This window comes from Coregonus clupeaformis, chromosome 10 (genome assembly GCF_020615455.1).
Source record: "Coregonus clupeaformis isolate EN_2021a chromosome 10, ASM2061545v1, whole genome shotgun sequence".
NCBI classification, from domain to species: domain Eukaryota; kingdom Metazoa; phylum Chordata; class Actinopteri; order Salmoniformes; family Salmonidae; genus Coregonus; species Coregonus clupeaformis.
In genome coordinates this window covers 24,563,383-24,707,561 of record NC_059201.1, presented here as the reverse complement: position 1 = coordinate 24,707,561, position 144,179 = coordinate 24,563,383, and the positions used below count along the sequence as shown (strand labels likewise).

Below are 144,179 nucleotides of genomic sequence, written 5' to 3'. Positions count from 1 at the left end.
TTTTCATCAGAAAACACCCTGCTTGGGAATAAGGTGAGATGTGGAAGAGGTGGACATCAAATGCCACTCATTTCTCTGGCTATTCCATTAGTTAAAATGTTCAGCATCAATCATTCTGACCCCCCTTCTACCAGTGGTTGTGGTATGTTCCATTCACAGCATGGTGATATATTTAGACTGAGACTTAAGGCAGTTTTAGAGCTGTGTTGAAGAGACATGTTGTGCAGTCTGGTGGTGAAACACACCCTACAGTAGCTCCATAGCTCCTTCTAATGAGATGCTTCTTTACGTTGTTGAGGTCCGCAGCTTGACCTTTCTCAGCTAATACAAAATATAGATCTTCCACCTTGGCCCAATTTGACCAAGGTGTCATATGTGAACAGGGATCTCTTCTCAGAACGTATCATAGTCCCAGTCGATATTAAATACAATGTTGTGTCCCGCCCACCTGTGGGTAAAGCAACCTGTGGTTACCTTGGTTACCCAATTGGCTCACAGCAAAAACATGACTTTTTCAAATGCAATTTTTTTGTTGTCTGCTCTGTTTTAGTCAATTACAAAACTACATTTAAGAAAAGTACAACATGTCTAAAGATTACTTTTCAACATTGCCTGCTCCCAAGCGTTCTCACTACTAAAAACGTACTATTGTAGAGCTTCCCTCATCCCCCTTTTCATGTTAGCTAGCTACCAACCAGAACATTAAGCTAGCCAAGACCAACAACACAAATAAACCGACTATAAAGCTACAAGTAGTGAGTTGAGTTACAAACGGACTATACTAAACGAGTTAAATGTCTTACCTTTGATGAAATGTTTTCCACACACATAGCTAATTGAAGCCTACTTGGACACCGGGTCACCACAATTTCCCACTCTCCATATCGAATATCCTGAAGCCACAGGGCTCTTCTCGCAGGCTGTATTTCCCTACGTGGGAGCATTGCGAACCGTAGGTCTGGACTTTTGACCTGGTTAAGTTTTTGAACAACACAGCAGCTTTTCGGCATGTTTTGTTATTTCTGTATAACAAAAAATTGACTACGAAGTTGGCCCCTTTACAATGGGGTTAAATGGGAAAGAATGTTTGTTTTCCCCAATTTGTGGGCGTGGTCAAGGGGAATTCCTTTTTATGACATGAATACCGACTCGGAGTATGACGTCTATTCAGTGTTCCGAAGATTAGACAAGTATAATTGAGTATACTGTCACCCAATGTTCTGGGGCAGAAATCACATGCACTCTGAGAAACACAACCTCACCTTACATTATTTAGTTTCCCCTGTCATAATATTATTCAGCCTTTGCTTATTTTACTTCCTGAGTGTTTGTGTGTGTGTATGTGCGTGTGTGTGTGCACTGAATGCGTCTGCATGTGTGTGTGTAGCAACGAAGCAAATGTAACTTGTGTTCGTGTGCGTGCACACCCGTGTGTGTGTATACTCACATGCTGATCGACTGGGATGCAGCTCCCTGCTCAATGAAACAGGCAGGCTCCACTCCATCCACAGGCAAGGAACAGAACAGCGCTTCTGGATAAGCTCATGAAAAATGTAGAGAGCAGCCTTATCTTCAGAGCCTTGCACAGGGCGGTTTGTGTGCAGCTCCAGCCTTTGATGTGGTCCATTGAGCTTCCCTCTCTGACATGTTCTCCCAGGCCCAGGGCTGCAACAGCCCGAGGGGTGATTAGCCTTATTAGTGTAATGGAGGGAAGTAAAGGGCTTTAGAGATGGAGGGATGGTGGTGTTGGTGGTGCGGTGGGGGCTGTTTGGCCAGAGAGGAAAGATATCAAACGTTTGCTATAGATTTTTCTGGCTGGGATCAACGTGAGGAGGAGAGAGGGAGAAGGAGACAGGGAGTAGGAGACAGGAAGGAGGAACAGGGAGGAGGAGAAAGGGAGGAGGAGACAGGGAGGAGGAGACAGGGAGAAGGAGACAGGGAGGAGGAGACAGGGAGAAGGAGACAGGGAGGAGGAGACAGGGAGAAGGAGACAGGGAGGAGGAGACAGGGAGGAGGAGACAGGGAGGAGGAGACAGGGAGAAGGAGACAGGGAGGAGGAGACAGGGAGGAGGAGACAGGGTGCACGTGAACAGCTGTGTTTCAGTGATTAAGTGCAGTGCACTGCTGCAGTACAGTCCTCTATGTTTGGGTTAGCTGCATGGTGTTTAGACATGGAGGATGTTGTGATAATTACTGTGATGCCTCTTAGGGTGTCATATCAAGTCCAGATGCTGCACTATATCGCTTGGTGAAGCTCCACCAGTCCCTGTGAAACAACACATCTGTCCCCATCTGCATGCGTTACCATGAGAAGGGTGTTATTGGCGGAAGGCGGTGGGTGACAGAAGGGGCGGGAAGGGGGAGGATGGGGGTGGGGGGCCTGATGCGTGCTGGCATCCCCTCTCCACAGCTTCCCTCCCTAAGACGCCAGGCTTTTTGGCAGATGCCAGAGGTGTGTGTGTGTGTGTGTGTGTGCCTGTGTGATTGCCCTGCTGCTCTCTCTTGCCTCTCAATGGCATCTCCTGTGAAGGGCCTTGGCCATGCCAGAGTCATGGGGGTCTGCAGTGGGGGGTCCTGGGGGGATAAAGTAGTGCCATTCTCACACCTTCCCCTCTTAGCCCAGCCCAGCCCAGCACCACACTGATACTGCTGTCCAAACATTTGGAGTGGTGCAATGATGCGTAAACCCCCAGGCAGGCAGGCAACATCAGAGATATGACAACCCCATATCTTCCTAACATAGGATTTATTTCCTATAGGTGGGAGAAGTATTTATTGTAGTAAGTTACACGAATAGCCATCTAAATTAAACGGATTAATCAGTGGAGAACGTGGTGCTCATTTTGCATTAGTGCAGCACAGGTGTGAGGGGGCTCCCAGAATGCAGCTCTCTGCCAAAGACTCACTCCATGGTTCAGAGCTAGAGAGCCAGAGAGATGTATGCTGCTGTCACAGATGATGATGGAGAACAGTGGATTTGAGCTCATTGTTTGTCTCAGAGTAGGGATGATGGATGCTATATCTTGGAACTGTAAGGAAGTGTACTAATCCAGAGAAGATACATACATTGTGTACATGCCCCAACAAATTGGTTGCTGTTCTGAGGCCAAAAGGGGGTGCAACTCAATATTAGCAAGGTGTTCCTATGTTTTTTACACTCAGTGTACATGGGATGTATCACATATATTGAGATGCTCTCTCTCTCTCTCTCTCTCTCTCTCGCTCTCGCTCTCGCTCTCGCTCTCGCTCTCGCTCTCGCTCTCGCTCTCGCTCTCGCTCTCGCTCTCGCTCTCGCTCTCGCTCTCGCTCTCGCTCTCGCTCTCGCTCTCTCTCTCGCTCTCATTGTCTTGTTGACCAGACAGAGACTTTTAATGAGCTCAGTAAACAATGCCAGGATGACAACCTCACTGGGCCTTTGTTTTTCTCCAGGCTGGAGGGTCAAAAGTGTATCGTACCTCAATTATCGCAGGCCAATTGGTTTGACCGCCGCACCTGTCCCCCGGCCAGAGACAGAGATGGTGAAATGATACAATCTCTTATCATTTAAAAGATCTTCTCCCCAAATACCCTTTAATTTGAATTCACTTCTGACATAACGCCAGCCTGAATGTCAACCTCTTTAAATGTTGAAAAATAACAGATAACCATGGAGGACCAATGAAATGCTCTATTCCATGTTTTATTCCAATCAGCTTGGTGATAGGGAAGCAGGGTGGGTACATGTTTGCTAATCCATGACCTGGTTGTTTCCCCGGCGGCTGTTTTCTCCAGGGCGCTGGGTCTTTGTTCAGACAGGATGTGACAGGCCATGTCACAGCCCTCTTCTCTCGCAGGCCATGACTCCCCCATGCGGACACACAGGCACGAATGCACACCCACAAACACACACATATCCACACACACATAATGTACACACAAACGCTCACACACTCCGCCATGTCGCTGTGTGACTGGGATGCCCCTCGGCCCCAGACTGGCATCACAGTGTTGTCCACAAGCGTTAGCAACAGACGTTCATAGCACCCCATCTGTCTGCTAGTATCACCACAGCAGGCCTAACGCGGATGCCCGCTCAACACTCATCTACCATTGATCCTCCGCTAGTTTTTTTCTTCTTATCGACACGCATGTTGCCAATTGATTTCTTACTTTTCTTGTTGCATGGCGGAGTGTGTGAACTGTTGCTCAATGTGTACTCGTTTCCTCTTGTTTCGACAGCGTTGTTTTGTCTCAAACCCTGCTGGGGAACATGCGTTGGCTGCCAATTTTCCCTTTTATTTATACTTCTGACAAATACACAGGAGGTGTCTGGGATATTTATTTAAAGCTTTACTTCCTTTGTGTTGAATAATTGCCACCACTTTCCTTCTTATGTTTATATCTGGGACCAGTGGAAGTTTTATTATGCTGAAATTATTAGTGAGGCAGCCATTAAAAGACTAGGCTGGGACCCTGTTTAGTTGTCTCTCTTTAAATGAATAGAGGAGACATTTGAATGTGAATGCAGTTGAGTGTAGAGGATGGGTTATTCCAATGGAAGTAGTTTCTGCAGCCAGCCAGTTACACAATAGTGAAAGGCTAATGTACTATATTATGCTAACAGCTACTCTCCTTTGCAGAGCATTGTCAGACTAAGTACTGGAAGATGTCTGGGTTGCAGGGGAACATTATTCAGTAAGTAAAAAAGCTTCCAAGCCCGGCAGAGTTTTAGCCATGATGATCCTAACACATCAGTAGTTGTAGTTTAAAGTATTACACACATACTTGGCGTCATCCTGGACTCCACCCTCTCCTTTGACCACCACATAAGACAGATTGTCAAATCCTCAGTCTTCCACCTCCGCAACATTGCCAAAGTCAGATCCTCCCTCTCCCGCCCTGCCGCGGAAACCCTCATACATGCATTCATCTCCTCCCGTCTTAACTACTGCAACTCACTACTCTCCGGCATCAACTCAAGCTCCCTCCATAAGCTCCAAATGGTTAAAAACATTCCAGCCCGACTCCTCACCAACACTAAGTCAACACAAGTCCTGGCAGCACATCACCCCTGTCCTCTGTGAACTCTACTGGCTCCCTGTTTCCCAACACATTGATTACAAGATCCTCCTTCTGACCTACAAAACCCTTCACCACCTTGCCTCTCTTTATTCATGTTTTTGTTTAGTCTGATGTTTTGTTTTGTCCTTGAAAAGCACTATATAATTCCCATGTATTATTATTATTATTGTTATGGATTTTGTTAGCGTGAGTTGTTCTATAATCTCTAAATTATATATTTTTGTGACTTTTGTACAGACGTGGTGTGTTTGTCCATAAATGGTCATGTAAAAGAAGATCTGAGAAGGAATAAAAAGGGCTTATGCATGCTCAGTAGCATTCTACTATGCTTTACATTAGTTTATTCAATATTTACATAGTGTACCTGTGCATACGTTGCCTTTTCCAGTTCGTGTCTGGATACGGCCATACACATACCAGTATTTCACGGTTCTTTGTGACTTACTAGGGATGTGTTCAGGGTCCTCAACAGTGGCCTTGATTTTGTTGGTCATTTCACTAACAGCTCTCCCTGGCACAGCATAGAAAACATCTGCCCCAGTCTGAGTGGTCAGCTCCTACATAGACACCCCAGGCCCTGCATTCACAGCAACACTGCCATCTCTCTGGCAGTTGCCAGACTAAATGAATTACTGATGGAGCTGTTCTACTAGCCACACATTGATTGGGAGATGTAATGCTCTCCTACCAATCCCATTTTCCTGTCCAATGCCCTTAAATTTGTCTGTGTTTAGTAGTCCTTTAACCTACAATAATACTAGCTGAGGAACGGTCATCTCCGTTCTCTTAAATCGAGGCGGAGTTGAGTATTGACAACTGGTCGCGCGATTTGCTAGCAACAACATTGAGTCACCATCAGTCGAAACTTGTAAAAATTGTAATTCTGAAAACGCTTACCTGTACCTACATTGCCTTGCAAAAGTATTCATACCCCTTGGATTTCTTCACATTTTATTGTGTTACAAAGTGGGGTTAAAATATATTTAATTTTTGGTCAATCTACACAAAATACTCTGTAATGTCAAAGTGGAAGATTTTAAAATATATTTTTTAAAAGATTTATAGAAATTAAATAACTAATATATAGTCATTGCATATTGCATAAGTGTTCAGCTCCCTGAGTCAATACATGTTAGAAACACCTTTGGCAGCGATTAAAGCTGTGAGTCTTCTTGGGTAAGTCTCTAAGACCTCTACACACCTGGAATGTGCAATATTAGCCCATTATTCTTTTCATAATTCTTCAAGCTCTATCAAGTCTTGCCATAGATTTTCAAGCAGAAGTCAAAACAGAAACTTGGCAACTCAGGAACATTCTGTCAACGTCTGGGTGAAGTGGTGAAACGGAATCAGGCGCAGGACACAGAACTGAGAAAATGAATGGCTTTACTAAACAAAAGTAAACCATAACAAACCCTCCACGCAGGGAAGAGCAGAACAACAGCTCACCAAACGACGTAAAACAACGGACAATCACGCACAAACTCAGGAGGGAAAACAGAGGTAATTATAGGGACACAAATAAGCATAATGGGTAAAAGGTGTGATTAATAAAGACAAGACTAGTGTAACACAGAAACATCGATCGGTGGCAGCTTGTACTCCGGTGACGACGAACGCCGAAGCCTGCCTGAGCAAGGAGGAGGGGCAGCCTCGGCTATATTCGTGACAGTACCCCCCGACGCGCGGATGACGACGATGGAAATCCCTTAACAAGGAGGGGTCGAGGATGTCCCTCCTGGGAACCCAGCTCCGTTCCTCCGGACCGTACCCCTCCCACTCCACGAGATACTGCAGGCCTCCCACCCGACGCCTCAAATCCAGAATGGAATGGACCGAGTACGCCGGTGCCCCCTCGATGTCCAATGGGGGCGGAGGAACCTCCCGCACCTCAGACTCCTGGAGCGGACCAGCTACCACCGGCCTGAGGTGGCGGTTGGCACTCGCCTTCTGTCTCCTAATAGCCCTTTGCAGGCGTACATGGGCAGCGTTCCATGTCTCCTCCGAGCGCCGAAACCATTCATCCACCAGGACCGGCTGGTAACCTAGTACACACTGAAAGGGAGACAGGTCAGTGGAGGAGTGGCGGAGGGAATTTTGTGCCATCTCTGCCCAGGGGATGTAAACTGACCAATCCCCCTGCCGGTCCTGGCAATATGACCTCAGAAACCTACCCACATACTGGTTTACTCTCTCCACCTGCCCATTACTCTCGGGGTGAAACCCTGAGGTCAGGCTGACCGAGACCCCCAGATGGTCCATGAACGCCTTCCAGACCCTTGATGTAAACTGGGGACCCCGATCAGACACTATATCCTCAGGTACCCCGTAGTGACGACAGGACTTAGAAAACCGATCCACAACGACCAGGATTGTGGTGTTACCTTGTGACGGAGGAAGATCCGTAACAAAGTCCACCGATAGGTGTGACCACGGCCATTGCGGAACGGGGAGAGGTTGTAATTTCCCTCTGGGCAGGTGTCTAGGTGGCTTGCACTGGGCGCACACCGAACAGGAAGAAACATAAACCCTCACGTCCTGAGCTAAGGTAGGCCACCAGTACTTCCCACTAAGACAGCGCACTGTCCGTCCGATGCCAGGATGGCCAGAAGAGGGTGACGTGTGAGCCCAATAGATCAAACGATCGCGAACCTCAGACGGAACGTACACACGACCCACTGGACACTGGGGGGGAGTGGGCTCCGTGCGTAACTCCCACTCAATGTCCGCGTCAACCTCCCATACCACCGGTGCCACCAGACAAGAAGCCGGAAGTATGGGAGTGGGCTCCCTGGTCCGCTCCTCTGAGTCATACAGCCGGGACAGAGCGTCTGCCTTAGCATTCTGGGAACCTGGTCTGTACGATAGGGTGAACACAAAACGCGTGAAAAACATGGCCCACCTTGCCTGATGAGGGTTCAGTCTCCTCGCTGCCCGTATGTACTCCAGATTGCGGTATTCAGTCAAAATGAGAAAATTGTGTTTTGTCCCCTCAAGCCAATGTCTCCACACCTTAAGAGCTTTCACAACAGCTAACAGCTCCCGGTCCCCCACATCATAGTTTTGCTCCGCTGGGCTGAGCTTCTTCGAAAAGAAAGCACAGGGGCGGAGTTTGGGAGGCGTACCCGAGCGCTGAGACAGTACAGCTCCTATCCCAGCCTCCGACGCGTCCACCTCGACTGTGAATTGCAAGGAAGGATCCGGATGAGCCAGCAAGGGAGCCAAGGTGAACAGCGCCTTCAGCTGACCAAAAGCCCTATCCACCTCAGCTGACCAGTGCAGGCACACCGGTCCGCCCTTTAGCAAAGAGGTTATGGGAGCTGCTACCTGACCAAAGCCCCAGATAAATCTCCGGTAGTAGTTGGCAAACCCCAAAAATCGCTGAACCTCCTTTACCGTGGTAGGAGTCGGCCAATTACGCATGGCTGAAATGCGGTCACACTCCATCTCGACCCCTGACTCTGACAGGCGGTATCCTAAGAAAGAGATGGACTGTTTGAAGAACAGACATTTCTCAGCCTTAACATACGGGTCATGCTCCAACAGTCTACCAAGCACCTTGCGCACCAGGGATACATGCTCGTCGCGTGTATCGGAGTAGATGAGAATATCATCTATATACACCACTACACCCTGTCCGTGCAGATCCCTGAAAATCTCATCGACAAAGGATTGAAAGACTGAGGGAGCATTCCTCAACCCGTACGGCATGACGAGTTACTCATAGTGACCAGAGGTGGTACTAAATGCCGTCTTCCACTCGTCCCCTTCCCGGATATGAACTAGATTGTACGCGCTCCTGAGGTCCAATTTTGTGAAGAAGCGCGCCCCGTGCAATGACTCCGTCATACTAGCTATGAGAGGTTGAGGATAGCTGTATTTAGACCTCGATAGTCAATGCACGGGCGTACACCTCCATCCTTCTTCTTCACAAAAAAGAAACGAGGAGGCAGGGGAAGTGGAGGGCCGAATGTATCCCTGTCCTAGAGATCCGATGACAAATGTCTCCATAGCCACCGTCTCCTCCTGTGACAGAGGATACACGTGACTCCGGGAAGTGCAGCGCCCTCCCGGAGATCTATCGCACAATCCCCTCGTCGATAGGGTGATAATTGAGTCAAATCGGCATATTCTGAGGGAATGTGCATTGTGGAGACATGGTTTGGACTCTCCACCGTAGTTGCCCCTACGGAAACACCTACACACCTTCCCGAGCACTGAGTTGACCATCCCTTAAGAGCCCTCTGTTGCCACGAAATCCTGGGGTCATGGTTGGCTAGCCAGGGAAGCCCCAGCACCACAGGAAACGCAGGAGAATCGATAAGGAAGAGACTCATTCTCTCCTCATGACCCCCCTGCGTCTCCATCCGGAGTGGAACTGAGACCTCCCTAACCATAACCGACCCTAAAGGGCGACTATCTAGGGCACGTATGGGGAAGGACACATCTACAGGCAATATAGGAATCCCTAATTTATGCGCAACCAGCCTATCCATAAAATTCCCAGCTGCGGCGGAATCTACGAGCGCCTTATGTGGGGAAAACCCAGGGAAATGTACATTGACCGTCATGTGAGCAACAGGGAGCTCTGGGTGAGGTGGGTGCCTACTCACCTGGGATGGTCCACCAGGGCCCTGCCTGCTGCCTCGAGTCCATGAGGGTCCTCTCCTGCACCGGCCCGCAGTGTGTCCTCTGCGGCCAAAGTTGGTGCAGGAGACCACCCCCTTGCCAGATCTCTTTTTATTTATTTTTTATTTAACCTTTATTTAACCAGGTAAGACAGTTGAGAACAAGTTCTCATTTACAACTGCGACCTGGCCAAGATAAAGCAAAGCAGTGCGATAAAAACAACAACACAGAGTTAATATGGGGTAAAACAAAACATAAAGTCAAAAATACAACAGAAAATATATATACAGTGTGTGCAAATGTAGCAAGTTATGGAGGTAAGTCAATAAATAATTACAATTAGTATTAACACTGGAATGATAGATGTGCAAGAGATGATGTGCAAATAGAGATACTGGGGTGCAAATTAGCAAAATAAATACCAATATGGGGATGAGGTAGTTGGGTGGGCTAATTTCAGATGGGCTGTGTACAGGTGCAGTGATCGGTAAGGTGCTCTGACAACTGATGCTTAAAGTTAGTGAGGGAGATAAGAGTCTCCAGCTTCAGAGATTTTTGCAATTCGTTCCAATCATTGGCAGCAGAGAACTGGAAGGAATGGCGGCCAAAGGAGGTGTTGGCTTTGGGGATGACCAGTGAGATATACCTGCTGGAGCGCAGATTACGGGTGGGTGTTGCTATGGTGACCAATGAGCTAAGATAAGGCGGGGATTTGCCTAGCAGTGATTTAGAGATGGCCTGGAGCCAGTGGGTTTAGCGACGAATATGTAGTGAGGACCAGCCAACAAGAGCATACAGGTCACAGTGGTGGGTAGTATATGGGGCTTTGGTGACAAAACGGATGGCACTGTGATAGACTACATCCAATTTGCTGAGTAGAGTGTTGGAGGCTATTTTGTAAATGACATCGCCGAAGTCAAGGATCGGTAGGATAATCAGTTTTACGAGGGCATGTTTGGCAGCATGAGTGAAGGAGGCTTTGTTGCGAAATAGGAAGCCGATTCTAGATTTAACTTTGGATTGGAGATTCTTGATGTGAGTCTGGAAGGAGAGTTTACAGTCTAACCAGACACCTAGGTATTTGTAGTTGTCCACATACTCTAGGTCAGACCCGTCGAACGCCAGCAGCGTTCGATTGAAGAGCATGCATTTAGTTTTACTAGTGTTTAAGAGCAGTTGGAGGCTACTGAAGGAGTGTTGTATGGTATTGATACTCGTTTGGAGGTTTGTTAACACAGTGTCCAATGAAGGGCCAGATGTATACACAATGGTGTCATCTGCGTAGAGGTGGATCTGAGAGTCACCAGCAGCAAGAGCGACATCATTGATATACACGGAGAAAAGAGTCAGCCCAAGAATTGAACCCTGTGGCACCCCCATAGAGACTGCCATAGGTCCAGACAACAGGCCCTCCGATTTGACACATTGAACTCTATCTGAGAAGTAGTTGGTGAACCAGGTGAGGCAGTCATTTGAGAAACCAAGGCTATTTAGTCTGCCAATAAGAATGCGGTGGTTGACAGAGTCGAAAGCCTTGGCCAGGTCGATGAAGACGGCTGCACAGTACTGTCTATTATCGGTCGCGGTTATAATATCGTTTAGGACCTTGAGCGTGGCTGAGGTGCACCCATGACCAGCTCGGAAACCGGATTGCATAGCGGAGAAGGTACGGTGGGATTCGAAATGGTCGGTAATCTGTTTGTTAACTTGGCTTTCAAAAACGTTCGAAAGGCATGGCAGGATGGATATAGGTCTGTAACAGTTTGGATCTAGAGTGTCACCCCCTTTGAAGAGGGGGATGACCGCGGAAGCTTTCCAATCTCTGGGGATCTCAGATGTTATGAAAGAGAGGTTAAACAGGCTAGTAATAGGGGTTGCGACAATTTCGGCGGCTAGTTTTAGAAAGAAAGGGTCCAGATTGTCTAGCCCAGATGATTTGTAGGGGTCCATATTTTGCAGCTCCTTCAGAACATCAGCTGTCTGAATTTGTGTGAAGGAGAAGCAGGCGGGGGGGGTGGGGTGGGGGGGCATGGGCAAGTTGCAGCGGAGGGTGCAGAGCTGGTGGTCGGGGTAGTGGTATCCAGGTGGAAAGCATGGCCAGCCGTAGCAAAATGCTTGTTGAAATTCTCGATTATGAGATCTATATCCATCCAGGATACCTGGGCCAGGTCAATTAGGAATGCCTGCTCGCTAAAGTGTTTTAGGGAGCGTTTGACAGTAATGAGGGGTGGTCGTTTGACCGCGGACCCGTTACGGACGCAGGCAATAAGGCAGTGATCGCTGAGATCCTTGTTGAAGACAGAGGAGTTGTATTTAGAGGGTAAATTACTCAGGATGATATATATATGAGGGTACCCATGTTTACGGATTTAGGGTTGTACCTGGTAGGTTCGTTGATAATTTGTGTGAGATTGAGGGCATCTAGTTTGGATTGTAGGATGGCCGGGGTGTTAAGCATATCCCAATTTAGGTCACCAAGCAGTACGAACTCTGAGGATAAATGGGGGGCAATCAATTCACATATGGTGTCCAGGGCACAGCTGGGGGCTGAGGGGGGTCTGTAGCAAGCGGCAACAGTGAGAGACTTATTTCTGGAAAGGTGGATTTTTAGATGTAGAAGCTCAAACTGTTTGGGCACAGACCTGGATAGTATGATAGAGCTCTGCAGGCTATCTCTGCAGTAGATTGCAACTCCACCCCCTTTGGCAGTTCTATCTAGACGGAAAATGTTGTAGTTGGGGATGGAAATTTCAGAATTTTTGGTGGCCTTCCTAAGCCAGGGTTCAGACACTGCTAGAACATCAGGGTTGGCGGAGTGTGCTAACGCAGTGAATAACTCAAACTTAGGAAGGAGGCTTCTGATGTTAACGTGCAGAAAACCAAGGCTTTTACGGTTACAGAAGTCAACAAATGATAGCTCCTGGGGAGTAGGAGTGATACTGGGGGCTGCAGGGCCTGGGTTAGCCTCTACATCACCAGAGGAACAGAGGAGGACTAGAATAAGGATACGGCTAAAAGCTTTAAGAACTGGTCTTCTAGTGCGTTGGGTACAGAGAATAAAGGGGGCAGATTTCCGGCCGTTGTAGAAAAGATTCAGGGCATTATGTACAGACAAGGATATGTAGGCAATAGGCAAGGCATATTGACATGGGAGAGAGGCATAAAGCAATCACAGGTGTTATTAGAGAGAGCTAAGACAACAACTGGCAATGGCAATAAAGTTTGGGCTGAGGCTAAACAGAATAAACAGGACAGGGTACCGTGTAAAGGAACAGTCCAGCAGGCATCAGCTGTGCAGCTGAGTGATCATAAGGTCCAGTGAACAGCAATATGTGAGTCCGACAGCAGTTCAAATTGGCGCTTCAGCACAGCGAGCAGGAAGCACGGTTGTAGTTTGCGTGTGCTAGTGGGCCAGGGCTAGCAGATGGATCTTCGTGGTCGTCGCAACGGGAAGCCTGTTGAAACCACAGACGATTACGTCGGCAGACCAGTCGTGATGGATCGGCAGGGCTCCGTGTCGACTCTAGGAGGTCCTGTCCGGTTGACAGAGAGGTAGATAGCTGGGAGATGTGCTTGACTCAAGGCTAGCTCAAGGCTGATTAGCCAACAACAACGTTCTTTGGTTGCAGCTAGCTAGTTGTGATTATCCAGTGTTAAAGGTCCAGTGATTCCGGCAGAAAATCCGATAGGTTCTGGGTCGATAACTTGCTGTGCAGACAGTGCAGACTGGCCGATAATAGTCCAGGCTGGAGCTGGCTGGTAGGTAGTGCAGGCCACGGACAATGGAGAAAAAAGCAGCTAACGGTGGCTAATAGCAAGTAGCTAGTTAGCTGGTTAGCTGGCTACTCCCGTCCGGTAGACAGAGCGGTAGATAGCCGGGGCTAGCTCAAGGCTCAAGGCTAACTGGTGCTACGGGGGCAGTGGTGATTAGCCTACAGCAACATCCATTCGACATCCATTCGGTTGCGGCTAGCTAGATCCGGTGTTAAGGTCCAGTGATTCAGTTATTCCGGCAGAAAATCCGATGTTCTTGGTGAAAACCGCTAATGGTGGCTATTAGCAAGTAGCTAGTTAGCTAGTTAGCTGCTGGCTAGTTTCAACTGGAGATTCTAGATAAAGGTGAGTAAATAATAGAATCCGTTCCACATTGAGTGAGGCGGGTTGCAGGAAAGTATATTTAGTAGAAGGATGAAAACTGTTATAGGGAAATATATACAAAAAATACAAACAAATACAAAAAACGGTCTATTTACATGGACACACAAGAGAACACGACCGCACTGCTACGCTATCTTGGAACAGAAGTCTCTCCACATCAGTCTCTCCACATCAGCACCTCCAAGCTCCATAGGAGTGGAGTCGGAAGTGCTGGGGGATGGACTGGACGGACCCTGATCCGGACGTCCGCGGTTGGCCAACAGGTTATCCAGCTGGATCGATAAATCTACCAGCTGGTCCAGGTTTAGATTTGTGTCCCTGCAGGCCAGCTCCCTACGAACGTCCTCCCGTAGACTGCATCGGTAGTGGTAAATCAGGGCCCTCTCATTCCATCCCGCGCTGGCTGCCAGTGTCCTGAAATCCAGGGCAAAGTCATGTGCGCTCCTCCTCCCTTGTCTGAGGTGAAACAGACGCTCCCCCGCCGCTCTCCCCTCCGGCGGATGATCGAATACTGCCCGGAAACGGCGGGTGAAATCCTCGTAACGTACGGACTCAGCGTCTATTCCACCCCCACTCCGCGTTGGCCCATTCCAGCGCTCTGCCCGACAGACAGGAGATGAGGGCGGACACGCTCTCGTATCCCGAGGGAGCCAGGTGGATGGTTGCCAGGTAGAGCTCCACCTGGAGCAGAAAACCCTTACACCCGGCAGCTGTCCCATCATATTCCCTCGGGAGCGAGAGCCGGATTCCACTGGTTCCAGGGTTTGATGGCCTTGATGGGGGAGAAATCGGAGGAGGAGGAAGTGTAGGAAACCCACTTCTCTCCCATCGATTCATGGTGTTCACCACTCAATCCATAGTCGACCCTAAAACCTGCAGCATGGTTGAGTGCTGCTGGATGCGTTCCTCCACCGATGTGCTGGGATCGGACGTGCCTGCTGACTCCATAGGTGGTGTGTGATTCTGTCAACATCTGGGTGAATTGGTGAAACGGAATCAGGCAAAAGTAAACCATAACAAAAGTAAACCATAACAAACCCTCCACGCAGGGAAGAGCAGAACAACAGCTCACCAAACAACGTAAAACAACGGACAATCACGCACAAACTCAGGAGGGAAAACAGAGGTAATTATAGGGACACAAATAAGCATAATGGGTAACAGGTGTGATTAATAAAGACAAGACTAGTATAACACAGAAACATCGATCGGTGGCAGCTAGTACTCCGGTGACGACGAACGCCGAAGCCTGCCCGAGCAAGGAGGAGGGGCAGCCTCGGCTATATTCGTGACACATTCACTGTCTTCCTGGTCAGCAACTCCAGTGTAGATTTGGCCTTTTGTTGTAGGTTATTGTCCTGCTGAAAGTTGAATTCCTCTCCCAGTGTCTGGTGTAAAGCAGACTGAAGTAGGTTTTCCTCTAGGATTTTGCCTGTGCTTAGCTCCATCCCATTAATTTTTTATCCCGAAAAACTCCTCAGTATTTGCAGATTTCAAGCATACCCATACCATGATGCAGCCACCACCATGCTTGAAAATAAGGAGGCAGTTACTCAGTGAAGTGTAGTGTTGCGGTCTGAGGGTGGTGCGGTCTGCCCAACTCATCACCGGGGGCAAACTACCTGCCCTCCAGGACACCTACAGCACCCGATGTCACAGGAAGGCCAAAAAGATAATCAAGGACAACAACTACCCGAGCCACTGCCTGTTCACCCCGCTATCATCCAGAAGGCGAGGTCAGTACAGGTGCATCAAAGCTTGGACCGAAAGACTGAAAAACAGCTTCTATCTCAAGGCCATCAGACTGTTAAATAGCCATCACTAGGCGGCTTCCACCCGGAAGCCCTGCACCTTAGAGGCTGCTGCCTATATACATAGACTTGAAATCACTGGCCACTTAATAATGGAACACTAGTCACTCTAATAATGTTTACATATTTTTGCTTTACTCATCTCATATGTATATACTGTATTCTATTCTACTGTATTTTAGTCTATGCCACTCCAACATTGCTCATCCTAATATTTATATATTCCTTAATTCCATTCTTTTACTTTTAGGTTGTGTGTATTGTGTGTATTGTTGTGAATTGTTATATGTACTGCACTGTTGGAGCTAGAAACACAAGCATTTTGCTACACCTTTCAATAACATCTGCTAAACATGTGTATGTGACAAATACAATTTGATTTTATTTGGATTTGACCCAAAAATAAGGCTTTGCATTTAGGCCAAAAAGTGTATTCCTTTGACGTGTTTTTTTGTGCAATATTACTTTAGTGCCTTGTTGCATACAAGAAGCATGTTTTGTAATATTTGTATTCTTTCTTTTCACTCTGTCATTTAAGTCATTGTTGTGGAGTCACAACAATGTTGTTCATCCATCCTCAGTTTTCTCCCATCACAACCATTGAACTCATGGTAACATCCCTGATCAGTTTCAGTCCTATCCTGCAGCTCAGTTCAGAAGGATGACTGTATCTTTAATGTCTCTGGGTGGTTTAATACATAATCCACAGCATAATTATTAACTTGACCATGCTTAAATATGTATTCAATGTCTGATTGTTTTTTTGTTTTGTTTAATATTGCAGATAGATTGTATCTTCCATCAATGTAATTGTCTGCGTCACTTCCAATTCCCTCTCACAGGTCCTCAACTGGCAGCTTCATTAAATAGTACCCGCAAAACACCAGTCTCAACGTCAACAGTGAAGAGGCGACTCCGGGATGCTGACCTTCTAGGCAGAGTTGCAAAGAAAAAGCCATATCTCAGACTGCCCATCTTAATCTTTTCTTTTTATTGGCTAGTCTGAGATATGGCTTTTTCTTTGCAACTCTGCCTAGAAGGTCAGCATCCCAGAGTCACCTCTTCACTGTTGACGTTGAGACTGGTGTTTTGCGGGTACTATTTAATGAAGCTGCCAGTTGAGGACCTGTGAGGCGCCTGTTTCTCAAACTAGACACTCTAATGTATTTGTCCTCTTACTCAGTTGTGCACCGGGGCCTCCCACTCCTCTTTCTATTCTGGTTAGAGCCAGTTTGCGCTGTTCTGTGAAGGGAGTAGTACACAGCGTTGTACGAGCTCTTCAGTTTCTTGGCAAATTCTCGCATGGAATAGCCTTCATTTCTCACAACAAGAATAGACTGACGAGTTTCAGAAGAAAGTTATTTGTTTCTGGCCATTTTGAGCCTGTAATCGAACCCACAATTGCTGATGCTCCAGATACTCAACTAGCCTCAAGAAGGCCAGTTTTATTGCTTCTTTAATCAGCACAACAGTTTGCAGCTGTGCTAACATAATTGCAAAAGGGTTTTCTAATGATCAATTAGCCTTTTAAAATGATAAACTTGGATTAGCAAACACAACGTGCCATTGGAACACAGGACTGTTGGTTGCTGATAATAGGCCTCTGTACGCCTATGTAGATATTCCATAAAAAATCAGCCGTTTCCAGATACAATAGCCATTTACAACATTAACAATGTCTACACTTGTCACGAGTGTCAGTGTAATGCGGTGGGTCGAAGTCAGGCGCAAGACACAGAACTCAATGAAAACGTACTTTACTGATAAGTAAAGAAACAAATACAAAATACCTCCACACAGGGAGGAGCAAACCCGCTCACCAAACGACACACGAAACTAAATAACAAACACGCACAAAACACAACGGGAGCCACTGGGTTAAATAGGGAAGGAGTAATTACATGATGGGAAACAGGTGTGTGACAATCAGACAACAACAGGTAGAACATAGAAACATAGAACATAGATCGGCAGTAGCTAGTATATTCCGGTGACGACGAACGCCGAAGCCTGCCCTAGCAAGGAGGAGGGGCAGCCTCGGCAGAATCCGTGACAACACTGTATTTCTGATCAATTTTATGTTATTTTAATGGACAAAAAATGGCTTTTCTTTCGAAAACAAGGACATTTCTAAGTGACCCCAAACTTTTGAATGGTAGTGTATCCTTTAAAAAATATATATTTCCCTTTATTACTTTCCAACCCCACCACCCCTCCCCTAATTGGAGTAAACTAGTGAACAACAACGCTTAGGCCTCTACTTCCAGCTTATACAGTGGGGAAAAAAAGTATTTAGTCAGCCACCAATTGTGCAAGTTCTCCCACTTAAAAAGATGAGAGAGGCCTGTAATTTTCATCATAGGTACACGTCAACTATGACAGACAAATTGAGAAAATAAAATCCAGAAAATCACATTGTAGGATTTTTAATGAATTTATTTGCAAATTATGGGGGAAAATAAGTATTTGGTCACCTACAAACAAGCAAGATTTCTGGCTCTCACAGACCTGTAACTTCTTCTTAAAGAGGCTCCTCTGTCCTCCACTCATAACCTGTATTAATGGCACCTGTTTGAACTTGTTATCAGTATAAAAGACACCTGTCCACAACCTTAAACAGTCACACTCCAAACTCCACTATGGCCAAGACCAAGAGCTGTCAAAGGACACCAGAAACTAAATTGTAGACCTGCACCAGGCTGGGAAGACTGAATCTGCAATAGGTAAGCAGCTTGGTTTGAAGAAATCAACTGTGGGAGCAATTATTAGGAAATGGAAGACAAACAAGACCACTGATAATCTCCCTCGATCTGGGGCTCCACGCAAGATCTCACCCCGTGGGGTCAAAATGATCACAAGAACGGTGAGCAAAAATCCCAGAACCACACAGGGGGGCCTAGTGAATGACCTGCAGAGAGCTGGGACCAAAGTAACAAAGCCTACCATCAGTAACACACTACGCCGCCAGGGACTCAAATCCTGCAGTGCCAGACGTGTCCCCCTGCTTAAGCCAGTACATGGCCAGGCCCGTCTGAAGTTTGCAAGAGTGCATTTGGATGATCCAGAAGAGGATTGGGAGAATGTCATATGGTCAGATGAAACCAAAATAGAACTTTTTGGTAAAAACTCAACTCGTCGTGTTTGGAGGACAAAGAATGCTGAGTTGCATCCAAAGAACACCATACCTACTGTGAAGCATGGGGGTGGAAACATCATGCTTTGGGGCTGTTTTTCTGCAAAGGGACCAGGACGACTGATCCGTGTAAAGGAAAGAATGAATGGGGCCATGTATCGTGAGATTTTGAGTGAAAACCTCCTTCCTTCAGCAAGGGCATTGAAGATGAAACGTGGCTGGGTCTTTCAGCATGACAATGATCCCAAACACACCGCCCGGGCAACGAAGGAGTGGCTTCGTAAGAAGCATTTCAAGGTCCTGGAGTGGCCTAGCCAGTCTCCAGATCTCAACCCCATAGAAAATCTTTGGAGGGAGTTGAAAGTCCGTGTTGCCCAGCAACAGCCCCAAAACATCACTGCTCTAGAGGAGATCTGCATGGAGGAATGGGCCAAAATACCAGCAACAGTGTGTGAAAACCTTGTGAAGACTTACAGAAAATGTTTGACCTGTGTCATTGCCAACAAAGGGTATATAACAAAGTATTGAGAAACTTTTGTTATTGACCAAATACTTATTTTCCACCATAATTTGCAAATAAATTCATTAAAAATCCTACAATGTGATTTTCTGGATTTATTTTTCTCAATTTGTCTGTCATAGTTGACGTGTACCTATGATGAAAATTACAGGCCTCTCTCATCTTTTTAAGTGGGAGAACTTGCACAATTGGTGTCTGACTAAATACTTTTTTCCCCACTGTACATACTATATACATTTTATGGACACAGTCAATTTTACAATAATTATATTTTGTTTGTTTTTACTCCTGAACTTCCTCTACCCTCAACCTCTCCGATCATTTTCATGACGTCCATCTGGTTTGCTTTTATATGCCATATCTTTCTAACTGTGCTCTTTCACAAAGGCTCTCAACCTATAACCTATATACACTGCTCAAAAAAATAAAGGGAACACTTAAACAACACAATGTAACTCCAAGTCAATCACACTTCTGTGAAATCAAACTGTCCACTTAGGAAGCAACACTGATTGACAATAAATGTCACATGCTGTTGTGCAAATGGAATAGACAACAGGTGGAAATTATAGGCAATTAGCAAGACACCCCCAATAAAGAAGAATCTGCAGGTGGTGACCACAGACCACTTCTCAGTTCCTATGCTTCCTGGCTGATGTTTTGGTCACTTTTGAATGCTGCCGGTGCTTTCACTCTAGTGGTAGCATGAGACGGAGTCTACAACCCACACAAGTGGCTCAGGTAGTGCAGCTCACCCAGGATGGCACATCAACGCGAGCTGTGGCAAGAAGGTTTGCTGTGTCTGTCAGCGTAGTGTCCAGAGCATGGAGGCGCTACCAGTAGACAGGCCAGTATATCAGGAGACGTGGAGTAGGCCGTAGGAGGGCAACAACCCAGTAGCAGGACCGCTACCTCCGCCTTTGTGCAAGGAGGAGCAGGAGGAGCACTGCCAGAGCCCTGCAAAATGACCTCTAGCAGGCCACAAATGTGCATGTGTCTGCTCAAACGGTCAGTAACAGACTCCATGAGGGTGGTATGAGGGCCCGACGTCCACAGGTGGGGGTTGTGCTTACAGCCAAACACCGTGCAGGATGTTTGGCATTTGCCAGAGAACACCATGATTGGCAAATTCGCCACTGGCGCCCTGTGCTCTTCACAGATGAAAGCAGGTTCACACTGAGCACATGTGACAGACGTGACAGAGTCTGGAGACGCCGTGGAGAACGTTCTGCTGCCTGCAACATCCTCCAGCATGACCGGTTTGGCGGTGGGTCAGTCATGGTGTGGGGTGGCATTTCTTTGGGGGCCGCACAGCCCTCCATGTGCTCGCCAGAGGTAGCCTGACTGCCATTAGGTACCGAGATGAGATCCTCAGACCCCTTGTGAGACCATATGCTGGTGCGGTTGGCCCTGGGTTCCTCCTAATGCAAGACAATGCTAGACCTCATGTGGCTGGAGTGTGTCAGCAGTTCCTGCAAGAGGAAGGCATTGATGCTATGGACTGGCCCGCCCGTTCCCCAGACCTGAATCCAATTGAGCACATCTGGGACATCATGTCTCGCTCCATCCACCAATGCCACGTTGCACCACAGACTGTCCAGGAGTTGGCGGATGCTTTAGTCCAGGTCTGGGAGGAGATCCCTCAGGAGACCATCCGCCACCTCATCAGGAGCATGCCCAGGTGTTGTAGGGAGGTCATACAGGCACGCGGAGGCCACACACACTACTGAGCCTCATTTTGACTTGTTTTAAGGACATTACATCATGATCCACAAGTTGGATCAGCCTGTAGTGTGGTTTTCCACTTTAATTTTGAGTGTGACTCCAAATCCAGACCTCCATGGGTTGATAAATTTGATTTCCATTGATAATTTTTGTGTGATTTTGTTGTCAGCACATTCAACTATGTAAAGGAAAAAGTATTTAATAAGATTATTTCATTCATTCAGATCTAGGATGTGTTGTTTAAGTGTTCCCTTTATTTTTTTGAACAGTGTACTTATTATGGACACAGTATGCTTTACATTAGTTATCTTGTTGTTATTAGTTGTTGTTAGTTGATATTAGTCCCATCCTTCAGCTCCATTCAACACCTCCCATCTATCTCTTAACACCATTGTCACGTTCGTTGTATAAAGGATCGGACCGAGGTGCAGCGTGGTATGCGTACATGTTTAATTTATTATTACAAACAACAACAAAATAACGAAAGCAACTGAACGTGAAGTTCAAGAGGCTAAACATCAAACAAGGCAAACAGAATCAGAAACAAGATCCCACAACATAGGTAGGCAAAATGGCTGCCTAAGTGTGATCCCCAATCAGAGACAACGATCGACAGCTGCCTCTGATTGGGAATCACACCCAGCCAACATAGAAATAGAATAAACTAGATTCTATCCAAATCACAAGACGACCTAACCAAACACAGAATACAGGTGATCTCTAAGGTCAGGGCGTGACAACCATCCATATTGGATTTCTATTTGCCATATATTTTTCAACTGTGCTGTGATGTTTCACAAAAGTTCGGAACCCTTCTATTCTCATTATTCTACAGATTGTAAATTGAAAATAATTTTTTTTGCTAAAAGTATTATTATATTATTGATCAATTGACTATGACTTTTCAGATCACCCAGTAGTGCTATCTGCAAGGTTAGCTCCAGGTAAATATTGCAATCCTTCAGCCATTCCTGGACCTGTGACCAAAAACAAGCTACAAATGGACAGTACCAAAACAAATTATCCAATGATTCTATCTCTTCGCAGCAAAATCTGCAGAGCTGGGTAGATTGTATCCCCTATATAAATAACATTATATTGGTAGCAAGAATTTTATATAATAATTTAAATAGAACAATTCTAAGTTTTGAATCCTTTTTGCGTATCAGTTCATAAACACTATGCCATGGGATCGGTACGTCAAAACTCTCTTCCCAACTATTTTGCAATCTATATGGGACGGCTGTCAATCCTTTGGTCCTTAAATGAAACTGGTATACTTTTTTATTTATCACAATTTTCTTTAACCGATTATGGTCTTTAATGCAGGGCCGACAGACAAGTTCCTTACTTTTTCCCCCTTCCACTTTCCTCTTCCATTTTTGCGGTAATGCTGCAATTATTTGGTTGTAATTTTGGGTCGAGCAGACATTTCCATATGATTTTGTTAATTGCATGTGCGACATAACTCCACCAGTCCTACCTATGTAATCATTTACGAAGATTATACCTTTTTTTCCCCAAAATAATGTTTTTTTAATCAAATAGTATATTTGAGTTTAACCACAATATTTGTTGCATTATTTGTTCTGTCGTTTCTGGAGGATTAAATTGAAATCGCAACCAACTTTCTATGGCTTGTTTTAGAAATAGTGACATTTGGGAGATGATTTCCTTTTCAAATAACTGAAAGTGAGAGGTTGTAATCTGAATAGACAATCTTATTAATTTGCTAGAGAACCAGTTCGGATTTAAGTATAACTTTTGTATGACTGAAGCTTTTAGTGATAGGTCTAATGCTTTAATATTTAATAATTTCTGTACTCTGAATTCATATTAATTATATAAATAGGCCCGTTTAATTTTGTCTGGCTTGCCGTTCCAAATAAAATTGAATATTTTTTTCTCATATAATAAAAAAAAAACTGTTCGCTAGGCGTAGGCAAGACCATAGGCATATAGGTAAACTGGGATAATACTAAAGAGTTAATCAGGGTGATTTTTCAACAAATAGACAGGTATTTACCTTTCCATGGTAGCAAGATCTTATCTACTTTTGCTAACTTTCTGTTAAAATGTATTGGAGTGAGATCATTTATTTCATTTGGGATATGTATTCCAAGTGTATCCACATCACCATCAGACCATTTTATTGGTAAACTACATGGTAATGTAAAAATTGTGTTTTTTAGTGATCCAATATGTAATATAATACATTTATCATAATTTGGTTGTAATAATAATAATAATATGCCATTTAGCAGACGCTTTTATCCAAAGCGACTTACAGTCATGCGTGCATAAATTTTTACGTATGGGTGGTCCCGGGGATCAAACCCACTACCCTGGCGTTACAAGCGCCATGCTCTACCAATTGAGCTACAGAGAGGTTAGAAAATATATCTAGATCCTCTATGAGGCTGTGGAGGGATTTAAGTTGTGGATTTAAAAGAAAACATGAATCATCAGCGTACAATGACACCTTTATTTTTAAGCCCTGGATTTCTAATCCATTGATATTATTGTTGGATCTGATTTTAATAGCAAACATTTCGATGGCCAGAATAAATAGATATGCCGATAGTGGACAACCTAGTTTTACTCCTCTTGACAGTTTAAAACTTTCGGAGAAATAGCCAATATTCACTATTTTACACCTAGGGTTACTATACATGATTTTAACCCATTTTATAAGAGATTCTCCAAAATTGAAATGCTCCAGGCATTTATATATAAACTCCAGTCATACTTTATCAAATGCCTTTTCAAAGTCTGCTATGAATAGCAGGCCTGGTTTCCCAGATTTTTCATAGTGTTCTATTGTTTCCAGTACTTGCCTTATATTATCTCCAATGTATTGTCCATATAAATAACCTGTCTGATTAGAATTAATAATGTCTGACAATACCTTTTTAATTCTATGCGCTATACATTTAGCTAGAATTTTTGCATCACAACACTGAAGTGTAAGGGGCCCATGGGAGAAGTACAGTGGGGAAAAAAAGTATTTAGTCAGCCACCAATTGTGCAAGTTTTCCCACCTAAAAAGATGAGAGAGGCCTGTAATTTTCATCATAGGTACACGTCAACTATGACAGACAAATTGAGGAAAAAAAATCCAGAAAATCACATTGTAGGATTTTTTATGAATTTATTTGCAAATTATGGTGGAAAATAAGTATTTGGTCACCTACAAACAAGCAAGATTTCTGGCTCTCACAGACCTGTAACTTATTCTTTAAGAGGCTCCGCTGTCCTCCACTCGTTACCTGTATTAATGGCACCTGTTTGAACTTGTTATCAGTATAAAAGACACCTGTCCACAACCTCAAACAGTCACACTCCAAACTCCACTATGGCCAAGACCAAAGAGCTGTCAAAGGACACCAGAAACAAAATTGTAGACCTGCACCAGGCTGGGAAGACTGAATCTGCAATAGGTAAGCAGCTTGGTTTGAAGAAATCAACTGTGGGAACAATTATTAGGAAATGGAAGACATACAAGACCACTGATAATCTCCCTCGATCTGGGGCTCCACGCAAGAACGGTGAGCAAAAATCCCAGAACCACACGGGGGGACCTAGTGAATGACCTGCAGAGAGCTGGGACCAAAGTAACAAAGCCTACCATCAGTAACACACTACGCCGCCAGGGACTCAAATCCTGCAGTGCCAGACGTGTCCCCCTGCTTAAGCCAGTACATGTCCAGGCCCGTCTGAAGTTTGCTAGAGTGCATTTGGATGATCCAGAAGAGGATTGGGAAAATGTCATATGGTCAGATGAAACCAAAATAGAACTTTTTGGTAAAAACTCAACTCGTCGTGTTTGGAGGACAAAGAATGCTGAGTTGCATCCAATGAACACCATACCTACTGTGAAGCATGGGGGTGGAAACATCATGCTTTGGGGCTGTTTTTCTGCAAAGGGACCAGGACGACTGATCCGTGTAAAGGAAAGAATGAATGGGGCCATGTATCGTGAGATTTTGAGTGAAAACCTCCTTCCATCAGCAAGGGTATTGAAGATGAAACGTGGCTGGGTCTTTCAGCATGACAATGATCCCAAACACACCGCCCGGGCAACGAAGGAGTGGCTTCGTAAGAAGCATTTCAAGGTCCTGGAGTGGCCTAGCCAGTCTCCAGATCTCAACCCCATAGAAAATCTTTGGAGGGAGTTGAAAGTCTGTGTTGCCCAGCGACAGCCCCAAAACATCACTGCTCTAGAGGAGATCTGCATGGAGGAATGGGCCAAAATACCAGCAACAGTGTGTGAAGACTTACAGAAAACGTTTGACCTGTGCCTCATTGCCAACAAAGGGTATATAACAAAGTATTGAGAAACTTTTGTTATTGACCAAATACTTATTTTCCACCATAATTTGCAAATAACTTCATAAAAAAATCCTACAATGTGATTTTCTGGATTTCTTTTCCTCATTTTGTCTGTCATAGTTGACGTGTACCTATGATGAAAATTACAGGCCTCTCTCATCTTTTTAAGTGGGAGCACTTGCACAATTGGTGGCTGACTAAATACTTTTTTCCCCCACTGTATATTTCACCCCGCCTAGTCCTTTTCCCACACAACTTCATCTAGAATTGTTGAATGAGTTTCCTGTAAACAGTAGATATTATATTCCTTCTCTTTGAGCCATGTAAATATTGTTCTTCTTTTGTTATTATCTGCTAAGCTATTACAATTATAACTGGCTATACTTATTTCACCATACACCATAATGAGATATACATTTCAAGTCTATTTATCATTATATATGTTTGTAAATTTACCAATAAAAAATACCGTAATGATTGAGTGTCCATATAGCTGCACCGTGATATTTGCATTGCTACTAAGTAACCCCAATTGTTCTCCACTATTCCCCCCGCTAAAGCCCCTCCCCATCCCAAGTTGGGTTGTCATCCCAGTGATCGGCATACCACCCCCGTCCCCACGGATCCTTAGGCCCCCCGAGAGGCCATGACCCATCCTTCGAAAAAAGCACACAGTGCCAAACAGAAGCAGGTCAACCGCCAAAAGCATTTCCAATGATCTCACCTCAATTTGCCCAACTCAAGAAAGGACCTGATTTACGAATGCATATACAGTTACAGCTGTTTGAGAAAGCATGCAAGATTTAGCAAAAATTGACAAAATTCTGAGATTTGATTATATATATATATATATATATATATATATATATATATATATATATATATATATATATTACAGTGGGGAGAACAAGTATTTGATACACTGCCGATTTTGCAGGTTTTCCTACTTACAAAGCATGTAGAGGTCTGTCATTTTTATCATCGGTACACTTCAACTGTGAGAGACGGAATCTAAAACAAAAATCCCAAAAATCACATTGTATGATTTTTAAGTAATTCATTTGCATTTTATTGCATGACATAAGTATTTGATACATCAGAAAAGCAGAACTTAATATTTGGTACAGAAACCTTTCTTTGCAATTACAGAGATCATATGTTTCCTGTAGGTCTTGACCAGGTTTGCACACACTGCAGCAGGGATTTTGGCCAACTCCTCCATACAGACCTTCTCCAGATCCTTCAGGTTTCGGGGCTGTTGCTGGGCAATACGGACTTTCAGCTCCCTCCAAAGATGTTCTATTGGGTTCAGGTCTGGAGACTGGCTAGGCCACTCCAGGACCTTGAGATGCTTCTTACGGAGCCACTCCTTAGTTGCCCTGGCTGTGTGTTTTGGGTCGTTGTCATGCTGGAAGACCCAGCCACGACCCATCTTCAATGCTCTTACTGAGGGAAGGAGGTTGTTGGCCAAGATCTCGCGATACATGGCCCCATCCATCCTCCCCTCAATACGGTGCAGTCGTCCTGTCCCCTTTGCAGAAAAGCATCCCCAAAGAATGATGTTTCCACCTCCATGCTTCACGGTTGGGATGGTGTTCTTGAGGTTGTACTCATCCTTCTTCTTCCTCCAAACACGGCGAGTGGAGTTTAGACCAAAAAGCTCTATTTTTGTCTCATCAGACCACATGACCTTCTCCCATTCCTCCTCTGGATCATCCAGATGGTCATTGGCAAACTTCAGACGGGCCTGGACATGCGCTGGCTTGAGCAGGGGGGACCTTGCGTGCGCTGCAGGATTTTAATCCATGACGGCGTAGTGTGTTACTAATGGTTATCTTTGAGACTGTGGTCCCAGCTCTCTTCAGGTCATTGACCAGGTCCTGCCGTGTAGTTCTGGGCTGATCCCTCACCTTCCTCATGATCATTGATGCCCCACGAGGTGAGATCTTGCATGGAGCCCCAGACCGAGGGTGATTGACCGTCATCTTGAACTTCTTCCATTTTCTAATAATTGCGCCAACAGTTGTTGCCTTCTCACCAAGCTGCTTGCCTATTGTCCTGTAGCCCATCCCAGCCTTGTGCAGGTCTACAATTTTATCCCTGATGTCCTTACACAGCTCTCTGGTCTTGGCCATTGTGGAGAGGTTGGAGTCTGTTTGATTGAGTGTGTGGACAGGTGTCTTTTATACAGGTAACAAGTTCAAACAGGTGCAGTTAATACAGGTAATGAGTGGAGAACAGGAGGGCTTCTTAAAGTAAAACTAACAGGTCTGTGAGAGCCGGAATTCTTACTGGTTGGTAGGTGATCAAATACTTATGTCATGCAATAAAATGCAAATTAATTACTTAAAAATCATCCAATGTGATTTTCTGGATTTTTGTTTTAGATTCCGTCTTTCACAGTTGAAGTGTACCTATGATAAAAATTACAGACCTCTACATGATTTGTAAGTAGGAAAACCTGCAAAATCGGCAGTGTATCAAATACTTATTCTCCCCACTGTGTATATATATATATATATATATATATATATATATATATAGCTATTAAAAATATTAATCTATTCAAATATCTTGCATATCTTAATTTCCATCATTATCAATTAATATGCATAATAATGTCGGCAGTTCATGTGAAGGATTGTTACCTATAACCCGGATTGCCATTGTATTACATTAAATTTTTGTCAAGCAATTATTATTTTTGCAAACAATTATTGTGGTTCATCCTATATCTTCCCTAACATCCTTACCCCCTTACAAATATGTGGGATACACACACACACACACACACACACACACACACACACACACACACACACACACACACACACACACACACACACACACACACACACACACACACACACACACACATACTCTTACACACTCAACCCCAATTCCTCCACAATCAACCATAAACTCAGATGCTCAACTGTTGTTACGTCCCAGAGCCCATCTCAAGAAAGGACCTGATTTACGAATGCATACAGTGAGGGAAAAAAGTATTTGATCCCCTGCTGATTTTGTACGTTTGCCCACTGACAAAGAAATGATCAGTCTATAATTTTAATGGTAGGTTTATTTGAACAGTGAGAGACAGAATAACAACAAAAAAGTCCAGAAAAACGCATGTCAAAAATGTTATAAATTGATTTGCATTTTAATGAGGGAAATAAGTATTTGACCCCCTCTCAATCAGAAAGATTTCTGGCTCCCAGGTGTCTTTTATACAGGTAACGAGCTGAGATTAGGAGCACACTCTTAAAGGGAGTGCTCCTAATCTCAGCTTGTTACCTGTATAAAAGACACCTGTCCACAGAAGCAATCAATCAATCAGATTCAAAACTCTCCACCGTGGCCAAGACCAAAGAGCTCTCCAAGGATGTCAGGGACAAGATTGTAGACCTACACAAGGCTGGAATGGGCTACAAGACCATCGCCAAGCAGCTTGGTGAGAAGGTGACAACAGTTGGCGTGATTATTCGCAAATGGAAGAAACACAAAATAACTGTCAATCTCCCTCGGCCTGGGGCTCCATGCAAGATCTCACCTCGTGGAGTTGCAATGATAATGAGAACGGTGAGGAATCAGCCCAGAACTACACGGGAGGATCTTGTCAATGATCTCAAGGCAGCTGGGCCCATAGTCACCAAGAAAACAATTGGTAACACATTACACCGTGAAGGACTGAAATCCTGCAGCGCCCGTAAGGTCCCCCTGCTCAAAGCACATATACAGGCCCATCTGAAGTTTGCCAATGAACATCTGAATGATTCAGAGGAGAACTGGGTGAAAGTGTTGTTGGCCACCAAGTACTAAGTAATGCTTTGCAGAGGGGTCAAATAATTATTTCCCTCATTCAAATGCAAATCAATTTATAACATTTTTGACATGCGTTTTTCTGGATTTTGTTGTTGTTATTCTGTCTCTCACTGTTCAAATAAACCTACCATTAAAATTATAGACTGATCATGTCTTTGTCAGTGGGCAAACGTACAAAATCAGCAGGGGATCAAATACTTTTTTCCCTCACTGTATACAGTTACAGCTGTTTGAGAAAACATGCAAGATTTAGCAAAAATTGACAAAATTCTGAGATTTGATTAACCTATGTCAAGTCCTAGGTGATGGAGATCAGATCCACCCTCTTCCCCTGAAACACAAACACTCTGTTGGAACCATTTCCCCAAGCATCTCCGTGTAGTCAGATCTTTGATAATTTTGTGCCACCAGGGCCACAATAATATGCCCCCTCTATGATTGTCAGAGTGTGACCCCCTCCCAATGAGCTACTGCAGCCAGTGTTGCCAGCACTGCCACTACCTGGGTGGGGGTACCCCACCGGAATCCCCACCGGCTAGGTACAAGGTCGTCAAGGTTCTCATTAGCAGCTTTGAGAATTTCCTTGAATATTATGCTCTCCCATCAGGGGGCTCTGGCTTTGTAGGACCAACCCTGCCAGGCAGGCTCAGAATCTTGAGGGGATGGTGCTGCTTTATTAGGTCTCTGACGGCATTTATCTTTCTGTTTTGGCTACATATAGGCAACTTACCGCAGGGCCATAAAACAGATGGGGACTTCTCTTTGGTGTATGGGTGGCTCAGGTGGGTGTCTAGGATATAGGGTTGGGGATCGTTCCATCATGATAGGACAATAAAAAATAAATTAGATACTTTATTTTAAAATGTATATCCCTCATCTGCACAACATTGAAAGCCCTCTCTCACAACCCCTGCTCACAGACACAAATTGGTTCTGGGATATGCAACCATTTCCATTCTCACTAATTTAACGTCGCACTTTTCTAAACACAAAAACACACACCACACCTTCCATCACAATACATCCACACATACCCACATACTGTGCCTTCTATGTCTTCTGTTTGCTATGTTTTTATCTCCACTATGTTGATTGAATACTTGTGTTCTAATTAGTTATATTTGAAGATGTATTATTTAGCTTGTTATCCTTTCTTGTAATGCCGTCTTATCCCTTCATAAAATACTATAAATACTATAAATGTGTTTTATTATTACAATCCCTACCATGGCTTGTATTGGGTGTTCCATTATTCGACTCTTCTATTAGAACTTTCAGAATAGCCATGGGAGTAGTCTTTGTGTCGTGGAAAACATTTGGTTGTCAATATACAGTTTATCAACTACGAGAGCAACACGCTTCCCTTTTAATCTATTTTCCTTGAAGATTGGGTACAGAACTTTGCGCCGTTCTGCAATCTTCCTCGGGAACTGATCATTCATGCCTATTTTCGTACCAGCAAGTCTTTTACCTAGGCTTTTAACCATTACTTTATCCTCAAAGAAAGCATATTAGGCAACGATTGGATGCTCATATCTCTGTCCTCTTTGTCCGAAACGGTGTACACGTTCAAGTTGGATTTTATCGACAGCATCGAGTGGGATTTGAAACGCTGTAAGAAAGAAGTCCTTCACAATGTTTTCGGTAACCTCTCCTTCTTTTTCTTGGATACCCGTAAGTACTATATTTTCTCTCATCGATCCAGTCTGTCTGTCTAGTAAGGCTTCTCTCAGAATGTTGTTCTCCTTTTTAAGTTAATTAACGTCCGTTTCTATCTTAGTGACTGTCCCTTTTAGGTTTTTTGTATCTTTCTCCTTTATCGCAGCTTTTTCGTCACTCATTTCAAGACTCGCCTTCAACTCCTTTACATCCTTACTGACCAACTCTAGTATGCCCAGTTTGTCATTTAATGACTTCAACAGATCGCTTTCCACACTTACCAGTCCCAGTGGTGAAAAGCATAAATCATCTGTATCCGTTGAGGAGTCGCGTTTTCTCTTGGGGATTGACTCTCCTCATTTATCCTCAGTCATGTTTGAGTGTTGCTTGTTGTTGTAATATTTGTCGATACGTTTCTCTAGCCTTATGATTTGTTTTGTGTTATTATCCAGATTGAATGTTTTTACCCACGAGTATATGAAGTGCTAATATTTAGTCTAATATTACGTTTTTATCTTGAGGTGATTCGCACCACAATACTCAATTTGTTATTGTTACCCATCTACCAATCACTCCCCTTCTTTATGAGCTCCCTGGTGTTTGTAGTTGAATCTGTGCTTGAAATTCAATACTTGACTGAGGAACCTTACAGATATTGTATGTATGGGGGACAGAAGAAGGGTTAGTCATTTAAAAATCATGTCAACTCCTATATTTTTACACAGAGTGAGTCCATGTAACTTATTATGTGATTTAGGTTTGCCTAAATAAAGGGGCTGAGTACTTATACAACGACTATGTTTTAGTTGTCAAATTTGTAATAATCTTTAAAAAAAAAAAAAAATTCTTCCACTTTTACATTACAGAGTATTTTCAGTAGATTGTTGACAAAAAGTGACAATTAAATAAATGTTAATCCCACTTTGTAACAAAATAAAATATGAAGAAATCCAAGGGGTCTGAATACTTTTACAAGGCACTGTATGTTTGTCCTGTACAACTGCCGTCCTTCCGCGCGCAGGGTGCAGAAATTCATACTTTTAATAAAAACTTTGATCGAATGAACCACCAACTTATTTGTGTTACTCAACTTGAGACGTAGCAGCCTTGACGACTAAGCTGAGATTCAACTGGCACAAGCGCATTCGTGCGGAGTTGAGCAACACAGAGAGATCTGTCAAAAATAAGCTCAATGCTTTTCTATGGGCTTATTTTGGACCTTACCTTGTCGCCTGCCTTCCTGACTTTGGGACAACAACTCCCATTGTTAGGGCAGAGACATGAGCATCTCGTCCTTATATACAGATTTCTGACACAAGGAAAAAGTCAGTGGTTGTATTAGATAAAAGTATTTATTAAAAATATGAATTTTAGCACACCGCAAAAGGGCCACAGTTGTACAGGACAAACATAGGTACAGGTAAGCGTTTTCAGAATTAAAATTTTTACAAATATCGACTGATGGTGACTCACTATTGTTGCTAGAAAATCGCGCGACCAGATATCAATACTCACCACCACCTCGATATAAGTGAATGGAGTTGAGCGTTCCTCAGCTACATTAATACCAGCAATGTCTGAGACACTGTTGGGTTACGCTGTGAGGAGATTTTTTTGTGTGTGGCAGAGTCCTCATTTCATTATGTGAGGAACAGCAGAGGATGCTGCCACCCTGAGATGAGAGTAGGGCTGATTACTGTAGCCTCCGCATGCTATATGGTGAAGAAACACAAACACACACTCACTTCACCTGTGACCCCCACAGAAGTGCTTTGGGCCTGTGCACTTACACATAGTGGTCAAGAGGAAGAGGAAGAGGCAAAGAAAGAAAAACTATTCTGACTTTGACGAATCACTGTCCAATGACGGAGCATTTTCAACTGTGTTTTAGGGAGGGAGGGAGGAAGGGAGAGGTGGATGGACGGAGATCAGGGGCGACATGGGAGGCCAATGTTTTGGCGACATTGCCGTTGAGCTCTCCTGATCCCTGCTCTCTAATTCTGGATTCCCATGGTGGGCGGCGGTCCTGGGATCCCATCTATTATGCATGGCTGAGCTTTATTGCATTATGTTTTTTGGCTAACACACTTAGCAGGCTTGTAGCATGCAGTACACACATCCCCAGCCCACTCCACAAAGCCAGTGAATAATTCAGGGGAAGGCAGGCAGGGCATTAGGCTGGGGATGGAGGGCTTTAATCAAAGGCTCCAGCACCCGGCCCAGCCAGCCCCAACCAACCCAGCACACCCCCATTGGCAGTGTCACACTTCTGCCTGCCTGCTTTAAATAGGAAGTTGAGTTATGGGCCAGAGGCGGGCCTTCTAGAGCTGAGCCGTAAGCGACAGCCATATTTGACTGTAATTTAGGAATGCGATGCATACCGTAAATAGAGTCATCAATTATCACACTTTCTAGTTCTCTATGTAGAAAAACTCCACTGCAATCACATACTGTAGGCAACACTACCCATATTCATATCTGTAATCCAGATATACAGAATGATTCATGTGTGAATCAGAGCATGAGCATCAGAGCGTTTGTGTATCCTCAGAGCATGTGCAGACCAGCTGGCTTGAGTGTTTACGGACATATTCAATCTCTCCCTATCCCAGTCTGTTGTCCCGACTTGCTTCAAGGTGTCCACCATTGTTCCTGTACCCAAGAAAGTGAAGGTAACTGAAGTAAATGACTCTCACCCCGTAGCACTCACTTCTGTCATCATGAAGTGCTTTGAGAAGCTAGTTAAGGATCATCACCTCCAGCTTATCTGACACCCTAGACCACAGGGGGTTGGTGGCATCTTAATTGGGGAGGACGGGCTTGTGGTAATGGCTGGAGCGGAATTAGTGAAATGGTATCAGATACATCAAACAAATTGCTTCCATGTGTTTGATGCCATTCCATTCACTCTGTTCCAGACATTATTATGAGCCATCCTCCCCCCAGCAGCCTCCACTGCCCTAGACCCACTCAATTTGCATACCGCCCCAACAGATCCACAGATGACGCAATCGCCATAACACTGCACACTGCCCTATCCCATCTGGACAAGAGGAATACCTATGTAAGAATGCTGTTCATCAACTACAACTCAGCCTTCAACACCATAGTGCCCTCCAAGCTCATCACTAAGCTCGGGGCCCTGGGTCTGAACCCCGCCCTGTGCAACTGGGTCCTGGACTTCCTGACGGGCCGACCCCAGGTGCAACAACACCTCTGCTACGTTGATCCTCAATACGGGGGCCCCACAAGGGTGCATGTTCAGCACCCTCCTGTACTCCCTGTTCACCCATGACTGCGTGGCCAAGCACGTCTCTAACTCATTCATCAAGTTTGCAGACGACACAACAGTGGTAGGCCTGATAACCAACAACAACGAGACAGCCTACAGGGATGAGGTGAGGGCCCTGGCGGAGTGGTGCCAGGAAAATAACCTCTCCCTCAACATCAACAAAATGAAGGAGCTGATCGTGGACTTCAGGAGACAGCAGAGGGAGCACGCCCCCATCCACATCGACGGGGTCGCAGTGGAGAGGGTGAAAAGCTTCAAGTTCCTCGGCGTGCACATCACTGACAACCTGAAATGGTCCATCCACACAGACAGTGTGGTGAAGAAGGTGCGACAGCACCTCTTCAACCTCAGGAGGCTGAAGAAATTTTACTTGGCCCCTAAGACCCTCACAAACTTCTACAGATGCACCATTGAGAGCATCCTGTCGGGCTATATCACCGCCTGGTACGGCAACTCCACAGTCTGCAACAGCAAGGCTCTCCAGAGGGTGGTGCAGTCAGCCCAACGCATCACCGGGGGCACACTGCCTGCCCTCCAGGATATCTACAGCACCTGGTGTCACAGGAAGGTCAAGAAAATCATCAAGGACCTCACCCGAGCCATGACCTGTTCACCCAGCTACCATCTAGAAGGCGGAGACAGTACAGGTACATCAAAGCTGGGACCGAGAGACTGAAAAACTGCTTCTATCTCCAGGCCATCAGACTGTTAAATAGTCACCACTAGCCATCCTCCGCCCAGTACCCTGCCCTGAAATTTTGCCACTGTTACTAGCCAGCTACCACCCGGTACTCAACCCTGCACCTTAGAGACTGCTGCCCTATGTACATAGTAATTGAACACTGGTCACTTTAATAATGTTTATATACTGTATTCTAGTCAAGGCCTATATAACTACTGCTGTACACACCTTTTGTATTCATACACTGTCCATAATGTCTATACACACCATCATACATATATATATATATATGTGTGTGTGTGTGTGTGTGTGTGTGTGTGTGTGTGTGTGTGTGTGTGTGTGTGTGTGTGTGTGTGTGTGTGTGTGTGTGTGTATGTAAAGTACCAGTCAAAAGTTTGGACACACCTACTCATTCAAGAGTGAGGAAAAGCAGCCAACAAGTGTGAAGGAAAAGCAGCCAACAAGTGCTCAGCATATGTGGGAACTCCTTCAAGACTGTTGGAAAAGCATTTCAGGTGAATCTGGTTGAGAGAATGCCAAGAGTGTGCAAAGCTGTCATCAAGGCAAAGGGTGGCTACTTTGAAGAATCTCAAATATAACATATATTTTGATTTGTTTAACACTTTGTGGGTTATTACATGATGTGTTATTTCATAGTTTTGATGTCTTCACTATTATTCTACAATGTAGAAAATAGTAAAAATAAAGAAAAACCCTTGTATGAGTAGGTGTGTCCAAACGTTTGACTGGTACTGTGTATATATATATATATTTACATTCCCTCTAACTCCCTTTCTCTGCATCCATCCCTGTTGTCTCTTCACAGCCAGGCTCCCTCTGGTGCTAATCCTGTGTGTAATGTTGTGGAGCTGCAAGGATTATGTTGTGCAGCTGCATGGTCTTGTTGAAAGTTCACTCATGCTTGATTCAGATAAATAACTGTTCCTAGCAGGCTAATAACAGGTCGTGAAGAGGGCACGACAATGCCTATTCCCCCTCAGGAGACTGAAAAGATTTGGCATGGGTCCTCATATCCTCAAAAAGTTCTAGAGCTGCACCATCGAGAGCAGCCTGACTGGTTGCATCACCGCCTGCTATGGCAACTGCTCTGCCTCTGACTGCAAGGCACTACAGAGGGTAGTGCGTACGGCCCAGTACATCACTGGGGCCAAGCTTCCTGCCATCCAGGACCTCTATACCAGGCGCGGTGTCAGAGGAAGGCCCTAAACATTGCCAAAGACTCCAGCCACCCTAGTCATAGACTGTTCTCTCTGCTACCCCCCCTCCCCCACTGACTGACTGCTATGTTCGATACTCATTAGTATTGATCAATGGATATGATAGACTGTCCTGTTACAGGCTGCTTAGCACTGTGAGGTGTCAGGTAGGGGAGGAGGAGGGGGTACTGTAGTGCAGGCCTGCTATGGGGTGTGGGGGGTTTATCGGTGTTATGGCCCGTGAAGAGAGGACATGCCCAATGAAGCTTTACAGATAGGATACTTAACTTAACCTTGAGATGATCAAGATAAACATTGTCCCTCCTCCTCATCATCCCCCTGCTCTTTCTCTCTCTCTCTCTCTCTCTCTCTCTCTCTCTCTCTCTCTCTCTCTCTCTCTCTCTCTCATACTCGCTCTTGCCCTCCTTCTTCCTGCTCCTCCTTTTCTCCCTCTCTCTCTCTCTCTCTCTCTCTCTCTCTCTCTCTCTCTGAGCTGACTCCAGCTCCTCTGTGCCATGGCGGCGCATACGGCTGCAGAGACTGTATTAAATAATAAAATCCTCTCATTATGTTAGTGAAAACCTAAAGTTACAGTCTCGCTAAGTAGTTTCATAGAAGGAAATCAAAACTTCCCTTTCAAAGGAAATCATTACAGCTGGTGGTTCTTCTGGGGGCCAAGCAGCCAGCAGTGTTTACGCCTGATCATTACTATGGTGGAGCAATTACTCCTCAGCAACACTCCTAGTGTCATCCCCCCTCATGAGTATTAGGATAATGGCTGCCAACACTCCTAGTGTCATCCCCCTGTCTGTGTATGGTAGTAGAAGGTTGGAGGCCCTTGCAGTGAGGGGAGTGAAGAGAGAGAGGCATGTCCTCTGCATCAGCGCATGCAGAAGGCAGAAGAGCCTGAGAGAGACGTGTGCATTTTCATAAATGCCCGCATTTCCATCTCATCCCTCATGCCTCCAGGGATTCATCACGTTACATCATGCGCTTCTTGCTCAGCAGACATTCTGACTGAAACACCTTTCAAGTCAGACTGCTCTAAGAATACCAGAGGAGAGGTCTGTTGCGTAATGTGTCTGCAGAAAGAGCTTGTTCCATCTCCCCTCAATGGCCCGCACCTGATTATGTCTCCATCGACTATGCATCCATCATCGATTTCCCCTCTGAATAGAAACTGCATTGGGGCCTCAGAGAATTAGCAGGCCCTATGAATTTGGCCATGTGAAAATGGGAGACAGAAATATAATTTTTCTTAATGTTTACAGCAGATCAGGTTTTCATATGTTTTCAAAACATATTATTTCTACCTGGCAGGTCACAGCTGCAGACTGTGTGTATGTAATAATTTGGTGGGTACTTATATTTGTCCTATTTCACACATGTACAAGTGTGTATTAAAACACGTGTGAATTGGAAATGTGCTTTTTGTATATCCAAACTCTCCCTGAGAGAGTGGGGTCACGGCCAGCCATTATCAACGGTGACCCTGGAGCAATTAGTGTTAGGTGCCTTGCTCAAGGGCACATTGGCAGACTTTTCACTTTGTCAGCTGTGGGATTCAAACTAGCAACCTTTCAGTTACTGGCCCAACGCTCTAATCGCAAGGCTACCTGCGGCCATGCAAGCTGTGGGCATCCTTCTTGTGGTCAAAGTCGAGCTTGCGGTGGAACCAACCCCGAAACCTCATTTACCAACACCTGGTGTGTGTGTGTGAGAGTGTATGCATGCATGTGTGTGTGTGTGTGGGTGTGTACACAGGCATGTTTGTGCATGTGTGCATGCGTATCTGTGTGTGCCGTGGCCCATGTGGAAACATTTTTAGGCCTCGGGAGGGGTGTCTCTGGTGTCCCTGGTTACTTCTCTCTTCCTTCCCATTTATAATACAACACATCCACTCTTTACTCACCACCTTTACAGAGATCATGGCAAAAACCTGGCCTTCCATTTGAACCTTTGAGCCAGGTTGTCATACGAGTCATACAGAGATGACCCCAGGAGACCGTCAACACCTTTTCTCTCTCTGGGTTTTTTCAATTACAATTGACAGTGTCCAGTAGGGCCAAGAGCTCTACTAAGAAACAGACATGTACTGTAGAGACAAGCCCTCAGTGCTTTCCCATCCACTTCCAGGCTTGTCAGTGTCAGCACACTTGGCAGAGCTCCCTCAGCAGTGGGCTGGGTGGCAGGCAGGCCCTCGTCCCCGGCCCTCGGCGCACATGATTGATTTTCCTCAGCTCCTCATTGGAAACATGAAATCCCTCTTCTGTCACGTGTTAAGTATCAGTTGAGTGCCTCTGAGTGCGGTCATGATAACCGCCTTACGCTTTACATCGGCGCAGGATTAAGGGTCTGCCTAGGGACTCTCTCTGCAGGTCTATGGTACATCTCTGAGCTAGGCGGTGTTGGAGAGAAGTGGCTTAGTCGAGCATTTCTCTCTTAAAGGGCTATCCCCAGCTGTGTACCACGGCCTTCCTCTGCCTGTCTGCCAAGCAACACAACCAGCAGGGCAACCATGTTGCACTCATATCTCTGCCACCACCACATCCCTCTGCACTCATTTGCTGTGCTGTGGTTAGTGAATCAAGTACAGCTACTATACAGTTCTATTTTGACTCTGTTTACATCTGCTGTCTTATTAACCTGGCACACAACACCATCCTTTCTCCTTACCTTTCCTACAGTAACAGCAGGGGAGGCCAGGTTTAACACCTAATGAATGTGAATGGATACATTCAAGTCTTGTAAAGTCCTAAACCATTTACTTGTTTCACCTAGAGTATCGTTTTAAAACTGCGGCGTACAATTGGCCCAGCGTCGTCTAGGGTATGGGAGGGAATGGCCGGCAGGGTTGTAGCTCAGTTGGTAGAGCACGGCGCTTGTAACGCCAAGGTAGTGGGTTCGATCCCCGGGACCACCCATACACAAAAAAAAATTTATGCACGCATGACTGTAAGTCGCTTTGGATAAAAGCGTCTGCTAAATGGCATATTATTATTATTATTATTTTAAAAAATGTATGCACTCATTAACTGTAAGTCGCTCTGGATAAGAGCGTCTGCTAAATGACTAAAATGTAAATGTAAATGATTAATCTTGGGTAATAGGATTTGGAAAGGGATTAAGATGAGATGAACAAAAAAAGAAAAAAGAAAAAAATAAATAAATAAAAAAGTTTTTAAAAAAAGATAAAAAAAAAAAAAAAGGAGATGAACATTAGGAATGTCCACAGCCAGGGAGGACACATTTTAGGAATGGTCTCATCTGATGCTTCATGGCCTCAGTCAGTCAGCGCTACATCCAAACAAAGGAGCTCTGCACCAAGCAACACAACATTATGTTGTGAGGAGACAGGGTGAAGAGTGGGCAGTGAGGTCGAGCTCTCAAAACAATCCCTCACTCTCCTGAAGACGTCCACTGTACACTAGCCCTCGGGACGCTTTTTGCTCACTCAACAATTAAATGCACAGCATTGGGGGACAGTAACCTACCATTTCAAGAGGCTCACAAACGATTGCCTTCTCCTGCAACAAGACGCTGACAAAAGAGAGAGGAGCAGTGGCCTGTGGTCAAACAGAGAGAGGAGCAGTGGCCTGTGGTCAAACAGAGAGAGGAGCAGTGGCCTGTGGTCAAACAGAGAGAGGAGCAGTGGCCTGTGGTCAAACACAGAGAGGAGCAGCAGACACTTATTTTGCTGCACAGATCCTTTTCTCTTGTTTCAGTCTCATCTAAATGTTGAGAAGCACGTACCCAAATTCATTTAGAAATGAGCTCCTTCAGTCGAAACCTTGAGATAGATCAGTAGCCTTGAAAGGGACGCGTTTATGAATGATAAACACACTCACGCTCACAATGGAAGCGAGTGAGTGAGTGAGTGAGTGAGTGATGCACAGGCTCCCTCTCCTCTGTGAAATCTCCAAAGGCTGCTTGCCACAAAACAGTGACTGGAGCAGATATGATCATAACAGCAACGGCTGGCTCTATTTCAGACGTATCTGGCTGCATGGGTGTGCTGCGGCTACAATGATAATTGGATTTTCTTCAGTCAGTCAGTCAGTCAATCATGCCTCAGATCAGGATCCATCTCCTCTGATTGCTGTCTTTAGTTCCCCCTTCACAATGGCACGTGGTTAACAAGCACGATGTAGTCAGGCTCATATCTGAGGCCATTGAGGATGTTGACTGTGATATAATTCCACATTTCCCTCATCATTCACTAGCGGATGACAGCACTAATGCTATAGCTGCAGAATGAATCCAGCCAGCCAGCAGGAGATGGTACTGATTGATTGACTCAACCACATTATTATCATTATTATCCTGTACTGTTTTAGTCAATCTGTGCCAAAGCTAATGAGATAAGAGATGCAGTTGAAATGATTACAAATGAAGGCCTTATAGTGTTTTGATTAAGTCATTCAGTATAAAGCAACAAATAAACAGCACTGTAAATGCTTTCTAATTCAATCATATTCTCTTCCTGCGGCTGCCTGCTAGGTTGATAACATCCTGATGTGAGTGTTAGGTTATGTTCTCTCTGTTGTGGTATGTGTTGCGGTTGGAAAGGGGCATGCTTGGAGGGGGAGCGACTCTGCACTCAGTCTGTAGACATGTCCCCTGAAGTCAGGGAAAGTGGCGGGGTTTGTGTATCACTGTGCTTCTCTCTCCCGATGTTCCTCCCTGTGTACGCTATGCCGGTTTGCTTTCCCTAATTTCTTTTCAATTTTTTTCCTTTTCAATTATTGAGTACATCTGGCCGTGTTCTTGCTTCACAGAAACATGACTTCACTTTTACGGAGACATGAGTTGACAACAGGCCTGGGATTAGGACGGAGGACCTTTCTGAACCATACTGAACAACACAGTCTACTTGAATCACACTTGTTTTTGGATAGCACTATGAAATTCAGATCTGTCTCTCTCCAGCAGAGTACTGCGGTTATATGAGTATGTGCGTACATACATGTATGTTTGTCTGGGTGTGTGAGAGAGAGATGGGCCAGTATGTTACACTGTAGTGGATTGGGTGGATAAATGTGCTCCATTCACATGTGAGTGTAATCATACTGATTCCTCCGTTGATCTTAGCCAGATGTTAAATGAGGCTCCTCACTGGGATGGGGTAGGTGTGTGTTTTACTCTCCAGCTGTATCACACTCCACGGACCCATGTATGACATAACAAGGATGGACCGCTGACAGCAGGGAGACAGAGAGATGGACAATGAAGAGAGGCAGAACGACTGAGAGGAAGAAGGAGAGCAAACTAGAACAGAAGTTGGAGGGGGAAAAAATGTGATAGTGAGAGAGAGCGACACCATGAGTCAGTGTCCTGAGGGTAACCCTCTTCTCCCTCTCGCCCCCTCACTAATGCTGGGATCCTCTGTTCTTTTCTCTCCTCACATTATTACAGTCACTGTTCTGCTGACTGCTGCTAATCATGAACCTGAGAGGAGGAAGGTCATCTCTCCTCCCCTCCTCTCCTCCTCCCCTCCTCTCCTCCTCTCTTCCTCTCCTCCTCTCTTCCTCTCCTCCTCCCCTCCTCTCCTCCTCTCCTCCTCTCCTGTGCTCTTTGGCTCAGCAGGGGGGAGGGATGGAGGTAGCTTATGGTTGGTTAACTTTAATATGGATGCAGCTGTGACCCATGCTCTGCAAATACTGCAATAGGTTGAGGCTCTAGCCTATCCTAGGTCTTTGTACTCTATTAGATAGTTGCAGCTGCTGTAGCCTACACCCAGTGCTGGTTATATAAGTGTAGAGAATTCATTTACAGGGCTGGGGATGTGTGACGTGAGACGATAGCCTTTCCTACTCCTACACAGGCTCAATCCAGACACCGTTTACTCTCTGAGTTGCAGCTTGACCCGCATCACACCTACAGCAAGAGAGAGAGAAAGAGAGAGGGAAGAAAATAAAGACAGAGCGAGCAAGAGAGAGAGAGGGCTCACGTTCCAGAGCTGCAAGGTTAGAAAGCAGTGGATGGATTGTGCCGTGGGGGCAGCGTGACAACTCAGTGGTGTGATGGTGGGTGCAGCGGTCATGCAGGTGTGTGACTGAGCACAGGGGATATGAACCACTGATGAACAGGACACCAACAGCCCGCCATTAATCACATGATGTAGTGTTGTGATTGGGCCTCACCGTGTTGTGGCATAGAGCTAGTTTATGTCTCACAGGGAGGAGCACCACAGTGTTACAGCCCGTTTCACAACACCCACCGTTATGCTAGTAAACGCCTTGAGGCCAGCAAAGAACTCAGCCATATGGAGGAAAGGAATGGATGTGTATGTTCTCTGTATGTCAGCTTCCGGCCTCCTGTTTGTCTCCGGGCCTCTAGAGGTCATCTGTGTTCCCCTCTGCCTTAGTTCTTCCTCGTGTGTCCTAATTAGTTTGATCCAGGTCACCTGTGCCTTGTTTCCCCTTGTGTATTTTAGCTGTGTGTTTTCCCCTTGTTTCTCACTTGGTTATTGAGTCCTGGCTATGTGTCTCCTGCTTTGTTCCACCGTGTCTTTCCAAGTAAGGTTTTCTAAGTTATCTTTGGTTTGTTTTTCTCCCCTCGTGGAGTTATTTTGTTTTGCCTCCTGTTTTGTTAGTATACCTCTTTCTGAGAAGAACTTTTGTTGGACTATTTTTGAAGTGCTAAGAACTTTTGTTTTTACATTAAATCTACTTGCCTGGAGTATTGCCTTGGGTGTTTCATTTGGGTCCTACTACACCTCCTCTGTGGCTAAGGGGTATTACCCCCAGCTCTCCACATCTGAGACCGGAGTTCAAGCCCAGCTTGTGACAGAATAACCAAGTCATCATGGACCCAGAAACACTCAGTTCCCAGGACCTGTTGGCGGTGATCACTCGACATGAGGCTTCTTTCCAGCGCCATGAAGCCGTTCTCAGCCGACAAGAGGAGCTGATGGCTAGACATTCTCAACTCCTGGCCGAAATGATGAGTTCCCTTCACCAGCTCTTTGAACGCCTCCTTGGTCCTCTCCCTTCCCCCAGGTCACCTCCCAGTGACGACAGGCCTTCTCGGTTGGCGGAGCCCCGACTACCACCTCCCAAGCCCTTTTCTGGGGATCCAAGCTCTTGCCAGGGTTTCCTCACCCAATGCTCCCTCACCTTCGAGCTCCAACCCTCAAGTTTTCCCACAGACCGTTCCAAGATTGCCTACATCATTACCCTTCTTTCAGACAAGGCGCTCGCCTGGGCCTCTGCGGTGTGGCAGTCCCAGGAGGCCTGTTGTGACTCCCACGCTGCATTTGTAGAAGAGTTCAAGCGGGTGTTCGATCATCCTGTCAGTGGGCGGGAGGCTTCCAAGCGCCTACTGTCTCTCCGTCAGGGCCCCCAAGCACGGCAGATTTCGCCATTGATTTTCGGACCATAGCAGCAAGGAGCGGATGGAATGATGAAGCGCTGAGGGTCTGCTTTCAGGAGGGTTATCTGAGCCCCTTCAAGATGAGTTAGCCACCCGAGAACCAGCTGGAGATCTCGAGTCCCTCATAGCCTTGGCCATCCGCCTGGACAATCGTCTAAGAGAGCGGAGAACGGCTCGCCGCCAGGTGTCTCAGTCCCAAGTTCCTCGGAGCAGCTCTGTTTCTCCTGTTTGGACTCCGTCATTCAGAGCTTCCCCGGCTCCTGAACTGCTCCAGGATTCCCCGGAGAGCATGCAGTTAGGCCGTTCCAGGCTTTCTCCCAACGAAAGGGAACGTCGCATGAGGGAGCGTCGGTGCCTCTACTGCGGGGTTGCCGGCCACTTCCGCTCCACTTGCCCCCGAGCTTGGGAACGCCAGTCCCCGCCCAGCTACAGGAGGGCTGTGATGGGGAGAATTAGAGCTCCTCCTACTAACGCTGTCCTGGCTATTCCAGCCACTCTGTCCTGGGAGGGCCACCAGCATCGGGTCCAGGCTATGATCGATTCCGGTGCCGCAGGTGATTTCCTGGATGTAACCTTGGCTAAGGAACTTAAGATCCCTACCCAACTACTTCCTCATCCCCAGGCAGTTACAGCCTTAGATGGCAGACCTCTGGAACCAGGAAAGGTTACAGAGGCGACTCAGTCCCTGCGACTTACCATCTCTCAACACCAGCAGGAGGAAACCTTCTATCTCATTGACTCTCCCGAGTATCCTATAATCCTGGGTCACCCTTGGCTATGCAGACATAATCCCCAGATCGACTGGTCTACTGGCACCATTCTAAGCTGGGGTCCCACTTGCCAACTCACCTGTATGCTTCAGAGTTCCTCAGCCCCTAGTACCCAGTTTCAAGAGTCTGTTGACGTCTCCCTAGTCCCCAGTGTTTACCATCGGTTCAAGGCTGTGTTCAGCAAGGCCCGGGCTACTTCCTTACCGCCTCATCGCACGTATGACTGTGCCATTGATCTACTCCTGGGTGCTGCCCTCCCTAGAGGTCGGATCTTTTCCTTGTCCTCCCCCGAGCACGCCGCTATGGACACCTACATTAAGGAGTCCTTGGCAGCTGGCCTCATCCATGCCTCTACTTCCCCGGCTGGGGCGGGCTTCTTTTTGTTGAAAAGAAGGACGGGGGCCTTAGGCCTTGTATTGATTACCGGGGACTCAACAAGATCACGGTTCGGAATCGATACCCTCTTCCTCTCATGGCCACTGCTTTTGAGCTGCTTCAAGGGGCTTCCATTTTTACTAAACTGGATCTCCGCAATGCTTACCATCTCGTGCGGATCCGGCAAGGTGACGAATGGAAGACGGCGTTCAACACGCCCACGGGGCACTATGAATATCGGGTGATGCCGTTCGGGCTCACCAATGCCCCCGCAGTATTCCAAGCCCTGATTAATGACGTTCTCCGGGATATGCTTAATCTGTTCGTCTTCGTGTACCTGGACGATATCCTCATCTTCTCGAGGTCACTGAAGGAGCATGAGGGCATGTTAGCCGGGTTCTCCAGAGGCTCCTGGACAATCACCTCTACGTTAAACCTGAGAAGTGTGAATTTCATGTTTCTCAGACTCAGTTTCTCGGGTTTATTGTCACTCCCGGGCACCTAGAGATGGATCCCAAGAAGGTCGAGCGGTCCGCAGCTGGCCCACACCTGCCACGGTCAAGGAGGTTCAACGGTTCATTGGCTTTTCTAACTTCTATCGGAAGTTCATCAAGAATTTCAGCTCGGTGGTAGCCCCTTGACCAGCTTACCAAGGGAGGAGGGACCAAGATTCACTGGGGTCCGGAAGCAGCAGGGGCCTTCGAGGATCTCAAGCGCCGCTTCACGTCTGCTCCGATTCTGGTGACTCCTGACCCAGAAAGACCTTTCGTGGTGGAGGTGGACGCCTCAGAGGTGGGGGTGGGAGCCGTCCTGTCACAGAGGGGTGAGGATGGGAGATTACACCCTTGTGCCTTCATGTCTCGCCGCCTGTCTGAGGCCGAGCGCAACTACCACGTGGGGGATCTAGAGTTACTTGCAGTAAAACTGGCCTTGGAAGAGTGGCGCCATTGGCTTGAGGGGGCTCAGCACCCGTTCCAGGTTCTCACAGACCACAAGAACCTGGAATATCTCCAACAGGCTAAGCGGATGAACCCTCGGCAAGCACGATGGTCCCTTTTCTTTAATCGATTCCAGTTCCTCCTGTCTTACCGACCTGGCACCAAGAACGTCAAGCCGGATGCCCTGTCTCGAGCCTATTCTCCCGAGGTACAAGAGAAGCCCTTGGCATCGATTATTCCGAGGTCTAGGATCGTCGCACCTCTTCAGTGGGAACTAGAAAGAGGGGTACGAGAAGCCCTTGTCCATGAGCCCGATCCGGGCGGTGGTCCTGCCGGTCGCCTGTACGTTCCTCTCTCTGTTCGGGCCCGCGTCTTGCAGTGGGGTCATGAGTCGCCCTTGACATGCCATCCAGGCAGTGCTCGCACACTGGAATTCCTCCGACGGCGGTTTTGGTGGCCGTCCATCAGGAAGGACGTGCAGGTCTATGTTGAGGCCTGCCCGGTGTGCAACCAGGGAAAGTCGGCACGCCAGCGACCCCAGGGACTGCTCCATCCCTTACCTATTCCTCGAAGGCCATGGTCACACCTTTCTCTGGACTTTGTTACGGGACTTCCTCCATCCCAGGGCAACACCGTCATCCTAGTGATCGTTGACCGGTTCTCTAAGGCTGCCCGGTTTATTCCCCTGCCCAAGCTGCCCTCGGCTAAGGAGACTGCTGAGCTCCTCATGAACCATGTCTTCCGGATATTTGGCATTCCCCTGGACGTGGTCTCTGACCGAGGTCCCCAATTCTCGTCCCGGTTTTGGGGGGCCTTCTGCAGGCTTATTGGGGCCACAGCCAGCCTATCGTCGGGGTTCCATCCAGAGTCTAATGGCCAAACGGAACGGATTAATCAGGATCTGGAGACCACCCTGCGGTGTATGGCGGCCAGTAATCCCACGTCTTGGGCCACCTATATCATTTGGGCTGAATATGCCCGCAACACCCTCCAGTCTTCAGCCACCGGATTGTCCCCCTTCGAATGCCAGTTCGGTTACAACCCTCCATTATTTCCAGAGGAAGAGGCGCAAGTTGGTGTTCCCTCGGCCCAGCGCTTTGTCCAACGCTGTAGACGGACCTGGAAGAAGGCCAGGTGTATCCTCCTTCGGACCTCCCAGAGATACCAAAGTCAGGCTAATCGACACCGCCGGACGGCCCCTAGTTTCCGAGCTGGTCAAAGAGTTTGGTTGGCCACTAAGAACCTGCCCCTCCGGGTCGAATCCAGGAAGCTTTCCCAGAGATACATCGGCCCTTTCCGCATTGCTAGAAAGGTTAACCCTGTTTCGTATCGTTTGGTTCTGCCTCGCTCCCTTAGAGTTAACCCCACTTTCCATGTTTCACTCCTTAAACCTGTCTTGTCTTCTCCTTTTGCCCCCCCCACGCAGACCCCCCGCCACCTCCCAGGATCATTGACGGCCAGCCAGCCTACACAGTCCGCCGGATACTGGACTCCCGGAGGGTCCAGAACTCTCTGCAGTATCTGGTGGACTGGGAGGGCTACGGGCCAGAGGAGCGCTCCTGGGTTCCAGCCAGGGACATCCTGGACCCAGGTTTGATCCGAGATTTTCGCACCCTGGGGCCGGGGTGTTCTGGAAGGAACGTCAGGAGTCGTTCCTAGAGGAGGGGGTCCTGTCAGCTTCCGGCCTCCTGTTTGTCTCCGGGCCTCTAGAGGTCATCTGTGTTCCCCTCTGCCTTAGTTCTTCCTCGTGTGTCCTAATTAGTTTGATCCAGGTCACCTGTGCCTTGTTTCCCCTTGTGTATTTTAGCTGTGTGTTTTCCCCTTGTTTCTCACTTGGTTATTGAGTCCTGGCTATGTGTCTCCTGCTTTGTTCCACCGTGTCTTTCCAAGTAAGGTTTTCTAAGTTATCTTTGGTTTGTTTTTCTCCCCTCGTGGAGTTATTTTGTTTTGCCTCCTGTTTTGTTAGTATACCTCTTTCTGAGAAGAACTTTTGTTGGACTATTTTTGAAGTGCTAAGAACTTTTGTTTTTACATTAAATCTACTTGCCTGGAGTATTGCCTTGGGTGTTTCATTTGGGTCCTACTACACCTCCTCTGTGGCTAAGGGGTATTACCCCCAGCTCTCCACATCTGAGACCGGAGTTCAAGCCCAGCTTGTGACACTGTATTACACAAATTTGGGACTTATCTAGGAAAAGGCTTTTGGCCAAATGGAGAAGATGCCTGACGTGACGTGTAATGGTTTGTGGCGGTCGGGTACTAAACCTGTTGACACCCTGCCTTGTTAGGTGAATCTTCATTATGTGGCATTCAGATAACAGAATAAATGACCTCCCTGGAGAATTCCACATGCATGTGAGAGATGTGGAACAGAACGACAAGTCACCATAAGCTTCATAGCTGTCTCGTTTGGAAACAGACCAATTAGGTGACTGTGATATCTGTCTCTCTTTTTACCCAGTGCCAGCTCTAAATTCCTGAGCCATGCTCTTCTCTGCATGATGCCAGTCAGATGCTGCCGTGATTGATTTGTGTGGGTGTCTGTGTGTGTGCTTGCGAGCATCTTCTTGCCTCGGTAGCGAGGTGTTAGTGTAAGTGTGGAGGCTCTGAGTCAAGCCCCTCACCAGGGGAACCTGACTCGGCTCCGTCTGCTCCTCCTCTCTGCTGGTATCTGCCCTGAGATGCTACAGGCTCTACAGAGGATTACTGGATTGCTGATTCTAAAGAAAACCAAATAGATATTGAAGAATTCCTGGGGGTGACCTTCCACTTCAAATCAAACAAATCTGATTTTATTTGTCACATGCGCTGAATACAACAGGTGTAGGTAGACCTTACAGTGAAATGCTTACTTACAAGCCATTCACCAACAATTCAGTTTTAAGAAAAATAAGTCTTAAGTAAAAAAAGGTAAGTAGAAAATAAAAATAAACAATAATTAAAGAGCAGCAGTAAAATAACAGTAGGGAGGCTATATACAGGGGGTACTGGTACAGAGTCAATGTGCGGGGGCACAGGTTGGTCAATGTAATTGAGGTAATATGTACATGTAGGTAGAGTTAAAGTGACTATGCATAGATAATAAACAGAGAGTAGCAGCAGTGTAAAATACGGGGTGGGGGGGACAATGCAAATAGTCCGGGTAGCCATTTGATTAACTGTTCAGGAGTCTTATGGCTTTGGGGTAGAAGCTGTTAAGAAGCCTTTTGGACCTAGACTTGGCGCTCCGGTACCGCTTGCCGTGCGGTAGCAGAGACAACAGTCTATGACTAGGGTGGCTGGAGTCTTTGACAATTCTTAGAGCCTTCCTCTGACACTGCCTGGTATAGAGGTCCAGGATGGCAGGAAGCTTGGCCCCAGTGATGTACTGGGCCGTACGCACTACCCTCTGTAGTGCCTTGCAGTCGGAGGCCGAGCAGTTGCCATACCAGACGGGGATGCAACCAGTCAGGATGCTCTCTATGGTGCAGCTGTATAACTTTTTGAGGATTTTTGAGGATCATGCCAAGTATTTTCAGTCTCCTAAGGGGGAATAGGCTTTGTCGTGCCCTCTTCACGACTGTCTTGGTGTGTTTGGACCATGATAGTTTGTTGGTGATGTGGACACCAAGGAACTTGAAGCTCTCAACCTGCTCCACTACAGCCCTGTTGATGAGAATGGGGGCGTGCTCGGTCCTCTTCTTTTTCCTGTAGTCCACAATCATCTCCTTTGTCTTGATCACGTTGAGGGAGAGGTTGTTATCTTGGCACCACATGGCCAGGTCTCTGACCTCCCTATAAGCTGTCTCATCGTTGTCGGTGATCAGGCCTATCACTGTTGTGTCATCGGCAAACTTAATGATGGTGTTGGAGTCGTGCCTGGCCATGCAGTCATGGGTGAACAAGGAGTACAGGAGGGGACTGAGCATGCACCCCTGAAGGGCCCCCGTGTTTAGGATCAGCGTGGCAGATGTGTTGTTACCTACCCTTACCACCTAGGGGCGGCCCGTCAGGAAGTCCAGGATCCAGTTGCAGAGGGAGGTGTTTAGTCCCAGGGTCCTTAGCTTAGTGATAAGCTTTGAGGGCACTATGGTGTTGAACGCTGAGCTGTAGTCAATGAATAGCATTCTCACGTAGGTGTTCCTTTTGTCCAGGTGGGAAAGGGCAGTGTGGAGTGCAATAGAGATTGCATCATCTGTGGACCTGTTGGGGCGGGATGCAAATTGGAGTGGGACTAGGGTTTTGGGGATAATGGTGTTGATGTGAGCCATGACCAGCCTTTCAAACCACTTCATGGCTACAGACGTGAGTGCTACGGGTCGGTAGTCATTTAGGCAGGTTACCTTAGTGTTCTTGGGCACATGGACTATGGTGATCTGCTTGAAACATTGGTTGGTATTACAGACTCAGTCAGGGACAGGTTGAAAATGTCAGTGAAGACACTTGCCAGTTGGCAGCGCATGCCCGGAGTACACATCCTGGTAATCCATCTGGCCCTGCAGCCTTGTGAACGTTGACCTGTTTAAAGGTCTTACTCACATCGGCTACGGAGAGCGTGATCACACAGCCGTCCGGAACAGCTGATGCTCTCATGCATGCTTCAGTGTTGCTTGCCTCGAAGCGCGCATAGAAGTCATTTAGCTCGTCTGGTAGGCTCGTGTCACTGGGCAGCTTGCGGCTGTGCTTCCCTTTGTAGTCTGTAATAGTTTGCAAGCCCTGCCACATCCGACGAGCATCGCAGCCGGTGTAGTACGATTCAATCTTAGTCCTGTATTGACGCTTTGCCTGTTTGATGGTTCATCGGAGGGCATAGCGGGATTTCTTATAAGCATCCGGGTTAGAGTCCCGCTCCTTGGCAGCTCTACCCTTTAGCTCAGTGCGGATATTGCCTGTATTCCATGGCTTCTGGTTGGGGTATGTACATATGGTCACTGTGGGGATGACGTCATCGATGCACTTATTGATGAAGCCAGTGACTGATGTGGTGTACTCCTCAATGCCATTGGAAGAATCCCGGAACATATTCCAGTCTGTGCTAGCAAAACAGTCCTGTAGCTTAGCATCTGCGTCATCTGACCACTTCTTTATTGACCGAGTCACAGGTGCTTCCTGCTTCAGTTTTTGTTTGTAAGCAGGAATCAGGAGGATAGAGTTATGGTCAGATTTGCCAAATGGAGGGTGAGGGAGAGCTTTGTACGCATCTCTGTGTGTAGCGTAAATGTGGTCTAGAGTTTTTTTCCTCTGGTTGCACATTTAACATGCTGGTAGAAATTAGGTAAAACGGATTTAAGTTTCCCTGCTTTAAAGTCCCCAGCCACTAGGAGCGCCGCCGCTGGATGAGCGTTTTCCTGTTTGCTTGTTGCCTTATACAGCTAATTGAGTGCAGTCTTAGTGCCAGCATCGGTTTGTGGTGGTAAATAGACAGCTACGAAAAATATAGATGAAAACTCTCTTGGTAAATAGTGTGGTCTACAGCTTATCATGAGATACTCTACCTCAGCCGAGCAAAACCTTGAGACTTCCTTAATATTGGATTTCGTCCATCAGCTTTTGTTTACAAATATACAGACTGCCACCCCTTGTCTTGCCGGAAGCAGCTGTTCTATCTTGCCGATGCAGCGTATATCCCGCCAGCTTTATGTTATCCATGTCGTCGTTCAGCCACTACTCGGTGAATCATAAGGTATTACCGTTTTTAATGTCCTGTTGGTAGGATATCCGTGATCTTAGTTTGTCTATTTTGTTATCCAATGATTGTACGTTGGCTAATAGGACTGATGGTAGAGGCAGATTACGCACTCGCCGTTGGATCCTTGAAAGGCCCTCCGACCTACGTCCCCAATATCTCCATCTCTTTCTCATGCGAATGACGGGGATTTGGGCCTTGTCAGGTGTCTGAAGAAAATCTTCGTCCAGTACGAGGTGAGTAATCGCTGTCCAGAAGCTCTTTTCGGTCATAAGAGACGGTGGCAGAAACATTATGTACAAAAGAGGTTACAAATAACGCAAAGAAACACACACAATAGCACAATTGGTTAGGAGCCCATAAACGGCAGCCAAAAACGGCAGCCATCTCCTTTGGCGCCATTGTAATATCTAATGCGGAAAGTGAAGCCTATGCAGCCTGAATGGAGAATGTTTTCTGAGTGACTCATTCATCTTTGTCAAAAGGGTGATGTGTACGCGGCAAGTGAAGTCAGACGCAGGACACAGAGAATCAGGATGACTACTTTACTGAATGCAAATGCACAAACAAAAGTCTCCAAAACACTGGAGGGAAAAAACACCCTGTGCGTAATGAGGCGAAATAGCTATGCCGAACATCAACGAGACAATACATAATAACACACAAAGGCCAAACGTAAAACAAGGGAACTTATATGCTACACAATCAACTAATAAGCAACAGGTGTATAAACTAGACAACACAAGACAAACACCGAAAACATCGATCGGCAGTAGCTAGTACTCCGGGGACGACGAACGCCGAAGCCTGCCCGAGCAAGGAGGAGGAGCAGCCTCGGCAGAATCCGTGACAGTACCCCCCCCTTGACGCTCGGCTCCAGCCGTGCGCCGACCCCGGCCTCGGGGACGGCCAGGAGGACGCGGAGCAGGGCGAGTGGGATGACTCCGGTGGAACTCCGTCAAGAGGGAGGGATCTAAGATGTCCCTCCTAGGCACCCAGCACCGTTCCTCCGGACCGTACCCCTCCCACTCCACGAGATACTGCAGACCCCCCATCCGACGTCTCGAATCCACGATGGACCGGACTGAGTACGCCGGAGCCCCCTCGATGTCCAGTGGGGGCGGAGGAGCCTCTCGTATCTCATTGTCCTGGATTGGACCAGCTACCACCGGCCTGAGGAGAGACACATGGAACGAGGGGTTAATGCGATAATCATTTGGCAGTTGTAACCTGTAACATACCTCGTTCAATCTCCTCAGGACTTTAAATGGCCCCACAAACCGCCGACCCAGCTTCCGGCAGGGCAGGCGAAGGGGTAGGTTTCGAGTCGAGAGCCAGACTCGATCTCCAGGTGCATACGCTGGACCCTCACTGTGGTGGCGATCGGCGCTCGCCTTATGCCTACGGATAGCCCGCTGCAGATGGACATGCGCAGCGTTCCATGCTCCGAGCGCCAAAACCATTCATCCACCGCAGGAGCCTCGATCTGGCTCTGATGCCAGGGTGCCAGAACCGGCTGATACCCCAACACACACTGAAAAGGAGTCAGATTCGTAGAGGAGTGGCGAAGGGAGTTCTGGGCAATCTCTGCCCAGGGGATATACCCCGACCACTCCTCCTGCCGGTCCTGGCAATAGGACCTCAGAAACCTACACATCCTGGTTTACTCTCTCCACCTGCCCATTACTCTCAGGGTGGAAACCCGAGGTAAGGCTAACCGAGACCCCCAAGCGTTCCATAAACGCCCTCCAGACTCTAGAGGTGAACTGGGGACCCCGATCAGACACTATATCCTCAGGTACCCCGTAGTGCCGGAAGACGTGAGTGAACAGGGCCTCAGCAGTTTGTAGGGCAGTAGGGAGACCCGGCATTGGAATGAGACGACAGGCCTTAGAAAACCAATCCACAACGACCAAAATAGTGGTATTCCCCTGGGAGGGGGGGAAGGTCCGTGACAAAGTCTACCGATAGGTGAGACCACGGCCGTTGTGGAACGGGTAGGGGTTGTAACTTCCCCCTGGGCAGGTGTCTAGGCGCCTTACACTGAGCGCACACCGAGCATGAGGAGACATAAACCCTCACGTCCTTTGCCAATGTTGGCCACCAGTACTTTTCACTAAGGCAGTGCACTGTCCGGCCAATACCAGGATGACCAGAGGAGGGTGACGTGTGCCCGCTCGATCTCCGCATCGACCTCCCACACCACCGGTGCCACCAGACAAGACTCCGGAAGTGTGGGAGTGGGCTCAATGGACCTCTCCTCTGTGTCATATTGCCGGGACAGGGCGTCTGCCTTAACGTTCTGTGACCCTGGTATATAGGTGAGCTTAAAGACAAACCGGGCCAGAAACATGGCCCACCTAGCCTGACGAGGGTTCAGTCTCCTAGCTGCCCGGATGTACTCCAGGTTACGATGGTCAGTCAGAATGAGAAAAGGGTGTTGAGCCCCCTCAAGCCAATGCCTCCACACCTTTAGGGCTTGGACCACAGCTAGCAGCTCCCTGTCCCCCACGTCGTAATTACGTTCCCGCCGGGCTGAGCTTCTTAGAGTAAAAAGCACAGGGCCGGAGTTTAGGAGGCGTGCCCGAGCGTTGAGACAGTACAGCCCCAATACCCGCCTCTGACGCGTCCACCTCCACTTGGAACGCCAAAGAGGGGTCCGGATGTGCCAGCACCGGAACCGAGGTGAACAGGTCCTTCAGTTGTCTAAACGCCCTGTCCGCCTCAGCCGACCACTGCAAACGCACCGGGCCCCCCTTTAGCAGGGAGGTGATGGGAGCTGCTGCCTGTCCAAAACCCCCGGATAAACCTCCGGTAGTAATTGGCAAAACCCAAAAACCGCTGCACCTCCTTAACCGTGGTAGGAGTCTGCCACTTACGCACGGCTGAAACGCGGTCAATCTCCATCTCCACCCCTGACGCGGACAACCGATGGCCCAGGAAGGAGATGGACTCCTGGAAAAACAGGCATTTCTCAGCCTTCACATACAAGTCATGCTCCAACAGCCTACCCAACACTCGACGCACCAGGGCCACATGCTCGGCTCGTGTAGCAGAGTATACTAGAATGTCGTCAATATACACCACTACACCCTGCCCATGCAAATCCCGGAAAATCTCGTCCACAAATGATTGGAAGACTGAAGGAGCATTCATTAACCCGTATGGCATGACGAGATACTCATAGTGACCCGAGGTGGTACTAAATGCTGTTTTCCATTCATCTCCCTCCCTAATGTGCACCAGGTTGTAAGCGCTCCTGAGATCCAATTTTGTGAAGAAGCGCGCTCCGTGTAATGACTCTGTCATACTCACAATCAGAGGGAGAGGATAACTGTATTTAACAGTGATCTGATTGAGACTACGGTAATCAATACACGGGCGCAAACCTCCATCCTTCTTCTTCACAAAAAAGAAACTCGAGGACGCAGGAGAAGTGGAGGGCCGTATGTATCCCTGTCCCAGAGATTCGGCAATGTATGTCTCCATAGCCGCCGTCTCCTCTTGAGACAGAGGATACACATGACTACGCGGAAGTGCAGCACCTGCCTGGAGGTCTATCGCACAATCCCCCTGTCTATGAGGTGGTAATTGTGTCGCCCTCTTCTTACTGAAGACGAGTGCCAAATCATTATACTCAGGAGGAATGTGCAGTGCGGGCATTTGGTTCGGACTTTCCACCGTGGTCGCCCCTACAGAAACACCTATACACCGCCCGACACACTGATCAGACCACTCCCTGAGAGCCCTCTGTTGCCATGAAATGTTGGGGTCATGAGATATTAACCAAGGAAGCCCCAGCACCACGGGAAATGCAGGAGAGTCGATCAGATACAACTGTATGATTTCCTCATGACCCCCCTGCGTCTTCATCTTTAGTGGCGCCGTGACCTCCCTAATTAATCCTGACCCCAAAGGACGGCTGTCTAGGGCATGGATAGGGAAAGGCACATCTACTGGTAGGAGGGGAATCCCTAACTTATCACAGAAATTACGATCAATAAAATTCCCAGCTGCGCCTGAATCGACTAGCGCCTTATGCTGGGAATGAGATGAAACCTGGGGAAATTCAACTTGAATACACAAGTGGACAACAGAGAGCTCTGGGTGAGTTGGGCGCCTACTCACCTGAAATGACTCATCAGTGCGTGACCTGTTGCCTCGATCCCCAGGAGACCCTCCCCAGCACCGAACCGCATTGTGTCCTCTACGGCCACAGTTGGTGCAGGGGACGGCCTCTCTCCGGGTCTCTCTCCTCCTCTCTCTAGCACCAGCACCCCCGAGCTCCATAGGGTTCGGCTCGGAGGTGCTGGGGGATGGAATGGGCGGCCCCAACTCCGGACGTCCGCGGGTAGCCAGCAGGGTATCCAGACGGATCGACATGTCCACCAACTGATCAGAGCTCAGGTTGGTGTCCCTGCAGGCCAACTCTCGGCGAACGTCCTCCCGTAGGCTGCACCGATAGTGGTCGATGAGGGCCCTCTCATTCCACCCCGCATTGGCCGCCAGAGTCCGGAAATCCAGGGCGAACTCTTGCGCGCTCCTCTTCCCCTGTCGGAGGTGGAACAGACGCTCCCCCGCCGCTTTCCCTTCTGGGGGATGATCGAAAACCGCCCTGAAGCGGCGGGAGAACTCCTCATAACTGATGGTGGCGGCGTCTATTCCCCTCCATTCGGCATTGGCCCACTCCAATGCCTTGCCGGATAGACAGGAGATGAGGGCGGAAACGCTCTCGTATCCCGAGGGCGCCGGGTGAATGGTTGCCAGGTAGAGTTCTACTTGAAGTAGGAAACCCTGACACCCGGCTGCGGTGCCATCATATGCCCTCGGGAGCGAGAGCCGAATCCCACTGGACTCCGGAGATGGAACGATGGGTCTGGCCGATGGTGGTGGTATTGTAGGAGGAGGTGTGGGCAAACCTCCTCTTTCCCATCGGCTCAATGTGTCCATCACATCCTGCATGGCGGTGCCGAGTCTTCGGATCATGGCGTCCTGGCTGCTGACGCGCTCCTCTAGAGACTCCGTTACCACCGCTGGTCCTGCTGACTCCATGGTGGGTGTGTTATTCTGTCAAAAGGGTGATGTGTACGCGGCAAGTGAAGTCAGACGCAGGACAAGATATTACCGTTTTTAATGTCCTGTTGGTAGGATATCCGTGATCTTAGTTTGTCTATTTTGTTATCCAATGATTGTACGTTGGCTAATAGGACTGATGGTAGAGGCAGATTACGCACTCGCCGTTGGATCCTTGCAAGGCACCCCGACCTACGTCCCCAATATCTCCATCTCTTTCTCATGCGAATGACGGGGATTTGGGCCTTGTCAGGTGTCTGAAGAAAATCTTCGTCCAGTACGAGGTGAGTAATCGCTGTCCAGAAGCTCTTTTCGGTCATAAGAGACGGTGGCAGAAACATTATGTACAAAAGAGGTTACAAATAACGCAAAGAAACACACACAATAGCACAATTGGTTAGGAGCCCATAAAACGGCAGCCAAAAACGGCAGCCATCTCCTTTGGCGCCATTGTAATATCTAATGCGGAAAGTGAAGCCTATGCAGCCTGAATGGAGAATGTTTTCTGAGTGACTCATTCATCTTTGTCAAAAGGGTGATGTGTACGCGGCAAGTGAAGTCAGACGCAGGACACAGAGAATCAGGATGACTACTTTACTGAATGCAAACGCACAAACAAAAGTCTCCAAAACACTGGAGGGAAAAAACACCCTGTGCGTAATGAGGCGAAATAGCTATGCCGAACATCAACGAGACAATACATAATAACACACAAAGGCCAAACGTAAAACAAGGGAACTTATATGCTACACAATCAACACTAATAAGCAACAGGTGTATAAAGTAGACAACACAAGACAAACACCGAAAACATCGATCGGCAGTAGCTAGTACTCCGGGGACAACGAACGCCGAAGCCTGCCCGAGCAAGGAGGAGGAGCAGCCTCGGCAGAATCCGTGACAATCTTTAATGAATTTGAGGATGAGAAGGTAGTGTAATAAACATGTACAAAAATAGAGACTGACTGAAAAGCTGATAATCAAAGGAACCTATATTTTATTAATCATGCCCTGATTGAAATACCTGGAAATTATTCTGGTTCCCCTTGTTACTTCCAATAGCGTGTACGGGAATGGAAAGAGTCACTGTAGATAGATGTTAAGTACAGATACAGTTGACTGAGAAAGTGGTGGGAAGATGGAACACTGCGGAGTGGAGGAAATGGATAGGTACTGTGGCAGTACAGAGAGAGACAGAAAGAGACGGGTACAGAGAGTGGTGCTGGCTGCACTCACTAGAAATACCCCAGAATACAGGGCTGACTGGGTACAATGGAGGCCATTGAGTCCCCACCTCGAGAAGGAAAGCTAATACAATGGCTCTGTTATCTGTAAAGAGGAGGAATGAGACTCATCTCTGATGTGACAACCTCACTAACACCGTCTGACAGGACCGAGCAGGCCACAAAGACACCACTGTACAGCCATGGGGTTGGTGACATGGTTTTGTGTGTGTTTGTGCGTGTATGTGTGTATGTGTGTGTGCATGTGTGCTTGCGTGCAATCAGCAGGAGCCTCTCAATAAAATAGCACAGTAACACATTAATGATATAATATGTTTAATAATTCTGAGTCATAATCTAAGTACCATAAGTTATTTCACATTTTGCAGAAGGGATATACAGGTAACTGACAAAAGAAAGGAAACACTTGAGTAAATGAGGGATACAAAGTATATTGAAAGCAGGTGCTTCCACACAGGTGTGGTTCCTGAGTTAATTAAGCAATTAACATCTACCATGCTTAGGATCATGTATAAGAATGCACAGTTGCCCATTATTTTGGTTACCATGGCTAGAAGAGATCTTTGTGAATTTGAAAGAGGGGTCTCAAAGGAGCATGAGGGTTTAAAGGGTGTGTGTGTGTCTGTGTGTGTGTGCGTGTCTCAGTCACCAGATCTCAACCCAATTGAACACTTATGGGAGATTATGGAGGGGTGTGTCATGGAAATTCTAGTCAATAATGAGGAGAGACAAGGTCAATAACCAATCAGGATATTACTTTATTCAAAACTTATTAAAAAGGGAGCAGGTCACAAAACACACACACATGAATATAGTTGAGTGTTGGGCCGAGAGCACTGACATACAAAGAATATAAAGATATTTTATAGCACGATACCCCCTCCTATTCTAAATAACAAACAGCAGATGTGTGGAATGGGTCAAAAGGTGAGACTTGATATATGAGAAAGGAGTATCCCCCAGCCAGATAGCATTTGCTGTGAAGACTGTTCTTATTGTACAGAAACCAGAGTTTGGCCCCTAAGACAAGGTTCCTCTCATCATTATCCATACCCGAGCCATCTCTCCTTGGTACCTTACATTACACAAACACCAACTCATTCTATGAAATACATGCTGTAGGTTTCATCACCAAACCATTCATAAATCAATTGTCAGCTCCAGATACTCCTATCTAGAGTAAAACCCATGTCCTTGACCACACACCTAGACTAGCTGCAGGAAGCTGGAGTAGAAACCATCCCTTTACAAAAACACAGCATTAGTAGAACAGAAATGTCTTACTATTTGTTAAGTATATAATTGTTAACTATTAATATTAAACAAAGCAGGTAAACATGTTACATGTACATTTTTCTCTCACAGGTGCTTAAGACATCAACAAAACACTAAATGATGGAAGAATGGTGTCACATCCCTCTAATAGAGTTCCAGACACTTGTACAATCTAAGCCAAGGCGCATTGAAGCTGTTCTGGTGGCTCGTGGTGGCCCAATGCCCTTTTAAGACACGTTGTTGGTGTTTCCTTTATTTAGGCAGTTACCTCTAACTTATTCATTGCAAGCCATGACACAACTGGTCTAGATTGTGGCCTGGTATCAACTTTACCCTTTGAAGGATTTGATGTTATCATAGCCTTCTCAGTCTTCAGATAGATGTCACATAAAGCGTATGGGATGTATTTTAGACTGTTTATATGGCCTGTTTCTTTGGCATTTCTCTGGGGGGAGGACTTGCATGGACAACAATCAAATTCAGGGACAGTTTGAGCTGGGGCTGCCAGAGTGGGCCTCTATTCCCCTGTGTATTTCTGTCTGTGTGTCTTTGAGCCTGGACCAGCTGTGATTTGGCCCTCTTTCAAATCAAAATCACATTTTATTTGTCACATGCTTCGTAAAACAACAGGTGTTGACTAACAGTGAAATGCGTACTTACACGTCCTTTTCCAACAATGCAGAGTTAAAGATAAGATAAAAAATATAAAATAACAAGATAAATAGTGACACAAGGAATAAATACACAGTGAATAGCGAATAACAACAACAAGTAAAAATAATATGGCTATATACAGGGAGTACCAGTACAGAGTCGATGTGCTGGGGTACGAGGTAATTGAGGTAGCTATGTACATAGACAGTGGGGAGAACAAGTATTTGATACACTGCCGATTTTGCAGGTTTTCCTACTTACAAAGCATGTAGAGGTCTGTAATTTTTATCATAGGTACACTTCAACTGTGAGAGACGGAATCTAAAACAAAAATCCAGAAAATCACATTGTATGATTTTTAAATAATTAATTTGCATTTTATTGCATGAAATAAGTATTTGATCACCTACCAACCAGTAAGAATTCCGGCTCTCACAGACCTGTTAGTTTTTCTTTAAGAAGCCCTCCTGTTCTCCACTCATTACCTGTATTAACTGCACCTGTTTGAACTCGTTACCTGTATAAAAGCCACCTGTCCACACACTCAATCAAACAGACTCCAACCTCTCCACAATGGCCAAGACCAGAGAGCTGTGTAAGGACATCAGGGATAAAATTGTAGACCTGCACAAGGCTGGGATGGGCTACAGGACAATAGGCAAGCAGCTTGGTGAGAAGGCAACAACTGTTGGCGCAATTATTAGAAAAGAAAAGTTCAAGATGACGGTCAATCACCCTCGGTCTGGGGCTCCATGCAAGATCTCACCTCGTGGGGCATCAATGATCATGAGGAAGGTGAGGGATCAGCCCAGAACTACACGGCAGGACCTGGTCAATGACCTGAAGAGAGCTGGGACCACAGTCTCAAAGAAAACCATTAGTAACACACTACGCCGTCATGGATTAAAATCCTGCAGCGCATGCAAGGTCCCCCTGCTCAAGCCAGCGCATGTCCAGGCCTGTCTGAAGTTTGCCAATGACCATCTGGATGATCCAGAGGAGGAATGGGAGAAGGTCATGTGGTCTGATGAGAAAAAATAGAGCTTTTTGGTCTAAACTCCACTCGCCGTGTTTGGAGGAAGAAGAAGGATGAGTACAACCCCAAGAACACCATCCCAACCGTGAAGCATGGAGGTGGAAACATCATTCTTTGGGGATGCTTTTCTGCAAAGGGGACAGGATGACTGCACCGTATTGAGGGGAGGATGGATGGGGCCATGTATTGCGAGATCTTGGCCAACAACCTCCTTCCCTCAGTAAGAGCATTGAAGATGGGTCGTGGCTGGGTCTTCCAGCATGACAACGACCCGAAACACACAGCCAGGGCAACTAAGGAGTGGCTCCGTAAGAAGCATCTCAAGGTCCTGGAGTGGCCTAGCCAGTCTCCAGACCTGAACCCAATAGAAAATCTTTGGAGGGAGCTGAAAGTCTGTATTGCCCAGCGACAGCCCCAAAACCTGAAGGATCTGGAGAAGGTCTGTATGGAGGAGTGGGCCAAAATCCCTGCTGCAGTGTGTGCAAACCTGGTCAAGACCTACAGGAAACGTATGATCTCTGTAATTGCAAACAAAGGTTTCTGTACCAAATATTAAGTTCTGCTTTTCTGATGTATCAAATACTTATGTCATGCAATGAAATGGAAATTAATTACTTAAAAATCATACAATGTGATTTTCTGGATATTTGTTTTAGATTCCGTCTCTCACAGTTGAAGTGTACCTATGATAAAAATGACAGACCTCTACATGCTTTGTAAGTAGGAAAACCTGCAAAATCGGCAGTGTATCAAATACTTGTTCTCCCCACTGTAGGTAGGGGTGACTAGGCAACAGGATAGATAATAGACTGAGCTGTAGCAGCAGCGTATGTGAAGCAGTAGCTGCAGCGTGTGTGTGTTTTTTGGCCTCAGTATGCATGTGTGTGCATATTCTGTGTGTGTGGGCGTATGTAGTGTGTGTGTATGTGTGTATGTGTGTGTTGGGGTGTCAGTATAAGTATGTGTGAGTGGGTGGGTAGAGTCCAGTGTGTGTGTGCATAGAGTCAGTGCAAGAGAGCTAGTTCAAAAAGGGGTCCGTGAGGTAGTCCGGGTAGCCATTTGATTAGCTATTTAGCAGTCTTGTTTAGCAGTCGTATGGCCTCTTTAGAGAGGAAGAGGGGACACACACAACTTTCATCCTGAAAAGCTTCCCCCTCCCTAAAACATGTCAAATGGAATGCAAAATAGGGCTTGATTTAATTTAAGGGTAACATCAATCTTTAGGGACAAAATATTTAGGGGTCAAACGAGTAATAGTTTTTGAAAAGTTTTAATTTTATGTTTTGTTACTGGAGTTAGATGGTGTTCCAATGACTTGCTCTGTCCTAACAGTTAGTTAAGTAGCCAAACATTACATTACCCATTCCACTACAAACAGTTCACTGAACAGCATCTTGCAACAATTTGTCATTTTGGTATATGTTGTATTTGGCCATTGTTTGATGAACAAGGAGATTAGAGACTTTATTCTACACTGAACAAAAATATAAACACAATATATAAAGTGTTGATCCCATGTTACATGATCTGAAATAAAAGATCGCTGACATTTTTCATACGCACAAAAGCTTATTTCTCTCAAATTTTGTGCACAAATTTGTTTACATCGCTGTTAGTGAGCATTTCTTTTTTGCCAAGATAATCCATCCACCTGACAGGTTTGGCATATCAAGAAGCTGGTTAAACAGCATGATCATTACACAGGTGCACCTTGTGCTGGGGACAATATAAGGCCAGTCTAACATGTGCAGTTTTGTCACACAACACAATGCCAAGATGTCTCAAGTTTTGAGGGAGTTTGCAATTGGCATGCTGACTGCAGGACTGTCCACCAGAGCTGTTGCCAGATAATGGAATGTTCATTTCTCTACCATAAGCCGCCTCCAACATCGTTTTAGAGAATTTGGCAGTACTTCCAATCGGCCCCACAACTGCAGACCATGTCTATGGCGTTGTGTGGACAAGCGGTTTGCTGGTGTCAACGTTGTGAACAGAATGCCCCATGGCGGCGGTGGGGTTATGGTATGGGCAGGCATAAGTTACGGACAACAAACACAATTGCATTTTATCAATGACAATTTGAATGCACAGAGATACCATGACGAGATCCTGAGGCCCATTGTTGTGCCATTCATCCGCCACTATTACCTCATGTTTCAGCATGATAATGCACGGCCCCATGGCGCAAGGATCTGTACACAATTTCTGTAATCTGAAAATGTCCCAGTTCTTCCATGGCCTGCATACTCATCAGACATGTCACCCATTGAGCATGTTTGGAATGCTCTGGATTGACGCGTACGACAGAGTGTTCCAGTTCCCGCCAATATCCAGCAACTTCGCACAGCCATTGAAGAGGACTGGGACAACATTCCTCAACAGCCTGGTCAACTCTATGCAAAGGAGACTGACTGGTTTTCTGATCCTTTTTTAAAAAAGTTCCTAGGTGTCCATATCACCAACGAGGTATCATGGTCCAAACACACCAAGACAGTCGTGAAGAGGGCACGACAATGCCTATTCCCCCTCAGGAGACTGAAAAGATTTGACATGGGTCCTCAGATCCTCAAAAAGTTCTACAGCTGCACCATCGAGAGCATCCTGACTGGTTGCATCCCCGCCTGGTATGGTAACTGCTCGGCCTCCGACCGCAAGGCACTACAGAGGGTAGTGCGTACGGCCCAGTACATCACTGGGGCCAAGCTTCCTGCCATCCAGGACCTCTATACCAGGTGGTGTCAGAGGAAGGCCCTACAAATTGCCAAAGACTCCAGCCACCCTAGTCATAGACTGTTCTCTCTGCTACCACACGACAAGCGGTACCGGAGTGCCAAGTCTAGGTCCAAAAGGCTTCTTAACAGCTTCTACCCCCAAGCCATAAGATTCCTGAACAGCTAATGAAATGGCTACCCGGGCTATTTGCATTGACCCCCCCACCATTTTTACCCTGCTGCTACTCTCTGTTTATTATCTATGCATAGTCACTTTACCTCTACTACATGTACATATTACCTCAATTACCTCGATTAACCTGTGCCCCCGCACATTGACTCTGTACCAGTACCCCCTGTATATAGCCTCGTTTCTGTTATTTTATTGTTGCTCTTTAATTATTAGTTTTTTTTTCTTCAGTTTATTTAGTAAATACATTCTTAACACTTATTTTGTTTAAGGGCTTGTAAGTAAGCATTTCACTGTAAGGTCTACACCTGTCGGCGCGTGTGACAAATAACATTTGATTTGATTTGATGTTGCGTTTTTATTTTGGTTCAGTATATTAAACCCTACACTGCCTCCCCATTGTATCACCAGCTATATCTACTGTAGGGGGCTGTTCCTTTCTGAAAGGATGTATTAGTATTCAAAGCCATGTATACAGAGTTGTGTTAAGCAGAGTTTTGTCCGCCCGGCAGAGAGGAGAGAGGAGAGAGAGGGAACATGATGATTATTGAAGCTCAGCGCCAGTCGAGCCATTTCAATGCTACTTTTCCCCCCACTGTCAGCCAGGGGACGAGGCTCACATCCAAGACACTTAAAGATCTTGTCTCTTCTCTTTCCTCTCTCTCTCCTCTTCATCTTTTCCGACTCCCAGCAAACATTCACCTGCTTTCACAGGATGACTCTCAAGTTTCTGTCTCCTCTCAAACTTTGTGTGAACTTCCTCTGTTTTTACAAAGTCATTGGGGGGTTGGTTAGGAGAAGAGCTATCTCCTGAGAGTTTTCCGTTAAAACCTCTCACTCATATTTTTGCGTTGAGACTTCACAGTTCCTTTGAAATATAAGCTTTTGGCCTATGCTTGGTTGTCATTGTTGCAGTGAGTGTCTATCATTGTATGCATATTATATAAAACCTTTTGTTGTCCGTTTTATTGTGTAGATTAGGTGCCTTCACAGGAGTGACTGATGGAAAGGGAAGGCATATTTGTAAATAGGCCGTCATTGTAAATAAGAATTTGTTCTTAAGTGACTTGCCTAGTTTAATAAAGGTGAAATAAAATAAATAAATAAATTGTTTGACATCTAACCTCTTGACACTGTACCTCTAGTACACTTGCCCTGTAATAACACTGTGTGTTTCTGTCTGCTCAGGGAAGGTTTTGAACACAGACCTGCGCCACTACCTTAGCCTGCAGTTCCAGAAGGGCTCGTTGGACCACAAGCTGCAGCAGGTCATCCGGGACAACCTCTACCTGCGCACCATCCCCTGTAAGTCTCCTCAACCTCTGCTCCTAGGCTGTGTCTGAAATGGCACCCTATCTCCTAGTGCACTACTTTTAACCAGAGCCCAATGCAGGCCATGGTCAAATGTAGTGCACTAAAGGGGATAGGGTGACATTTCAGACGCACCCCTCACACCACCCCTCACACGCACCCCTCACACCACACACTTCACAGAGCCAGGTCAAGCACACACACCTAAAGCTCGCTATGACAGCAAAAACTAAGAAATCCTTATAAGCCCAGATGTTGCTCCAAATTTCAGTCTGTGATTGTGGTCTTTTATACGAAAGCTTTTACTCTGAGTGGTGCAAGATGTGTGTTATTGAAACAATCAATCTGCAAATGACCTTCAATCTGAATTACTTTCAATCTGAATTACCTTCAATCAGAATTACTTTCAATCTGAATTACTTTTAATTTGCATTAACTTCAGTCTGAATTACCTTTAGAGCCGTCAGTTAAGAGTAGATAGAGGTGTTATCCTCTCCTCAATGGTCATAATAGCTGTGTGCTTAGAGTAGGAAAGGAATGTGGTTCTGATAGAAGACAGAATGAACATGCTGGATAACAGAGACCTTATCTCCAAATGATGTAGTAATTATGTCATTATTAACACACATTAAGTGACAACATTTAGAGCATAATTTTTACCGTTTGATTTTTCCAAAGAAGGACAATCTGTAATAAGAACAGTAACATGTTTGAGCATACTTAAAGTTTTAGTCACACACAGTCCCACTGTTCCTCAGGCTATGGCAGACAGTTCTGCAGGGCACTGTCACAAATGCACAGCGAGAGGCTCCCTGCTCTTTTCTGGGAAGTAAGCCACCTACCTCTCATGTATATTTACATTTCTGGAGAGGAGGAATATTTCTCCCACTATCAATCAATCCCTTCTCCCAACCACTTTTCGATCATATGTGAGGTGAAGATTTCTGCCTTCTCTTGGGCAGTCAACGTACACCTGTTTGTGCCTGACAGTTTCTGTTTCCAGTCTGTGCTCCTAGTTTGTATTCTTCCTTGGTCTTTCTTACTTTACCTGGCAGAGTGAAAACTATTCTTTCTCACTTTAAAGGTTGAGTTAGTCAGTGCATCATTCTGGCAGTGCTGAATGTTTTATGTTGTGCTGTAATTGAGTTTACTGTGTCTCTCTGTTGGTGTGTTGTTCTCCAGAGGCTAACCTGTCAGATCTCTCAGGGGACGGTCACCGCTCCTTAGAACTGATCTCATGGCTATATGGGATTTTAAAGACTTATTTGGGGATGGCGACAATGGTTACTTGCAGAATTAAATGACTATTTCAGGGATCTACTCTTCTTCCTCCACACGTTTACAGTGCCTTGTTTTATATTTCTCCCAGTCCTACAGTTAAGGTGCTAGATCACAGAGCTGCAATCCACCATCCATCAGCTACAGTGGCCTCACCGCATGACTGTGACTCCATAATTCCCTCTCTGAATTACTGTCTTAATGAGTGAGTGACTGAGACAGAAAGACTGAATGACTCTCCATCATTCACCCTCCCTTTCTCTCTCCGTCTTTTACCCCCTTTCCGTCTCTCTGTTTCTGGCATTCTTGCCTTCCATATCTCTCTTTCATTCACTCCCTCTCTATTCCTCTCTCTCTCTCTCTCTCTCTCTCTCTCTCTCTCTCTCTCTCTCTCTCTCTCTCTCTCTCTCTCGCTCTGTCTCTCTCTCTCTCTCTTTCTCTCTCTCTCAATATCCCTCCCACATGTGAGTTAGTAATACATTACGTCTGGATCAGAAGTCTTCAGTTGATAGAAAATATCACTCTGAATCTTTTTGAAATCAATACGCTGAGATGAATAAAAGTCAGAGATCAACAAGCCTCACTCAAACATGCATTTGATTAATGTCTATACATCCAGCATCTAAAATACACTGCTACCACACAAACCAACATACCTTTTGTGTTGGTTTGTGTGATGGTAGTATATGTGGTGTACTCCCATGTCACTGTGCCAATGACCTAGTTCCACAGCTCTAAGTGCTGTTGGTCAGAAACATCTATAAATATGTCCTTTGCATGTGTGTAGTACACAATCCTGGAAGGCCATGCTGTCCTTGTGCTTTTGAGAGCTTTCTAGCACTTTGGGCCGATAATAAAGATGATGCTCTGTTATAAAACCCAAACGTCAGCCACTCCCCTTGGCGTGACCAGGGCACAGCAGTATTATGGGCTCTGTGAGGGCCATGAAATATGGGACAATCAGGAGGGGAGAGAGAGATAGAGGGAGAGTGATAAAGGGAGAGAGAGAGAAAGAGAGAAAAAGTGCTCACAGGACCTTACTGCATGCCGTGGTAATCCCTGAGTCTCCTTCATTGGGCCTCAGATTGCCTCAGACTGCCTCAGGCTGCCTCAGACTGCCTCCACATCCTCCAATATAACAAAGGCGCAGCAGGAAGCTATTAAGAGCTCATAAGAGGACAAAGAGAGGAAGCAGTATCCGAGAGGGAAAAGGGCCCTGGGTCGCACTCAGTCCCAGGACGACTTCCTTTCCCTGAGGAGACACAGCCTCCTGACCCCCCCTCCCCTCTCAGCTGCACTCTCTTTCTCTGCTAGCTTATATTGACTTGGTGAGAGGGGAGTGCAGTACTGCACCCCGCCAGTGTGTGACATCAGTTAGGCTGTCGAAAGGCAACTGGCACTCCTGATTGATCTCTTGGTGACGTAAAACCATTGAGTTCAGTTTTTGGCATGAATATAGTTCAGTGCCACACAAAAGTAGGTTTGACATTTTATTCTGAGATCTTTGTAAGAGACATGCCATGGCCTTGAATTACATGATCTTCCTGAATTTGGGCTTTCACATAATACCCTACTGGGCATAGACGTCAATTCAACATCTATTCCACGTTGGTTCAACGTAATTTAATTGAAATGACGTGGAAAAAACGTTAAGTCAACCAGTGTGTGCCCAGTGGGACAGTTCTTGAATATGCTCTTTAAAATTCCTGCACACATATATTTTGTATATATAACCCATTTTCTAGCATTAAACAAAGCTGATGCTTGAAGTCAGGCATTACTGAGACATCAGAAGTTCAGTGTCTCTTCTTCAAAGTAAATGCTATTGCCACAAAATAACTGAGGCTCCTCGTTTTTGCAATACTTTTTTCCCAGTGGCATTTTCAAGTGCCAAGATGAAACAATGCAAAAAAATTCCATGTTATATTTCTGGTCCTCTTTTTCTGAGTGAAACCGTCTCTGATGTCCCTGCTGTGGTGTGCGTCTTTGTCTGTGGCTGTGGCATCCATGCAAGCCAGGTCTTAAAAAAGTAGGACCGCAGTATATGAAAGGGAGAGATTATGAAAGACTTGATGGAGTGCCAATTTGGGTCCAAGGTAGACACATGTTCATGCATTCTCATTATCTCTCTCACACACACATACTGTGTAAACACACACACACAGAGGCACACACACACACACACACACACACACACACACACACACACACACACACACACACACACACACACACACATTGCCAAGAGTTACACTGTTGAGGGAGAGGTGTTTGCTTCTGATGAATGTTACCATGTGAATCAAGATTATTATAATAAACAAAAACTGAAACGAACATTTAAACTAATCATGAAAAAACAATTTTATAAACTGAAATAAAATAATTAAACCCCTAAACTTTAGGCAAAAATCTAATGGGGTTTTCAATCGGGTTTTCAAGCTATTTATTTTTCTTCTAATGGGGTTTTCAAGTTTCTGAATCTGGCAGGTAAATGCTGCCAGGTAATGGCGATGTTTCAAATAGGCCTAGTTTGTGAATCACTATCACTAATTATCACTTGCTAACAGGGTAGAAATCTGATACTGTAGGTAGCTAGCCTAGCCAAAAGGCGAGCACGGACCGTGAACTATGGCGACAGCAAATCCGATCGAGAGTTTCCTTTCAAATCAAATGTTATTTGTCATGTACACAGTTTACAGCATGTATAAAAGGTGCAGCAAAATACTTGTGTGCCAGCTCCCTCAACATTGCAGTACAATAATCAAGAGTAAAAAAAAAAAGTAATAGAAGAGGTAGTAATAGCATAGTATTGGCATAGTAATAGCCTGATATGTACACAATAGGATATACAGTATAGAAAATGAATTGCTATGTCAAGTACAGTGAGGGAAAAAAGTATTTGATCCCCTGCTGATTTTGTACGTTTGCCCACTGACAAAGACATGATCAGTCTATAATTTTAATGGTAGGTTTATTTGAACAGTGAGAGACAGAATAACAACAAAAAAATCCAGAAAAACGCATGTCAAAAATGTTTTAAATTGATTTGCATTTGAATGAGGGAAATAATTATTTGACCCCTCTGCAAAACATGACTTAGTACTTGGTGGCAAAACCCTTGTTGGCAATCACAGAGGTCAGACGTTTCTTGTAGTTGGCCACCAGGTTTGCACACATCTCAGGAGGGATTTTGTCCCACTCCTCTTTGCAGATCTTCTCCAAGTCATTAAGGTTTCGAGGCTGACGTTTGGCAACTCAAACCTTCAGCTCCCTCTACAGATTTTCTATGGGATTAAGGTCTGGAGACTGGCTAGGCCACTCCAGGACCTTAATGTGCTTCTTCTTGAGCCACTCCTTTGTTGCCTTGGCAGTGTGTTTTGGGTCATTGTCATGCTGGAATACCCATCCACGACCCATTTTCAATGCCCTGGCTGAGGGAAGGAGGTTCTCACCCAAGATTTGACGGTACATGGCCCCGTCCATCGTCCCTTTGATGCGGTGAAGTTGTCCTGTCCCCTTAGCAGAAAAACACCCCCAAAGCATAATGTTTCCAGCTCCATGTTTGACGGTGGGGATGGTGTTCTTGGCAGCATACCTCCTCCTCCAAACACGGCGAGTTGAGTTGATGCCAAAGAGCTCGATTTTGGTCTCATCTGACCACAACACTTTCACCCAGTTCTCCTCTGAATCATTCAGATATTCATTGGCAAACTTCAGACGGGCCTGTATATGTGCTTTCTTGAGCAGGGGGACCTTGCGGGCGCTGCAGGATTTCAGTCCTTCACAGCGTAGTGTGTTGCCAATTGTTTTCTTGGTGACTATGGTCCCAGCTGCCTTGAGATCATTGACAAGATCCTCCCGTGTAGTTCTGAGCTGATTCCTCACCGTTCTCATGATCATTGCAACACCACGAGGTGAGATCTTGCATGGAGCCCCAGGCCGAGATGGATTTACACTTCTTTTGTGTTTCTTCCATTTGCGAATAATCGCACCAACTGTTGTCACCTTCTCACCAAGCTGCTTGGCGATGGTCTTGTAGCCCATTCCAGCCTTGTGTAGGTCTACAAGTTTGTCCCTGACATCCTTGGAGAGCTCTTTGGTCTTGGCCATGGTGGAGAGTTTTGAATCTGATTGATTGATTGCTTCTGTGGACAGGTGTCTTTTATACAGGTAACAAACTGAGATTAGGAGCACTCCCTTTAAGAGTGTGCTCCTAATATCAGCTCGTTACCTGTATAAAAGACACCTGGGAGCCAGAAATCTTTCTGATTGAGAGGGGGTCAAATACTTATTTCCCTCATTAAAATGCTCATCAATTTTTTACATTTTTGACATGTGTTTTTCTGGATTTTTTTGTTGTTATTCTGTCTCTCACTGTTGAAATAAACCTACCATTAAAATTATAGACTGATCATTTCTTTGTCAGTGGGCAAACGTACAAAATCAGCTGGGGATCAAATACTTTTTTGACTCACTGTATTTACAAATATAAAGTGGGTACTAGTAGTGTCTTGGTCGCGCAGTTGAATAAATAGTATATAATAGAACAGCAACGTTGACTGTGGTTCTGTGTGTGTGTGTGTGTCAGTGGAGGCTGGTGGGAGGAGCTATAGGAGGTTGGGCTCATTGTAATGGCTGGAATGGAATAAATGGAACAGAGTCAAACATGTGGTTTCCATATGTTTGATACCGTTCCATTTATTCCATTCCAGCCATTACAATAGCTCCTCCAACCAGCCTCCTCTGCTGTGTATGTGTGTGTGTGTGTGTGTGTGTGTGTGTGTGTTTGTGTTTGTGTGTGTGTGTGTGTGTGTGTGTGTGTGTGTGTGTGTACGTGTGTGTGTGTGTGTGTTTGTTTATGGGTGGTTGTGTGTGTGTGTGCTTGTGTTGGATGTGTGGAGAGTCAGTGCAAATAGTCTCTAAGGTGCAGATAGTCTCTAAGGTGCAAATAGTCACTAAGGTGCAGGTCTGTGCAGGGAGACAGCTAGGGTTAGCTGTTCAGCAGTTATGGCCTAATTGTAGAAGCTATCGCGAAGCCTGTTGTAGGGCCATATAAAATCTGTTGTATTTTTTTGCCTGATTCCGTTAATTATTTTCCCAAATTCGTTTTTCTCTTTTTTGTTGTTCAAGGTTTTTGCTCTCAAAATCACACTTTTTAATTAGAAAACAACTAAATTGGATGTTCTAAATCCTCAACAATGCTTAAACCACATCAGGAGACCACTTTTGAGGTCTGGGTGTAGTGACCCTTAATTCAGAGACTGTTGTTTGGTTAGCGATGTTTCTGTAGCACTCATGTGATTGCAGTGTTTGCAAAACAAATGGCCACTGTATTGATGAAAATAATCATGATATCATTATGCCAGGTAGGCATGGGCTACTTTGTAGTTAGCATTTCATTGAGAAGGTTTTTGGGGACCTTTCCCTCTACTAGAAGACGGTTGTCATTACATTAGCATCATCGCTAACTGCTACACAAAGTTGTAGACAAACACACACACACAGACAGGGGCATTCCTGTGCCATTGTCTCTTCAGAAGGTTGAAGGAAAATACGAATCACTGATGCATTTTGTTCATGTCTTATAATAATCTTGGGCAATGCATTTTTGAACATTGTTGAATTCCATTCTAATGTCTGGATTTCATGATTCTGTCTGCGTTCTCCACAACGTAGATTTTATAGTGCCCTACTGTTGGTCCGAGACCCGTTGCTCCTATACCGTTTGCCAGATGTTAACAGAGTGAACAGTCCGTGGCTTGGGTGACTGGAGTCCTTGGTGGTCTTCCGGGCCTTCCTCAAACACCGCCTGGTGTAGATAGATGTCCTGGAGGGCAGGGAGCTATGCCCCAGTGATGTATTGGACCGTCCGCACCACCCTCTGTACAGCCTTGCGGTTGTGGGCGGTGCAGTTGCCATACCAGGCGGTGATGCAGCCAGTCAAGATGCTCTCGATGGTGCAGCTGTAGAACTTTTTGAGGATCTGAGGGCCCATGCCAAATTTCTTCAGTCGCTTGAGGTTGAAGAGGCGCTGTTGTGTAATTGCTCCATGTGTGATTGGTCAAAAGCGCTAATCCTTTAAAATCCAAGTCACATTGAGATTGACGAACAGTAGGGCACTATAAAATCAAGTAGATACTCAGCACCCTCAAAGCAAAGCACAGTTCATCCTCATGTTTCCCTCAAGAGGTTGACAATGGAATAATCACAGTAGCAGTATATTGGTGTGACATCTAAATGATGCTGCAGGCGAGATAGAGGCTTGGCAGGTAGCGGTACACTCAGTAATTGGCCTATGGGGGACATTTTCAGGGACCAAAGCTGGCATAAGAAGACAGAAACAGCCATCCTGTTAATGAGAGAATGCTGTGAACCCCCTAATGCTCATATCACCATGTCCTTTTCTTTGATCTATCTGTGATACTAGTGAGCACTAAATAGGCACTCCCTCCATATGTTTCCTACCTTTTGCATCAGTGTGCATGGGCTCATTCTGTTGTTCAATTGTTGTTGCATTCTCATATGCTCATGTTTGTGTTTGTTTGTGTGATTGACAGGCACCACTCGGCTGCCCAGAGAAGGGGAGGTGCCCGGGGTGGACTACAACTTCATCAGCGTGGGAGACTTCCGTATCCTGGAGGAGAGTGGTCTTTTGCTGGAGAGTGGAACCTATGATGGTAAGGACTCACTAAGGAAGCGTTCAATAATTGATTAATAAACTTAGTCAGTTGTTAAATGAGTGACAGCTGGCAATAGTGAATTGCATTGGCCAAGGCTAAATAGATTTATCAGGGAAACATTATTAAGAGGCTTGTTAGAACTGAAACCTTCGATCACAAGGATGCAAGGATACTCAAGAGCCCTTGAGCTGCTCTAACCATTAAGAGCTCTTTTAATATGTAGAGCAGCAATGTGCTGATGGGCTGCCCCACCTGATCACGACCCTCAGTAGATCCTCTGTAGATGTTTTAACCTGCTGAACCGCATCTGGCCAGCTGGCTCCACTACTGCAGAGGCAGAGGAGAAGCTATCTATGGTTTATGTATTGATGGCCCTCTCCACCTATGCTTCCAAAAACTACTGGCAGCTACCAGATCTCTTTATGTGGCCTTCCATCCTTACAGTATCCTCTCAGACAAAAGAGGTGTCCTCCTCTTTATAAGGGAAAATCAGTTTAGTTTTTGCATTGGTGATGACACACTGAACTTGGCTCTTGTGTGAACTCCTGTAAGTAACCACAGCAAACGTTGTTATAGCAGCGGATGACAGTTCATACATAGGAAAATACATATACAGTATATGACACAAGAATGGCTGTTTATGGGTTTTCCTGCTATCGTATGTAGTCCCTCACAGTTGAATTAGTTATTATCAGTTTTTTTACTTTTTAATAACACTTCAATGGTACATTAAGTACTCAACCTGCATTATGGGGTTGAATAGTCTCAGAGTATTAATGTCATGAAGGGATTGGAGCCAGGGATTTTTCTCACGTTGTCCGATGATTATGGCAATAACATGATAATCTCTTCTCTTTAAGCTCAGTCTTTCATACACCAAATCCCAGCTGCCTGCTGTGGAATCAGAATGGAATGGACTCAGTCTTTGAATGTTAGAGGAGCACCTCTGGTCTAATGATTGGCCCATATCACACACTCTCCAGTGTCTCTTCTATTGCCTCGCGTTCATATTCCCTGTGATCGAGAGTTTAAAAATGAAGTAAAATCATTTTCTGGAGTAAGAGTCTTACCAACCAGCAGCACAGGGTCTATGAAGGAGCTTGGCACTGGCAGGTCCTGACTGTTGACAGTTTCAAGTTCAAGTTTCATGCACAACTACAGTGAAATGCCTTTCTTGCAAACACAAAACCCAATAATGCAATAATCAATAACAATGTACAGTATTACTAGAAAAAAACTAGAATAAGAAATATGAAATACACAATAAAGTAAGTAAGGAAGCATACTATATACAAGAAATATACAGTTCCAATACTATATTTACAATGTGCAGGGATATTGGAGTGATGGAGGTAGATACAGTGCATTTGGAATGTATTCAGACTTTTTCCACATTTTGTTATGTTACAGCCTTATTCTAAAATGGAATCAATACAAAAGTATCATTAATCTACACACAATACCCCATAATGACAAAGCAAAAACAGGTTTTTAGAAATGTGTGCAAATGTATAAAAAATAAAAAAAACGGAAATACATTATTTACATAAGTATTCAGACCCTTTGCTATGAGACTTGAAATTGAACTCAGGTGCACCCTGTTTCCATTGATCATCCTTCAGCTGGTTCTACAACTTGATTGAAGTCCACCTGTGGTAAATTCAATTGATTGGACATGATTTGGTAAGGCACACCCCTGTCTATATAAAGTCCCACAGTTGACAGTGCATGTCAGAGCAAAAACCAAGCCATAAGGTCTAAGGAATTGTCCGTAGAACTCTGAGAGAGGATTGTGTCGAGGCACAGATCTGGGGAAAGGTACAAACATTTATGCAGCATTGAAGGTCCCCAAGAAAACAGTGGCCTCCATCATTCTTAAATGGAAGAAGTTTGGAACCACCAAGGCTCTTCCTAGAGGTGGCCGCCCAGCCAAACAGAGCAATCGGGGGAGAGGGGCCTTGGTCAGGGAGGTGACCAAGAACCCGATGGTCAATCTGACAGAGCTCCAGAGTTCCTCCGTGGAGATGGGAGAACCTTCCAGAAGGATAACCATCTCTGCAGTATTCTACCAATCAGGCCTTTATGATAGAGCCAGATGGAAGCCACTCCTCAGTAAAAGGCACATGACAGCCCGCTTGGAGTTTGCCAAAAGGCACCTAAAGGACTCTCAGACCATGAGAAACAAGATTCTCTGGTCTGATGAAACCAAGATTGAACTCCTTGGCCTGATTGCCAAGCGTCACGTCTGGAGGAAATCTGGCACCATCCCTAGGGTGAAGCCTGGTGGTGGCAGCATCATGCTGTGGGGATGTTTTTCAGCGGCAGGGACTGGGAGACCCGTCAGGATCAAGGGAAAGATGAACAGAGCAAAGTACAGAGAGATCCTTGATGAAAACCTGCTCCGGAGCGGTTCACCTTCCAACAGGACAACGACCCTAAGCACACAGCCAAGACAACGCAGGAGTGGCTTCGGGACAAGTCTCTGAATGTCCTTGAGTGGCCCAGCAAGAGGCCGGACTTGAATCCGATCAAACATTTCTGGAGAGACCTGAAAATAGCTGTGCAGCGACGCTCTCCATCCAACCTGACAGAGCTTGAGAGGATCTGCAGAGAAGAATGAGAGAAACTCCCCAAATACAGTTGTGCCAAGCTTGTAGTGTCATACCCAAGAAGATTCGAGGCTGTAATCGCTGCCAAAGGTGCTTCAAGAAAGTTCTGAGTAAAGGGTCTGAATACTTATGTAAATTTGATATTTTCATTTTTTGTGTGTTATTTTTTGCACAAATTACTAAAAACCTGTTTTTGCTTTGTCATTATGGGGATTTTTGTGTAGATTGATGAGAGGGAAAAAATTATTTCATCCACTTTAGAATAAGGCTGTAACAAAATGTGGAAATGGTCAAGGGGTCTGAATACTTTCCAAATGCACTGTATGTAGAGGGGTAAGGGGACTAGGCAACAGGATATAAGATAAACAGAGTAGCAGCATCTTGTATGTGAGTGGGTGTGCGTGTGTGTAGAGTCAGTATAAATGTATGTGCATGAGTGAGAAAATTATGAGTGTTTGTGTGTGTGTTAGAGTGACATTGTGTTTGAGTGTGTAGGGCCCTGTGAGTGTGCATAGAGACAGTGCAAAAAGAAATAAAAGATCAATAAAGATACAAGGTTAACTCTGATTGTCCGTGTAGCTATTTTGTTAGCTATTTATCATATTGCTTGGGGATAGAAGCTGTTCAAGAGCCTGTTGGTGTCAGACTTGATGCACCGGTACATCTTGCTGTGCGGCAGCAGAGACAATAGTCTATGTCTTGGGTGGGTCGAGTCTTTAACGATTTTCCTGGCCTTCTTTTCACACCGCCTGATATAGAGGTCCTGGATGGCAGGGAGTTCGGCCCCATTGATGTACTGGGCTGTCCGCATAACCCTCTGTAGCGCCATGCGATCGAGGGCGGTGCTATTGTCATACCAAGCAGTGATGCAGCCAGTCAATATGCTCTCAATGGTACAGCTGTAGAACCTTTTGAGGATTTGAGGGCCCATGCCAAACTATTTCAACCTCCTGAGGGGGGTGAGGCACTGTCACGCCTTCTTCACAACTGTGCGTGTGTGTTTGGACCATTTTAATTCTTTAGTGATTTGGACACCGAGGAACTTGAAGCTGTCTACCTGCTCCACTGCAGCCCCCCCTCAGCTCCTTGGTCTTGCTGACGTTGAGGGAGATGTTGTTACTCCGGCACCACACAGTCTCCTGGGCCCTCTGATGTGATGTCCCTCCAGATGCTCCCTGAGGTTCTCCCTGTGAGTCAACCCCCAGTTGACAGACAGCAGGTTGGCATTGACGCCTCCTCAGACACACTTTGAGCAAGTCCCAGCCCTGTAGGGGAAGACAGAATTGAGATCACATACAGTAAGAAACGGGCTGCAGGTTTCAGAAGCTGCCAAGTCAAGGGACAGCCACTCACGACTGTGAGCTACCCTTCATCTCTGAGCTGGAGCCAGACTTGTGGGATTTTCTGCACCTTTACAGGCAGCCAGATAACACAGTAAAGCACATATTCTGAATGATTTGATTAGGCTAGAGAGAGAGAGAGAGAGAGAGAGATTAGGGGAGGGAGAAAGTGAGAAAAAGTGAGGGCCAAGGATAGATTTAAAGGACTTCAGCTGAGCTGCTCCCAGAGTCAGCTCTTGATGGCAAGCTCTCAAAGCTGTACACTAGCAGTGTTTGGCTGGGTGCAAATATGTGTATTGACTTTCTAGGTCTCTAGGTTGCACTTTGCTGTCCTCTGGAGTGCATTGAAGGCCCTGATAGTGGCAAGTCCTCTAAAGAAACAGAGACAGCACAAACATGTTTGGGTACTGGCACAGAGCTGTGGTCTCGCTGCACAATGAGTATACTAGGTACAGAGCTGGAAGTAATATGATATTGAAATGGGATTTTTTCCATTTAGATGTGCTTGAACTGCATTGTATTTTGCCAAATAGAGTATCCATTCTGACTAAGTGTGTGAAACAAACAAGACCCAATTCTGCTGGAGTAGCCTGCTGTATTTGAGCCCTATTTTATGTCCTACTTTAAATGCCCATAAATTTGACTTGCCCAACTGAGTTGGTTGTGATCATATTACTCTTCAATGTGATCTGTAGCTAATCTTAATGGTGTTTCCAATAGCCCATTAGCCATTAGCTACCTAGCATCCCTGCTCTCTGGCTGATTTGTACTGCCATGCCAGACATTCCACCATCAGAAAACTAGCACTATTATCCTCTCTCTCTTCCCTGACTTCCTGTCATCCATGGCCGTTAACCCCACCTCCTACACCGACTGTCTCCTTCCTTCTCCTGTGTCCTACACTGAGTATACAAAACATTAAGAACACCTGCTCTTTCCATGACAGACTGACCAGGTGATTCCAGGTGAAAGCTATAATCCCTTATTGATGTCACTTGTTAAATCCACTTCAATTGTGTATTTGTGCCATTCAGAGGGTGAATGGGCAAGACAAAAAATGTAAGTTCCTTTGAACGGGGTATGGTAGTAGGTATGGCAGTTTCCTGTCTGTATCAAGAATGGTGCACCACCTAAAGGACATCCAACTTGACAACTGTGGGAAGCATTAGAGTCAACATGGGCCAGCATCCCTGTGGAACGCTTTCGACACCTTGTAGAGTCCGTGCCCTGACGAATTGAGGCTGTTCTGAGGGAGAAGGTGGGGTGCAACTAAATATTAGGAAGGTGTTCCTAATGTTTGGTATACTCAGTGTATATCCCCCATAGTTAAGGAGGGGCTTCGCCACACAGACCACACAGACCCACCCAGTGCAATGCCAGACCTGCCCTGCCCAGTGAGCTGAGGCCTCTTTCTTCTCCCAGGCGGTGCTGCTGGGATGCAGTTCATGCCAGGGCCAAGCAGACACAGCCATCTGTACCAGGCTCTGAGAGGGAGTCCGTCTGGGCTCAGCCCTTAGTCTGGCTCTGCTCTTCTGTGTGGTTCAGGTCGGGTCAGGCGGCACAGCACAGGGACAACTGCCCAGAAATGAACAAAGCACATGATTTGGGGATGCTGACATAACTGTTACCAGGAAATGGAAGTCTGTCTAATTCAAATTCATGATTCTGATTCCTATGAGAACAGAGTACGTACAGTATGAGTGTACATGTGAAATTAATGGACTGCCCCGATGAGTGTAGCCTATTGATGTCCAGGGTGTACTGTGGCCATTTGGGACTCCGCTTGGCTCTGTATGTTTGGCCAAGCGTACATCAGTGTACAGTATACATTGCAGTCATGTCCATGAAATGCACTGAATGAGAAAGGTGACTCATCAACCTCTTGGCATTTGCCATGTTTAAGTAATGTCAAACAAGCCACCCCTCTCTCTGCTTGTCGGATTATGAGGCCTCCCCATAGTTTAAAATAACAAATTATAGCAGAAATATCCCCTGACTGGACGCTTTCACACGCCTTCACGTCAATGACACACATTTACCAGGGGCCCAGAGATATGTTTTTGTAAGTAATTCATCAGCGTGCTATAGCATCTGACTGATGAATGGCAGGAGACAGGCAGGGATTAGAGCGGCCTCCAATCTCTCCCTGCTATCTCTGTTCCACCGGTGTTAATGAAGCCATCTCTGAAAAATGCGGATGAGTGTCATTTGGAGAGCGGTGGTGAGTGGTGAGCCCGTAGCGCGAGACATGACAGCGGGAGGGAGATCCTTTGATCCAGGCTCCTCCTCCCCACTGCTATGAGGGAGTCGGAGATGAGCACAGCTGCATTAACCCACTTTATCATACTGTAGCTACTAGCATTCTGCGGGTGATTTTCCTCCAAGCATTGTGTTGTATTTGCTGCACTTGCTTTTTTGAAGTCTTTGTCCTATTTCCCAACTTTGTTACATTATAAAGAGAAAATAAAGCTTTGTTTTGAGTTCATGCATATCTTCTATAATAGACGTACCTGTAATGTTTACATTTTAATAGGTGGAGAGATAGATCAAATGTTTATAAGATGAGAATAAACACAGTTCAAATGAAAAGGAGATACATTTTATAGAGGGTAATTAATTTGCTGAAAAGCCCTATTTCCCAGTGGCATCTTTTCCCGATTCTTTAATTACGCTGCTTATGAGTTATGTGTTCACTGAATAGGCTCTGTCTAATTGTTACCTTTTGTAAAGCAAAGTAAATATTTGACCTTAAAACATTTTATTGCCTAAATATAATTCCATAATATTCCCATGACCATACTCTCATGTTTAGCAAACAAATACACATAAAATATTGTGGGCATCTCAAATCAGTGTGCACATAATTCATTATCTTAATGAATGTTGAATTATTACATTTTCTGTGCATACATTTTTATACCCAGAGTGTTCAACAGCTAGTCAGATATTGATCATCCCATGAGCTAAATTAGCAAATGACGCTCTATTATCTTCACTAAATATTTATAGGCAGTGTCACAAGGTTTTTCTTCATCAGGAGAAAAAAACTCGCATAGATAGTTAATTGCTATATTCAGTGTAATTGGTTGCTGGCAAATCCCTAGTGGGGGAGGGGGGGCGGACATGCTTCTGACAAACAGTTGTGGCAAATCTTTGGCCAATTTGGTGCAAATTTGCGGCAAGATCATATTTAAACATGCAAATTAGTTTTGTGGCAAACTGTTTTGGCGATTTTTGTGGCAACTTGAAAACTTCTGGTAAGCAATTCTGGGAAACTTGTGGCGAACATTCTACTGTTTGCTGCAAATTTGCTGCAAACTCATTATGAATATGGAAATTAGATCAGGTTTTTGGCAAGTTTGTGTATTAACAACATTGAAATGTTGTATCTACATAAACCAAATCACATATAACTTTAAATGAACTTGCTTCTCACAGAGTAAACTAAACATACCAACACATTCTAAATACACTAAACAACATGTAATGCCTTAACAGATCAAAATAAATCCAATACAACTTGAAATCATCAGCATGCTAATGAAGAAAAGAGCAAAGACAGGATATTTCCAAAATAGATTGTTTATTTAATATTTTTATGTAGCAACAACATTTACATGAAATGTGAACACCACACCAAAAAATGCTGGTTATTTGGTAACCCAGCGCTGGGTAAATATTGGACAGAACGCGCACTGGGTTATTTTGACCCAGACAGTGTTTGGGATTACCCAAACATGGGTTAATTTAACAACCATCAGTTGGGTATTTTTTACTCTCATGCTGGGTTGACCTAGCAGCTAGGAGGCTTGGCTTATTAGGGGCGTGGCTTTCAGCTAGATCTTATTATTTATAAAACATTTATTTAACCTTTATTTAACTAGGCAAGTCAGTTAAGAACAAATTGTTATTTCCAATGACAGCCTACACCGGCCAAACCCGGACGATGCTGGGCCAATCGTGTGCTGCCCTATGGGACTCCCAATCACGGCCGGTTGTGATACAGCCTGGAATCGAACCATGGGGTCTGTAGTGATGCCTCTAGCACTGAGATGCAGCGCCTTAGACCGCTGCGCCACTCGGGAGCCCTATCCGTGCAAGTAAATGTCATTCCTGTTCATCATGTTAAGTTTACATACTTTTTTGTATTTTACACATTCTGCTATAATATTAAGATTATTTATTACATATTATAATAAGGTGTACCAAATAATTTGGTTATTTGGTAACACAGCACTGGGTAAATACTGGACAGAACACATGGTTGGTTATTTTGGTCCAGGCAGTTGGGTTGTGTGAATAATCCAATGTTGGTTTGTTGGGATTACCCAAACATGGGTTAATTAAACCATCAGTTGTTCACTGCCTTTCAAGGTGTGTTGCATTATGGGGATAAAAATTGTCCAACTTGCACCTACATGTCGACTGCATGAATTTTACAAAAAGGTCATGACATTTTGACTGCAGTTGACTACAAGTTTTTGCAGTTGCGCTTCACCAATTTCATCCTGCAGCCATCGCCTGCATTGTGGGAGGCTCTATTGTCAACAAGTCATTAGGGTGTTTTTGTTTGACCCACACGAACATGACAAAAGAGATGACTGAAACAGGAACCAACTTTGCCACGATTCATACTGTGGATACAAATTAATGTGATATGTAAAGCTCTCTCTCAGCAGTTGGGTAGTTTTTTTTGTAATTAGGTTATTTTCAGGAGGCGTGGATTATTAGGGGCGTGGCTTTCAGATAGTTATTTTTTGGCCACCTGTGAGACTAAATGTTATTCCTGTTCATCATGTTAAAGGACAACGCCGCCACTTTTCAACCTCATATTCATTATCTCCAGCACCATACCAGTGTCTACATATGTGAAAATGGCATGTTTCTATGATCTGTAGTTAAAAAGATAAGAAGAAAGGTCCTAAAAAATCACAGGGTAGGATTAAAAGTAAGAAGAACAGTGATTTTCAAAACCTGCAACCAGTTTCTAGCTAGAGGGAGGGTATTTTCTTGCTCTCCACGTCACCGTGAATCTCATAGTGTTTTTAAAACGTTGTAACTTTTGATGATGTCATCGGGTAGAACTTTTTTACTTTATATATTTTTATACAAAACGTAGAAAGCACCTTTTTCACATATGTAGACATACAGTACCTTTTGCCTTTTAAGTTTGTATGCTGCAAATAACATTTTTATTTGAATATTTTTGTACATTATATATTCTAATATAATTATTAATAATAATATTATTTACATACTGTATCAAAGTGGTAACTATCCCAACATATACACGTATTCGCATAGGCTCTTAAGGAACTCATACACTTGTGTAAGCCTCATGAAGGCTACAAAAATGGCAGTGTTCAATTATCTTAATTAATGTTGAATAATTACGTTTTCTATGCATACATTTAGATACCCAGTGTTCAACAGCTAGTCAGAGATTGATCATCCCATGACCTAAATTTGGCAAATGATGCTCTATTATCTTCACTGAATATTTATAGGCAGTAAAAAAAAAACGCTAAAACGTAGAAAACTGCCATTTTCACATATGTAGAGACTTGTGGTCCTCTGTAGCTCAGCTGGTAGAGCACGGCGCTTGTAACGCCAAGGTAGTGGGTTTGATCCCCAGGACCATCCATACACAAAAATGTATGCACGCATGACTGTAAGTCGCTTTGGATAAAAGCGTCTGCTAAATGGCATATTATTATTATTATTATGGTATTGTGCTAGAGATAATGAAAATGAGTTTGAAAATGGTGGAATTGCCATTTAAGTTTGTACACTGCAAATTGCAATTTTCCTTGAATATTTTTGCACATTATGTATTATAATATTATATGAATAATATTATTATTTACATATTGTATCAAAGTGGTAACTATCCCAACATTGGTATTTGCTTATGTTCTTAAGGAACTCATACACTTGTGTAAGCCTCATGAAAGCTCCAAAAATGTCAGTGTTCAACCTTAACGTGATAACAATACAAAAGCAACATAACATTTTGTTTTGCCTAATTTGGCAATTCATATTATTCTTCCAAAATGAATTATTGTTAACTTGCATCTCAAAGCCATACATGCAAGAAGCCTTGACATGGTGCACACATTTCTCGGTCCACAGTTTGATTGAAGGCCTCAATCTGTCCTTTTGCCTTGTAACTGATTGCTTCTAGATAGAAAGAGAGAAGGAACAACACATGATCAAGATGAGCTAGCTACTAGTTTAAAGCAATGAAAGATCTAATTGTTACAAAGAATGAATTTATAGTTTACATTAATGAGAATAATACATGCATTTGCTTACCTTATCAAGATTGAAGACGATACACTAATTTATCACTCAAAAAAAGGGTTATGAGTGAGTGCACCATAAACATCTTTCCTGGGTGTTGACGCATCCTCTTCCCAATGCAGCTTCTTCCAACACCACGGGTAGGGGAAGGGTATCCATCTGGAAAAGTTTTGTGTTGACGTCAAGTCAGCTCATATTGTTGCTACCTTAGCTGTTGTGCTAGCTAACATGCTACTGAACAGTGACACTAGCATATTGACATGCATATTGGTATTAAAAGACATTAACGTGTTCACCTAAACACATAAGTGTTCAGGTAAATCATTAGTTAGCTAGGTAGCAATCACAGTAATTGTGCAAAAATATGATAACTAATGTTTGCTAGCTAGCTAATATTAAGCACTAGCCAGTCAGAGGCGCTGACTAGGGTTGAATTAAGCACTAGCCAGTCAGTGGCGCTTACTAGGGTTGAATATTTTCCCAGTACTTTACAAATGTTCCGTCCCGAGAATAAATCACTTTTCTCCCTGGTAACCCTGTATTTCCCTCCAAATCCGGAAGCGTCATTCTAAAGCATATAAAGCATATACATGTATGTACAGTGGGGAGAACAAGTATTTGATACACTGCCGATTTTGCAGGTTTTCCTACTTACAAAGCATGTAGAGTAAGTCTGTAATTTTTATCATAGGTACACTTCAACTGTGAGAGACGGAATCTAAAACAAAAATCCAGAAAATCACATTGTATGATTTTAAAGTAATGAATTTGCATTTTATTGCATGACATAAGTATTTGATACATCAGAAAAGCAGAACTTAATATTTGGTACAGAAACCTTTGTTTGCAATTACAGAGATCATACGTTTCCTGTAGGTCTTGACCAGGTTTGCACACACTGCAGCAGGGATTTTGGCCCACTCCTCCATACAGACCTTCTCCAGATCCTTCAGGTTTCGGGGGCTGTCGCTGGGCAATACAGACTTTCAGCTCCCTCCAAAGATTTTCTATTGGGTTCAGGTCTGGAGACTGGCTAGGCCACTCCAGGACCTTGAGATGCTTCTTACGGAGCCACTCCTTAGTTGCCCTGGCTGTGTGTTTCGGGTCGTTGTCATGCTGGAAGACCAAGCCACGACCCATCTTCAATGCTCTTACTGAGGGAAGGAGGTTGTTGGCCAAGATCTCGCGATACATGGCCCCATCCATCCTCCCCTCAATACGGTGCAGTCGTCCTGTCCCCTTTGCAGAAAAGCATCCCCAAAGAATGATGTTTCCACCTCCATGCTTCACGGTTGGGATGGTGTTCTTGGGGTTGTACTCATCCTTCTTCTTCCTCCAAACACGGCGAGTGGAGTTTAGACCAAAAAGCTCTATTTTTGTCTCATCAGACCACATGACCTTCTCCCATTCCTCCTCTGGATCATCCAGATGGTCATTGGCAAACTTCAGACGGGCCTGGACATGCGCTGGCTTGAGCAGGGGGACCTTGCGTGCGCTGCAGGATTTTAATCCATGACGGCGTAGTGTGTTAGTAATGGTTTTCTTTGAGACTGTGGTCCCAGCTCTCTTCAGGTCATTGACCAGGTCCTGCCGTGTAGTTCTGGGCTGATCCCTCACCTTCCTCATGATCATTGATGCCCCACGAGGTGAGATCTTGCATGGAGCCCCAGACCGAGGGTGATTGACCGTCATCTTGAACTTCTTCCATTTTCTAATAATTGCGCCAACAGTTGTTGCCTTCTCACCAAACTGCTTGCCTATTGTCCTGTAGCCCATCCCAGCCTTGTGCAGGTCTACAATTTTATCCCTGATGTCCTTACACAGCTCTCTGGTCTTGGCCATTGTGGAGAGGTTGGAGTCTGTTTGATTGAGTGTGTGGACAGGTGTCTTTTATACAGGTAACGAGTTCAAACAGGTGCAGTTAATACAGGTAATGAGTGGATAACAGGAGGGCTTCTTAAAGAAAAACTAACAGGTCTGTGAGAGCCGGAATTCTTACTGGTTGGTAGGTGATCAAATACTTATGTCATGCAATAAAATGCAAATTATTTACTTAAAAATCATACAATGTGATTTTCTGGATTTTTGTTTTAGATTCCGTCTCTCACAGTTGAAGTGTACATATGATAAAAATTACAGACCTCTACATGCTTTGTAAGTAGGAAAACCTGCAAAATCGTCAGTGTATAAAATACTTGTTCTCCCCACTGTATGTCTGGATTTGATCGGCATTACAATTCAAGCCTGATGCTACTTGAGCCTGATGATCCATACATTAAAGACATTTTATGTGCCCTAGATTAAAGACATTTTATGATCCCAATCACCAAACAGCCCAAATGATTGTGCCATTATCCAATACATAGCCTGTGATATATAGGCTACCACACATTACGCACGACAGAAAAACATAAAAGCCCATAGATGTAGCTATGCTCTCTTGGGTAAATAAATGAAACAAACTCCAGTAGCATAATTATTTTGAGTGTGGACTGTATTACTGTACTTTATTGTATTATGCTGTATTATATGGACTGGAATTACAGACCTTGTTCAAACCATGAGCTGGGAGAGAACATGTGATGTTGGTGCAGGACATGCGGCCTACAAAGTTACAATTATAGGCCAGCAAATTGTATTTTAATTTAGAAATATAATAGGGCCAATTTTACATTTAAATAATTAGTAGGCTGACCTTTCATAATATTTCACCTAATGTTGTGTGCCGTGCGCATTAGCCTACCTCAGTTACAGTGGCTTGCGAAAGTATTCACCCCCCTTGGCATTTTTCCTATTTTGTTGCCTTACAAGCTGGAATTAAAATTGATTTTTTGAGGCTTTGTATCATTTGATTTACACAACATGCCTACCACTTTGAAGATGCAAAATAATTTTTTTTGTGAAACAAACAAGAAATAAGACTAATATATTATAAAAATAAAGCAAACTGGATGGAATATGGGGAAAAATGCACAGAATTCTTTTTTAATCTTCAACATAGGAATGCTACCAAAAATAACTTAATGAAACTGGTTACAATTGACGGAGTCACCCATGATTCACCAAATAATATTTTGAAGGAGGAAACAAAGTACTTTAAGAATATGTTTTATTTTCAGTCGCCTCCATCTCCTCTAACTGAAGCTAATTGTAGAGATATTTTTTCTATTGATAATGTCAAATTAACAGCCATACAGAAAGACTCATGTGAAGGTGAAATTACAGAGGAAGAACTTCTGGATGCAATTAAAGACTTTAAGTCTGGGAAAACTCCAGGGTTGGATGGCATACCAGTCGAGGTATACCAAACCTTTTTTGATATACTAAGAGGACCGTTATTAGCATGTTTTAACCACTCCTATATAAATGGTAGATTATCTGACACTCAAGAAGAAGGTCTAATCTCATTATTACTGAAACAGGATACAAGTGGAAAATATAAAGATCCAGTCCATTTACAAAATTGGAGGCCCCTTACACTTCAGTGTTGTGATGCAAAAATTATAGCAAAATGTATAGCGCATAGAATTAAAAAGGTATTGTCGGATATTATTCATTCTAATCAGACAGGTTTTTTACATGGAAGATACATTGGAGATAATATAAGGCAAGTATTGGAAACAATAGAACACTATGGAAAATATGGGAAACCAGGCCTGCTATTCATAGCAGACTTCGAAAAGGCATTTGATAAAGTACGACTGGGGTTTATATATAAATGCCTGGAGCATTTCAATTTTGGAGAATCTCTTATAAAATGGGTCAAAATCATGTATAGTAACCCTAGGTGTAAAATAGTAAATAATGGCTATTTCTCAGAAAGTTTTAAACTGTCAAGAGGAGTAAAACTAGGTTGTCCACTATCGGCATATCTATTTATTGTGGCCATCGAGATGTTAGCTATTAAAATCAGATCCAATAATAATATCAGAGGATTAGAAATCCAGGGCTTAAAACAAAGGTGTCATTGTACGCTGATGATTCATGTTTTCTTTTAAATCCACAACTAGAATCCCTCCACAGCCTCATAGAGGATCTAGATAAATTTTCTAACTCTCTGGATTACAACTAAATTATGACAAATGTACTATATTACGTATTGGATCACTAAAAAATACAATTTTTACATTACCATGTAGTTTACCAATAAAATGGTCTGATGGTGATGTAGATATACTCGGAATACATATCCCAAAGGAAATAAATGATCTCACTTCAATACATTTTAATATAAAGTTAGCAAAAATAGATAAGATCTTACTACCATGGAAAGGAAAATACCTGTCAATTTGTGGAAAAATCACCCTGATTAACTCTTTAGTATTATCCCAGACTACCTATTTGCTTATGGTCTTGCCTACGCCTAGCGAACAGTTTTTGAAATTATATGAGAAAAAAATATTCAATTTTATTTGGAACGGCAAGCCAGACAAAATTAAAAGGGCATATTTATATAATGAATATGAATTCGGAGGACAGAAATTATTAAATATTAAAGCATTAGACCTATCACTAAAAGCTTCAGTCATACAAAAGTTATACTTAAATCCAAACTGGTTCTCAAACAAATTAGTAAAATTGTCTCACCCAATGTTCAAGAAAGGCCTTTTTCCCTTTATTCAGATTACAACAACTCATTTGGGTTGTTGAAATCATCTCCCAAATATCACTATTTCTAAAACAAGCCATAGAAACTTGGTTGCAATTTCAATTTAATCCTCCAGAAACGACAGAACAAATAATGCAACAAATATTGTGGTTAAATTCAAATATACTAATTGACAAAAAACCTTTATTTTTTGACAGAATGTTTAAAAAAGGTATAATCTTCGTAAATGATATCATCGGTAGGACTGGTGGAGTTATGTCGCACATGCAGCTAACAAAAACATATGGAAATGTCTGCTCTACCCAAAATTACAACCAAATAATTGCAGCCTTACCGCAAAAGTGGAAGAGGAAAGTGGAAGGGGGAGAAAGTAAGGAACTTGTCTGTCGGCCTTGCATTAAAGAACATAATTGGTTAAGGAAAACTGTGATAAATAAAAAAGTATATCAGTTTCACTTAAGGACCAAAGGATTGACGTACCGATCCCATGGCATAGTGTTTATGAACTCACACCCAAAACGACACCGGATTCAAACATTTTAATCTTTCAATTTAAATTATTATATAAAATTCTTGCTACCAATAGAATGTTATTTATATGGGGGATACAATCTTCCCAGCTCTGCTGATTTTGCTGTGAAGAGACAGAATCATTAGATCATTTGTTTTGGTTCTGTCCATTTGTAGCTTGTTTTTGGACACAGGTCCAGGAATGGCTAAAGGATTGCAATACTTACCTGGAGCTAACCTTGCAGATAGCATTACTGGGTGATCTGAAAAGTCACAGTCAATCGATCAATAATATTATAATACTTTTAGCAAAAATGTTTATTTTTAATTCACAATCTGTAGAAGCAATGAGAATAGAAATGTTCAGAACTTTTGTAAAACATCACAGTACGGTTGAAATATATATGGCAAATAGAAATCCTATATGGATGGTGTTAAGAGGTAGATGGGAGGTATTGAATGGAGTTGAAGGATGGGACTAATAACAAATAACAACAAATAATAACAAAGATAGCTAATAATGTAAGCATACTGTGTCCATAATAAGTATATAGTTGTATGTTGGGAGCTTTTGGGAAAGAGCACAGTTAGAAAGATATGGCATATAGAAGCAAACCGGATGGACATCATGAAAATGATCGGAGAGGTTGAGAGTAGAAGAAGTTCAGGAGCAAAAACAAAACAAAAAAATATATATAATAGAATTCTTGTAAAATTGACTGTGTCCATAAGATGTAGATAGTAAGTATAGGCCGGAAGTAGAGGCCTGGGCATTGTTGTTCACTAATGTACTCCAAGTAGGGAAAGGATGGCGGGGTTGAAAAGTAATAAAGGGGAGTATATATATAAAAAACATGGGGGATTGGAAGTGATGCAGACAATTACATTGATAGAAGTTACAATCTATCTGCAATATTAAGCTGATCCACCCCCCCCCCCCCATTAAAAAAAATAAAAATAATAATAATAATAATAAAAAATTAAATAATTATAATAATAATAATAATAATAATAAAAAATAAATAAGACTAAAAAATAAGAAAACTGGAGCGTGCATTACTATTCACCCCCCAAAGTCAATACTTTGTAGAGCCACCCTTTGCAGTAATTACAGTTGCAAGTCTCTTGGGGTATGTCTCTATAAGCTTGGCACATCTAGCCACTGGGATTTTTGCCCATTCTTCAAGGCAAAACTGCTCCAGCTCCTTCAAGTTGGATGGGTTCCGCTGGTGTACAGCAATCTTTAAGTCATACCACAGATTCTCAATTGGATTGATGTCTGGGCTTTGACTAGGCCATTCCAAGACATTTCAATGTTTCCCCTTAAACCACTCGAGTGTTGCTTTAGCAGTATGCTTAGGGTCATTGTCCTGCTGGAAGGTGAACCGCTGTCCCAGTCTCAAATCTCTGGAAGACTGAAACAGGTTTCCCTCAAGAATTTCCCTGTATTTAGCGTCATCCATCATTCCTTCAATTCTGACCAGTTTCCCAGTCCCTGCCGATGAAAAACATCCCCACAGCATGATGCTGCCACCACCATGCTTCACTGTGGGGATGGTGTTCTCGGGGTGATGAGAGGTGTTGGGTTTGGGCCAGACATAGCGTTTTCCTTGATGGCCAAAAAGCTCAATTTTAGTCTAATCTGACCAGAGTACATTCTTCCATATGTTTCGGGAGTCTCCCACATGCCTTTTGGCGAACACCAAACATGTTTGCTTATTTTTTTTCTTTAAGCAATGGCTTTTTTCTGGCCACTCTTCCGTAAAACCCAGCTCTCTGGAGTGTACGGCTTGAAGTGGTCCTATGGACAGATACTCCAATCTCCGCTGTGGAGCTTTGCAGCTCCTTCAGGGTAATCTTTGGTCTCTTTGTTGCCTCTCTGATAAATGCCCTCCTTGCCTGGTCCGTGAGTTTTGGTGGGCGGTCCTCTCTTGGCAGGTTTGTTGTGGTGCCATATTCTTTCCAATTTATAATAATGGATTCAATGGTGCTCCGTGGGATGTTCAAAGTTTCTGATATTTTTTTATAACCCAACCCTGATCTGTACTTCTCCACAACTTTGTCCCTGACCTGTTTGGAGAGCTCCTTGGTCTTCATAGTGCCGCTTGCTTGGTGTTGCCCCTTGCTTAGTGGTGTTATTTAACTATTTATGTCACTTCTGAAGGTAATTGGTTTCACCAGATCTTATTTAGGGGCTTCATTGCAAAGGGGGTCCTCTGTAGCTCAGCTGGTAGAGCACGGCGCTTGTAACGCCAGGGTAGTTGGTTAGATCCCGGGACCACCCATACACAATAATGTATGCACGCATGACTGTAAGTCGCTTTGGATAAAAGCGTCTGCTAAGTGGCATATTACTACTATTACTACATATGCACGCACCAATTTTTCAGTTATTTTTTATTTTTTGAAACAAGTTGTTTTTTTCATTTCACTTCACCAATTTGGACTATTTTGTGTATGTACATTACATGAAATCCAAATAAAAATCCATTTAAATTACAGGTTGTAGTGCAACAAAATAGGAAAAACGCCAAGTGGGATGAATACTTTTGCAAGGCACTGTAAATGAATACATTTCGTTGTCCTTGACCTTACCTTCATCATTGTAATGACATTGAATAATAAAGGCCTAGAATAAGATGCAGATGTCTATTACTTCTCTTCACGAAGATTGACTGGTTATGGGTCTGAATAAATAATTGCTATAGCCAATTGCCATCGCGCGTTCTCTCTTCTTTCAAATTCCTTGTGTGTTTTATTGGCTGCTGTGTTTAACCTTCAGCAAACAAGAGCTTGCATCCCTCTACGAATAGTCTGTTATATAGTTTGCTGCAAACTTACCCCCCCCTCCCTGTCTATCTCACTCTCTCCCCTCCCCCTCTCTCTCCAGGTAACTACTATGGAACCCCAAAGCCCCCAGCAGAGCCCACCCTGGTGCAGCCTGACCTGGTGGATCAGGTGCTGTTTGATGAGGACTATGACAACGAGGTCCAGCGTAAACGCACCACGTCCGTCAGCAAGATGGACAGGAAGGACAGTGTGGTCCCTGAGGAAGAAGACGATGATGAGAGGCCACCTCTGGCCAACGGCCTCCCAGGTCAGTACATCTCACACTCAAAACCACTCTCCTGCCCTTTCTCTCTTTCCTCAGGATAGTCCTCTGTTGTACCTCACATATATCTCCCAATATCTGTCTCTCATGTTCTACTTTTAGCTTTACATTATTGATGACTATGGTCCAGGGGTGGAACCAAAATTATTTTCCAATAATTATTTTCTTCGTTCCGTTCCAGTGTTCCGACCAGAACCGGTTCGAACTACAACAAAAGAACGGTTCATATAGCCTAGTTCCTTTTCGTAAATGTTTTAACCTGTGAAATAGTTTTTACATTTACAGTAGCTCATTAATTTACTCCACCAATTAGCGGGATAGAGAAGCTTGCTACGGAACGGGTAAGCTAGTTGTTTACATGTTTGATTGGCCATACAAGTGCAGGTGCGAGATGCGACTGAAATTTTACAGGTGGGGAGAGAGTGAGAAAGAGGGATGGACATGTAGGGGGCTTGGCATGAAGCCCTGAACATCATGACCTGACATGAATTGGAATGTGTTTAGGCTATTATTAGCATCAGAACTTCACTGAATTGCAGAATTATATACTAGATATTAGGAATATTTTGGGAACAAAAAATAACATTATTAACCGATTCTCAAGATTTGAAAATAATGATTCTGTTCCGGAACACTACAGATCTGTTTCCGTTCTGCGAACATTTTTGTTCTTTTCCAGTTTTTGGTTATTTTGCCTGAACCTGTTCCAACCCCTGCTATGGATGATATAATATTTATTCTCTATAACATATTTCTGCTCTATACATATTGACCTATGGAGCTCTGATCACCTTCCCCATTACTCCCAGTCTGTGCTATCTGTCATGCTCTGTCTGTATAGCCAGCCACTTCCCGCAGGCTCCATCTCAAGTTTATGCCTCAAGCACATTCAGTATCAGTAACACTTTCTACTGGAGTGCAGGGTACCTTGAAGACAGCAGACTTCTTACCCAGAGACCAGAGACTCCATGTGTGTTATCAAGCAGGACTCCTTTCTCTCAAAGGAGCAGTCATTGATGTGCCCAAGGATAGCCTGACTCTAAAAGAAATGGGTTACAGTATGCCTTCTGCTATTTTATTATCAGGCATGCACGATGGACAAGCACAAGTCTTTCTATGTAAAATAAATCACATTTCTGCTGTACTGCAACCATAGATGGAAACAGTTATAAACGGGTCAGAAGGTTTATGGAAAAATTAAGCATAATGTCCAAACTGAACTTCCCTGACCCCTACCTGACTTCCTGCATGTGTCTAGTGCAGGGCTGTCCAACCCTGTTCCTGGAGAGCTACCGTCCTGTAGGTTTTCGCTCCAACCCTAATCTAGCGCACCTGATTCTAATAATTAGCTGGTTGAGAAGCTGATTCAGGTGAGTTACAACTGGGGTTGGATTGAAAACCTACAGGAGGGTAGCTTTCCAGGAACAGGATTGGAGAGCCGTGGTCTAGTGCAGTCAGTATGGTGTGGGCTGTCAGGCTCTCAGCCCTCTGTGATCTCTCTGATGATCTCCGGTCTCGTGTGTGTGTGTGTGTGTGTGTGTGTGTGTGTGTGTGTGTGTGTGTGTGTGTGTGTGTGTGTGTGTGTGTGTGTGTGCATGCGTATGAATGAAGTCAGATTAGTATTGGGAGTCAGACCCATTTGGAGATGTTTGCCAGTTTCTCCCCATCCTTCAAGTAAATATGTGATCTGTTGAAAATATCAGCAAGTCTTATGGATGCAGTAGTGTAATATTTACTGAAATACAGAAGCACATGCACAAATTTGACACGCTCATGGGCTACATCAGTTCTGTGAATACACTAAAATAAGCTGTGTGGCCTTGAGCCTCATTGTATTATATACTTGTGCAGAGGTTAGCATTACACAAACAGTCCCTCGATTAGAAGACCCTTGTGTATGTTTCAATCGGCAGCTTTTTGTAGCCCGAAGTTTCCAAGGACCAGTGGGGTGCAAAATGAATTTGGAGGGACTTTGTTGTGTCCATGCTCAAGTTGATTGGTGTGCTTTTATTGCAGTTCTCATTAAATGAATACATTTTTTTTAAAAACAGAAATAACCATAAAGAGCAGTGGGAGAGTATTATTGTGCCAAAATAGCCTCAAGCTCGAATGGCCTTTTTACTATGAATCCTCCCCAGCTACTTGTATCATTGAAACCCAGGGGGAGGGTACCACATATGCATAAATACGCTCACACGTACATGCACACGCAAATGCAAAACAGAGCCTTGGTGAACAGAACACACCATCTCTTGCATGCAAATCCTGTAGCGACATCAAACCCTCCCTCCTCCCACTGCATGCTGGGAGAACAGGAGAAGGCTGGAGGTGTCCAAGCAGGCTAACCTGCTCTCTCTCTCTCTCTCTCTCTCTCTCTCTCTCTCTCTCTCTCTCTCTCTCTCTCTCTCTCTCTCTCTCTCTCTCTCTCTCTCTCTCTCCTGGGCTACAGAGCACAAAGAAGGGGCATCGTGGAGGAAGGCGGTGCCCAGCTACACCCAGTCCAGCAGTGCCATGGACTTCCGTATGTGGAGCTCTCTGCCCGGCGATGACAGCCTTGAACCCCTGCCTCTCAACTGGGAGATGGCCTACACCGAGACGGGCATGGTCTACTTCATAGAGTGAGTACTGCACCAGCACCTGTATATCTACTCAGGGACAGGACAAAGAGACAGCCTTTTAGTCTACTGAGTCCTGGTTGGTTACACACTGCTACTACACTGTACATGCATAGATACTGTAACTCCTGAGTTCAAAGCTCATTCCCTAAAAATGTTTTGGAGTTTCACGCTTAATATGTTTTAAATGCAGAACATATGACATATATTTCTGCTCTAGACTGAATGTGGAATGTTACGTACGGTATAGGTTATGCATGGATGACTATATCTGATCAGTATCATGCAAAGTATCATGACATTGTTGATTAGATTAGTGAAGCACATAGCACGTGTTACATAAGCCATGCTGAACAGACAGAGGATTTAGGTTAGTTAGGTAAACAAGCCAAGGCCTGTACTAGTGTGGGTCTCTTTAAGATCCACTTATATTGACTGACAGCCCTAGCCTACATGATTGTTCCAAAAGTGGTTCTGGTCTAAGCTAATTAATTTGGTGGTTTCTCTTCAAGACAACTTCCTGACAAATCAATACTGTGTTTTAGTAAATATAGCTCTCCCAGAGGCCCCTGAGTTCTTTATAAACAGATTTGGCTTCCAGCTAGAGCTCTGCTACCCGACCCGAGCCCGACGGGTTAGGGACAATTTTTCATCAATAACTAGGGTACGGGCAGGGCTCGGGTATCACTAAATTGATCACTTACATTTGAAGCAGAGCCATTTGCTCGTGCTCTGCTGAGCAGTACAGTCATATCTGATTAAGATCATAACATGGTGTCAGAAGTGCTTCAACCTCATCAAATATAAGACAGGAGAGATTATTTCACAGAAAATAATAATGTTCTTTGAGTTTTGTCGGAGTTTAGAGTGACGAAAAGTAGCTAACAGCTCTCTCATGTCTCTTCATTGAGCAGAGCAGCCTGTTGCTATGGATACTCACAGACTCAGAGCGCCATGAGCAGAGCGCATGCAGAGCGAACTGCGTGCAGGAAGCGAGTGACAGACGAGAGAGGAGCAGCTAATGGGTTTACTAAAGGAGGAAGTTATTTCTGATTTCAGGTTTCGGGCAGGGCCGGGCCTTGAATTTGGCAGAAGCAATCAGGCCTGGGTAGGGTAGGGCCTGAACGTCGCTGGCATGGGTAGGGCTCCGGCTTAAAATTCATGCCTGTGCAATGCTCTACTTCTAGCTGCTCTTGTCTGAAGTCGCCACAATAACATAATGAATACATAGCAGGATGAATAAATGTGTCAATCAGTTATTTATAACTTGTGTACATTTCAAAGAAAGTATATCATAGAACATAGAGTAGGTGGGTACATGACTGTCTACCTTTCCTCTGATGCAAATACCAGTGTCAGTAACTGGCTCAGGTTTTTGAATGTTTCTCTTATCTGCCTTTCACAGTCACAATAGCAAGACCACCACCTGGCTGGACCCCCGCCTGGCCAAGAAGGCCAAGCCCCCAGAGAAGTGTGAGGATGGAGGTAAGGCTTCAGGACCTTTGAGCCTCTACAATTGTCATGTGTGTAGATATTTTGGTAACATGATACCTTGCCGGTCCAGACTCCCAAATAGCAACATTTGTGGTGAAAGCTAAAGAAGAGTCTCTCTTGTTGTCTTGTTGTCTTCCGTTGCTAGCAAGTTGGCTAAACCAGGCCCCCAGTGTCCGGTCTGGAGTGTGAAGTCACAAGCTCTGCTGGTCGGCTACTGCATAGCAACCTAGCGGTGCCAAAAGACCTGGTCTGCCCTAGAAAGCCTATGTAAATTACGATCGCCAGAACGGCCCCAACGGCTGTTTTGGGTTCTAAAATGTGTTTATTATGATCAAGTTCAATCCCCACAGTGAATTATTTTAAAGTTCGCTACAAATCATGATATTTAATTAAAATGTGTTCTGACTACTACATTTGTCATCACATAGGACAACGTGCTGATATTCTTATACTTGCCAGTGTAACTTACCACATTATACCAATTTGATATGCTGCTTCAATGTATTCGCTCCCATATCAGCAAAAATGGAATGTCATCATTTTTTGTCAAAGATTTAAAAAAGCACATGGCTATGTTTTTTTAAATGTTTCAAAATAGCCTAGAATAACGTTATCACTTCTAAACAAAATAACTTTTAGGGGGATTCTAATAAGGCTACACTGTTGTTTGGTTTATTGTTTAGATAAAATATAATTAGCCTTTCAGCTTCCCACTTCTCCATGTGAAATAATCAGATTTATAATTAAATAATATGCCCTGACAAATATTCTTATACTTGCCGGTGTAACCTACAACATTATCCCAGTTTGATATGCTGCTTGAATATATTCACTCCCATATCCGCTAAAAATAGAACGTCATCATGTTTTGGTTGCGGAATATTTTAGTCATTTAGCAGATGCTCTTATCCAAAGCGACTTACAGTTAGTGCATACATTTTCATACTGGCCCCCCGTGGGAAACGAACCCACAACCCTGGCGTTGCAAGCGCCATGCTCTACCAACTGAGCTCACAGCTGTTTTTACCAATAGCCTGGATTCACTAGTCATTTCTTCTAAACAATATACCTTTTGGGGGGATTCTAATAAGGCTACAATGTTGTTTGGTTTATTGTTTGAACAGTCTCTGAGATTATATTTGCTTATCAATGCAAAATAGGCTTCTTTGATGTATAGCCTATAGCCAATAGATCAGATCAAGGAACCAAGCGCGCTTCATTGCCAAGCGAGCTTCATAGGAGTAATACGGCGCGTTATGCCCCGTTCACATCGTGACGTATTTCATTACGCCGTGCGTCATCCTCATGGAGTCTTGCCCCGCTACTGAATTGTCACGCCCTGACTCTGGGGACTCTTATTTGTTGAGTCAGGGTGTGATTTTCTATGTTGTGTAGTTCTATGTTTTCTATCTAGTATGTCTAGATCTATGTTTGGCCGGGTGTGTTTCCCAATCAGAGGCAGCTGTCGCTCGTTGTCTCTGATTGGGGAGCATACTTAGGCAGCCTATTGGCAATTAGGTGTTGTGGGATCTTGTTCCGTGTGAGGTTTGTTGTGTGTACCTTAGGACGTCACGTATCGTTGGTTTATTGTTTTGTTGTTGTGTTTATTCGTTAAATAAACATGTATGCATATCACGCTGCGCCTTGGTCTGACCCGTCTATGAACGAGCGTGACATGAATGGACCAGTGCAATGTTTGTAACGCAAGATGGATGAGAGCCTGTCTCTCGTCAGAGATCGCATACACTATCATTCAAGGGTTTTTCTTTATTTGTACTATTTTCTATATTGTAGAATAATAGTGAACACATCAAAACAATGAAATAACACATATGGAATCATGTAGTAACCAGAAAAGTGTTAAACAAATCAAAATAGATTTTAGATTTTAGATTCTTCAAAGTAGCCACCCTTTGCCTTGATGACAGCTTTGCACACTCTTAGTGTTCCCACATATGCTGAGCACTTGTTTGCTGCTTTTCCTTCACTCTGCGGTCCAACTCATCCCAAACCATCTCAATTGGGTTGAGGTAGGGTGATTGTGGAGGCCAGGTCATCTGAAGCAGCACTCAATCACTCTCCTTCTTGGTCAAACAGCCCTTACACAGCCTGGAGGTGTGTTTTGGGTCTATTTCCTGTTGAAAAACAAAAGATAGTCCCACTAAGCGCAAACCAGATGGTATGGCGTATCGCTGCAGAATGCTGTTGTAGCCATGCTGGTTAGGTGTGCCTTGAATTCTAAATAAATCACTGACAGTGTCACCAGCAAAGCACCCCCACACCATTACACCTCCTCCTCCATGCTTCACGGTGAGAACCACACATGCGGGGATCATCCGTTTATCTACTCTACGTCTCACAAAGACATGGAGGAGGACGACAGATTTGAATACTTTCTGAAGGCACTGTATATGTTGAGTTTTTTATTCAACATGAAATGAAAGCTTGGCTGATTAACTTGAATGACATGGGTGCCAGGAGTACCCGGAGTGCCCACTCGTTTGCCCGTCCATTCCCAGCGTGTGTGGCTGTGACGTGGGCTAAGTGCAGCGGGAGAGTGTGGGGATGGGGGAGACACAGGGCCCTGGTCGGCTGTTTCTAATGGATTTTTAAAGGCAGGCAGAATGCTAGTTGGTGTGCTACCTCTGAAAAACTGTTCCAAGCTCTCTCTTGCGTGACGAGCCAGGCTGCCTGTCTGCGAAAACTGCAAAATGTTCACCAAATCATTGTGTCTGGTGTCTGCTGGGCTCTTCTCGTCACTATGCCCTGTTATCCTGCAGTGCTGTACATTTGCATGTTTTGTGTGATAGTACTTGGACACAATGCGTCTCTTCCTGTATCCACAGAGCTTCCGTATGGCTGGGAGGAGATAGAGGACCCACAGTATGGAACATATTATGTAGAGTAAGTTTGTTCAGTCTGCCTCAACATGTACATCTGAGAGATACTACACCACAAACCCATATTCCCCAGCAATACCATAGATCAAAAACGAACCATAGGTACACTACACATTATACACTAAGTGTACAAAAAATGTATAATACCTGCTCTTTCCATGACATAGACTGACCAGGTGAATCCAGGTGAAAGCTATGATCCCTTATTGATGTCACTTGTTAAATCCACTTCAATCAGTGTAGATGAAGGGGAGGAGACAGGTTAAAGAATGATTTTTAAGCCTTGAGACAACTGAGACATGGATTGTGTATGTGTGCCATTCAGAAGGTGAATGGGCAAGACAAAATATTTAAGTGCCTTTGAATGGGGTATGGTATTAGGTGCCAGGCGCACCGGTTTGTGTCAAGAACTGCAACGCTGCTGGGTTTTTCACGCTCAACAGTTTCCCGTGTATATCAACAATGGTCCACCACCCAAAGGACATCCAGCCAATTTGACACAACTGTGAGAAGCATTGGAGTCAACATGGGCCAGCATCCCTGTGGAGCGCTTTCGACACCTCGCAGAGTCCATGCCCGACGAATTGAGGCTGTTAATAAATATTAGGAAGGTGTTCCAAATGTTTTGTCCACTCAGTGTATATAGATAGCAGGGATACAATGTGTTACGAGACATGTGGTGTACTGCTAGGAAACCACCATCACTTTGAGAACAATACTATATAATGATCAAGGCTTGTATTGGTTTTTCAGTGGGTGCTAAACTGAAGCTCTGTTGGTAACATGACATTCACCCGGGTGAAAACACAGCATTACTTGTGTGAGTGAGTGTGTGTGGGTCTGTTTACAGAAGATGTGTGAGTACTGGCTGCCCCAGCAGGACGTCGTTGAAACTCAGCCATTACAGCAGCAGTAGGGAGAAGAGGAAGGTTGTGAGAGTTATCAAGGAGGGAAGTAGAGGCGGAGGGGGTGCTAGGAAGGTAGAGTAGTCTGTTTTGATGAAAAGGAAAGGAAACACTTTCTTTCTTTTATTACTGGTATTGTAGAAGTGTCCCTCCTTGGTAGAGGCCATGGGGGAGAGAGAGGAACTCACACTGTTTGTTTTTACAAGGAGAGTCAAAGACAAGTGGATGGGGACTTATTGCCGCCAATGTTCCAGTTCAAAATTAAATCTGTGTAAAACAATTTGGCTTTGTTATGTCAGAGGGACAGTTTTTACCTCACAAAAGAGAAGCAAAGGCAGTCAGGAGTTCATCTCTAGTTTTATTAAACTGCCCAACCATTAGGCATACACATGGAGAGGACACCAGCCCACTTGTCTCTGTATAGACTTGTAATCAACAGCTCACAGAAGAAACACTATCTAAAAATCCCTATTGTTAATGGATTGAGAATTAACGTATAGTCCCTTCTATAAGACATGCTTTAACCATTCATAATAATTAATTCAGAATTAATCACACACAGCTGGTTCACATAATTACACAAAGATGGTTCAGGGTAACTTGTATGTGTCTGTGTCAGTAAATTGGTGTCTAAAATGTAAATCATATAATGGATTGTTTCTGTTTCAGTCACATCAACCAGAGAACCCAGTTTGAGAACCCAGTCCTGGAGGCTAAGAGGAAGCTGAGCCAGGAGACTACTGCTTCTATCCAGCAGGGGGCACCACCTCCCCCAGGTAGACACTACTCACCTCACCTAACTTTTTCTTTACCTCACTCTTTCTTCAGCTCTGGATAGCTTTCTGAAGGCTGTTATACAGACTGAGACTGAAAACAAACTCAACAATGACATGATTGTGTGTTGACCTCCTACACCTCATTATGTGTTGTGTTGAATAGGTTTGAAGTGGTGGAAAATGTAGAAGCCATCTCCTTGCTCAAGGTTGTAGGAGAGATGTCGTGTCAAGTGTCATCATGCATGAATAGCCGTTTGAAACTAGTAATGTATGATCAACTCTGCGCCCAAGAGAAGACAAGTTCTCTCCCATTCACACCAGGGTTGGGGTGGAAGACAAGCCACTCTTCTGCCATAATAAACGATATGAATTAAATATGCTTTCATTACAGTGGATGTATAATACATTAGAGTGCGGGGAGTACAGATTGACAGTCATGTTCTGCTGCTGAGGCTTACTCATATGGGTTGGTTGAGAGGAGGGAGGGAAGGGGAGCAGCTCTTAGAAATTGTGACAGCTGTTGAAACAGCACATCTTAAGGGCCAAGCATAACAAGACATCTCTCAACTAGCTAACTTGCTAGCCAGGTGGGGAGGGACTGAGATAGGCATCTCCCCTGTGATTGCACCAGACTGTTGTCAGACGGTTGCTATGATGTAACCAAAACAACAGCAGTTGCACCTCAGGCTAGAGTTCTCCGTTACAGTTCTCCAAGCCCACAGATTTCCAGAGCATCTAATGCAACATAGAGGCTCATCTGCAGTGTCTACCAGCCAAGGGAGCTGAGTGGAGACCATTTCATCATACCTCAGCTTGGAGGGCGCAACTTTGGTTTTAGAAGTGGGAGAAAAATATCCAGTCGGATAAACACTCCAAACAACCTACCTGACCGCTCGGAGGCGTCCGCATGGTCCTAAAGCACACTGTTGCCTTGTTTTGTATCACATTCCAATGATAAAACTGGGGGGGACAAAAATGCAATTTCAGAATGTGGGGGGGACATGTCCCCCCTGTCCCCAGTGAAAGTTGCACCCCTGGATTGACCTTTACTTCCTCTACCAACACTCATCTTCAACAACATGATCTTGACCTACAGATCCCCACAGTGCAATACTACACCCTCTGGACCTTACTGACCATGGTCTATGTATCAGACCAGACCCTGGCTGTTGAGGTGAGATGGTTGAGATGCCTATGAGATGCTCTTTTAGAAGAGTTTTGACAAGGCTCCCCACTCCAACCTGCCTAGAGACCCATACTACTTAGAGCAATGGTAATCCCTCAGCATTTCAACTAGACTGACAAGCCTTATATGGCTATTACTCAGTCTCCATCCTTTTTACCACTACCAGCAGCTTTATTTTAATCAACTGAACAAGACTGTCTGTGCTCATTGTGACTGATGTCTGTGGTGAAATGTACCAAACATTCTACACATCATGGCTGTTGAGGATGATTTGGCCTATTCTGTTCTGGCCTTCAAATGCTGTCAACATGTTATCACAGAGAGCTCTCTTGAGTCTAATACACACATGCATGCACACACGCACGCGTGTGTACACACACACACACGTTAGACATATGCAAAATTACAGTTTTTATCACTGTCACAGTTTTAAAAACGAGATCGTCATGTTGAGTTCATCAACCAATTTTACTGTGATTATGTAAATGAGATTCTCTTGATCCATTGAACACGACAGCTGGAGTCCATCCACACTGTATTTAATTCCCCTCAGCTCTGAGCTGCTCTTTGGGCCATACAGTACCATACATTCAGCACAGGGCTGCTTTGCTACATCATATAGGACTGGAATGTATCTCAATTCCACCTTAGCCTGGACAGAGGCAGTTAAGCAGAGAGAAAAGATTGTATGCTTCTGATATAAAGTGCTGATAGGACAGTAAAGCCAGCGAGTAAAACGCTCAGCTGGCCTATTTAATGCAGTATACCCCTGACAGCCTGTTATTTACTGGACTGTGTGTCCACTGTCATACAAGGGGATATTTATGCTGCCAATGACCTTATGTTGTTCCAAACTTATTTTCTTGACTCACTGGCTCTTTAGGGAGAAGATGAGAAAGGACCTCATGCCTAAATGAACAATTTCAGAGGTGTTATGTCACTGTTTGAATCCACAGCATGTTAATGAATCAGTGAAAGCTCAGACTAATAATGTAGCTACTAAAGCTATAATTTAATATTTTGTCTGTTACTGTTTTAGTTATCATACAGGGCAGTGTTTTAGTCAAAGCAAATGTGACTATTGTGACTACATTGGTATTAAGGTTGTTACTTTGTTAATATGTTGAAAAATGTCACACCTTATTTAGCTATGCAACTTCTTCTAACTCTCCCACTGTGACACACTTACGTTGCAGGTGAGGGAGGTGCGTCAGGCTTCACCCCAAACCCGTCCCAGCTGCAGGGGGAGATGTTCCACACTGCTCTGAGGAAAAGCTCCCAGGGCTTTGGCTTTACCATCATAGGGGGCGACCGCCATGACGAGTTCCTGCAGGTGAAGAATGTCCTCAGCGACGGCCCTGCTGCCCATGACAACAAGATCACCTCCGGTGAGAAGTACACTGCTGCACTGCACTGCACTGTGGGGAGCCACACACTTTTACCAGCTCAGAAGGCAGCTAGTGAACATAATAAAAGCCTGGTTGGTCCATATAGAGGGGCTGCACTTACCCTAACACTTCCCCAAGAGATACAGTGAGAGGGAGAGCAGGAATTCTGTCAGTTTCATGTTCAAGGGGATCATTTTAGGCAGAGAGCATAGCCGTGGGAAGTATTGGTGCTGAGGGTGCTGTAGCACCCCCTGAATTGTTTTTATATTTTGTATTATTAATACATAAAACAAATATCCCAAACGTAGTGCACTGGGCCTTTACTAAGTAGTGGACTGGGCAAATTTCCCCTATTCCACCCAAACGACTTTCCGCGGCTATGTCAGAGAGACAGGTTATGGTGTATTCTGGGTGTAGCCCAGTATCTTTGTTGCATACTCTGATCTTCCTTTAGCTTTGAGGCTGTCTGGGGCTCTGCATCCTCAGCAGCTTTTCTTGTGTGAGCTGAGAGGGGCTGGCGGTTGCTGTTCTCTGAGCCAGCTGTCAGGGTGAGATGTAAAAGGACACAGCTCTCTCCTACATGCAGTAATGTTCTGCCTGGCTAGAAGCACTGCAAGTTGATGTCTGTTAGAACAATGGAGAGAGGGAGCAGAGGAGGGAGGGAATAGGCAGGAAGAAAGAAGGTAAGGAGGACAGAAGATGAAAGGGATAGGGAGAAAGGTTGGTCTCAATTCATAATTTTGGAATTGACTCCCATTCAACTCATGAGTTGAAATTCGAATTGAATTGGCCACACCCCACAGGATGTAGAATTTGAATTTGAGTTTGAGTGGCAGGAAGTAGAATTTACTTCAGTGCAATTCAAAGAAATTCCACTCAGTCATAGAATATGAGAATTTCCTTGAATCTGACAGGTCACACTTCCAGATACCAAAGAATATATCACTTTTCTCTGGAAACAATGTTAATATACTATCTTAACCTTAGTGCTTAGAACATACATTTTTATTTCCGCCAATCATTTCTTCTTCTTTTTTGGTATCATGGCATTCGCACACTTTGTTTGTGCATGCCGCCACCTACTGTGCGGTAGTGTGTGGTCAATCACGTTAAATTTGTGATACCAAAATATATACCACTAAATAATAATAATAAAAACCCCTTCCAACTAACCCTACACTCATTAAAAACCCACTACCCCATTCCACTACTTTGACCCTATCTGCTCCTGCACCATGCCAACGACCTAAGAGGACGGGACACCACCACTCAACACACCCTGTAACTCTTCTGAAGTCAAATCTCGTATACCCAAATACTACTCTGCAGCTGCCACCACAACTGTGATTTACGTTCCATTTCTACAGTACAGTTGATAACCATTGCTATGAACGCTAAGAATCCAAGCTTACTGAAGCATATATCACTCATTGGCCTATCCCTCTGTGCTGGTACAGATCTAATACTCACAGGGATCCTCTCCAGATCCCTCACCGTTGACTCATCCTCCTCTACTTTCTTCACTGCCTCAGCATACGACACCTTCTGCACTATTCTGACTCTGGCCACCTCAACCTGCCTCTCTCGTACCAGACACTTCCAATCCCCAGAAACATGGGCACCCCTACAGTTGACACACACAATTTCTATCCATCGAAACTACAGTCCTCGGTCCCATGCCCTCCTGCACACTTCCCACCTTCTATACACTGCTGCAACATGACCATAAACATTGCACCTGAACCAGCAAAGTGGATTCAGTACAAAAGCTCTAACAGGATAACTGATATATCCAAACTTGACTTTGTCGTGTAAAATTAAAAAGGACTGACAGTGACCGGGTCTGCGTCGCACCAAACGGCGGGCATCACAAACAGCAGGAATCTTCAACTTCAATTGCTCCACCTCCACACTTAACGCTACCCCAGAAATCACTCCTTTCAATGGTGCCATATTCCTAAGTACAAAGCAAAAAACAGATCTTGACCCAAGTGGCGTGACATGGAGCGCCCGCTCCCTCTGCGCAGAAGAAACACAAACAAATATCAGAAGTCCACTACAGGTTACTTTCACTGATTCAACTGCAGTCAACTCCTTTCCCACCCACCCTGAAACCGCCAAAAGGCAAGGATCCATCTCCAAAAAGGTAACTCCTACTGGACCAGATTCTTCTTTATCATGTCCATCGATGCCAGGCTCGGGTTCCGAGCTCTTCACCATGCCTTCCACCTCACTTAACTAGCCCTCATTCACTTCCATTTCACCTCCAGAACTCGGTCTGGTGCACGGCTCACTTTGTTTGCACTTGACATCAATCTTCTTCGACAGCCATCTCCATTTTTATCGCCATCTTCCTCAAACTTAACTCCACCCTCTGCTTTAATCATTCTCTTCAACCTCTTCTTACTCTTTTTCCACCTCCATTCCTCCTCAGAAATCCACCTTTCTGTGTCCCTGTCCCAATATTCCTCTTCCATCGCCATCTTAGAACTTTACAGAAACGTCGCACTGAATCCGGTGAAAGAACACACCCACCAGAAATCACCTGCTGCTCCAGTCACACCAATCATTTAATTTGTTTTGCTTCTTTTTGAAGGCCTCAGGGTCAACTTGAGGGTTAAACTAATGCATTCTGGGAAATGTAGTATTTCCCCCATTTTGAACAAAATGTAAGTGATAAATTAAATATAATAGCTTAGAATATTCGCATACAGGTTGTGTTGTCCTTGATCATTCATTTAATTAAATTGTTTCAACAATATTTTATATAACAACATGTTTGATGTTTTATGTACAAGATGTTTTCGGTACAAGATGTTTTATGTACAAGGGAGGAGATGAGGGCCCTGGTGGAGTGGTGCCAGGAAAATAACCTCTCCCTCAACGTCAACAAAGGAGCTGATCGTGTCCTTCAGGAGACAGCAGAGTAAGCATGCCCCGATCCACATCGACAGGGCTGCAGTGAAGAGGGTGAAAAGCTTAAAGTTCCTCAAAAACGTCAAGTTCCTCGGTGTGCACATCACTGACAACCTGAAATGGTCCATCCACACAGAGAGTGTGGTGAAGAAGGCGCAACAGCGCCTCTTCAACCTCAGGTGGCTGAAGAAATTTGGCTTGGCCCTTGAGACTCTCACGAACTTCTACAGATGCACCATTGAGAGCATCCTTGCGGGCTATATCACCGCCTGGTATGGCAACTGTATCGTCCACAACCGCAGGGCTCTCCAGAGGGTGGAGTGGTCAGCCCAACACATCACCAGGGGGCACACTGCCTGCCCTCCAGGACATCTACAGCATCCGGTGTCACAGGAAGGCCAAGAAGATCATCAAGGACCTCAGCCACCAGAGCCCGGCCTGTTCACCCGCTACCATCTAGAAGGAAGAGATCGTACAGGTGCTTCAAAGCTAGCACAGAGACTGAAAAACAGCTTATTTTCCAGGCCATCAGACTGTTAAATAGTCACCACTAGCCGGCCTCCGCCCAGTACCCTGCCCTGAACATTAGTCACTGTTACTACCCGCTGTCTATTATCTATGTATAGTCACTTTACCCCTACCTACATGTACAAATTACCTTGACTAACCTGTACCCCCACACATTCACTCAGTAACGGTACACCCTGTATATAGCCTCGTTATTGTTATTTTATTGTGTTATTTTTTATTATTTTTTACTTTCGTTTATTTGGTAAATATTTTCTTAACTCTTTCTTGAACTGCATTGTTGGTTAAGGGCTTGTAAGTAAGCATTTCACGGTAAGGTCTACACCTGTTGTATTCGGCACATGTGACAAATACAATTTGATTTGATATATTTATATTCCGGACTCTGACATTGCTCATTCTAATATTTCTATATTTCTTGATTCCTTTCTTTTGATTTTTGGATTTGCGTATATTGTTTTGTATTGTTAGGTATTACTGCACTGTTGGAGATAGGAACATAAGCATTTTGCTACACCCGCGGTAACACCAGCGATATGTGTATGTGACTAATACAATTTGATTTGATATTTGTATAGACTACACCAAATATAGAATAGAAGAGGCATTTGAATTTCACTGAATTCAATTATATTTCCTTTCATTCAAATTCAAATAGCATTTCTGTATCCTGTTAACTATTTCAATTCAAATTAAATTCAAATTCAAGAATTGAATTGGAATTTATGAGGCATTCTCAATTCAATTCTGAATTGAGCCCAACCCTGATGGGGAGAGATGGGAGGATGAATGAACGTGAAGAAAAGATGGGGTGGCAACTATCACAATGATCTGAAACTGTGTCTAACACACAATTAAATTAAACACATACTACCACTTGCTAATCAGGAAACTCTTGGGTATGTTATGGTGGACTGCCATTACAATTGCTACACGGAAACCTGGTAAAATTATGTTTATAGCTAGTGTAGCTACCACCGAATGGCTCTGAATTCACTCTCAGCTTGCAGTCAAAGCTATAACCACTTATGGGGTTGACTATAGTGCTCTCAAATTGTATACTGATGTTGACAGCAGATGGGAGTATTCACATCATTGCTAACTTAGCTAGCTAACATACATTTTGAGAAAACAAGTTAGCTATATTATGTGGCTAGCTAGCTAGTGTTAGCAACGTTTGGTGGTCAATGGGCGGCAGGTATCGTAGTAGTTAAGCGCTTTGGGCCAGCAACCGAAAGGTCGCTGGTTCAAATCCCCAAGCTGACTAGGTGAAAAATGTGTCGATGTACCCTTGAGCAAAGTACTTAACCCTAATTGCTCCTGTAAGTCACTCTGGATAAGAGGGTCTGCTAAATGACTAAAATGTACACCATTTTTAAATTGTATTTAATGAGACTAAGAGCTAGCTAAACTGCTGAGCTAGCAAACAATGTAACAAAAGTATAATTTTGGATTCGAAAAATACTTGAAATTTATATTTGGAATAAAACTCAGTTTTTGTTATAGCCCTCACTGGCTTTCATGTGATTTAAACGTGAGCTTGTCCGAGGTGTCGGACTCGGCGACAGTTGCTATCCATTGGAGTGCTGCGATTGGTTGCCCAAAATTCTGGGCTGGGCTTAGCGAATGGTCAATTCAGTCCGTCACAAACAGGACAGTCATCTAGCTAACAAGCTACTATATTGCCGTAACAACCATTACATCGCCCATGGATATGTCTGTATATTTTCACTGTTTGCTAAGGCTTGTTTCTTCTCTCCAACACTTCTCTCTTCACCCTCTCTCTCCTCTCCCTCTTCTCCCTCTCTCTTTTCTCTCCCTCTCCCTCTCCCTCTCCCTCTCTGGTTTGCTCCGCCAGGCGATGTGATCGCCGAGATCAACGGGACATGTGTGCTGGGGAAGACCCACCCTGAGGTGGTGCAGATGTTCCAGTCCATCCCAGTAAGTCAGTATGTTGATATGGTGCTGTGCCGCGGCTACCCACTGCCCCCAGACGTGGAGCAGGACACCGAGAACCCCCCTCCCCCGCCTCCTCCGCTCCTGCAGGGGGGCGAGGTGATGACGGCCGTGCCCCTCATCAATGGCCAGCCCCTGCTGGTGAAGGGCAACGTGCTGCATGGCTCCTCCCAGGAGCTCCACTACGTCACCACCGACGCCAACGGACGGCCCATGGTGGCCGCGCTGCCCAATGGGAGGCTCCCTGAGCAGGGGGGAAGGGGCCTGCTGCAGCCCGAGTTGGTGACCGTGCCCCTAGTGAAGGGCCCGGGAGGGTTTGGCTTTGCCATCGCAGACTGTCCCTTGGGCCAGAAGGTGAAGATGATCCTGGACGCCCAGTGGTGCCGCGGCCTGCTGAAAGGGGATGTGATCAAGGAGATCAACCATCAGAATGTTCAGATGCTGAGCCACGCCCAGGTGGTGGACATCCTCAAAGACCTGCAGGTGGGGAGCGAGGTCAACGTGCTGGTGCTCAGAGGAGGTGGGTCACAGAGTGTATTATTAACACTGCCTTGTGGTTACATAACACTAACACTGTGACTGTATTGCTGCTGCGACATCACTGTTGCCATGGCATTAGTGTGATACAGTGATATCACTGTCAATGTGACGTCATCAGTGTCCTTGGTGAGTGAGGTCAACGTGCTGATACTAACAGGAGGTGAGAGAGTGGGTCAACTACCACTCACGTACACACACTATGGTATGGTATCTCGGTGATGTCACTATGTCTGCAATAGGTGAACACATGAGGGAATGTTGCCTCTTTGGCTTAAATGATCACGTAGTAATGACAATTGTAGAGACCCCCTATACAACCCAACTCTCCTGTCAAATACACCTTTCACATATCCCCGTAAACACCTCTCTGTATGCACAGATCTCTACCACATCTCCCTGTACAGGATATATACTGTATCTCTTCAGGCTGCTTCACAGCTTCTACTAAGGCTCTCTCTCAGTCAGGCATTCATACTGCAGTCTGTTGCAGGGAAGGGAAGTTACGTAAGCACGGGTCTCTGCCTGCTCTGCTCCTGGGGAGAGAGGGAGGGGAAAGCACCCTTCAAACGTCTCCCACATCCATCTCCAGCCGCCCTGGGGAAATGGTACACAAGTCGATGAGCCCGGATTGGCTTTGATCATTATCGGAGGCGCAGAATAGTTCTGCATGCTTCTATATCCATGGCCCTTTAAAGGGATACTTCAGGAGTTTGGCATTTATCTACTTCCCCAGAGTCAGATTAACTCATGGATATCATTTTTATGTCACTGCGTGCAGTTTGAAGGAAGTTGCTATCTAGCGTTAACGCAATTGCTAACTAGCGTTAGCGCAGTGATTGGCAGTCTATGGTAACTGCTACAATGCAAGTAGATACCATAGACTTCCAGTCATTGAGCTAATGCTAGTTACCATTGGCATGCAAAACTACGTCTAACTTCCTTCATACTGGATGCAGAGACATAAAAATGGTATCCACGAGTTCATCGGACTCTGGGAAGTAGAAAATCCCAAAGTATTCCTTTAAGAGGGTGGCAGGTAGCTTAGTGGTTAAGAGCGTTGTGCCAGTAACCGAAAGGTCACTGGTTCTAATCCCCGAGCCGACTAGGTGAAAAATCTGTTGATGTGCCGTTGAGCAAGGCACTTAACCCTAATTGCTCCTGTAAGTCGCTCTGGATAAGAGCGTCTGCTAAATGACTAAAATGTAAAGAGCCAGAGCTAATCGCTGTATGGCCCTGGGTGTGGGATGCCCCAGGGGTCTCCTCCTCAGGGTCTCCCTCTCTTCCTCTCTACCCTTATACACCCACCCACCACCCCTTCCATCTCAACCCACACACACAGAGCATGACCCGCCAGTGAGAGCATCCCCTACCTTATTCAGGCAGTCCAGCGGAGGAAATAATGTCAGATTTAACCCTCATTAGAGATTGGCTGAGAGGCAGATGGTGGGTAGTAATACATAGCCATAATATGACATTTGAAATGTCTTTAGTCCTTTGGAACTTATGTTAGTGTAATTAATGTTTACTGTTCATTTTTTATAGTTTATTTCACTTTTGTTTATTATCTATTTCACTTGCTTTGGCAATGTAAACATATGTTTCCCATGCCAATAAAGCCCTTTGAATGGAATTGAGAGACCGAGAGAGAGAGAGAGACAGAGAGAAAGAGAGAAAGAGAGAAAGAGTGAACATACTGCATTCATCTTATCATCTTATATCATGTCCTTGATGACAGTCCTTGGGTTAGATTCTTCACATTGGAGCGGAAAAATGGAGCTGGATCTCCTGGTTACATCAGGGTCCATAAACCCTTTCACACTTTTCAGACTGAACCGTCGTCCCCTTTAGACTTCCAGAGAGGAGCATGCTCGTGAATCAATTTAATGCTGGAGCTACATTAACTGTGGGAACAATCTGTGCGTGAGAGATGAACATGTGGGTGTACTGTACAGTTGACATTATTGGTCATTGTATTTTATGCATGACTCTCTCTCTCTCTCTCTCTCACTCTCTCTCTCTCTCTCTCTCTCTCTCTCTCTCTCTCTCTCTCTCTCACTATGCTATGCTAGTCCTCTCTCATGTAGGTCCCCTCTCTCTCTCAAATGTACATATCTCCTATTTATCTTTAATAACACAGTGATGTCATACTTCTTGATGGAGTAGGCTACAGCACTGTTTTAAACCTCCTGAGTCTAGAGTATTGAAACTGTTATTCCTTCACTGCTCTCGTTCTCTGTTAGGGAGGCAGTGACATCTACTGGTTGATGTCTCATTAGTACTTAAAAAAATAATAATAATCCATGACTCTTCCTTGTGTTTCTCACAGGTCAGACATCTCCTGTGAACAGCCTGAAACCTGTGAGTAAAAGCAGACACTGTTTTATAATACTAAATTTTAAAGCCTTAAAGCCTTTTGTCCTTGAGTAGAAAGTGGTTAACCAGTGAGCCCCATTGCATCACATTAAACGATAACTATAAATTTGATTATTGATTATGTTTCACGGGGCCTTCTTTTGTTTGCTTTGAAAATGGTCTTAATTACTTCTATTTAGCATTCCTTTTATCATTCTTTTGTCTGGGGATTTAAATGGTAATGAAGCACAGAGCCTCTTTAGATAATATTGTATATTAGTATGACAGTTTAAGATTAATCTGGCCTTTTCAACAGAATAAGCCTGTCAGCGCCATAGGGAACTCTTCTTTAGCCCGTGAATGGTAAATTATATTAAAATCCCATCAGTCTTTGGTTTACTATTGAGCTAGCAGGGGTAATGTGAAAGCAATGCGGAAGCCAGCGGTAGAATGACCTTTCGTTCATTTAGTATTCAATCACCATTACATCCTGTGCTATGTGTCTGGGTAATGAGGTGTATATAGACGGTCTTTAATGTGCTCAAATTGTGCTGTGTCTGTGGCCCTGTGTCCCCGTCAGAGGCAGGAAATGACAGCTAGCACAGAGACTCTGGACTGTGTCACAGACTCGGTCCCCCAGGCCCTCCCCTACCACTCCAACACCTCAACCCTGCGCAATGACTCCCCCAAACGAGACGCCACAGAGATGTACCTGAAGTCCAAGGCCCTGCTGGAGAGCAAGCGTGAGTGCACATACTGTAGCTACACAGACAGAGGAGGCCTAGTAGCCTTATGCTCAGTTATTCCATCCATAGCTCTATAATGGATGCCAGTGTTTAATTTGTATGTTCGTGACCGTCTGTTAAGGGTCACCCTACATTTGTGAGTACAGTATCAATGTGAGCTGCAAGATAAGCCTGTGAGTTCACCCTGCTGACCGGATGATTGGGTGGTGCTCACCTCTATGATACCCTATCTAACCACTGTAACCCCTGTCCACAGAGCCTCACACCAAAGACCTGGATGTGTTCATCAAGAGGGACCAGGAGACTGGCTTTGGCTTCCGTGTTCTGGGAGGAGAAGGTCCAGAGCAGCCAGTGAGTACCGAAGTATGGACTTCCTCCCTGTTAGATTATCTTTGTTCATTTTCAACACCCAGGAAAGGCTATTGCCTACTGCCTGTGTCTTCTATGGACAGTGTTTCTGACTCAAAGTGTGACTCCCTCTGACAGGTGTATATAGGTGCCATCGTGCACCTTGGTGCAGCTGAGAAGGATGGACGCCTGAGGGCTGGTGATGAGCTCATAGGCATCGATGGAATCATGGTCAAGGGCCGCTCCCACAAGCAGGTTCTGGACCTGATGACCAACGCTGCCCGCAACGGTCAGGTCATGTTGACCGTGCGTAGGAAAGTAATCTACAGAGGTGAGCACTCACTGACTGCCTGGAACCTCTACACCTTGGTCTCTAACACATACACACACACATATATACATACACAGACACCATCTATGTGTTTGATACTGCACTTCAGTCTATACTCTCCATGCGTTTTTCAATCAGATATGACTGAGGAGGAGGCAGGGCTCCACATGGCTCCAGTGTTGGTGAACGGCTCCCCCAGACTCCCTCGTATCCAGATGCCCAGTGTGCTTGACCACGAGTCCTTCGACATCACCCTCCACCGCAAGGACAGCGAGGGCTTTGGCTTTGTCATCCTCACCTCCAAGAGCAAGCCCCCACTAGGAGGTGAGAATGGACCCGATGCTCAGTATTACCACTGCTTATCCAAGACAAAACCAAACACACACCACTCTCCTCTGTAGCATCATATCACCCAAAGTAACTGGGAACATAGTTTGAAGGTTCTTCCTTTGAAAATATTATTACTTCTTTAGTAATGAGTAATTTAGTCCCTTACATACCTATTGTATATTTCTGACTGAATCCATCAGGTGGGATGGGTGTGTTATCATTAGACATCTCTCTGTTTGCAGTGATCCCTCATAAGATCGGACGCATCATCGAAGGCAGCCCCACTGACCGCTGTGGCCTGCTGAATGTAGGCGACCGCATCTCAGCGGTCAACAGACAGTCAATCGTGGGGCTGTCTCACAATGACATTGTTCAGCTCATCAAGGATGCTGGCAACGCTGTTACCCTCACCGTGGTCCCTGAGGACGGTAAGCTTCACCAGTAGTATCACCCATGGGATGGGACTGTGTTGGTCTCCCTAGTATTCCCAGTCATATACCAATGATCTCTGTGTGGGATGGTTGGTTTGTGTTTGTGTTATCATAATGGTGTGACTTGTATTGGTGTGTTCCAGAATATAAGGGCCCTCCCTCTGGAGCCAGCTCAGCCAAGCAGAGCCCCGCCCCTCATCATAGAGCTATGGGTCAGAGGTCAGCCATGCAGGACGAGCGGTAAGGCCCTGATCTCACTACTACACCAAGACATGGATTAAAACCCTGCTTCAGCATTTAGCAGAACAACCCATATACTTATGTCTGACACAACATCTTAATGATAAAAATTGCTTTGCTCTCTGTGCCCCCCAGCGGAGACACTGCTGTACATTATTGAAGATATAACATAGTGTTACTGAATGCTGTTGTCTGTTCTAGTTATAACCTAGATCTGGAGGAGGAGAAGAGGGAGGGAGTCACCTGGGCCGACTACAAAACTCTGCCTCTGAGCGAACAGGGAACAATGTGTGTTACAGGCCCTAAACAGGCAAGGCTCATACCATTATTACTGTCATTTTTTATATCCAGTGTTTTATAGATTTTACATCAATTAAATAATATATGACTCAGAAAAAAACAGCACTAAGTTATAACTTAAGTTATAACGTGTGTGTGTGCTTGTGTGTGTGTTTATATGCGTGTGTGTGCATGTGCTTACGTGCATGTGTGTGTGTGCATGCTTGCATGTGTGTGTGTATGTATGTGTGTGTACGCATGCGCCATGCAGGGCTGTATCACGGTGGAGCTGGACCGGGGGTCCCGGGGTTTTGGCTTCAGTCTGAGGGGAGGGACTGAGTACAACATGGGCCTGTACATCCTGAGATTGGCTGAGGAGGGGCCTGCCCTGCTGGATGGCAGGATCCACGTAAGTCTGACCCCCGGTGCCATAGGAAACATCCACACACATCCACACAGATGACTGTTACTACACTATTCATAATATCAAGACATTCTGTCATGTCTTATAACAGACTAATTACATGTTTTGTTGCCATTGAGGAGTTGATCATCTAGATTGTGCATGTATGTGCAGGTGGGAGATCAGGTAGTGGAGATAAATGGAGAGCCGACCCAGGGCATCACCCATACCCGCGCTATTGAGCTGATCCAGGCTGGGGGCAGCAAAGTGCTGCTCCTGTTAAGGCCAGGGCAGGGGCTGGTACAAGACAACAGTAAGTACACACAGAAGTCTAGATCTACAAGATAAGATTGACCTTTTTTGTGGTATGAGATGCAGGGTGTTTGAAAATGCTTGTTTGTTGATGTGTGTTATAACATGTTACTAGCATTTAACAAGGGTACGCTAATTAACATGAACTGATGCAGCAATGCTTTGTACACACATTAATTAATGATTTAGCTATCCCTGTTAGCTACTTCATTAATTTATATGAATGTACCCTTAATGTGAAATGTCACCCAAATTGAGTGCCTGACTGTGTTGGGGATGTTTGTTGTTTCATGAATGGAGTCCTCAGCTGTCTATAACTGCTTACTCTTGGCACTTCCTCTCCTCCCCCTGTTGCAGGTGATTGTGTCCCCTCTACTGTGTGCTACTACTCAAACGAGCACCACCACTAACCACTTCACTGTTTTTACTGGCCTGTCCTCTTTTACCTTGGTAATTCCTATAATTTCCTTCTTGCTTCCTCCTTTCATCTGTCTAGACTAGGTCATATGAATTTTGCTCTTGTACGTTACTTGTTATTCTCATAAGGATCTGTGAGCCACTCTATACATATTTTACATCTGTGTAATTACTTATTTTACTTCTAGGTAAATTGGATCCAACCGTCACTTCACCCACAAGCTTTCCTAGAGAGGCGCTTGTCTCAGAGATGTCCCCTCTCTCTTCTCCATTCTCCACCTGCACCTCCATCTCAGGTTCCTCCTCTTTCACCAGTGAGACCACTGACTGGAACTCCCTGTCCCCCCGAACACTCCACCCCCAGAGCAGCAGGGGCACTGGCTCAGTTGAGTGGAATGGAGAGTGGGCAGACAGGCAGGCTGACAGGCTCTCTCCCATTACCCCTGAGCAGATCAACCTCTACAAGGTCAAACCAGGTCATACCAGGTCTAAAGACTCCAAGGAGCCCAGCAGCCCAAAGAAAACAGATGAAACATTCTCTAACGCCAAAGAGCGCTCACACAGTCCCAAAAAGTCTGAGAGGAAGGCACAGGAAGCAGATCCAAGCAAAGACAGGAAGTCCCACCCCCAGAAAGGAAGTCGGTCACCCAGCCCCAGGAAGTCTACTCGAGAAGGACAGGAAGCCTCGGGCCAGCTGCATGTAAAGAAACAGCAGGTACAGCAGAGCACATCAAAGGAGCTTTCCAGCAAGGAGCCCTTTGATGAAAACAAAAACAGCAAAAGGGGGAATTCAAAGGGCAGGAAAAGCACACAGGAGAGAGAAGGGATAGCGGGAACGACCAAGGCTGCCCATGACCAGGTCAGTATTGAAAAGAGAGTGGGGACAGAGGCAGGACATCACAGGCCAACCCCTATGGAGACAGGGGCATGGAGAGATATTCTGAAAGTTACTCTGGAGAAGAGTAAACCGAGAGACGGGGAAAAGGAAAAACGCAAAGAGCAGAAAAGCAAAAAAGACACAGGGGCTTCCTCAAAAGAGGGAAAGACTATAAAATATTCTGGGGCCTCTACAACAGAGGGAAAGAGTAGAAAATACTTGGTGGCCTCTCCAACAGAGCAGCGGATCAGAAAAGACACACAGTCCTCCCCAAATGCCATTCAGGAGGATCCTCTGAGGCAAAAGGGTCGGATTAGCCCTGGCCCCTGGAAAGTTCCCAGCTCAGCCAGAATCCTCTCCCAGGCTGAGGTGCTGCGTAATCCCCTTTACTGATACAGTATGGACAACACTGTGTGGACACATAATCCCACAGACTTGAGCTTTACCACAACATGCTGTATATTGTTGGTCTGTTTCTTTCGCCAATGAGAGGGATGGACGAGGAATGGCAGGCAACCTTATCGGCCATGTGTCATGTCCAGCTGTGTCCATGAAGAGGACTTTTTTAACCTCTATTGGCCTTTGACATTGGGAATGGCATGTAACGCCAACGCTGTCATCTCTCTTCCTGCCTCATGTGCTGCTTCAGACATTTCTGATCTGGGCTGTACGCATGTTTGGCATGTTTAGGGCCTTGCCAGTCAGTGACACTTAAAAATGTGATCATGTGCCAATTCTTGGACGTCTTGTAGAATTAATACTAACCATGCTTCACCCATTATAATGCATTTATTATCCCATATGCAACCAAGGAGAACGGTCTCCAACCCACACAAAGGTAACCTGTCAGTAAAGGTTTTATTTTCATGTTGGGTATCTACAGCAAGCACCTTGAGATTGACCTTTTCACATGGCACTCTTTTCCGAAGGGATTTGCTCAACTTCATGCGGTCCATATGTTTATTTTATTGCACGCCTTTACCACTCCACTGAGGATGATCCTTTCTCCTGATGTGAAAATACTGATGCTGAAGTTCTGACCTTAACACCATGTAGAGATTTCAGACTTTATTCAGAAAGCATTAGCTTTACCAAGGATTCTAGACTGTTCTAAGACAATAGACATTGTTCCTGAATACAAAATACATCATTACAAAAGACCAGAAACTTGTGGTTTGAGACATTGTTTACCATGTGTATGAGAACCTATGTGTAAGTTATTGAAATGATAGATTAATATATATATATATATATATATATATATATATATATATATATATATATATATATATATATATATATACAGTGCTATGAAAAAGTATTTGCCCCCTTTCTAATTTTCTCCACTTTTGCATATTTGTGATACTGAATGTTATCAGATCTTCAACCAAAACCTAATATTAGATAAAGGGAACATAAGTGAACAAATAACACAACAATTACATATTTATTTCATTTATTTCTTAAACAGAGTTACGCAACACCCAATTCCCCTGTGTGAAAAAGTAATTGCCCCCTTACACTCAATAACTGGTTGTGCCACCTTTAGCTGCAATGACTCCAACCAAATGCTTCCTGTAGTTGTTGATCAGTCTCTCACGTCGCTGTGGAGGAATTTTGGCACACTCTTCCATGCAGAACTGCTTTAACTCAGTGACGTGTGGGTTTTCAAGCATGAACTGCTCGTTTCAAGTCCTGCCACAACATCTCAATTGGGATAAGGCCTGGACTTTGACTAGACCATTCCAAAACTTCCAATTTGTTGCTTTTTAGCTATTTTCATGTAGACTTGATTGTGTGTTTTGGATCATTGTCTTGCTGCATGACCCAGCTGCGCTTCAGCTTCAGCTCACAGACGGATGGTCTGACATTCCCCTGTAGAATTCTCTGATACAGAGCAGAATTCATGGTTCCTTCTATTAAGGCAAGTCGTCCAGGTCCTGAGGCAGCAAAGCATCCCCAAACCATCACACCACCACCACCATGCTTGACCTTTGGTATGATGTTCTTACTGTGGAATGCAGTGATTGGTTTTCGCCAGGCATAATGGGACCCATCTCGTCCAAAAAGTTGACTAAAGTTTGCCAAAAAGCACCTGGATGATCATCAAGACTCTTGGAAGAATGATTCAAAAGTATAACTTTTTGGACGACAAACACTGCATTCCACAGTAAGAACATCATACCAAAGGTCAAGCATGGTGGTGGTGGTGTGATGGTTTGGGGATGCTTTGTTTGGGGATCACATTGTATGATTTGTAAGTAATTAATTTGCATTTTATTGCATGACATAAGTATTTGATACATCAGAAAAGCAGAACTTAATACTTGGTACAGAAACCTTTGTTTGCAATTACAGAGATCATACATTTCCTGTAGGTCTTGACCAGGTTTGCACACACTGCAGCAGGGATTTTCGCCCACTCCTCCATACAGACCTTCTCCAGATCCTTCAGGTTTCGGGGCTGTCACTGGGCAATACGGACTTTCAGCTCCCTCCAAAGATGTTCTATTGGGTTCAGGTCTGGAGACTGGCTAGGCCACTCCAGGACCTTGAGATGCTTCTTACGGAGCCACTCCTTAGTTGCCCTGGCTGTGTGTTTCGGGTCGTTGTCATGCTGGAAGACCCAGCCACGACCCATCTTCAATGCTCTTACTGAGGGAAGGAGGTTGTTGGCCAAGATCTCGCAATACATGGCCCCATCCATCCTCCCCTCAATACGGTGCAGTCGTCCTGTCCCCTTTGCAGAAAAGCATCCCCAAAGAATGATGTTTCCACCTCCATGCTTCACGGTTGGGATGGTGTTCTTGGGGTTGTACTCATCCTTCTTCTTCCTCCAAACACGGCGAGTGGAGTTTAGACCAAAAAGCTCTATTTTTGTCTCATCAGACCACATGACCTTCTCCCATTCCTCCTCTGGATCATCCAGATGGTCATTTGCAAACTTCAGACGGGCCTGGACATGCGCTGGCTTGAGCAGGGGGACCTTGCGTGCGCTGCAGGATTTTAATCCATGACGGCGTAATGTGTTACTAATGGTTTTCTTTGAGACTGTGGTCCCAGCTCTCTTCAGGTCATTGACCAGGTCCTGCCGTGTAGTTCTGGGCTGATCCCTCACCTTCCTCATGATCATTGATGCCCCACGAGGGGAGATCTTGCATGGAGCCCCAGACCGAGGGTGATTGACCGTCATCTTGAACTTCTTCCATTTTCTAATAATTGTGCCAACAGTTGTTGCCTTCTCACCAAGCTGCTTGCCTATTGTCCTGTAGCCCATCCCAGCCTTGTGCAGGTCTACCATTTTATCGCTGATGTCCTTACACAGCTCTCTGGTCTTGGCCATTGTGGAGAGGTTGGAGTCTGTTTGGTTGAGTGTGTGGACAGGTGGCTTTTATACAGGTAACGAGTTCAAACAGGTGCAGTTAAAACAGTGGAGAACAGGAGGGCTTCTTAAAGAAAAACTAACAGGTCTGTGAGAGCCGGAATTCTTACTGGTTGGTAGGTGATCAAATACGTATGTCATGCAATAAAATGCAAATTAATTACTTAAAAATCATACAATGTGATTTTCTGGATTTTTGTTTTAGATTCCGTCTCTCACAGTTGAAGTGTACCTATGATAAAAATTACAGACCTCTACATGCTTTGTAAGTAGGAAAACCTGCAAAATCGGCAGTGTATCAAATACTTGATCTCCCCACTGTGTGTGTATATATATATATATATATATATATATATATATATATATATGCAGAACCAGTCAAAAGTTTGGACACAACTACTCATTCAAGGATTTCTTTATTTTTTACAATTTTTTACATTGTAGAATAATAGTGAAGACATCATAAATATGAAATAATACATATGGAAGCATGTAGTAACCAAAAAGTGTTAAACAAATCAAAAAATATTTTATATTTGAGATTCTTCAAATAGCCACTCTTTGCCTTGATGACAGCTTTGCACACTCTTGGCATTCTCTCAACCAGCTTCATGAGGTAGTGTTACGAACCCCGTGGCTTTAAACGTCTAGGGTGGATGGACATGAGACCCGTAACATAATTCATGCAAATGATAAGCGTGACATGGAACAGTGAGAACAAAAACTACACGACAACCATAAACTACCGTCAAACATAAAAGGTTTATTTTTGAACACACGGTAAAGGTTTGGGAAAAAGGGCTGAGCAGGACCCTAGAAATGAAACAATAGTGTAAAAAACCCCTAAACTGATCTTGCCTGCCTCAAGAACCGCTAAGCTACTGCTAATCATACAAAAATACAGTGGGTGGTCCGCTCAGGTCTAACTAGTGTTTTTAGACAGTTTTCTTCCTACGGGTAATGTACGCCCAAGGGCAACTTGCTTAACTTCCCCTTTTCCCAGAAACACACAAAGTTACCAAACAGAGTAACCAGCAAATGAGTGAGTACACAAAACACCACAGTATCCATACTCACATACGGAAATAGTCTAACAAAGTTACCAAACAGAGTAACCAGCAACTTAGTGAGTACACAAAACACCACAGTATCCATACTCACATACGGAAATAGTCTAACAAAGTTACCAAACAGAGTAACCAGCAACTTAGTGAGTACACAGAACACCACAGTATCCATACTCACATACGGAAATAGTCTCTAACAACAAACACAACTGACTGGCTTTTAAACAATGGGATGTGTGATTGAAAAACCAGAAACAGGTGGTGCAATGCAGAGGAATGTTCACTGATTGGTCCAACTTAGCAATCAGCAGACACCCCAACGACCACCAATCAGGAACATACAGGACACCTGTGATTAGAAGGAGAGGAAAAACACAAAAAGACACAGGATACCTGTATCCGTAACACTCCCACCCTTAAAAGAGCAAACCACAATGGTTTGCGACACACGTACCATCACAACACCCAAAATTCAAAGATCAACCTCATCCTGACGGGATAACAAAAAAAAAACTAGATCTTTAAACACGAGACAAAGCATCTGCCAACACATTATCCGACCCCCATCATTAACATGACCTCCCACTACAGCCGTAGCAGCAATAGAGACAGCCTGTCTATCTGAGTGACGGGTCTGGTGTGGTATGTCTTCAACATGTTAACGTGGCACACACGAGATTGGCGTTTTCTATCAGGAGTCTGTATCACGTAGTCAGTTTCACTTAGTTTCTTTTCAATTACATAAGGACCAGAGAAACGTGCTGACAATGACGCTCCTGGCACCGGCAACAATACAAGAACTTGGTCACCTGGCTGCAGTGAACGAGAAACAGCCTGTGTGTCATAGTGTCGTTTCATCCGTCTCTGTGAGGAAGACAGCGCTTCCTTTGCTAGAGCACAGGCACCATGTAGGCACTCACGAAAGCGACTAACGTAGTCCAACACATTTTCTTTCACACACAACTCTTGTGATAAAAACGGATCCTTAAGGACTTTCATAGGTCCTCTCATGGTGTGTCCAAACACCAGTTCAGCTGGGCTGAACCCTAAGGATTCCTGTACTGTCTCACGGACAGCAAACAAAACTAGAGGAACTCCCTCATCCCAATCCTTCTCAGATTCCAAGCAATATTTACGGAGCATAGACTTCAGTGTCTGATGCCAACGTTCAAGCACACCCTGAGACTCTGGGTGATATGCGCTTGACACATGGTGTGTAACTGACAAGGATTTTAACACTTGTTTGAAAAGTTTAGAAAGGAAATTCGTACCCTGATCAGTTTGTATCACCTTAGGTAACCCAAAAGTTGAGAAGAATTTGATCAACGCTTTACTCACCACCGAGCAGTAATCCTTCGCAGAGGAATGGCCTCTGGGTACCTGGTGGCCACACACATAATCGTCAACATAAACTGGTTACCAGATTTTGTCTTTGGTAATGGTCCAACACAATCAACCATCACATGTTCGAATGGTTCACCTATGGCCGGTATGGGACAAAGAGGCGCGGGGGAAATAACCTGGTTCGGTTTCCCAGTTACTTGACAGGTGTTGCAAGTCCGACAGAACTGAGCCACATCTTGTTTTAAACCAGGCCAAAAGAAATGTTGCAAAACTCGATCATAAGTCTTGGTGACTCCCAGATGTCCGGACCACTGGTGATCATGAGCGAGGGATAAAACATTTTGTCGAAAGGCTGTAGGAATCACTATTTGGTAAACAGCATTCCAATCTCCGCCAGCGTCAACATGGGATGTCCATTTACGCATGAGGAGATTACCATCAATGAAGTATGCCATGTTTTTCTTCTTTAGCTCCTCCTCTGAGACAACACTAGAAAAACATTTAGCCAGGCTAATGTCAACCTTTTGGTTAGCGATCAGCTGCTCACGAGTGACTGGTAACTGAATTGCCTCAGCAACAAGTTCCACATCCTTCTTCCTTTCTCTGGACTGTTGGTCAGACTGCACCAGCTTACCAGAGGTAGCACCCGAACTATCCTCTGGGTCACACTCTCTGAATAGAATCGTGTTCGACAAATCTATCACTTCACCCACTTGTCGTGCTTGAGCACGTGTGACAGCACAAGCGGGAACACATCTGGATAACCCTGTGCCAGCTCCTCGGAGAGAGACTGGTCACTTTTATCCAATACCTCCAATACGGGTATCACCTTTCCTCCGGCAATATCGTTGCCCATTATAAATGTCACACCTTTTACTGGCAACATAGGACGTACGCCAACTCTGAACAGTCCACTGACTAACTCAGAGTGTACGTTCACAAAGTGCAATGGCACTGGGACGAATCCCATTTCAATTCCTTGTACTAACACACTGGAACCACAATATGTATTATTGGACAAGGGCAACACATCAGATAGTATGAACGACTGCGCCGCACCAGTATCTCTGAGGATTCTAACTGGACGCTGAGACGCTTCGTCATCTGATATGGAAACAAACCCCTCAAAAATGAACGGTTCATAACTGTGATCTGGGACAGGGACTTTCAAACCACATTCACTATGAGGCCTCTGTCTTGATTCCGGCCTTACAACCGTACGAATCAGCCCAACAACTGTTGGCGGCATGGCGTGCTGAGGCATCCCCTGTTTGCGTTTAAGCAGAAAGCAATCATTAACCATATGTCCCACCTTATGACAATAGAAACAGTGACGCACATCTTTTGGGCGTGCTGGATGTACTGCTGGTCGACTAGGACTAAAAGTTAACAACTCTGCGGCCCTGCTCTCCGTACGAGCCGAAAACACGCTCTTATGCGTCGACACAAACTCGTCTGCCAATACAGACGCTTCCGACAGTGAGGATACTTTCTGTTCGTTCAGATAAACTACAATGCGTTCGGGTAAGCAATTTTTTAACTCTTCTAACAAGATTAACTCCCGTAGAGAGTTAAAATCAGTTACCTTACTAGCACTGTGACATTTGTCAAACAGATTTCCTTTGTCTCTAGCAAACTCCACATAAGTCTGAGTAGAAGCCTTTTTATGAGACCTAAATCTCTGTCGATATGCCTCAGGAACAAGCTCATAGGCACGAAGAACAGTAGCTTTGACCACATCATAATTCAAGCTGTCTTCAAGAGGTAGCGCTGACAGAACCTCTTGGGCTTTACCTGTTAATTTACACTGAAGTAATAGGCACCATACCTCTTCGGGCCATTTCAATGCTACCGCTATACGTTCAAAAACACTGAAATAGGAATCAACCTCTGACTCCCTAAACACAGGTACCAAGGTGATCTGTCTACTAATATCAAAAGTAGCAGACGACACAGCTGGTGTGGACGGCTCACTAGAAGACATAGTATGAGCAGAGACCAACCTCGCTGTCTCTGCCTCTAGTTCCATTTTACGTATCTCCAGTTCCATCTTACGCATCTCCTGTTCTGCCTCTAGTTCCATCTTACGCGTCTCCTGTTATGCCTCTAGTTCCATTTTACGCATCTCCAGCTTGTCTTGCCTGATTTGTGCCCGCTCTTCCGCCTCCATTTGGAGCCGTGTCGAGCGGACATCCATCCTAGCATCACTGTCAGTCAGTGGGGAGAGTGGGTCAAAACGGGGCAATGTGGCTGGAGCCTTAGCCTCGTCCTCAGACACCGATGGGCTTACAGGAGCAGCAGCCACATCCCCTACAGGAGCAGCAGGGTCAGGCGGCGGTAACTCAAGCACTCGCTCGTTCAACAATATCTCTAACACTGTTTTCCTAACTTCTGCTTTCACTAAAACCCTTGATATGGGTACAGAAAAGTGGTCAGCCAAAGCCTGTAGATCCACTCTACGGCAATTCTCAAAAACCTCCCACGTAGGGTTTTCCAAAAATGCATCCAACTCAAAAGTAGCCATCCTAAACTAGCAACACGAGCCGACGAACACAAAAAAAAACAGGTAGTTACAGCTGCCAAGCTCAACACTGAACCAGACACTAACTAATTTGCATGAGTAGCATGGGTATCAATGAGATATATCCCGGACGAGCCCCCACATTATGTTACGAACCCCGTGGCTTTAAACGTCTAGGGTGGATGGACATGAGACCCGTAACATAATTCATGCAAATGATAAGCGTGACATGGAACAGTGAGAACAAAAACTACACGACAACCATAAACTACCGTCAAACATAAAAGGTTTATTTTTGAACACACGGTAAAGGTTTGGGAAAAAGGGCTGAGCAGGACCCAAGAAATGAAACAATAGTGTAAAAAAAACCTAAACTGATCTTGCCTGCCTCAAGAACCGCTAAGCTACTGCTAATCATACAAAAATACAGTGGGTGGTCCGCTCAGGTCTAACTAGTGTTTTTAGACAGTTTTCTTCCTACGGGTAATGTACGCCCAAGGGCAACTTGCTTAACTTCCCCTTTTCCCAGAAACACACAAAGTTACCAAACAGAGTAACCAGCAAATGAGTGCGTACACAAAACACAGGACACCACAGTATCCATACTCACATACGGAAATAGTCTCTAACAACAAACACAACTGACTGGCTTTTAAACAATGAGATGTGTGATTGAAAAACCAGAAACAGGTGGTGCAATGCAGAGGAATGTTCACTGATTGGTCCACCTTAGCAATCAGCAGACACCCCAACGACCACCAATCAGGAACATACAGGACACCTGTGATTAGGGCAGAAGGAGAGGAAAAACACAAAAAGACACAGGATACCTGTATCCGTAACAGGTAGTCACCTGGAATGCATTTCAATTAACAGGTATGCCTTGTTAAAAGTTAATTTGTGGAATTTCTTTCCTTCTTAATGTGTTTGAGCCAATCAGTTGTGATGTGACAAAGTAGGGGTGGTATACAGAAGATAGCCCTATTTGGTAAAAGACCAAGTCCATATTATGGCAAGAACAGCTCAAATAAGCAAAGAGAAACAACAGTCCATCATTACTTTAAGACATGAAGGTCAGTCAATACGGAACATTTCTAGAACTTAGAATGTTTCTTCAAGTGCAGTCGCAAAAACCATCAAGCGCTATGATGAAACTGTCTCTCATGAGGACCGCCACAGGAATGGAAGACCCAGAGTTACCTCTGCTGCAGAGGATACGTTCATTAGAGTTACCAGCCTCAGAAATTGCAGCCCAAATAAATGCTTCACAGAGTTCAAGTAATGTATACATCTCAACATCAACTGTTCAGAGGAGACTGTGTGAATCAGGCCTTCATGGTGGAATTGCTGCAAAGAAACCACTACTAAAGGACACCAATAAGAAGAATAGCCCTGCTTGGGCCAAGAAACACGAGCAATGGACATTAGACCGGTGGAAATGTGTCCTTTGGTCTGGAGTCCAAATTGGAGATTTTTGGTTCCAACCGCTGTGTCTTTGTGAGATGCGGTGTAGGTGAACGGATGATCTCCGCATGTGTGGTTCCCACCGTAAAGCATGTAGGAGGATGTGTTATGGTGTGGGGGTGCTTTGCTGGTGACACTGTCTGTGATTTATTTATAATTCAAGGCACACTTAACCAGCATGGCTACCACAGCATTCTGTAGTGATACGCCATCCCATCTGGTTTGGCCTTAGTGGGACTATCATTTGTTTTTCAAGAGGACAATGACCCAACACACCTCCAGGCTGTGTAAGGGCTATTTTACCAAGAAGGAGAGTGATGGAGTGTTGCATCAGATGACCTGGCCTCCACAATCCCCCGACATCAACCCAATTGAGATGGTTTGGGATGAGTCGGACCGCAGAGTGAAGGAAAAGCAGGCAACAAGTGCTCAGCATATGTGGGAACTCCTTCAAGACTGTTGGAAAAGCATTCCAGGTGAAGCTGGTGGAGAGAATGCCAAGAGTGTGCAAAGCTGTCATCAAGGCAAAGGGTGGCTATTTGAAGAATCTCAAATATAAAATATATTTTGATTTGTTTAACACTTTTTTGGTTACTACATGATTCCATATGTGTCATTTCATAGTTTTGCTGTCTTCACTATTATTCTACAATGTAAAAAAGAGTACAAATAAAGATAAACTCTTGAATGAGTAGGTGTGTCCAAACTTTTGACTGGTAGTGTATATATATACTATATATATTCTGTACATAGCCGTACTGAGCCATTCCATGTTTTGATATAGAGTACAAAGGTTGTTCTGAATCATCTTGCACCTCCTTCTAATGTCTTTTAGTGGTAGCAACTGCCATTAGTCTTCATCATTCATGACATATATACAGTATCGTACTACATGCAGACTGCCACATGTATCAGAAGTTGCCATTGCTCCAAATGTGTTATATTGTGGAAAAATATGTGAACATCGTAATATTTTACAGAAACTACTTGTAGCATTACAATATAAAAAAAAAACCCTGAGAATCTTGATTCCTTTGAAAATAACAATTTGTGATGGCTAACATTGTTGCCAATTCATTACAGTACTATTAGCAATGATTTTGATAAATAACTTATCTGTTATTAAAAGCTAAAATATTGTTTATTGATGAAATGACCAGAACCATGCATGGCCGCAGGAAGCTTTTATTTTATTTTTAATTTTTTTGGGGGGGGGCTTTTTGTCCCCGCTCTGCTGAGGAGTATTTTTCTCCACTCATACAGGAGTAATAAAGGCCTAGTGCACTAATTTGGTGGAGAATATATATTTTTTCAATCTTTATTTTTTTCTGGGGATTTATCTGGGGATGCTGCAGCACCCTCAGCACCCCTACTTCCCACGGCTATGGAACCATGTCCCTTGAATACGTTTTACTGTTGATGGCCAATATCATCATTTCAAATTGCAGTTTTTCTGCAATGAATTTTGGCATGTGATTGTGTTAAACACCAGATATAACATTTAGACAGAAATGTTATATCGAAAACTGATTGAGTGTATTGTTTTTGTATGAGGGTCATACCTTGACGGACAATGGAGTGGACATAAGTTGTGTCAAAAGTTGAAATGAGTCTGTGTCCTCCAGGCCCTAAAGCAGCTAGGATCAAGACATGTTTATAACTGAGCTCAGGGAATGCAATAAAGTATCAAATGATGACTGGTGATAAAGTTACAATTTAAAGCCAGATTTGACCGGATATCAACAGTGCTCTGAATTGGATCCAGTGTGTGATGATAGAATGGTAAGCACAGACTCTAAAGGTATAGGCCACTGAGAGGACATACTGTATTCATTATGAGCCATCCAGTGCTGTTTTCTAGGCAATAGATCGCATGAATGAGCACATTCAACCTCCAGTGGTTCTTGAAGCTGCTAGTAGCAAGGAATGACATGTTACAGACTGGAAATAGATAATTAATGTATTACAGTACTTATGTATTCTGCACTGTTGTATGCCCCCACAAATTCATTTATATCCAGTCTTTTATCTAGTCTCTGTATCATAATGTGGCCTTTCATTGCTTCATTAGAAAAAACAAATCCTTGTGGTCTCTACATTATGTGGGTATAGTAGCTGTAAATGTTTATATATTGTACAGCACCTTTATAAATACTCACTGAGTGCTCTTTCGGGAAGAAAATAGAGATATATAGAAAGCTCCATTATTTTTTTATTTAAACAAAAAATATTTAAGTGGGTTAAAAGGAAATGACTTTGACATTGTGTTCTGTTCATGCACTGAAAAAATAAAGTTTTACTGAAAACATTATTATTAGTATTGTCCATCCATAGTAGATATTCAAGAGCTCTTTACTCTTTGGCTATAGAATCATGATGTGTACAGTGGCTTGCGAAAGTATTCACACCCCTTGGCATATTTCCTATTTTGTTGCCTTACAACCTGGAATTAAAATTGATTTTTTGGGGGGCTTTGTATCATTTGATTTACACAACATGCACTTCGAAGATGCAAAATATTTTTTCTTGTGAAACAAACAGAAAATTTAAGCGTGCATAACTATTCACCCCCCTTAAAGTCAATACTTTGCAGAGCCATCTTTTGCAGCAATTACAGCTGCAAGTCTCTTGGGGTATGTCTCTGTAAGCTTGGCACATCTATCCACTGGGATTTTTGCCCATTCTTCAAGGTAAAACTGCTCCAGCTCCTTCAAGTTGGATGGGTTCCGCTGGTGTACAGCAATCTTTAAGTCATACCACAGATCCTCAATTGGATTGAGGTCTGGGCTTTGACTAGGCCATTCCAAGACATTGAAATGTTTCCCCTTAAACCACTCGAGTGTTGCTTTAGCAGTATGCTTAGGGTCATTGTTCTGCTGGAAGGTGAACCTCCGTCCCAGTCTCAAATCTCTGGAAGACTGAAACAGGTTTCCCTCAAGAATTTCCCTGTATATAGCGTAATCCATCATTCCTTCAATTCTGACCAGTTTCCCAGTCCCTGCCGATGAAAAACATCCCCACAGCATGATGCTGCCACCACCTTGCTAGGTGGTGTTCTCAGGGTAATGAGAGGTGTTGGGTTTGCGCCAGACATAGTGTTTTCCTTGATGGCCAAAAAGCTCATTTTTAGTCTCATCTGACCAGAGTACCTTCTTCCATATGTTTGGGGAGTCTCCCACATGCCTTTTGGCGAACACCAAACGTGTTTGCTTATTTCTTTCTTTAAGCAATGGCTTTTTTCTGGCCACTCTTCCGTAAAGCCTGTGGAGTGTACGGCTTAAAGTGGTCCTATGGACAGATACTCCGCAGTGGAGCTTTGCAGCTCCTTCAGGGTTATCTTTGGTCTCTTTGTTGCCTCTGATTAATGCCCTCCTTGCCTGGTCCGTGAGTTTTGGTGGGTGGCAATCTCTTGGCAGGTTTGTTGTGGTGCCATATTCTTTCAATTTTTTAATAATGGATGTAATGGTGCTCCTTGGGATGTTCAAAGTTTCAGATTTTTTTTATAACCCATCCCTGATCAGTACTTCTCCACAACTTTGTCCCTGACCTGTTTGGAGAGCTCCTTGGTCTTCATGGTGCCGCTTGCTTGGTGGTGCCCCTTGCTTAGTGGTGTTGCAGATTCTGGGTTCTTTCAGAACAGGTGTATATATACTGAGATCATGTGACACTTAGATTGCACACAGGTGGACTTTATTTAACTAATTATGTGACTTCTGAAGGTAATTGGTTGCACCTGATCTTATTTGGGGGCTTCATAGCAAAGGTGGTGAATACATATGCACACACCCCTTTTCCGTTATTAATTTCTTAGCATTTTTTTAAACAAGTTATTTTTTTCATTTCACTTCACCAATTTGGACTATTTTGTGTATGTCCATTATATGTCCATTACATGAAATCCAAAAAAAAATCCATTTAAATTACAGGTTGTAATGCAATAAAATAGGAAAAACGCCAAGGGGGATGAATACTTTTGCAAGGCACTGTAAGTCTATGGAAATGGTGTCTGGTGATGGTGTAGCTGTTCCTACTAATCACCCCAGACAACCCAAATGAACCACAAAAGAAAACAAAAGTACCCTAAACAGGCCTCCCGAGTGGTGCAGCGGTCTAAGGCACTGCATCGCAGTGCTTGAGGCGTCACTACAGACCTGGGTTCGATCCCAGGCGGCGCACAATTGGCCCAGCATTGTCCGGGTTAGGGGAGGGTTTGGCCGGCCGGGATGTACGGCCGGGATGTCCTTGTCCCAACGCGCTCTAGCGACTCCTTGTGGCAGGCCGGGTCGCCTGCAAGCTGACTACTCCGACACGTTGGTGCGGCTGGCTTCCGGGTTAAGCGAGCAGTGTGTCAAGAAGCAGTGCGTCTTGGCAGGGTCTTGTTTCGGAGGATGCATGGCTCTCTACCTTCGCCTCTCCTGAGTCCGTACGGGAGTTGCAGCGATGGGACAAGACTGTAACTATCATTTGGATATCACGAAATTGGGGTAAAAATTATAAATAAAATAACAAAACGTACCCAAAACAATCACAAACCGGTACCCAAAACCACCACAAACAGGTACTCAAAATAACCACAAACAGGTACCCAAAAGTACCACAAATTGTCTCTCCCCCCCGGTCTCCCTAAAACTCCCCCGCCAGTGGTCGCTGGGCTGGTACTGAACCACATCTGTCTCCACTTCAGAGAGGGAGTTAAATCTCTCTCCCTCTCTCCATACTACCTGTCTAATAAACAGTCTGGAATGAAGGATGACTGATAGGCTGTGTGAAGGGTATGATGGGAGGACTGTCCTCCATGATGACCTACTTAATAGATTTGTCCCAAATGGCACACTATTCCCTATAAAGTGCACTACCCATATTAGTGGTCAGCTGTTTGTTCACCCGCACTCGCCCGCAATTGCTAATAACCCATCCGCAACCACAGGACTATATGTAATCAAGTCAAAATCTGAGGCCTAACTCTAACCCACAATTATAGAAAATGCTCTGTAGGCTACTGGCCAGAGACGGCAGAACGATTTTTTGACAGGGGGTCCAGGATTTTTTACACTGAACAAAAATATAAACGCAACATGTAGAGTGTTGGTCCCATGTTTCATGAGCTGAAATAAAAGATCCCAGAAAATGTCCATATGCACAAAAAGCTTATTTCTCTCAAATTGAGTGCGCAAATTTGTTTACATCCCTGTTAGTGAGCATTTATTCTTTGCCAAGATAATCCATCCACCTGACAGGTGTGGCATATCAAGAAGCTGATGAAACAGCATGATCATTACCTCCCGAGTGGCGCAGTGGTCTAAGGCACTGCATTGCAGTGCTAGCTGTGCCACTAGAGATCCTGGTTCGAATCCAGGCTCTGTTGTAGCCGGCTGCGACCAGGAGACCCATGGGGCGGCGCACAATTCGTCCAGGGTAGGGGAGGGAATGGCCGGCAGGGATGTAGCTCAGTTGGTAGAGCATGGCTTTTGCAACACCAGGGTTGTGGGTTTGATTCCCACGGGGGGCCAGTATGAAAAAAATAAATAAATGTATACACTCACTAACTATAAGTCGCTCTGCTAAATGACTAAAATGTAAATTACACAGGTGCACCTTGTGCTGGGGACAATAAAAGGCCACTCTAAAATGTGCAGTTTTGTCACACAACACAATGCCACAGATGTCCACCAGAGCTGTTGCCAGATAATTGGATGTTAATTTCTCTACCGTAAGCCGCCTCCAACTTCGTTTTAGAGAATTTGGCAGTACGTCCAACCGGCCTCACAACCACAGACCATGTGGCAGGCCATGCGGCAGGTAGCTTAGTGGGTAAGAGCGTTGTGCCAGTAACCGAAAGGTCGCTGGTTCTAATCCCCGAGCCGACTAGGTGAAAAATCTGTCGATGTGCCCTTAAGCAAGGCACTTAACCCTAATTGCTCCTGTAAGTCGCTCTGGATAAGAGCGTCTGCTAAATGACTAAAATGTAAAATGATGTGTATGGCGTTGTGTGGGCGAGCGGTTTGCTGATGTCAACGTTGTGAACAGAGTGCCCCATGGTGGCGGTGGGGTTATGGTATGGGCAGGCAGAAGCTACGGACAATGAACACAATTGCATTTTATCAATGGCAATTTGAATGCACAGAGATACCGTGATGAGATCCTGAGGCCCATTGTCGTGCCATTCATCCCCTGCCATCACCTCATGTTTCAGCATGATAATGCACAGCCCCATGTCGCAAGGATCTGTACACAAGAAGCTGAAAATGTCCCAGTTCTTCCATGGCCTGTATACTCACCAGACATGACACCCATTGAGCATGTTTGGGATGCTCTGGATTGGTTCCCGCCAATATCCGGCAACTTCGCACAGCCATTGAAGAGGCATTCCACAGTCCACAATCAACAGCCTGATCAACTCTATGAGAAAGAGCAATGTTGTAGTACTTGAGACCGGCTTCGGTCTCGAGTCCGGTCTCAAGACCACATATTGAGTGTCTCGGTCTTGTCTCAGTATCGGATACATTTGTACTCGGTCTTGCCTCGGTCTCGGATAATGTCTAAAGTTTAAAGTGGAACTGACAGCATTTTAACTACTTTGCAGATATGAAACAAACAGACAATCATCATATCACTCAGAAATATCAAATTCCCAGTTTATCCTACAAAATCAACTTTATAAGAGGTTTTAAAAATAGGTTATATTTGACTCAACATTCCATGAAGTACACAAAGGCATTGTTGCCAGAATAGATGGATGCAGTTCAGTGCATGATTAATATAATTCACCAATACGTTTCTTGGTAGTCCAAAAAAATCAGGTTGTAAATCACAGCTGGCCTGTTACATTGTTTGCTGCCTCCATTTGGGATGCACTGTTACAGTTTCAATGACTCAATATTCTGGACAAAAAATTGACAATTGTAACTAAGGCTGGGAATGTCAATACAATTAAACTAGCAAGGGCAATGATCACAAGTCAGTCATAACGTGGCTAATAGGCTAGCGTATCTTTATGTAGCAAGCTAAAAACACAGAGCCTAACGTTAGGTAGATAGCTAGCTGCTAAGAGGATGTAATGTCATGCCATTGGAGGAGTGGGTGAGTGACTGACTTTTTCCCCTCATATCATTTTTCGGTGGCTATACACAGCTAGAGATGCAGGTGTCATTTGGTTAGCTAGCAAGAACTTGAATGACTGTTATCCAGTTAGCATATCTCTTGCATTCGCAAATTCACTCTGGCTATCTACTCCGATTTCAGAGCACTCTCGTCTGAGTGTGCCAGAGCGCAGAACAACTGATGAATTTACGAACGCGCAACACCCGATGTCAAAGTAAGGCCAAAAAGATAATCAAGGACAACTACCACCCGAGCCACTGCCTGTTCACCCCGCTATCATCCAGAAGGCGAGGTCAGTACAGGTGCATCAAAGCTGGGACCGAGAGACTGAAAAACAGCTTCTATCTCAAGGCCACCAGACTGTTAAACAGCCATCACTAGCACAGAGAGACTTGACAATCACTGGCCTAGTCACTGGAATGCTAGTCACTTTAATAATGCCACTTTAATAACGTTTACATATCTTGCATTACCCATCTCATATGTATATACTGTATACTGTACCATCTTAATAATGTTTACATATCTTGCATTACCCATCTCATATGTATATACTGTATTCTATACTATCTATTGCATCTTAGCCTATGCCGCTCTGACAATGACATTGCTCATCCATATATTTATATTTTCTTATTCCATTCCTTTACTTAGATTTGTGTGTATTAGGTATTTGTTGTGGAACTGTTAGATATTACTTGCAAGATATTGCTGCACTGTCAGAACTAGAAGCACAAGCATTTCGCTACACTCGCAAAAACATCTGCTAACCATGAGTATGTGACCAATACATTTGATTTGATTTGATTTTGATTTGATTTGACCGGTGTCAGTAAACATAGACAAAAAAGGTCATAGTTAGTCAAGAACACTCTAGATAACATGTAAACAGCCTACTGCTATGGCTAGTAAAATGGTCAGAGTGAGGTGTTCTCTCATTTGTGTCTGGAAGTAGCTAGCTAAAAAGCTATCCAGCTTTTGTCACTTCGCTTGGGTGCTTGGTTGGGACAAGCATGCATTGGCAGGCAAGCTGCAGAAGGACAAAGAGGCTACAATTCCCCATTGTTTATCAGTGTAATTTTGACGGACAACTAGCTGAAAAGGTTTGAGAGGGTTTATCTAATGTTCCTTTGTTAGATTGCGCAGTGACCTGTTGGATTTCAAGGCAGAAGTTTCCATACGTTTTTGTAAAAACGGTCCCAGCCATTAAGTCAAAATGTGATTGGGTGATTTCACTGCCACTCCAAAATGTTGCCCTAAACGTAGCTAGCTAGATTTGTCTCCCCAGAGACCAGCAAAGAAAAATGCTGATTGGATATTTCTTTCTCTTCAGCGTTAAACCTTTCCTTTCCAACAACAACTGACGAGATTAAATCAGATCATCACTGAAAATAATAATATAATTAGAATTATTATTATATTATTATAATCATTATTTTATAAATCCTTAGCCCTTCTCTGAAGGCGTAGAAGGCAGATTGTTCCCCACTGTGTTTGGGTTAGTAATAATTTGCAGTGGCTCTATTTTCCCTCAGCATCCACTTTTTCACTATTATGAATGTCTAAAGAATCTATATGTTGTTCTGAAATATGAACACAGAAATATTGGACATTTTGAACTCTTATTATGGTGGTGATTTGACAAAATTACAATCATGGTCTTGAAATGGGCTTGCATTTTTCTGGTCTCTGTCTTGACTAAGTCTCGGACCCCTTGTCCCCCACCCGGTCTCAGCCTTGACTCGGTCTCGCCTGTTCCCGAGTCAACATTTATTTAGCCTACATTTGGTGTATCATTTTACTGCAAGAAATGCTTAATTCAGCAGGAGGTAATATTAAGGTTATGTGAGAGGCAATGGACCTACTGTCATGAGCCTCTCACTCCACCGGGTTACCACCTTAATTTTCTTCCACTCTGCTCACCACTCTCTCTACTCAGCCTAACTAGCTCCACCTGTCCCTGCTCTGCTCGGCTCTAATTACTCTGCCAGCTGCGCTGCATTACCCACTAACCTCTCCCAGTATTTATAGCCCTGTCTTTCAGCTCTCCTTTGTCAGATCGTCTGCAAAGCTCACACCCGGAACCTGTGTGCTCGCGCTTCTGGCTCACCCCTGTTTTGTGACCCCGGACCTGCCTGATTCCTGGATACTCTTCTGCCCCAGGAAAACCAGACCTGCTTTCTGCCATTACGACTCCTGACTACTCTTCGACCCCGGTAACTCTGACCAGCCTTCTGCCTTGCTACAACGTATTTGGGTTTCCCTTGAACTGTACTTCTGCCTGTTTTCATCCGCCCCGTTGTGTCTGTGTTTCCTCCCCCCCCCAGGACTTCTGGACCACCAACCACCGGCGTCATCGGACGCATCGCTGCCACTGGGGGGAGGCACAGACCCAGCACATCGGACGGGATAACCCCTGGAGCCTTCACTCACTCCCTACATCCCTTTCCCCTTAAGTTTAAATAAACTTTCTGGTGTGACGCAATTGTGGTCCTCTTGTCGTCTGTCTGAACCGTGACAGTACGATCTGACCTATCATGGACTCAGCGCACACTTCCCCCGACATGGAAACCGAAGAACCTGAGCAACCCACCGCCATGCTACGCCTGGAACACACTGAGAGAGAGCTAGGCCGCATGAGCGGCGACATCACCTCTCTGCTTCAGGTCGGCCACCAACAGCATCAGCAGTTCCAGCAGCACCAGCAGCAGTCCCAGCAGCAGCAACAACAACTCGCCATGATCATTCAACTCCTCACCAACCTGACCCCAGCCAGTCTGCCCACCAGCCCTGCCCCCGAGTTACCTGCCCCGGTCATTGCAGCCGCTGCTCGGAACCCAAGATTGGAAACCCCGAGCGGTTCAACGGCGATTCAACCCAGGTCCGGCCATTCCTGACTAGCTGCCGACTTCAGTTCTCCTTGCAGCCAAGGACCTTCGCCACGGAGGGGGCTAAAGTTGGGTATGCCATCACTCACCTGACGGGCCGAGCTCGACTCTGGGGAACAGCAGAGTTCGAACGTCAAACCCCCGCATGTGCAACCTTCGACCGGTTTGCCGAGGAGATGCTGAAGGTGTTTGACCTGGATTCACCAACCGCAGAGGCGTCCTCGTGAACTGTTCAGTATTCGACAAGGCAGACGACAGTCGCAGACCATTCCATCGACTTCCGAACCCTGGCTAGACGAAGTTCTTGGAACACACCATCGTTGGTGGACGCGTTCTTCCATAGTTTGGCTGACTATATCAAGGACGAGTTGGTCTCCCATGAACTGCCTTCCACTCTTGATGAAGCCATCGCACTGACTGTCAGGATCGACAGAAGGATACAGACCCGTCGTCGTGAGAGGGGGCGCCAAGGTCCACCTACTACCGGCATTCGGAGAGATCCGACTGGGCTCCTGTCATCTACTGCCACTCACCCAGGTCAGCTTGATCAGTCTGAGCCTATGGAGATTGGGCGAGCCTCTCTCACTCCTGCAGAGCGCCAGCGACGCTCACCTCAAACCTCTGCCTCTATTGTGGAGGTGATGGACATCGTGTGGTAACCTGCCCTTTAAAGGGCCGAAGCTCACCGGGCATAGGGGGAGTCCGGTTGAGTTCAATGACCATCCAGTCCTCCGACCGCAAACCCCTGCTGCAAGTTCACCTCCGCCTCCCTGACTCAACTCACACCCTGGCTGCTCTGGTGGATTCTGGCGCCGAAGCCAACATAATGGACATCAAGCTGGCACGCCAACTGGGACTGGAGAACCTCCGTTTGACACCTCCTATTCCTGCCCGGGCACTGGACGGACACTTACTCGGATCGGTCACTCATGTCACGGCCCCGGTCTCGATGGGTCTGTCCGGAAACCATCAAGAAACTATCCAGTTTCACCTGCTCCCCTCTCCAGGCCAACCCCTCATCCTGGGTTACCCATGGCTCCGCCCGGCACAACCCTCAGCTCGACTGGGTGACCGGGGTGATCAGGGAGTGGGGAGAGGACTGCCACCGAACCTGCCTGCTTGCCGCCGCACTACCCCCTCGGCCAGTACCTACTAACTCCGCTCCTGACCCCTCCAAGGACCCTGTGTCGATTCTGCCAAGTCCCTGCATCGTTGCAGCTCTGACCTGGGCTGTTGAGGAACAGGTGCTGGAGGCTCTCCGTAACCAGCCAGGTCCCAGCACTTGCCCAGCTGACCGCCTTTTTGTCCCCCGAAGACCTGAGGTCCCAGGTCGTTCAGTGGGGACATGACTCCCGCCTAGCTTGTCACCCTGGCTCCACCCGCACTTACAACCTGCTCGCCCAGAGGTTCTGGTGGCCCTCTCTGAGGAAGGATGTACGGGAATTCGTCCAAGCCTGCCCCATCTGCAACCAACACAAGTCGTCCTGCCAGCCCCCAGCCGGATTGCTGCAGCCCCTGCCTGTGCCCAGGAGTCCGCTGGTCCCTGCTGCGCCTTGTCCTCCTCCTCCACGGCTCGTCGATGGTGGTCTGGTTTACACCGTCCGCCGCCTGCTTCGGTCCAGACGGAGGGGTAGGGGTCTCCAGTACCTCATTGACTGGGAGGGCTATGGACCTGAGGAAAGGACCTGGGTGCCAGCTAGTCGGATTGTGGATAGGACTCTCATCACCGCTTTCCACCAACGGCATCCTGATCAACCTGCAATCCGTAGGGGCCGCCCCAGAGGGGTCTCTAACCGTCCTGCCCGCTCGGCTTCCTGTCCTGTGCCTGATCCGGTCTCGGGACCTGTCCCATCTCCCGACCACGGCCCTCCGGCTTCCTCCGAGGATGAGGACGTTCACTGGGACCGTTCGGAGGAGTTCTAGCCCTCCTCCGGCTCCCCTCCTCCCGCCCCGGCGTGGTGTTGCTCTTGGGACTTCTGGGGCCGTCCCCTTGGGGGGTTCTGTCATGAGCCTCTCACTCCACCGGGTTACCACCTTAATTTTCTTCCACTCTGCTCACCACTCTCTCTACTCAGCCTAACTAGCTCCACCTGTCCCTGCTCTGCTCGGCTCTAATTACTCTGCCAGCTGCGCTGCATTACCCACTAACCTCTCCCAGTATTTATAGCCCTGTCTTTCAGCTCTCCTTTGTCAGATCGTCTGCAAAGCTCACACCCGGAACCTGTGTGCTCGCGCTTCTGGCTCACCCCTGTTTTGTGACCCCGGACCTGCCTGATTCCTGGATACTCTTCTGCCCCAGGAAAACCAGACCTGCTTTCTGCCATTACGACTCCTGACTACTCTTCGACCCCGGTAACTCTGACCAGCCTTCTGCCTTGCTACAACGTATTTGGGTTTCCCTTGAACTGTACTTCTGCCTGTTTTCATCCGCCCCGTTGTGTCTGTGTTTCCTCCCCCCCCCAGGACTTCTGGACCACCAACCACCGGCGTCATCGGACGCATCGCTGCCACTGGGGGGAGGCACAGACCCAGCACATCGGACGGGATAACCCCTGGAGCCTTCACTCACTCCCTACATCCCTTTCCCCTTAAGTTTAAATAAACTTTCTGGTGTGACGCAATTGTGGTCCTCTTGTCGTCTGTCTGAACCGTGACACCTACAGTCATTTAACCCATCTGAGCAGTCGTCTACAGTTCCCTTTATGTGCCATAGGCCTATTTGAAGTCCCCGTCTTGCGACTTTCGAATTTGTATAGGGCCTCACAATTCTCAGACATAGGCTAACATAGACACTACTATCATCCTCTTTTACCACTTCACCAAATCTTTCCCAAACATTACTTTTCTTGCCCTCCCTTCTCTTTATTTTCAACTGTCCATTTCGCAGCTTTTCTCTAATTGAATTCCCAAAAGCATTTGGCGATTGGCATGCAGGCTATGTGGCGCGTAGGCTATGAGGCCCACATGCTGACCAAACCGTCCGCGTTGTGTGCGAGAGCGTTGCAAAATATATGTACACATACATACATGTATTACAATCATGTCATCCAAACTGCTCGCGCGCGTCTGAATAGCCAGGCCCTAAAACACAACTTTGTTTCTATTTTAGATGCTTCACCCGCTGCATGTCCCGCCTCTCCTATCTACTCATTGGTTTTTAGGAGCATATACCCATGTGTGTGATTGAAAGATGAAGAGGTCCACACTCCAGTCCAGTTGGTGGCGGTAATGTACCTTAAAGTTGGTTGCAAACTGCCATATAACATCCACAGAAGAAGAATGATGACTGAGGAGAGATTAATAAAAGAAAACGAACTAAAAACTAACTAGTTTTCCCCTGTTTAGCTGTGGATTAATTGTCGGAGTAGAAAACACACACTTTAGTATTACTCAAAATTGAGAAAAATTCTACAAAGATCCAGCTAAAAAAGCACTATATGCATTTCAGGTTAAAATAACAACCCAATGTTTGCCTCTCAGGACATATTAGCTAGCAAGAGCAAGCTAGCTAAATGTCCATGAATGTTTCATGTGTGTTTTGACCTGTCCCCAAATTAATGTAGTTGGTTTTGATATTTTAACCTGCGTGTCATGAACGCGTCTGGTGATGACAGACAAAATCAACATGCACCCGATGGCGCGCACAGACACACGCACGGCTCTGGTTTGGTCAGCATGTAAATCTTAGGCTTACGGTCATAGCACTATCTCTGCTGCATCCCTAGTTATAAATGATGTGGTTAACTGTATGAATAAAAGCAACATTGTGCTCCCTCTTCATGGACCTGTCAAAAGCCTTCGATACTGTTGATCACTAATTCAGAGGCTTTCCTCAATTGGCCTAGACCAGACTGCATGTAACTACTTTAAAAATGACCAGACAGATAGAACTCAATGTGTATCTACTGATGGTGTTAAATCAGGTTTCCTGGATATTATGAAAGGTATCCTGCAGGGGTTAATTCTGGGTCCTGTACTTTTTACTGTTTACATTAACAATATTGAGTTGTCTGTAAAAAATTGTAACCTGCACTTCTATGCTGATGATACTGTTGTGTATGCTATTGCCCCCACAGTTGACCAGGCTCTATCTGAACTACAGTCTGCCTTCCTTGATTACAGAAAACTTTTATTGACCTGAATTTGGTATTGAATTCAGGTCAAACTAAGTGCAGTGCCTTCAGAAAGCATTCTCACCCCTTGACTTTTTCCACATTTTATTGTGTTTCATCCTGAATTTAAAATGGATTAAATTGAGTTGTTGTGTCACTGGCCTACACACACTACTCCATAATGTGGAAATATGTTTTTAGAAATGTTAAAATGAAAAGCTGAAATGTCTTGAGTCAATAAGTATTCAACCCCTTTGTTATGGCAAGCCTAAATAAGTTCAGGAGTGAAAATGTACTTAACAAGTCACATAAGTTGCATGAACTCTGTGTGCAATAAGTGTTTGCAATAAGTGTGCAATAAGTGTTTAACATGACTTTTGAATGACTACCTCGTCTCTGTACCCCACACATACAATTATCTGTAAGGTCCCTCAGTCGAGCAGTACATTTCAAACACAGATTCAACCACAAAGGCCAGGGAGGTTTTCCAATGCCTCACAAAGAAGGGCACCTATTGGTAGATTGGTAAAAATGTAAAAAGCCGACATTGGATATCCCTTTAAGCATGGTGAAGTTATTCATTACACTTTGGATGGTGTATCAATACACCCAGTCACAACAAAGATACAGGCGTCCTTCCTAACTCAGTTGCCGGAGAGGAAGGAAACCTCTCAGGTTTTTCACAATGAGGCCAAAGATGACTTTAAAACAGTTATAGGAAAAGGGAAAGGGGTATACCTAGTCAGTTGTACAACTGAATGCATTCAACTGAAATGTGTCTTCCACATTTACCTTCCCAACTGAATGCATTCAACTGAAATGTGTCTTCCACATTTACATTCCCTCTGAATCAGAGAGGTGTGGGGGGCTGCCTTAATCGACATCCAAATCATTGGCGCCCGGGAAAGAGTTTAATGGCTGTGATTGGAGAAAACTGAGGATGGATCATCAACATTGTAGTTACTCCACAATACTAACCTAATTGAAGGAGTGAAAAGAAGGAAGTCTGTACGGAATCAAAACTATTCCAAAACATGCATCCTGTTTGCAATAAGGCACTTGCAAAACTGCAAAAAAATGTGTAAAAGAAATTAACTTTATGTCCTGAATAAAAAGCGTTATGTTTGGGGCAAATCCAACAAAGCACATTACTGAGTACCACTCTTCATATTTTCAAGTTTGGTGGAGGCTGCATCATGTTATGGGTATGCTTGTCATCAACAAGGACTAGATCGTTTTTCTTAGGATAAACAGAAGTGGAATAGAGCTAAACACTGGCAAAATCCTAGATGAAAACCTGGTTCAATCTGCTTTCTAACAGACACTGGGAGACAAATTCACCTTTCAGCAGGACAATAATTTAAAACACAAGGCCAAATATACACTGGAGTTGCTTACCAAGACGACATTGAATGGCCTAGATACAGTTTGGATTTAAATCGGCTTGAAAATGTAAATGGTTGCCTAGCAATGATCAACAACCAACTTGACAGAGCTTGAATAATGTTTTTAAGAATAATGTGCAAATATTGTACAATCCAGGTGTGCAAAGCTCTTAGAGCAGTTCTCCAACCCCAGCTGTTCCTGGAGAGGTTTTCACTCCAAACCCAGCTGTAACTAACCTGATGCAGCTGATCAACCAGCTAATTATTAGAATCAGGTGAGCTAGATTAGGGTTGGAGTGAAAACCTACAGGACCAGTGGCGGCTCCTGAAAAAATTCTCAGGAGGGGCAATTTTTCTGATGATTTAGGTGACCTACACACATTTAAAAAAAGATATGTCCAGCAACAACATGAAGACAGGGGCAGCATATAAGTCAATACCAGAAGCATTTATTGACTGATCTCAAAAGTGTTGGCTTACCAGGGTTGGTGGAGCCCTCAGTTTCATCTTTGCCTCGCAAAGCTAACTCAAACACTCCGCAAAACTTCACACACTGGATTAGCCGGCTGAGGATGTGGCGGTTCTTGCTAATGTCGTAGTAAATATATTTGTTATAGTGAATATGGAATATGATATGTTGAGTAAAATGTTGTGCTAAGATCTATTTAGGTCAGGAGCTGGTTATAAGTTATGTTCCTATCCAATAACAATGGACAAAAGGGTCCTATCTTGTCAGCCTTGTCAGCAGGTGGCCAAGGACAACACCCACGCCATAGGCCTCTCAGTTCTTCCAACTCACGAGTTCTTGCTCTGAGGACACACACACACACAAACACACACACACACACACATCATCACTGTTAAACACACACACACACACACATCATCACTGTTAAACACACACACACACACACACACACACAAAAATCCCCTCTCTTAGGCTGAACATTTGAAGACAGAGAACCCGACTCAGAGCCAATGCAACAGTGACAGTAGCCTGGAGGGGACCTCGCCCAACTCATCAGGACCAATCAGAAGATCAGAACTACTAGATTGAACCTACTTCATTTATTGCATAAAATGTCTGCACACAATGTTTCGGGGCTCTCTTCAGATAATAATAATAATAATAATAATAATAATATGCCATTTAGCAGACGCTTTTATCCAAAGCGACTTACAGTCATGCGTGCATACATTTTTGTGTATGGGTGGTCCCGGGGATCGAACCCACTACCTTGGCGTTACAAGCACCATGCTCTACCAGCTGAGCTACAGAAAGTGGATACTCATGGATGCGCATTGCAATTGTAAAATGTCAACACAATTGGAGACACCACGTCATTTTTGGAGACATGTTATTGACAGTAAACTATTGTAGATGCGACTGCTAACTAAATAAAACATTTTAGCTGGCTAGCTAATCATCTTAGCTAAATGTGGGGCAAACAATTCAGTTATTTACCGTTAATTTGAGGGATTGGGGTGAAAGAAATCGAGTTACATAGTGATACTTTACGATATACTGTATTGACAATATCGCAATATTTTAGCGCTAGTTGGCTGTACCTGCACCAAAACACCATTATTGTTCCTTCATAGCTTGTTCTCAATCTTTTCACATTGGGAGCCAATTTGTTTTCAGCACTTTTATTTCCATGACTGATCAAAACTCGTTCTCATGGCTTTCTGATCCCTCTGCAACAGACATATGGTGCGCAATAAAATCACAGTATCGAATCGCAATACGTATAGAATCATGAGACTCGCAATGCTGATGCATATATCTTATCGTGAGGTTCCTGGCAATTCCCAGCCCAAGTTCATTTGCCACAACAAATCTCTTCGCTAGCAAACGCAATGTGTCTCCAGCAATGTTTACTTTTTTGACGTTCTATGGCATCTCCACTTTCCAAGCATATATGACCACATGTAATATTTTGGTAAGTGATGCAAATAGTGAACTATGTAGGGCCAGGATGTAAAATATATGTAGCTGCAGCAATTTCTCTTATCTGATATGGTAAGTAATGGGGCTTGATTTATAGCTCCCTAAGAGTTTGACGAACGGGTCCGTGAACGCGATTGCAGATATCTTTACCTCTGAATAAACTGCCTTATATTATACAATTATCCACCTTGTCCAAAAGTCTCTACTTTTTCTCCGTTCTCCAGTAAACTTGTTTTATCAACAATAGTAAGGTTCAATGACACAGAAAGCAGTTCAATGTCGGGGTACAGTCGCTCTCTTACCAGGATCGCGGTCCGCTCTGACCAGGGTGAAGGTGGCCGGCTCCACCTCTCTGCCAGCAGCGTTTTCATTATTTAGTCCGTTCGTAGCGGGTATGTACACGATCAACAAGATCGGTCCAAAACCGAAGATCAGTCCAAAGCAGAATGTTTGCAGAATGTTTGTAAACTAAGTCTACAAATTAAAAACATAAAATAACGCCACACTGCAGGTCGCAACATAGACGCTGATAGCCGCCATTGTCTTAGTTACGTTCAACGTTACGTCACGTATGACGAAAGCGCGTAAGTGCATGCACACAGACACCCATAGAGAATGTATTGAAAGCTTTGAAATGTGAAAAAAATAGATTTTACATGACAGGCTATGAGAGACTTCTGGGCGATTTTCAACCTGACTGAAATCGCCCAAAAAACGGGCGGGGCCATTTGAAGCACGACTTTAGCCTGATTTGACATTTAGTGGCTGGCAGATCAGACGTGAACACTGATAACTGCTGTTGCCGTGATATAATTTTTTATAAATTTATAAAAAAAAATTATATATTTTATTTATTTATTTTATTTTATAATTGATTAGAAAAAAAATCCCTTCCTTTTCCCGTTTGGCAGTGCGTCGCCCATATCGCCCTATTGAACAAGCCGTCCCTGTACAGGACGGTAGCTCTCCAGGAACAGGGTTGGAGAGCCCTGTCTTAGAAGCTTACTCGCTGCCAAAGGTGATTCTAACATATATTGACTCAGGGGTGTGAATACTTATGTAAATTAGATATTTCTGTATTTCATTTTCAATAAATTTGCAAACATTTCTAAACATCTGTTTTCACCTTGTCATTATGGGGTATTGTGTGTAGATCGGTGAGATTTGATTTATTTTTATTAAAATGGGCTTATTCTATAGAAATAGGTAATGCCTCTTGCTAAATAGTAGAAAGCAGATTACTCAGTCGACGTTCCTATTGGTCCTAGACTATGGCGACATTATCTATATGAATGCAGCTGCCACTTCATTAAAGCCATTAGATAGTTTTAGTACTCATCACTGAATTCTCTACCAGAAAATTGGTTGGCTCTCTTAGATGTCACGTAGGTTGAAACGTTGCTATGTTTTCATTCATAAAGCCCTTTTTTTTAAAGTCCCACTGTACCTCATTACTAAACTTTAGACATATGAGCTACCACACCCGGTCTCAGAGATGGCTAACTCAGAAAATTCCTTTGGTCCCTGATAAAGGTTAAATAAAATAAAGGTTAATTTAAAATAAATAAAACAATTCTTGCACATTTTCTCATA

At 44.8% G+C, this 144,179-nt stretch overlaps 1 protein-coding gene across 1 annotated transcript; it reads left to right on the top strand.

Moving 5' to 3' along the window:
- The first annotated feature begins 56,150 nt into the window (after positions 1-56,150).
- Positions 56,151-116,539, top strand: LOC121575798 (membrane-associated guanylate kinase, WW and PDZ domain-containing protein 3-like). Its single transcript, XM_041889089.1, has 22 exons — positions 56,151-56,202; positions 64,538-64,654; positions 72,496-72,615; positions 90,880-91,086; positions 93,551-93,719; positions 95,122-95,201; positions 98,057-98,114; positions 99,685-99,791; positions 102,174-102,365; positions 107,668-108,285; positions 110,632-110,663; positions 111,238-111,400; positions 111,660-111,754; positions 111,890-112,082; positions 112,221-112,406; positions 112,655-112,840; positions 112,987-113,083; positions 113,285-113,393; positions 113,634-113,771; positions 113,940-114,078; positions 114,435-114,527; positions 114,683-116,539. The coding sequence occupies exons 1-21, from the start codon at positions 56,151-56,153 to the stop codon at positions 114,485-114,487; spliced, it is 3,111 nt and encodes a 1,036-aa protein (XP_041745023.1). The 3' UTR covers positions 114,488-114,527; positions 114,683-116,539.
- Positions 116,540-144,179: the final 27,640 nt, after the last annotated feature.

Excerpts from the sequence above, each read along its gene's own strand:
- LOC121575798 (XM_041889089.1), top strand. The coding sequence starts at position 56,151 with ATGGCGTCCTGGCTGCTGACGCGCTCCTCTAGAGACTCCGTTACCACC. Across the intron at positions 112,841-112,986 it reads CACCGTGGTCCCTGAGGACG|AATATAAGGGCCCTCCCTCT; the intron begins GTAAGCTTCACC and ends GGTGTGTTCCAG. Across the intron at positions 113,772-113,939 it reads TGCTGGATGGCAGGATCCAC|GTGGGAGATCAGGTAGTGGA; the intron begins GTAAGTCTGACC and ends ATGTATGTGCAG.